At 56.5% G+C, this 139,117-nt stretch overlaps 3 protein-coding genes across 4 annotated transcripts in view; 2 read left to right on the top strand and 1 right to left on the bottom strand.

The window, feature by feature from the left end:
• Positions 1-2,383, top strand: part of HINT2 (histidine triad nucleotide binding protein 2) — a 3,544-nt gene extending 1,161 nt beyond the window's left edge. Inside the window, exons 3-5 of the mRNA XM_038402697.2 lie at positions 1,009-1,113; positions 1,560-1,632; positions 2,207-2,383. Coding sequence (XP_038258625.1) covers positions 1,009-1,113; positions 1,560-1,632; positions 2,207-2,298 — 270 coding nt within the window. The 3' untranslated portion in view covers positions 2,299-2,383. The remainder of the gene's footprint in view (positions 1-1,008; positions 1,114-1,559; positions 1,633-2,206) is intronic.
• Positions 2,384-64,972: 62,589 nt separating this feature from the next.
• SPAG8 (sperm associated antigen 8) lies at positions 64,973-75,667 on the top strand. Its single transcript, XM_038403111.2, has 7 exons — positions 64,973-65,175; positions 68,902-69,232; positions 70,745-70,919; positions 71,924-71,969; positions 74,034-74,148; positions 74,608-74,670; positions 75,067-75,667. The coding sequence occupies exons 1-7, from the start codon at positions 65,135-65,137 to the stop codon at positions 75,187-75,189; spliced, it is 894 nt and encodes a 297-aa protein (XP_038259039.1). The 5' UTR covers positions 64,973-65,134; the 3' UTR covers positions 75,190-75,667.
• Positions 75,668-78,227: 2,560 nt separating this feature from the next.
• NPR2 (natriuretic peptide receptor 2) lies at positions 78,228-130,408 on the bottom strand. 2 transcript variants are annotated; one of them, XM_038403310.2, is made up of 22 exons: positions 129,646-130,408; positions 108,035-108,234; positions 100,162-100,275; positions 95,832-95,967; positions 95,415-95,509; positions 94,903-95,035; positions 94,295-94,379; positions 91,937-92,057; positions 90,896-90,970; positions 90,629-90,805; positions 89,948-90,052; positions 85,909-85,980; positions 85,295-85,454; positions 83,670-83,825; positions 82,741-82,909; positions 81,706-81,852; positions 81,271-81,394; positions 80,842-80,910; positions 80,423-80,597; positions 80,110-80,208; positions 79,702-79,793; positions 78,228-79,134 (listed from the first exon to the last, which is right to left on the bottom strand). In XM_038403310.2, exons 1-22 carry the CDS (start codon positions 130,343-130,345, stop codon positions 79,072-79,074), a joined length of 3,267 nt encoding a protein of 1,088 aa, XP_038259238.1. In that variant the 5' UTR covers positions 130,346-130,408; the 3' UTR covers positions 78,228-79,071. The 2 variants fall into 2 exon arrangements, with proteins under 2 accessions (XP_038259238.1, XP_038259239.1); XM_038403311.2 differs by having other exon boundaries at positions 90,629-90,706; positions 129,646-130,405.
• Positions 130,409-139,117: the final 8,709 nt, after the last annotated feature.

Here is a 139,117-nt window from a genome sequence, read left to right as displayed (position 1 = left end):
GTGGGGGGTTCCCCGCAGCCGCACTCCAGCTTGGGGCAGCTCTGCTGGGAACCTCCCGACCTGCCCTGGAGCCGCCTGCCCTCGCCTCCCCCAGCAAGGCTTGTTGGCCTGTCCCCTGCCGAGCCCTGTGCTCGTGGGGGGCAGGGGGAGATAGGCTCCCCCCGGTTGTTCCCCCCCTTGCTCCATGCGGGAGTCGGAGGGATGGGTCTCTGTCCTGCCAACTCTCCCCAGCCCCCCAGGCTCCTCGATCGAGGGCTGGCCGCTGCCCCCAGCTGCCGTGGGGCTGGGCCTGGGCCTGAGCCTGAGCCGGGGCCACGCTGCTCCCTGCCCTGGGCACGCCCTGCCGAGGCCTTGCCCGCTTGGCTCCCAGCATGGTGGGTGGGGCTGAGGGGAGGATGCTGGGGCTGGGAGCTCGGCTCCCTTGGAGCCTTTGGGCCAGGAAGGAGTGAAGCAGGGGCAAGCCCAGGTCTCTGCCATGTGGGGCACAGGGAGCTCTGAGCCCTGCCTTGCTCCTGGAGCGGCCCCCGCCAGCCCCTTCACACCTTGGCCCCTGGCTAGGGCAGGGGGACTCCAACGGGCCCTCCCCTCTGCTGGGAACGGGCTGCCGGGGGCAGGGAAGTCAGCCTGGCTGGGCTGGGTGACGGCTGAGGGGTGAGTGCCCCTGAGAGATGGGGTGCCCCTCGCTCCCCAGAGCCCCCCGAGCTTGCCCATGTGCACGTCCTCCCAGAGCTCTCTGGCCCAGCCCCCTCACGTCCCTGCGGCCCTGGGTTTAGCTGCACAGTGCACTTGGCATGGGCCCCAACCCAGTGGGGTGTGGAGCACGGCTGGGGGTGACGTGACCCCTGGAGGTCTTGGGGGGAGGGCTATGACCCTGCAGGGAATGTGTCAGTGGTCCCATGGGGGGCAGGGGAGGGGCCAGTGACCCCTCAGTCCCAGCCGTGGCTGAACTGGTGCCTGCCCCACGGTGGGTGCCCCCTGGCAGCAGCGCTCACGGTGCTCTCCCCGCAGTGCCTCGCCTTCCGGGATGTGGCCCCGCAGGCCCCTGTGCATTTCCTGGTGATCCCCAAGCGTCCCATCCCAAGGCTGAGCCGTACGGCAGCGGGGGATACAGAGGTGAGCAGAGCGACTGGACAGGGCCCCCTTCCCTGGGGTGCCTCTGCCCCTGCTCGGGGGCTGGGGTGGGGTGGGGAGTGCAGCCCAGGGATTTGCAAGGATCCTGGGGAGTAGAGGGGCGGGACAGCTCCATGTGCTGGCTGGAGGGGGTGCTGGCACCAGAACCACGGGGCAGGGGGGCGTTGGCTCCAGCCCTGGTATGGACTGGATCTGACCTTGGTGGGGTGTCCTCCATGAAGAGCCCAGCTGCCCCCTGCCTGGCTGTCAGCGAGGCCCTGGGGTCCCCCTTGGGGTGGGTGTGAAGGTGGGTCCTCTGTGTCACCTGGGGGATGTTCAGGGCTGCAGTGCTCTAGGTCCCCGGGGAGGGGTTCTGGGGGTGCAGTATGTGCTGCCCCCGCCCTGGGTGCCCACTTCTCCCCTGAACTTGCCCCTCTGCTCATGCCCAGCTCCTGGGGCACCTGCTGGTGGTGGCCAGTCAGATGGCGAAGGTGGAGGGGCTGGAGGATGGCTACCGAGTGGGTGAGTTGCTGAGACCCCTGTGCTGGGGAGCACCCGGCTGCCTGCCCTGTCCTAGGGGTTTCCCTGGCGCTCACCAGCGTCGCCCGCTGCCAGCCCAGCTGTGACCCTGCCCCAGATGTGTGTGAGCCACTGGTGCCCCCCAGCACTTCCCTGCAGCGCTGCCCTGGAGCGTCGTCTTCCCATCGCGCCCATGGAGTGGGGCCCTGCATGCGCCTCCCCGTGGCCTCAGCATGTGTTGTACCCCCCACCGCTGCCCCAGCATCCCTGCTCTGGGTGGGAGCTGGCCCCACCCCGCCCATAGAGGGCCAACCCCACCCTCTCGCCATGCCCGCAGGGGGCCAGCCCCGCCCTCTTGTGCCACCCCATGTGCCCTGCCTGCAGGAGGCTGGCCCCGCCCCACTCACCCTGCCCCGCCCATAGGGAGCCGGCCCCATCCCCTCACCCTGCCCCACCCATAGGGGACCAGCCATGCCCTCATGCCAACCCACACGCCCCGCCCACAGGGGGCCAGCCCCACCCGACTCGATCCGCCTGCAGGGCCCTAGCTCGCTCACCCCATTTCTCTGCCTTTCAGTGATCAACGACGGGAAGCAGGGGGCTCAGTCCGTCTACCACCTGCACTTGCACGTGCTGGGCGGGCGTCAGATGGGCTGGCCCCCGGGCTGAGCTGAAGCTGGAGTGGCGGGAGCAGTGGATGCAGCGCCAGCCCTGCTGGGCAAACCTGCTCCTCAATTAAAGCACTGTGAGAGGGCCCGTGTGATCGCTCGCCCCGTCTGTCCCGTTGCCTGTTCCCCGGCTGTCTGGGGCTCACACTGGGCAGGGGGGTCGGCCTCCTGCCCCACAGGAAGGGGCTGCGCTGGGGGAGGGGAGCACCCGATGCCCAGTGCAGAGGAGTGAGGGGAAGGGAGGAGGTAGCATGTGATGCCTGGGACAGGAGGGACTGTGCGATGGGGGGGGACTGTGTGATGCCCGGCGGGGGATGGGGGGCGTGTGATGCCCGGCGGGGGATGGGGGGCGTGTGATGCCCGGCGGGGGATGGGGGGCGTGTGATGCCCGGCGGGGAGGGGAAAGGGGGGGAGCGTGTGATGCGCAGGCTGGGTGGGAAGAATGGGGGGGGCGTGTGATGCCTGGCGGGGGAGGGGGAGCGTGTGATGCGCAGGCTGGGCGGGAGGAATGGGGGGGGCGTGTGATGTCCGGAGGGGGAGGGGGAGTATGTGATGCACAGACCGGGGGGGGATGGGGGATGATGCCCGGCAGGGGAGGGGGAGCGTGTGATGCGCGGGCCGTAGGGCTGTGGCTGCCCGTCTGTCCAGGCTCTGCTCCCGCAGCGTCTGGGCGCCTCGCCCGTGCCTGAAGCCACACGGCTGCGGTGTGTTCTCCTGCCCCCAGTGGAGGATGCACCAGGAGGCTCGCGGGTTGGGGGGGTTGGTTCCTTCGCTCTCCGCCTTGCCGCGAGGGGCTCTTTGCCCGCTGGGGGGGGGGGCGAGGTCTGGCAGGGCCAGTGCTGCGGCCCCGTGCCCAGGCTGGGCCAGTTCCCAACCCGGGGTTGTATTGGAGCCGAAAAGCTGCCCGGCCCTGTCAACCTGCCCGTGCCCACCTCCCCGGCAGCCACAGCCACACGCCCACCCCCAGTCCTTGCAGGGACAGGACGGGATGGGAACCCTAAGCCAGAGGGTCCCTCCCGAGTGCGGCCCTCCCCCCGAGAACGTAGCCTCGCCCGCTATCTGGCAGCAGCAGGCCAGGGGCTCAGCCCTGCCGTTCTCAGCCAATCGGGGAGAGAACATGGGACAGCGAGTCGCGGTCTAGAAACGTGCCGAGTGACCCTAACGACACCCTCGCCAGAGCTGGAGCAGCGTCCACGCCCAGTCAGTATCTCTGCATTTGCCAATAGTGCCTCACGCTGCCCTAGAACCAGGACCCGGTGCTGGGACAGATGTGGGGCTAGCCCCACGGTGCATTCACTAGTCCAGGACCTGGGTTTAGATGCTGAGGAGGTGCGTGCCCACCTGGGCATATTTCAGTCTCTGGGGGTCTTTAGTAGGGTGATCTCACACATCAGCTCTTGTGCACGGCTGCTCTCAGGGGCCCTTCTCTCCTCTTGGCATTTGTGCCTGCCAGGGGCTGCTGCGAGTATCTCATCAGCCTGCTCTGCGGTTCCAGGATCAGCGCCACCCTCAGTGCCCAGATCTGGCTGAATTGTTTCTGTCTGTGGACTCGGAGGCTCTGGTGCAGGCAGCGTCCGGTACCATCCCTTGGTGCCGTTCACCTTCATTCCCGCTGCCCGGTGCACTGGACTCCGCATTCCTGTCCTCATTTGTGAAGGGGCGGGGAGGGTCTCTGTGCTGGGGCACTAGGGAGTGGGGGTTCAGTGGGGGGTGCTGGGCAGTTGTGGTGGGGCTGTGGGCAGGGGTGGTGTGCAGGGTGCTGGGCATTTGTGGGTGGGACTGGGGGGGGGCTGCTGGGTGTACTGGGTCTGGGGGGCCTCTGGCCATGGGGAGTCGGGGGTTGTTGGGTGCGGGGGCTGTGTGGTGTGGCATGGGCCTGCCCCCGAGCGCAAGGGGCACGCTGGCAGTACAGGGCCAGGCAGGCCACTGTGCATCTGGCAACTGCCAGTTTGTAAATAGTGCCCTCACGCTGCGTGGAGCAGGGCCGCCCCTGCCATGCCATGCCCCATTGCCCCTGGCTGGCCCCTCACACCTGGGACTGACCTCCCTGCATCATGCTCCATTGCCCCCATGGGGGCCCACAAAAGGTTAATCCGGCCCTGAGCAAGCAGGAGTGATGGGGAGCCATTGGTGGGTCACTGCTCTGTGTCAGCAGCTCGTCGTGCCCAACGTACTCACTGCTCCTAACACACTGGGTTCTGAGATGGGCATGTCAGGTACCAGTATATGTGATGTGTGGCGGGGTGTGTACAGAGGGTTCTAGGTATGTGCTAGAAGTTTGTGTTTAACAAGCCACACACCAGCCCAGTCTGCCCGAGACACAGGAATGTGTGTTTGCTCATCTGCCCAGCCTGGCCGTCAGGCCGAGACACGGGAGGTGCATCCCAGCTGCATGCTGGGAACTTGAGCGTAGCTCCCAGAGATCCTTAGGGGAGTCATTGCTGTCCCATTGCGCTGGGCAGTGGCATGTGGCACACTGCAGTAGCTGCCATGGGGCACCGCACGTTAAATTGACACAAGCACTCCTGGTGAGTACGGGCGGTTCTGGCACCGGCACGCCCGAGCCATATACAAATGTAGGCAGCTGTTCGCTGACGTGTCTTGCATTTCCGCAGTATGAAGTGTAGACATGGCCGATGAAAGGTTCCAGGCAAGTGTTCGGTCACCGGGAAGAGGGCAGCTCTGGGACTTCGGACCATAATGATTCATTCCACAAACAGCAGGTTTGAGAACATTTTGATTCCATTTCATCAGCTTGTTTCTTCTGCTGTTTCCATCTCTCCGTGTAACCTTTGAGGTCCCCATTGCAGATTCAGGATTCATAGGTAGGTCAAGTGCGATACCAGTGGGCAAGCGTGGTGATCTGCCGTGTAATAAGGGAAGGGCGAGAACCTTGTAGCCTCCTGTGTCCAGGTATAGGCATAGACCTAATGGAGTGTCTCTTTCGGCCAGGCTCTCGGCAGAGTTCAGCCCAGCGGGCCTGCTTGCCGGGGCCCTGAGGGTGGTGAGGAGCTGTGCGATGGTGGACCCGCACCCTTCCACATAAATTCTTGCAAACTCTGCCCCTTGTCCTGACGGAGCGCTTTGGGGGAAACAATGCCAGTGATGCTCTTGTCTGCCTTGGACAAACCTCGTGACGCGATACCCAGACCCTCCCTTGTGTCTGTCTGCTCACAAGGCCGATGTGGGTCTGTTCTGTGAGTGGGGCTCTGGGAAGTGCTGAGGTTCTTTTGTTCGACGCGTGTCCAGACTCCAGTGACATAATGTCCGACGGCCTTTTTCATCTGTGGCCAACCAAACCATCCTCGTGTGCGACTGATGCCACACTGGGCCCTGATCCCCTCGCCCCTCCATACCTGCCTTTTCTACTGGTCGGGTAAGACCAGTTGATGTTGTAACTTGGGTTTCCTATGAGGTTTTCTATCTCTATCCAGAGGCAACCGCAACCTTGCATGCGCCGGGGCAGAGAGCTCACCACATCCTCCTGCGTCCTCTTGGTCGTGTGGTTTGTGCCCCAGCTGGAGCTTCCTTCAGAGCTGCCCCAATGTCTTCTCATGGGCCCGGCTTCACAGTGCAGTTAATGCCCTTGTCTGCCTTCCCTGCTGCCGAGGGCTGGCAGCAATAGCTGCTACCAGCATACTGGGCACTTCCAGTCCCGCAACGCAGCACCACCGCTCTAGGACCTCTAACTGCGAGGGGCACAAGGGGGTCCCCGGGGTGCGGATCCTATCCCTGGGGGCTCTCTGCCCCCCTGGCAGGACAGGGCAATAGGCTGGGTGGACTCTGGCTCTGATACCTTCTGGCTGTTCCTGTGATCCGAGGGGACACCATGGGGACAAGTTGCTGTGCCAGGATGGGGGGGGGGGGTGTCTGCTGGCTGGGCAGCTGTGGGTGAGGGGCAGAGGCTGAGAGTTGTAGTCCCAGGTTCTCGGGCGGGGAACGCCTGTCCACCCGCTAGGGTGAATGCCAGCCTGCCATGGGTGGGCTGGGCCATGGACCTGCACAGAGGGCTGGGAGCAGCTTCCCACCCACTGCACTGAACGCAGATCTGCTTTTCAACAGCTGCAGCTGCCCCCGCACCCGGCGCCTGGCCTGGCAGGAGTGTGATGCCAGGCCAGGTTGGGGATGCGTAGGGTGCCCAGGAGTGGTGGGAGAGGGAGGGGTGACACCCAGCCCAGGTGGCGGCTGCTGCCACCATGGGTGATGGCATCACTGGCTCGTTGGTTCCCTGCCCTGGGCCGTGGCCCACGAGTGGCAAGGTGCTGGCAGGAAAACCGAGCTGGTGATGTGTGCCGACCTCCAGTGTCCCATTCTCCCCACCCGGCTGTCCCAGCCCTGTGCTCCCCCATCCTGCCCCATGGCCCCCTGGGTCCCAGCCCTGTTTCTCAATAAGGCCTCAAAGCTGCCCGGCTGGGTTAGAGGGCAGGGGTGGGGCAGGCGGCATAGCGATGTGCCGCTCGTTGGAGCTGGGGGGATCACCCTGGAGGAAGGGCAGGGCCAAGCCAGTTGGGGTTACAATTGCCCAGGGAGTCTCCGCCAGGTGCTGAGCTGCTCCGTGTCGAGCCGAGCCGCGTGGTGCCGTGTGGAATCAGGCCCTGCCATGCGGAGCCGTGTTGTGTCGAACAAAACTACTCAAGATCAGTATGTCCCAGGCAGACTGCAAAGAGCTACAAAGGGATCTTACTAAACTGGGTGACTGGACAACACAAGGACAGGTGAAAGTCAATGCTGATAAATGCAAAGTCATGAACATTGGAAACCATAATCCCAACTATCCATACACAATGACGGGGTCTAAATTAGCTGTTCCCACTCAAGAAAGATCTTGGAGTCCTTGTGGAGAGTTCTCTGAAAACATCCATTTGGTGTCCAGCGACAGTCAAAACAGCGAACAGGATGTTGGGCATCATTAACGTTGGAGAAAATAAATCTTCAATCTCAGGTTGGAATGCAACAAAATCAGAGACGGTTTTATTTCAGGCAATTGCCAGGGAAGAAATACAGTTGACAGAGAAAAGGAGTACTTGTGGCACCTTAGAGACTAACAAATTTATTTGAGCATAAGCTTTCATGAGCTACAGTTCACTTCATCGGATGCAAATGCAAATGCATCCGATGAAGTGAGCTGTAGCTCACGAAAGCTTACGCTCAAATAAATTTCAGAGTAGCAGCCATGTTAGTCTGTATTCGCAAAAAGAAAAGGAGTACTTGTGGCACCTTAGAGACTAACAAATATTTGTTAGTCTCTGAGGTGCCACAAGTACTCCTTTTCTTCAAATAAATTTGTTAGTCTCTAAGGTGCCACAAGTACTCTTTTTCTTTTTTGTGAATACAGACTAACAGGGCTGCTACTCTGAAAGTTGACAGAGAGCATCTCTGCCTCAATTTCTCTAAAGTACAAGCAATAAGCCACAAGCATTTATACAATTTAGTGGCATGCATTAATTGAAAACATCTGCAGTTTATTTATGTCCTGCCCATGCCAGTATTTTCTCACTTCTGTCTCTCTTCTGTTCTCAAAACATTGCTATCTCAAGGCTAGGTCACGCTGACTCTGCGCTGTTGTTTCCCACCCACTTCAGACACAGATCCTGCTTTCCCAAGTCTCACATTATGAGACTTCAAGAGTTAGCTTGCCTCTATATAAATCCATGGGATGCCCACAGCTTGAATACTGGGTGCAGATGTGGTTGCCCCATCTCAAAAAAGATCTATTTGAATTGGAAAAGGTTCAGAAAAGAGCAACAAAAATGATGAGGGGTTTGGAACAGCTGCTGTATGAGGAGAGATTAATCAGACTGGGACTTCTCAGCTTGGAAAAGAGACGACTAAGGAGGGAGATGACAAAGCTCTGTAAAATCATGCCTGGTGTGGAGAAAGTAGATAAGGAAATGTTATTTACTCCTCCTCATAACACAAGAACTATGGGCCACCAAATGAAATTAACAGGCAGCAGGTTTAAAACAAACAGAAGGAAGTATTTCTTCACACAACACACAGTCAACCTGTGCAACTCCTTGCCAGAGGATGTTGTGAAGGCCAAGACTATAACAGGGTTCAAAAAAGAACTAGGTAAGTTCATGGAGATAGGCCCATCAATGGTTATTAGCCAGGATGGGCAGGGCTGGTGTCCTAGCCATAGATGCTGGCTTCCTACAGGCCCGGGGGTGTTATACCCCCACTTCACCACAGGCTCTGCCCCCACCCAACCCCTTTCCCCAAGCCCCCACCCCATCTCACCTCACACCTGCTCTGCCCCTGGCCCTGCTCCCACCCGCACCCCTTTCCCTAAGCCCCCACTTCTTCCCACCCACTCCCACTCCCTCCCCCAGCGTGCCCCATCCCCACTCCTCCCCCCACAGTTTCCTGCATACTGCAAAACAGCTGATCACAGCAGGCGGGAGGTGCTGGGAGGGAGGAGGGGAAGCTGCCTGCCAGTGGGTGCTGGGCACCCACTCCTATTTTTCTATGGGTGCTCCAGCCCTGGGCCTGGCCTTCCTGTGAGTGTCCCTGTTCAATGCCCAGTGCAGGATGTGATGGGGAAGGAAGGGGGAACGGCAGCTGGTAACCAGAGGGAGTTAAGGTTTCCTGGGGCCCTGGGCCCGTGCAAGAGCAGGGGCCCCTCCCCACCCCTTCCACCTACAGCCCTGCCCATGGCTCCAACCCTTTCTGTCCCTTCCCTGGGCCCTGCCTCTGTTCCACCCAAGATCCCCCCCCCCATTTTATCCCCCTACTGAAGCCCTACAACCTGTTTGCTCCTTTCCCCCCACCCACTATGGCCCCAGGACTGTAGAAGCTCTGTCCCCACCAAGACCCTGGGGCTCCAGTCCCAAGGCACAAAATGAGATTAAACTAGTTAGAGACACAAAAACATTCTACAAATACGCTAGAAGCAAGAGGAAGGCCAAGGACAGGGCAGGTCCATTACTCAATGAGGGGAAAAAAACAATAACAGAAGATGTGGAAATGGCAGAGATGCTTAATGACTTCTTTGTTTTGGTTTTCACCAAGAAGGTTGGTGGTGGTTTGACATTTAAGGTAGTGAATGCCAGTGAAAATGAGGTAGGATCAGAGTCTAAAAGAGGGAAAGAACAAGTCAAAAATTATTTAGACAAATTAGATGTCTTGAAATCACCAGGGCCTGATGAAATACATCCTAGAATACCCCAGAAGCTGACTGAGGAGATATCTGAGCCATTAGCAATTATCTTTGAAAAGTCATGGGAGACGGGAGAAATTCCAGAAGACTGGAAAAGGGTAAATCTAGTGCCCATCTTTAAAAAGCGCAATAAGGACAATCCAGGGAATTACAGACCAGTCAGCTTAATTTCTGTACCCCGAAAGATAATGCAGCAAATAATTAAGCAATCAATTTGGAGACAAGTAGAAGATAATGAGATAAGTAACAGTCAGCAAGGATTTGTCAAGAACAAATTGTGTCAAACCAACCTAATTGCATGGATGGTGGGTATCATAGGCTGGGGGAGGTTGAGCCTCCTCAAACAGCCAGGTGTGGCCCCACCCACACTCCACCCCTAGTCCCCTTCCTATTTCCCGCTCTGCGGGCAGCTCTTCCCCTGTGCCATGGCCCCAGCTGGGGCTGGCACTGTGGCCATGCTGCCCATCCTCCTGGTGCTCCAGGGCTGGGGGCGCTAGCCTGGGGCAGGGACCAGCAGCCACAGTGGGGGGACTCTGGCAGGGCTGGGGGGGGTCTAGTCTCACTGAGCCAGTGGTTCACCAGCTTTTCACACCTGATAGCTTTCTTTGACAGGGTAACAAGCCCTGTAGAGAGGGGTGGGAAGCAGTAGACGTGTGTAAACAGGATCTGAAGTTCTCCCCTGACAGCTCGTGGGGGGGGGGGAGAGACTTCAGGAGCAAACTGTATTTACATGAACGCACCTACTCTGCCTCGGTATCCAGCAGACAGAGGTATGTTGCTCAAAGTCAACGTTGGCTGGTGTTGGGATACAAATCACTTTAGCACTGACTGCAGGGGAAGTGAAATGCTGTTATCCATGTTCTTGTCTTTATTGTATGAGTAAAGGGGAGCAGGGCTGTGCTTAACCTGCTCCAAATGAGGGGGTCGCCGTCAGCTGAAAGGACCTTGTTAAGCCAGGGGTTCGAATGCCAGAGCCCTGTGGAAGGGGGGATGCTACTTAAGGGTCTCAGGCCCAACTTAAAGACAGCGCTAAGTCCAGCTCTGTGAGGAGTCTTTTGTTACGTGCTCACTAGCACTGACATCACTTGTGGGGGGCAGCGTTTCTGCCCAGCCTGGTTCAGCAAGGCAGTTCCCCCCCAAGAGCTGACAGTCACTGAGACCTGGGGAGCCTCAAGAGACAGACTCGCGGAGGTCACAGCAGAGAAGCAGCGAATGGTGCAGCAGCTGCGCCTCTGAACCCTGGGTCCTCACTGTCCCAGGACAACCACTGTGAGTGGGGTGCGGGGAGGGAGCAGAGGGGGGCACAGAAAAGGAACTGTTGGTTGTAGATGTCAGGAACCTGAGGCAGAATCCTGGGCGGCAGGTACCACAGGCCAGGGGAGGCTGAGCCTCCCCAAACAGCCATGCATGGCCCTGCCCACGGTCTGCCCTGGCCCTCTCCTTCCTCCTGCTCTTGCCCCATAGCCCCAGCCCAGGCTCCTCCTCCCAGGGCTGGGGGCGCTGGGGGGGCCAGCCAGGACAGCCCGGGGCTGGGACAGAGGGGCTAGTAGCTGGGGCCAGCTGGGGGGGTGGGAAGAGATGGGGTGCATGTGACACAGTAGGGAGGGGAGAGTGTTGACCTGGAAATATGGCAGGGGAGTTTCACTCCCTGCAGATGGGAGACCTGAGAGCCTGTCACCTGAGCCTGGAGGGGGAGGGGGAGGTAACACCTCTGCCCTGGGAATGTGGACAAAGGCTGCAGGAGGGAGCCTGCTGGGGGGGGGGTTAGTTTCAGTTTGGTGCTGGGTGGTGGAACGCAGGGAACCCCAGGGCTGGAGTCTAAGCTCCCTGCTCCCCCAGAAGGACTTGACTGAGGGGTCCTGGTTGTACCCCCAAGCTCTGTTTTAGACTGTGTTCCTATTGTCCAATAAACCTTCCACTTTAGTGGCTGGCTGAGAGTCACAGTGAATCCCAGGAAGAGGGGTGCAGGGCCTGGACTCCCCCACACTCCGTGACAACTGGTGGCAGAAGTGGGATCTACTGCACCCCATGAATGGCGCTTCCTGCAGTAAGTGACTGGGGAACAGTAAAAACAAAAAGAAAAGGAGTACTTGTGGCACCTTAGAGACTAACGAATTTATTAGAGCATAAGCTTTCGTGAGCTCACGAAAGCTTATGCTCTAATAAATTTGTTAGTCTCTAAGGTGCCACAAGTACTCCTTTTCTTTTTGTGGATACAGACTAACACGGCTGCTACTCTGAAACCAGTAAAAACAAAGCGAGATTGACGGGGACCAGGCGTGCTGAAGATTGAGAGAGATGGTTTCAGGGGGCGGTTAACCTCTGGGGGTGAGGAGTCTGCAGGGGCAGAGGAGTCTGCAGCTCGACCCTGGCAAAGAGATGGTGACCTCGAGAAGGGCTGGCACACTAGGGGTTCTTCCTGGAAACCGTGGAAAGCTGCCCAGGCCTGCGAGTGGCAGCAGGGAGATGTTTGCTAAACGCCTAAAGAGTGACCGGTGGAGCTGGGCAGGCAGAGGGGGCTGCGCATTGGGAGGTCCACCAAGGAACAGCTGATTGCCCAGTTGGAGGGGAGGGATCGCTTGGATGACCCGATCCCTGTCCCTGAGGGAAGCTGCCTGGTGGACACAGCATGGGCCCAGGGGCGTGACCGGGCTGGGAGGGGTCAGACTGCTGCCGAGGACATCCCGAGACCCTTCCTACATATGCCAGGGGAGGGGTTGGGGGAAGCCCAGCGAATACCGAGGGCACCCTGACCCCAGCAGCCAGCAGGAGATCCTCCCGGCGGAGTTCCCCATCCCTGGAGTGGAGGCAGCTGGAATGGGAGAGGGAGATGAAAATGAGGGAGCTGGAGGATCATGAAAAACAGCATCAGCATGAGCAGGAAGAGAAGGAGAAACAGAGGCAGCATGAACTGGAGCTGGCCAGGCTGAGGAGCAGTGGGGCCCCGGCTGCGGTGAGTGAGGGGGGACCCAAGACTGCAAGGAGCTTTGATAAGTGCTTCCTGGCCCAGCGTAAGGAGGGGGAGGACATAGATAACTTCCTGATGGCCTTTGAGAATGCCTGCAAGATGCACAGGGTTGACCCTGCAGACAGGCACCAGTTTCTCACCCCCTTACTGGACCCCAAAGCCGTGGAGGTGTACAGCCGAATGAAAGGGGCGGACGCAGGGGACTACGAACTGTTCAAAAAGGCCCTGCTCCGTGAGTTTGGGCTGACCCCCGAGATGTACCAGAAAAGGTTCCAGAGTCAGTGTAAAATGCCTGAGGTCACATACCTACAACTGGTCAACCGAATGCAGGGATATGCCCGCAAGTGGACAGCTGGGGCCCACACTAAAGAGAACCTGCTTGACCTAATTGTACTGGAGCAACTGTATGAACAGTTTTCAGAGTAGCAGCCGTGTTAGTCTGTATTCACAAAAAGAAAGGGTCTGGGTGGTGGAACGCAGGGAACCCCAGGGCTGGGGTCTAAGCTCCCTGTTCCCCCAGAAGGACTTGACTGAGGGGTCCTGGTTGTACCCCCAAGCTCTGTTTTAGACTGTGTTCCTATTGTCTAATAAACCTTCCGTTTTACTGGCTGGCTGAAAGTCACAGTGAATCCCAGGAAGAGGGGTGCAGGCCCCGGACTCCCCCACACTCTGTGACAGTGGGGTGGGGCCTTAGGGGAAGGGGTGAAATGGGGGTGGGACCTGGGGTGGAGTGGGGGGTCACGCACTCCTGGGGAAACCAGAAAGTCAGCACCTCTGCCTATCAGGGATGGTCTCTAGACAATACTTCGTCCTGCCATGAGGTAAGGGACTGGACTAGAGATCCCTCGAGGTCCCTTCCAGTTCTATGGTTCTATGTAACACAACCCCAGACCCAGAACAGATCTCTGTGGAACCCCACTCGAGACCTCCCTCCAATCTGACATCATCCTATCAATAGCGACTCTGTTTGCAGTTGTTTAACCCATTATGTATCCACTTAATAGTAATTCTGTCGAGCCCACATTTCTCCAGCTTAACTATCACAATCTCACCTGGGACTGGGTCAAAAGCCTTGCTGAAGAATCCAGGTATACTATGTCCACTGCATTCCCCCCCAACCACCAAATCAGTTACCCTGTCAAAGAAGGAAATCAAGCTGGTTTGACATGATTTGTTCTTGGTAAATCCATGCTGGCTGCTAGTAATCACCTCTCCGTCCTCCCGGTATTTGCAAAGTGAATGTTTTATACATGGTTCTAGTAGCATCCCAGGTATCAAGGTCAGGCTGTCTAGTCTATAGGTCTCTGGCTCCTCCTTTTCCCCTTTTTTAAACATGGGCCCGATGTTAGCCCATCTCCAGGCTTCCAGGACCTCTCCTGTCATCCATGAGCTTGTAAATATTGTTGCCAGGGGCTCCAAGAGTTCTTCAGCTAATTCATTCAGTACCCTGAGGTGAATAGCATCCAGCCCCGCTGATTTGAATTCATTCAGATTAGTTAGAAGATCTGACATGTTCTTTACTTGTCCTGATCTGCATCCTTTCCACTGGGATCTTTTCAGGGCAGCTTTTACGTGAGCACTATTTCTCATGTCAGGACACTCACGTATTCTTAACCAACCTACAATTTATAAATTCCCCCAGCCCCACGTTACTATGCAATCAGCAGTTCCCCACTCAAATGGAGACACGGCCAGTTGTGTGCACTACGTGCACAATCCAGTTCTGCAAGCAATTATCAGAGCCTAGGGCTGAGGATCAGCAGTTGTACCAGGAACAGTGCAAACCACCAAGATTTCTTCTTACGTTTACTTATGCTCATCAGTTCTGAGTTCTTTAGTACCTCACACATTGGTCCCACCTCCCAGGGTGCACTTGACTTTAAGGACTTGGAAGAGGGTGGTTACGTCTCTTTCACCAGATTGGTCGGAAAAGGACACGGTTAGAATATTAAAAGCAAATGCTTCAAACAATTCTTTCCAAGCAATCTTAGCTCAATTTTCTTGGACTTATAAAGCAGTTAAAATCTGAAATATGGTTACGTGAGGTCTCTCTCAAAAGCTAAGACTCACCAAGAGAACCCACAACCATTGATGTTAAAGACCAGCAGGGGAAATACAAACTTTGGAATGAAGTCTCACCCCTTCTTCTTCTCCCATTAACCCTGGGCTGGGGGAGTGTCCTGACCAGATGGCTAGGCCATGTACGATTCAGCAGCTCCTGCTCCTGGGTGCAGTCAGCTCTCTGTAGCCCCTGGTGACCTGTTTATACACCCTAGTTTCAGGGTTCCTTGGAGGGGGGGGCCACCCACTGAGCCTCACTGGATGCGTGCCAAGTGATTGCTCTGGTTTTAGCTCCTTCAGTTTCTTTGCTGCTTCTGTTAGTCTCCAGTAGATGGTGATGGCGTGTAACCAATTCCTTCAGTCCTCCTCTTGGAGGCTTTCTAAATTTAGTCATTTCAAGGATTGTACTTAGAATCATAGAATCATAGAATATCAGGGTTGGAAGGGACCTCAGGAGATCATCTAGTCCAACCCCCTGCTCAAAGCAGGCACAATCCCCAATTTTTGCCCCAAATGGCCCCCTCAGGGATTGAACTCACAACCCTGGGTTTAGCAAGCTAATGCTCAAACCACTGAGCTGATTGTGTTTCAATATTAGCCCCTGCTGTCATCTGGGATCCCCCAAGAGGAAGACCAAGGACAGGGCAGGCCTGTTATTCAGTGAGAGGGAAAAACAATGACAGAAAATGTGGAAATGACTTGTTTCGATTTTCACCACAAAGGTTAGTATCAGTTGGATGTCTACCATGGTGAATGCCAGTGAAAATGAGAAAAGGAGTACTTGTGGCACCTTAGAGGCTAACAAATTTATTAGAGCATAAGCTTTCGTGAAGTGAGCTGTAGCTCACGAAAGCTTATGCTCTAATAAATTTGTTAGTCTCTAAGGTGCCACAAGTACTCCTTTTCTTTTTGCGAATACAGACTAACACGGCTGCTACTCTGAAACCAGTGAAAATGAGGTAGCATCAGAGGCTAAAATAGGGAAAGAACAACTTAAAAATTACTTAAAGTTCGATGTCTTCAAAAGTCACCAAGGCCTGATGAAATACATCCTAGAATACTCAAGGAGCTGACTGAGGAGATATCTGAGCCATTGGCAATTCCCTTTGAGAAGTCATGGAAGATGGGAGAGATTCCAGAGGACTGGAAAGGGGCAAATCTAGTGCCCATCTTAAAAAAGGGAAATAAGGATAACCCAGGGAATTACAGACCATGCAGCTTTACTTCTACACCTGGAAAGATAATGGAGCAAATAATTAAGCAATAATTTGCACACACCTAATAGATAATAAGGTGATAAGTAACAGTCAGCATGGATTTGTCAAGAACAAATAATGTCAAACCAACCCGAGAGCTTTCTTTGACAGGGTAACAAGCTTTGTGGATGGGGGGAAGCGGTAGACGTGGTACATCTTGACTTTAGTAAGGCTTTTGAGACAGTCTTGCATGACCTTCTCATAAACAAACTAGGGAAATACAGCCTAGATGGAGCTACTATTAGGTGGGCACAGAACTGGTTTGGAAAACCGTTCCCAGAGAATAGTTATCAGTGGTTCACAGTCATGATGGAAGGGCATAATGAGTGGGGTCCCACGGGGATCAGTTCTGGGTCTGGTTCTGTTCAATATCTTCATCAATGATTTAGATAATGGCATAGAGAATGCACTTATAAAGTTTGCGGATGATACCAAGTTGGGAGGGATTGCAAGTGTTTTGGAGCATAGGATTAAAATTCAAAATGATCTGGACAAACTGGAGAAATGGTCTAAAGTAAATAGGATGAAATTCAATAAGGACAAGTGCAAAGTACTTAATTTAGGAAGGAACAATCAGTTGCACAAATACAGAATGGGAAATAACTGCCTAGGAAGGAGTACTGCGGAAAGGGATCTGGAGGTCATAATGGATCACAAGCTAAATATGAGTCAACAGTGTGACACTATTGCAAAAAAAGCAAACCTCATTCTGGGCTGTATTAGCAGGAGTGTTGTAAGCAGGACATGAGAAGTAATTCTTCCGCTCTACTCCGGGCTGATTATACCTCAACTGGAGTCTTGTTGTCCACTTCCAGGCACCACATTTCAGGAAAGATGTGGACAAATTGGAGAAAGTCCAGAGAAGAGCAACAAAAATGATGAAAGGTCTAGAAAACATGACCTATGAGGGAAGATTGAAAAACTTGGGTTTGTTTAGTTTGGAGAAGAGAAGACTGAGAGGGGACATAACAGTTTTCAAGTACATAAAAGATTTTTAGAAGGAGGAGGGAAAAAAATTGTTCTTCTTAACCTCTGAGGATAAGACAAGAAACAATGGGCTTAAATTACAGCAAGGGCGGTTTAGGTTGGACATTAGGAAAAACTTTCTAACTGTCAGGGTGGTTAAGCACTGGAATAAATTGCCCAGGGAGGACAAACACCTGTCAGGGATGGTCTAGATAATACTTAGTCCTGCCCTGAGTGCAGAGGACTGGACTAGAGGCCTTTTGTGGTCCCTTCCAGTTCTATGATTCTACGATTTTAAGCAATTTCTCTTGATATTTCAGTTACACCCTGGGTTTTATCTTTTAATATTTCTGCTTTCTTGTGCCAGACAATTCCTATTACTTCTAGAGTGCAGCAATTATTTACAATGACAGCGAACCAAATCCTTCTAATCTCCTCCATTTGGAGGACATGCTCCAGACATTCTTTGATTGTACGCAAGCGTTTCACCCTACTTAGCACTTACAATACAGCGAGACACTTCCCAGTTACAGAAGGACGTAGATCTGACTCACAAGGCAAACAAACGTGCAGATTCTAACATGGGTGAAAGACCGATTATCCCAGGATATTTGAAGTACAAGGAACGCAAGGGATAGGTTATAATTTGCTCTTGGATTTCTTGGGGTGACAGGCATTTCGCCCTCTTTGATGCCACATTTCTGGTTTGCTTCATGTGTAGCTTCGCCACCCATCTCTTGATCCCCGCGAAGTGGGGCACTGTGTGGAGGAAAGCCGGGTGTGGCCCATCCTTGGTACCTGGGGAGCCTTTTAGCCAGGGTGGAGTGAGAAAGATGTTTTATCCATATGCAAATTAAGGTAGATTCTTGCCCAGGCCATTAACGATAATCTCATTTAGCCGTTTTCGTTTCTGATATGGGGGAGCGGAACGGCCAACCTCAGCTGATCTGTGGGGCCTTAGACAAAATGTCTCCTGGGAACATTTTCTTACTGGCTTTGCTTCCTAAGGGGATCCTGGGTGGGGGAGATCTGGGGGAAGGGGGGCAAGAGCTTTTTGAATTTTTGGGGGCCACAAGGCACCAGCAGTTATTAGTCATTCATGGCCCCTCTGTTTCATGCTTCTGCAGCTTGTGAAGCCCAGAATTGTGGCCTGCGCAGTGACCAGGCAGGCTGGGGACACCTGCCCCTTACTGACATACAGCCCTCCCTGCCTGCCCGCCCTGCCCCTCTGGCCTCCCGCCTGCCCCCTGCCCTCCCGCCTGCCCGCCCTGCCCCTCTGCCCTCCCGCCTTCCCCCTGACCTCCTGCCTGCCCGTCCTGCCCTTCAGCCCTCCCGCCTGCCCCCTGCCCTCCCTGCCTGCCCGTCCTGCCCTTCTGCCCTCCCGCCTGCCCCCTGCCCTCCCTGCCTGCCCGCCCTGCCCCTCTGCCCTCCCGCCTGCCCCTCTGCCCTCCCGCCTTCCCCCTGACCTCCTGCCTGCCCGTCCTGCCCCTCTGCCCTCCCGCCTTTCCCCTGCCCTCCCTGCCTGCCCGCCCTGCCCCTCTGGCCTCCTGCCTGCCCGCCCTGCCCCTCTGCCCTCCCGCCTTCCCCCTGACCTCCTGCCTGCCCGTCCTGCCCCTCTGCCCTCCCGCCTGCCTGCCCTGCCCCTCTGCCCTCCCGCCTGCCTGCCCTTCCCTGCCCTTCTGCCCTCCCACCTGCCTGCTCTGCCCTCCCGCCTTCCCCCTGCCCCTCTGCCCTCCCGCCTGCCTGCCCTTCCCTGCCCTTCTGCCCTCCCACCTGCCTGCTCTGCCCCTTTGCCCTCCCGCCTGCCCCTCTGCCCTCCCACCTGCCCGCCCTGCCCCTCTGCCCTCCCGCCTTCCCCCTGACCTCCTGCCTGCCCGTCCTGCCCCTCTGCCCTCCCGCCTGCCTGCCCTTCCCTGCCCTTCTGCCCTCCCACCTGCCTGCTCTGCCCCTTTGCCCTCCCGCCTGCCCCTCTGCCCTCCCACCTGCCTGCCCTGCCCCTCTGCCCTCCCGCCTTCCCCCTGACCTCCTGCCTGCCCGCCCTGCCCCTCTGCCCTCCCGCCTGCCCACCCTGTCCCTAACCCTTCCTTTCTCTTCACTTCCTCACCCGCGCGACAGGCAGAGATCCAGGCAGACACTAACCTGCCTGCAGCTCATTTCCCCTCCCGTAGGGCGAGTGGGGCTCAGGGTGGCAGGTCCCCCCGGCTCACCCAGCTAGTGCCCCTCACCTCGAGCTGAGCCTGCCATTCACACCTTGCCAGGATGCTGCTCCCCAGCGGACCCCAGACCCACCAGGTGAGCATGTGGCCTCTCCCCTGGCAAACCCGTGTGGCTGGGAGCCAGGTACGTGGCTAGGGCGAAGGTGCCTCGAGCACTGGTGCCCCGTGGGCCCTCCCAGTCTCTGCCCGGGGTCTCCGGGGGCTGCAGTGCCCTGGGGCTAGTGAGTGGGTGCTACACAGGAGTCAGACAGGGAGATCTGGGGGGGCCCTTCTGGCCTCCAACTCCAACACTTGAAGTGAATGCCATCTGTTGCTCCCTCTTTGCCACCGGCCGTGGGGCGCGCAGCCAGTACAGAGGCAAATGGGCAGCAGAGATGGGCTGGGGGCTGCGCCTGCCACATGACCCATGCAGCTGTAGAGATACTGATGCTGCTCCCCAAGTGGCCAGGTCTCCATCGGGGTCTGTCTCAGTAGGACTCGCTGAGCAGAGCTCACGGGGTGGAGCAGGGGGCTGCAGGCCCAGAGGTCCAGCCAAAGGAGGCAGAGAGGCCACGTGGCTCACCCTGGGGAAGAGTGAGACCCCCGGGGGTCTGGCCCACTGACGGGCTCCTCCTAGAGACCGTTCCAAAGCTGGGGGTATAGCACCGATCCTGTTGCTCCGTGACACTCCTAGATCATCTTTTTCTGAGTCGCTTCGCTCCCCGCTCTGCACGCCGGCTGCGGTCCTGCTCCCCACGGGGAGGGCTCTGCCTCTGTGCGCCTGGGCCCAGCTTACCAAGCGATCCCGCTCGCTCTGTGTGCCAGGCCCGTCCCCATCAGTTTGTGCCAGGCTGCGTGTCAGCCGCAAACTCCCTCCGCCGGCTCCGGGATGACAATGCTGAGCAGCAGCCGGCCTAGAAGAATTGCCCACAGGGGGGTGAGCATGGGAGGGGCCCGGCTCCAGGCAGGGCCACGGGGGTTAGCAGGCCAAGGTGGGGGGCAGGAGAAGCTTGGGGGCGCAGGGCTGGGAGCCCCGCACAGCGGGGAGGAGCTGCACCCGCCTGGCCCCGCCGGCTCCAGCTCGACGTGCAGCAGCAGGGCAGCCGCAGCCAGTTAGCGTCCAATTAACGGGCTCTGCTGCACGAGGCCCAGCAATTAGGCTGGCAGCTGTGGCGAGGCGGCGGGGAGGGGGCCGGTTCCAGGCCCTGCTGCGGCCGGCGCAGCACCTGGCTCCCAGGCCCCACGGCCACGCTGCTAAGAATAGCCCAGGGCCTGGAGCGGTGACGCCGATTGAATTGCATCAGACCCCGTGTGTCGCCCCCCCGCACTTTCCAGGCCCCCTGGGGTCGTGCAGCTTCCCCAGCTCCCCAAGCTCCCCCAGCTCCTGCGGGGGGCTTGGGGTGAACCCCCGGGACACAGGGAGCCTCCGGGGGTCCCCGCTCTCACCCAGCCTTGCACAGCTCGTCCGCGGGTGTGAGGGGCTGGCAGGGCACCCTGGCAGCCCAGCCCCCTCTGTGTGCCTGGCGGGGGGGCATTATTAATGCAGCAAGTGCCGGGGCCTCAGCTAGGGTTGCCAGTTTGGGCTGGACGTATCCCTGGAGGGTTCATCCTATGACATCATCTTCAATTAAAGATTAATTAATTCCTGGAGACTCCTGGACAATCCTGGAGGGTTGGCAACCCCCTCCCCCCAGCTCAGGGCTTCTCCCCGCTGATGTTCTGCTCCTCCCCGGGAGGCTGGTGTGGGCCCGGAGATGGTGCCCCTGTCCGTCAGGCTCACCCCACCCCACCCCCGTGGTCTGAGTGCCCCAGGGGGTGGGCAGGGGGGTCAGCCTGTCCTGGTGGAGGGGGCCCACTGGGCGAGGGAGACATGGTCCCAGCCGCCCAAGGGGCTGGGCTTGGGGGGGGCAGGATGGTGCTTGGAGCCTCATACCACCCATGGCTGTATCCCTCCATCATCACCCTCCCCCACACCGCCCTCCAATTCCCTCCCTCAGCCTGCTCTCCCCAAACTGCCCCCTCCCCCGCCTGTGCTCCCCACACCACCCCCCCGCCCTCATCCCCCGGCCTGTGCTCCCCACACTGCCCCCCTGATTCCCTCCCCAGCCTGCTCTCCCCACACTGCCCCCTCCCCCGCCTGCGCTCCCCACACCGTCCCCCCCCATCCCGTGCTCCCCACACCATCCCCCCACCCTCGTCCCATTCTTCCCACACCGCTCCCCAATCCCCACCCCTGGCCTGCGCGCCCCACACCGCCCCCCGATTCCCTCCCCCAGCCTGCTGTCCCCACACTGCCCCCTCCCTACCTGTGCTCCCCACACTGTCCCCCCGCCCTCATCCTGCGCTCCTCACATCGCCCCCGATCCCCTCCCCCGGCCTGCGCTCCCCACGCCGCCCCCCCACCCTCGTCCCCTGGCCTGCGCTCCCCACACCGCCCTCCCGCGATTCCCTCCCCAGGCCTGCGCTCTGCACACTGCCCCACCTGCGCTCCCCACACCGTCCCCCAGACCCCTGCCCCTGGCCTGCACTCCCCACCGCCTCCCCCGATTCCCTCCCCCAGCCTGCTCTCCCCACACTGCCCCCTCCCCCGCCTGAGCTCCCCACACTGTCCCCCCGCCCTCATCCCATGCTCCCCACACCGTCCCCCTCTCCCCTGCCTGTGCTCCCCACACTGTCCCCCTGACCCTCTCCCTGACCTGCGCTCCCCACACTGTCCCCCTGCCCTCATCCCCCCGCCTGCACTCCCCACACCGCCCCCCCAATTTCCTCCCCTGGCCCTGCGCTCCCCACCCCCAGCCTGCCAACCTCTGGCAAGGAGTTTCACAGGTTGACTGTGCTTTGCGTGAAGAAAGCTCCCTTCTGTTTGTTTTAAACCTGCTACCTGTTAAATTCATTTGGTGACCCCAGTTCTTGTGTTACATGAAGGGGTAAATCACACGTGCTTATTCACTCTCTGCACACCAATCATGATTTTATAGACCTCCGTCACATCCCCCCTTAGTCGCCTCTTTCCCAAGAAAAAGAGTCCTGGTTTTATTAATCTCTCCTCATACGGCAGCCCTTCCGTGCCCCTAATCGTTTTTGTTGCTTTTCTCTGAACCTTTTCCAATGCCAATAGATCTTTTCTGAGATGGGGTGATGAGAACTGCACATAGTACTCAAGATGTGGGTGTACCATGGATTTATACAGAGGCAATATGATATTTTCTGTCTTATTATCTATCCCTTTCCTAATGGTACCTAACATTCATAGAATATCGGGGTTGGAAGGGACCTCAGGAGATCATCTAGTCCAACCCCCTGCTCAAAGCAGGACCAATCCCCAATTCTTGCCCTAGATCCCTAAATGGCCCCCTCAAGGATTGAACTCACAACCCTGGGTTTAGCAGGCCAATGCGCAAACCACTGAGCTATCTCTCCCCCCATTCTGTCCCTTTTTTTGACTGCTGCTGCACATTGAATGGATGTTTTCAGAGAACTATTCACAATGACTCCAAGATCTTTCTTGAGTGGTAACAGCTAATCTATACCCCATCATTTTGTATGGATAGTTGGGATGATGTTTTCCAATGTGCCTTGCTTTGCATTTATCAACATTGAATTTCATCTGCTGCTTTGTTTCCCAGTTACCCAGTTTAGTGAGATCCGTTTGTAGCTCTTCACAGTTTGCTTTGGACTTAACTATCTTGAGTAATTTTTATTGTCTGCAAATTTTGCCACCTCACTGTTCACCCCTTTTTCCAGACCATTTATGAATATGTTGAATAGGACTGGTCCCAGTACGGACCCCTGGGGGACACCACTATATGCCTCTCTCCACTCTGACAACTGTGTATTCCTGCTCTTTGTTTCCTGTCTTTTAACCAGTTACTGATCCCTGAGAGGACTTCCCTCTTATCCCATGACAGCTTCCTTTGCTTAAGAGTCTTTGATGAGGGACCTTGTGAAAGGCTTTCTGAAAGTCCAAGTACACTATATCTCCTGAATCCTCCTTGTTCACATGTTTGTTGACCCCCTCAAAGAATTCTAGTAGATTGGTGAGGCATGATTTCCTTTTACAAAGCCATGTTGACTCTTGCACAACAAATCGTGTCATCTACGTGTCTGAAAATTCTGTTTTTACTATAGTTTCAACCAATTTGCCTGGTACTGCTGTCGGGCTCACTGGCCTGGAATTGCCAGGATTGCCTCTGGAGCCTTTATTAAAAGTTGGTATTACATTAGCTATCCTCGTCATAAGATGATTTGAATGATAGGTTACAGACTACAGTTAGTAGTTCTGCAATCTCACATTTGAGTTCCTTCAGGACTCTTGGGTGATCCCATCTGGTCCTAGTGACTTATTACTCTTTAGTTTACCATTTGTTCCAATACCTCCTCTAATGACACCTCAATCTGGGACAGTTCCTCAGATTTGACATCTAAAAAGAATGGCTCAGGTTTGGGAATCTCCTTCACATCTTCTGCAGTGAAGAACAATGGAAAGAATTTATTTAGCATTTCCACAATTGCCTTGTCTTCTTTGAGTGCTCCTTTAGCACCTCAATCCTCCAGTGGCCCCACTGGTTGCTTGGTAGCCTTCCTGCTTCTGATGTATTTAAAGAAGTTTTTGCTGTTAGTTTTTGAGTCTTTGTAACATTATTGACATAAACTGTAACTGTATAGATCATTGTTGCAACCACTGTTATATATTTGCAGCAAATATTGTACAAAGGTTGTTGTGTGAGGTGTCTATTAAGAGGTTCTGATTTGCTGGTTATAATGATGCTAGCTGTCTGTGTGTGTCATTTTTGTATTTGAAATTATGAATATGGACTATGTATTTGATTCCAAGTAGCCTGAGTGAAGCATTTGGTCAGCTTCTTGAGAAAGGACTATTCTCAGTAAGTGCCCAATCAAGAAATACTTAATGGAGTTTGGGAGACTCCAATCCACATCTGAGCTTTCCTGGGAACGTTCAAACTAACTTGTAAACAATGGTGTCGGCCTGCAAACTGAGTCATGCATGGACATGTGACTTGCCCATGTGACTCCAGACTCCATCTTGCTGCTGTGATCTTCCACAGGGCAGAGAATATAAAAAGCCCTGGAAACCCCAACATCTTTTCTTCAATCCTGCTTCTTACTTCTGGAGGAACCTTGCTACAAACTGAAGCTCTGAACCAAGGACTGAATGACCCATCCCAGCTGGGGATGTTCTCCAGAGACTTGATTTGTGCCTAAAGCTTATTCCATCCCTGCTACAAGCCTGAACCAAGAACTTTGCCATTACTGTATGTAATTGATTCCATTTAACCAGCTCTAGCTCTCATCTATATCTTTTTCCTTTTATGAATAAACCTTTAGATTTTAGATTCTAAAGAATTGGCAACAGTGTGATTTGTGGGTAAGATCTGATTTGTATATTGACCTGGGTCTGGGGCTTGGTCCTTTGGGATCGTGTGACAGTGCTGCCTGTGGGAGCCAGCTGAGATCACTCGTTCAGGGTGAACTGCAAACAGAACGGGGCAGACAAACCCCAAACGCTGGTGGATATTCCAATACTTAGATTTACCCAGCCAGCCCAAAACAGCTTCTATAGCACCTCCATGGGTACTCAGAAGTCCAAATAATGCAGTTGCCTTAAAGTACCAGCCTCAGGCCTCCATCCAGACACACATGTCAAACATATGATGATAAATTCTGAAAATCTTATTTCATCATATAAAAGAAAAGGTTCTCCTGATCCCAAAGGACCAAGCCCCAGACCCATGTTAAATGATAACTTAGATTTTACCCCAAATACACGCTTATAGTCAATTCTTATTAACTAAACTAAAATTTATTTAAAAAGAAAAGAGAGAGAGTGTTGGTTAAAAGATCAATATACAGACAGACTTGAATTCAATTCTTGATGTTCAGATACACAGCAGAGATGAGCTTGTAGTTGCCAAAAGTCCTTTTAGAAATAGTCCATAGGTTATAGTCCAATGTCCATGTTCAGGGTGACTCCAGTCAGTGACTGGGGATCTCAATCCTTACGGCTAAAGGTTTCACCCTCTTGAAACCCAAAGCAGATCTGAGATCAAGAAGGATCATGTCCCAAGGTTTTTATACATTTCCTGTGGCCTTTTGGCCTGAAAAAACAATTGGTTTAACTTTCCTTCTTCCAAACATCATGGCAATTAGCACAGGGTAATTTATCCATTAACAGTTCAGACACAGGTTATCACAACCTTCAAAGAGACATAGACAATAATACTATTTCACTCAAGTATATGTTAATATTCCTTTTTTGATCTTTGAATCAAAGCTATAGCCATAGACAAGACTTGTTTGCTGACATCACAAGACCTGAGCGCACAACTCCCCTTCTCTCTCTACCAATGCCGGCTGCATTTCACAGCTCTCTTCATTTCCATCTCTTCCTAACCAGTCTCTAAAGTCCGGCCATGGGTCAGGTCGCTCTGTGAGGTAATTAACTCTTCCTGGCCCTGTCACCTTTCAATGAGATATTAGATGACACTCATAATGTCACAGATTGGGAGAACCTTTTTTCTTTTACTGGGTATTGGTTTTCATAACCATTTGTCCCCATAACGAGTGGCACTGGTGGTAATACTGGGAAACTGGAGTGTCTAAGGGAATTGCTGTGTGACTTGTGGTTAGCCAGTGGGGTAAAACCAAAGTCCTCTTTGGCTGGTTTGCTTTGCCTTGGTGTGCACAGAAACCCCAGCCTGGGGCTGTAACTGCCCTGCTCGAAGCAGTTTGTCCTGAATTGACGCTCTCACAAGTGTCGCAACAGAGGCAGCATCATTACAGTCTTTTGCTAGGGCTCTTCAATTTCTTTTTTGGCCTTCCTAATTATACTTTTACACTTGACTTGACAGAGTTTATCCTCGTTTCTCTTTTCCTCAGTAGGATTTGACGTCCAGGTACTGGAGGACGCCTTTTTACCTCTAGCTGCTTTTACTTCGTTGTTTAGCCACCGTGGCACTTTTTTGGTCCTCTCACTATGTTTTAATTTGAGGTATACATTTAATTTGAGCCTCTATGAAGGTGTTTTTAGAAAGTTTCCATGCAGCTTGCAGGGATTTCACTTTTGAGACTGTACCTTTTCATTTCTGCTTGACTATCTTCCTCATTTTTGTGTAGTTCCCCTTTCTGAAGATAAATGCTACTGTGGTGGGCTTCTATTCCCACCCACCTCCCAAAGATGTTCAATTTAATTACATTATGGTCACTATTACTGAGCGGTTCAGCTCTGTTCACCTCTTGGACCAGATCCTGTGCTCCACTGAGGACTAAATCAAGAATTGCCTCTCCATGCCGCCCCTTCCCTTCAGGACCAGCTCTGGAGGGTGGTGAGCAAGGCAATTGCCTAGGGTGCATGGGGGCTCCTCCTGTCAGCTTTCTGGATGACAAAATTGCACTGGAAGCCTAATACTGCGGGATCCGCAATATCGCAAATGAAGTAGGGCCTTACTAATAATCAGTCTGTGCTGGCATCGCTCTAGTGTGATAGCGCTGGTGACATTTCTAGTCCACATCATTATCTTCGTCTTGTTCATCGTTCTGCTTTCTGCTGAGTGTGTGGCTTACCACAGTCTCCGTTGCCTTGGCACAGACCCAGTTCAGTGCAGGGCAGATTGTTCTGACTACAGACATTGGTGATATTCTCGAGTACTTTTCCATGGCAAATTGGTTCTGGACGTGTTCTAGGTTTTGCGAATGCTGCGCATTGCATAAGAGACCATAACAGGGTTCAAAAAAGAATGAGCTAAGTTCATGGAGGACAGGTCCGTCAATGGCTATGAGCCAGGATGGGCAGGGATGGTGTCCCTAGCCTCTGTTTGCCAGACGCTGGGAATGGGCGATGGGATGGATCACTTGATGATTCCCTGTTCTGTTCATTCCCTCTGGGGCACCTGGCACTGGCCGCTGTTGGAAGACAGGACACTGGGCTAGATGGACCTTTGGTCTGACCCAGTCTGACTGATCTTTTGTTTTATAAGACTCTGATTGCCCAGGGAGAGTAAGTGCCTTTTCTTTCCCACCTGTCAGTGTTATTTCTTGGGGTGCTGGCTCTCTGCAGGCTGTTCTTGAAATCCCGCTCTAGCTATTGATGGAAGGTGTGCTTTCCATCAGTCAGCTTTGTGCTGCTGTCTATATGATTCTCTCCTTCCTGGAGGAAATTCCACGAGCATGACATGGCACAATTCTACCTGGAATGAACACGCTTCCCTGGAGTCTTTCCACGTCAGTGTTTGCCACACTAGTGATGGACTGCCTCGACCCCGCATACTGGCTGCCAAATCCAGGACAATACATTCTGTCAATGAAAGTGTGAGCCCCAAACTCATGGGGTAGCCGTGCAGGCAGCCTTGTGTGCAGTGGGGTGAACATACTGAAACTGTTGAATACTAGGTGCTCAGTAGTTGAGTGGCACCATCTTTGAGTGTCTTCTAAAGGCTGGTACTCAATGCTGGCTGACTTATCAGCTCTTTATCTATCAATCAAAGGCCAACCTCTGTCTCCATTGGGGCTCACACATAGCTGAGCTCTGCAGGCTACAGTCACCTGGCTTTGGCTAATGTTCGGAGACTTTCACTCTGGCTAGGATTGCAGCGGGGTTATACAAACCCACTTGCTCATCTGAAAGCTGTTCATCAGGCTCACGCGCCAGAAGAATATCCACAAAACACATGGATGACTGAAGTTCCTGCTTCTGATTACAGCGGCTTGGATTGCATCAGCCCACTGCACTGCACAGAACAACGGCAGACTTGCCTTGTCCATGCCGTGCATGGAATGAATTTGCAGAACCACTGCAATGTTTTTCTGATCTTGCCTGTAATCTGCTGCTAGAATACTTGCAGTTTCTGCATCTGAGGGGAGTAGGGCTTTATACCTTTGTAGCAGCTTGGGCAGGAGAAGAACTTACTTTTTGTACACAAGATCATTGTCTCTTCAATCAGCGATAACATGCAGTGCAATAACTGTATTGTTTCAGTGTAACTAGCTGGTTTCGCTGTAAGATTTGCTTTATTCAGCTGAAAAGAAAGGCACGTTGAGTGATAACTGTGTGACACTTTGTACCTCAGGGGAACACCCTGTAATCCCCATATTCCTCATTTGTATATGATTGTGATATTGCATATAAAGCATACTATGTAAGGTATCATGGGAAAGGCTATGATCTGTTCAAAGTCACTGTTCAATCTCAATATGTACATCATAGAGCATATGAAGTTATAAGAATTGTGTTGTATGGTTGTCACTAAAATCTGCTGTAAGTTGGGGAATCGGCCAGATATTAGCTCCCTAGAGACAACAGCAAGGAAAGTAACCAACACCCGGGTGGGTGTCAAAACAACCATCAACAGCCATTATCCAGCAAGAGAGCTACAATGCAATGACTCGCCTGCATAAGACTACACCAGGGAAATTGCTCAACCTTACCTGGGGACTCAGCAATGCCCCCCAGACATGCCTGGATTTGTGTTTTCCAAGCACATGGACTGAGGGTATAAAACAGGACACAGGGGCCCCATGCTTCACCTTTCTTCTTCCCCATCTATGCTGCAAGCAACAAGGACACTCAGAAGATTGAAGACTTCAATGGAGGAGACTGGCCCATGTTTCAAGGGTGAAATCTGTGTACTATGAACTGCACTATCCAGTGGGGTGAGAAAAACTGTTTACTCTAAATGTTGCCCAGTCTAATGGGTTGAGAGTTTAGACTGCATGCTTATATTTTATTTTATTTTGGTAACCACTTTGACTTTTTGCCTATCACTTACAGTCACTTAAAATCTATCCTTTGTAGTCAATAAATGTGTTCAACTGTTTATCTTTACCAGTGAGTTTGCCTGAGGTGTCTGGTGAACCTGCTCGGGTTGGCAAAGGCCGGTGTATATCCACGTTCCATTGATGACGTGGGGAACCAATTAATAAACGTGCACAGCTCATCTTGAGCAGTGCAAGACGGTTTATTCCTGGGGTACAGTGCTGGGAGCTGGGGGATTTGACTGGTGCCTCCCTGTGTGATTCATGAGTGGCTCTGAGAGCCTTCATGCAATCTCGCTGGGTGTGGGGCTCCACATGCGGTTGTGCTGAGCGATCACAGCACCGGGAGGGGTTGCTGCTGGTCACTAGCCAGGCATTGCGAGAGACAGCCCAGGTTGGAGAGAGTTCAGGGGGCCCAGAGGTCCCACAGTCTCAGGCTGCACCCTGGGGATCCCGTTACAAACTGCATCCTTAGCAATCAAGTCTTCCACAGGTCTTCTGCACAGCAGCAGCTGCTGCTTCTCTATGGAGTGCCACCTCACTTAGATTGGTTGTGCTCCAGATGTTTCTATTTTATGAAGTTTCTTGTCTGTCCTGTGTGTTTTTTTCAAGCAAACAACGCAAAAGGACCAGTTGCTGGAGGACGTGCTTGCTGTGGTGGCTACAGAACTGGTGAACGTGATGCTTTCTGATCAGACTCAGAGTCTGTTTTCTTTCCTGAGTTCAGTACAACTCTGACATGTGCCAAATTGACTTGCTTGTGTATTTCTGAAAACAACCCCTGTGCTAGAGGATTGATGGCACATCATCTGATTGAGAAACCTTGTCCAGTAGCCTACAATTCATCTCTCCTGCCTCTGCAGCCAGCAGCACAGAGTTCAGTTCTGCACTGGTGCCTGGACAAAGATTGGTTTTCTTGACAAATAACACGGTTTTCAAAGTTTGTGGAGTCTTTTTCTCTTTGATGTAAGCTTTAAAGGGCATGTCTCATCCATGTCTTCGTACACTGGAACTTCCCTGTAGAGATAAAACTCCCCAAGTACATTGTTAGCATTACAACCACCGCTGCCACCACTTTTCAGTTTGTGCAAGTACACAGACGGGTGCTAAATTACCTCTGTATGTTAGCATCCAAATGGCCAGTTTTGTTTAGTGAGCACTTTGATTGGAGCCCACTAGAAGCTGTGTAGTGTCATCTCTGACACTAATGCTGACCTGTGCCTAAGGGTCACTGAAGTAAGAAGCTAGTTTCTGGTGGAAGCAGGGTGTGAATGCACTTTCACCTGACATGGGGTGGGGAGCTGGGGGGAAAGACTCCAGGAGCAGACCGTGTTTGCATAGACACACCCACTCTGCCTAGGTGCACGGCAGACAGAGCTGCTTTGCCCCAGTGGTCACTGTGGGTGGGGGTTGGGTTTCAGATCCCTCTAGGGCTGAGTGCAGGGGGCAGGGCAAGGAAATGTTGTTACGCTCATTGTCTGAGTAAAGGGCAGCTGAACTGTGCTCTGGGGGGTCACCCTCAGCTGAACCTCACTTGCTAAGCAGGGGGAGGGAGGCCAAAGGCCAGTCAGGGCTACACCTTAGGCCTGCTGGGGGGACAGTGTGGCATAAACGACAGTAGAGCTGCTACTTGCACAGATCACTGGGGTAAGCAGAAGAGCCTCAGAACGCTGCACTGCAGAAGCGGCCGGTGGCCGTGAGAACAGAGTGGCAGGCAGTAGCAGAGACGTAGCAGCAGCGAGCCAGCTGCGGAGGGGTTGGCAGCAGCAGGCATTGCTGGATGCCCCACTTCTTTTTGGGGTGCAAGGTAGACCCATGGGATGCACCTTTGAGCTCTGGCTCTTCACTGACTAAAGACAACCATCCATGAGTGGGTTACAGCAGAAGGAGAGGGGCTTGTTAAAAGGACGTTCCTTTGTCAGACTTTCATGCCATAAGGTAGGAAATTGAGGCAAAGGACACTGTCCAACATACTGTGGGGTGGGTGTTTGCTTATGGTCATGTGCTTTTGAATGATTGTCATGGCATTTTCCCAAATTAATGCTGGGTTCCCTTCCCTTCTAATAGAAGGTTTCAGAGTAGCAGCCGTGTTAGTCTGTATTCACAAAAAGAAAAGGAGTACTTGTGGCACCTTAGAGACTAACAAATTGTTATGCTCTAATAAATTTGTTAGTCTCTAAGGTGCCACAAGTACTCCTTTTCTTTCTTCTAATAGAAGTTTTCTTTTATTGTACTCAGACTCAGTACTTGGGAGAGGGGAAGCATCGCCTCTGAGGGGCGCCTAGGAGTGGGGTGTAATTTCCCAGATTACTGGATGAGGGCTCAAGCTGGTTCTGTGCTGTATTGTTAGGAGGAACCCCTAGACATCGAACCCGGCCCTTGCTGCTGCTGATAAAATCATGACTGGTCTATAAAATCATGACTGGTGTAGAGAAAGTAGATAAGGAAGTGTTGTTTATTACTTCTCATATTACAAGAACTAGTGGTCACCAAATGAAATTAGCAGGCAGCAGGTTTAAAACAAATAAAAGGAAGTATTTCTACACACAATGCACAGTCAACCTGTGGAACTCCTTGCCAGAGGATGCTGTGAAGGCCAAGACGATAACTGGATTTAAAAAAGAACTAGATAATTTCATGGAGGATAGGTCCATCAATGGCTGAGCTAAGATGGGCAGGAATGGTGTCTCTAGCCTCTGTCTGCCAGAAGCTGAGAGTGAATGACAGGGGATGGATCACTTGATGATAACCTGTTCTGTTCATTCCCTCTGGGGCACCTGGAACTGGCCACTGTTGGCAGACAGGATACTGGGATAGATGGACCTTTGGTCTGACCCAGTAGGGCCATTCTTATGTTCTTATGATATCACTTTGCAGAGGGGTTACCCGAGAATATTTTAAAGGCTAGTACTGCACGCATAGGTTATTACAGAGTAAAACCTTCCACCAAGCACACTTGCTACAGTCTGTGCAGAAGCTTACAAATGTAGAAGCATTACATTAGGAATTCACATGCATGTATATCTACCCACGGCGCATTGCAAGTTACGGGCACACGATCTGGTGCTACTGGTGCACAACCTGCAGCGTGCGACTGAGCTGGTCAGCAAATTTCAATTGAAAATAGAGAAAGAAAAATCACTTCTGAGATACTCTGAAGTGAAGCATATGAGCCATGAAACCATTTCATGTCAGTATATTGCAAAAATGTTGCTATTCCCCACTTCTGTCACATGCTGAACAGCTTCCGCATTTCTGGAAAAAACCCATAGCAAAACCAATAAAAATCATTTCACACATGGCTGTTTGGTAGCTTTGTCCAATAAACCCCGCAATCAGATGTTGAAATTAACATGGCCAGTACAGACTGCAGTCATGAACACGTTGCCGTGGTTGTGGAACTGTGCAAAAAATGGCACTTTCTCATTCTGCAGATGTTGTCCCCTCTCGCCTCCAGGCGCCTGGCACCACTTGACAGCTCCAGCACACACCCTCACCACACCTAAAGAAAGTTCTCAAATGACCCGTGATGTGGGCGTGTGTAGGGTGGGTACATTAAACTGCAACTACATGGCCCTTTTCGGAGAACTGTCACCTGTCTACCTCCGCATTGTTATTGCTCATTCTGCTATTCCCACCGGGCTATGGGTGAATACCATTGCTAGGATTTCACATGCTTAAAAACCTCCTCCTAAGGGCTCCTGGCCGTAGCAGCCTCCGGGTACCCTTTTGCTTCTCTTACCAATGTTTTATAATCCATAGCTTCTGATTTATATGAATAACTGTCACCTTCCTCTTTCCTCCATTTGTGGAAGATTACTTTGCTATTTTTTAATAGTTACCTTCACTTTCCCTCTAACCCAGATGAGTGTTTTAACCAGCCTGGCCTTCTCCCTCCATTGCGGCTTTCTGGGCCCCTCGGAAGATGTTCTTAAACAATTCCCAATTGTCATTTACACTTTTTGGACTCAATTCTTCCTCCCAGCTGGGCCGGCTCAGAATAGTTTTCAGCTTTGTGACACTGTCCCTGTTAAAGCACCAAACATACGGGTTATGGGTCTGGATGTCATTCTGCTTGCACATGATAAATGTGATCAAGTCATGATGACTTGCTCCTAAGCTACCGTTCATTTTCAGTTCTGTGATCAGTGTCCCTTTATCTGGTAGGACAAGGTCTAAGGCTTTGTCTACACAAGCACTTGCATTGATAAAACTTTGGTCAGTCAGGGGCATGAAAAACACACCCGCGTGACCGACAAAACATTCACCGACAGACGCGGCATTGTGGACAGTGCTATGTGGCGGAAGATGCTCTCCTGCAGACACAGCTATCGCTGCTCATTGCCAGCAGGAGAGCTCTCTCCCGTCAGCAGGGAGAGGCTACCCAGGAAACCTGAGCACGGCACAGTGGCCACGATACAGGGCCATAGTGTAGACAGAGCCTAACACAGAATTACCCGCTTTTGGCTGCAGCACTCGTAGAGTCCGGAGATTGCCGTCTGCAATGGTGAGAAATTCCAAGGATGTTTTAGTTCTGGCAGCAGCGTGGCCCTCGGGTTGACGTCCCCCATGATAGATTCATGCATAAGGAGCCGGTCATCCTGGTCCATCATGTGAGCTGGGGTCTGGAGCAGACAGTAACTAAGGCTGTTCTCAGCCATTGATCCATCAGCATTCACAGTCCTTTGCTCCAAGTTATCAGCTACTCGGAAGTAGGGAATGCCAATTTTGATGTAGAGTGGCACTCTCTCCCCTCCCCGCTTCTGCCCACTTGATCCTTCCTAACAAGGTTACAGCCCTTGACTGGAACATTCACCAAGTGAACCCTCCCCCAAGTCTCCGTAATAGCAGCTAGATCGAATCTGGGCTTGTCTCTGAGCAATCTCAGCTGCTCTGTGTTCCCAGGCACCTGGCACTGGGGGAGAGGAAATACGAGTATTTCTTCTCCTCTGCAGCCACCCATTGAAGAATTACCCTCACTGCACACCTCTGGGCCGGGCCTAAGTCCTGAGCCAGTGTACGGGGGGCTGTGCCTGTGGTATTGGGGGGTCCTGGTGGGGTGGCCATGCCCATGGAACTGGGGGCCCTGTCTTGGGTTTGCTTATTGGGGCTGGCCTCGTGTCATGGCTCCAAGGCCCCGTGCTCTTGCATGGCTCAGGAAAAGTCGCAGGGGGACCCCTTCAGTGTGTCAGCCCCCTGATGGTCACACTCTCACTGGGGGGATGGGTTGTGGGGGATTGGGATGGGGAGGGATGCAGTGAGGGGGATGGGGGTGCGGCGGGGTGGGGGTGCGGGATGCTTAGGGATGCAGTGACGGGGGATTTTTGTGCCGAAAGCCCCAGAGGAGAGGGTGAAGTCACAAGTGCTGCTGGGGAAATAGGAGAATGTCTCTTTATAGTCGTAACCAGTCCCTGTAGCCCCAGGGCTCAAAGCAGGTCAAGGCAGGTCCCTGCGGGAGGAGCTGAATAGAGCCAGCTTCTGTCCTGTAATCATCTCCCTGGGGGAGGGGGATGCTCCACCTTGTAACAGGGATGCCGTCCCAGCTGCTAGGGTGCAGAGAGATGTGTATCCCGGAGGTGGAAGTTGGGGTTCTGGTGACCGCTGCGGTGGGAACAGATCCCCAGGACTCTGTACCTGGAAGCAAATCCAACCTGAGTGAAAGGGGGGGGGATTTTGCTGGCCAGTGAAGGGTCTGTCACAGCTAGTAGTTGGGAGCCCACAGCCGGACCAGGGTCACCTTCCCTTTTGGAGGACACAGGAGTGTCTGCCTCAGAGGGGAGCCCAGACGGAAGGTGAGGGGGGACAGGAGGGTCTGCCCACCTTTTGTAGGAAGGCATTTCCCCAGGAGGAGGGTGAAGGATCTGCTTCTGAAATGCCAGACCCCTCACCTGTGGATCAAGTTTTAAGGGAAAACTGGGGGGTCAGAGCTCCTGGAGGGGAGAGTCCACTCAGCTGACCTGTTGGGAGCAGAGAGTGGAGTGACGGAAGAGATCTTACCAATCCAAAGCACTCCATTGAAAGATGTTGTTCCCGCTGGGCTTGTAAGAGATAAAACTGTCTCTTCCAGGCGGGAGGAAGAAAAACTTCACAAGCGGGTGTGACCCAACACAAAGAGATTCCAGAGGGAGGGGCTGAGGGCAGGCATGGTTGCAGTGCACCCTTTCCTTGCTGAAACCTCAAACACATGCTTGAATTGAGAGCCTTCTCCAAACAGACAGGAGAATCCGTGTCTGAGCACCTACATGGTAAACAAAGGGATTAGGAAATGCAGTGGACACTGGGCAAGCCAGGCGGTGTGAACGGAGTCTGTCCATCATAAACTGGCTGTTAATCTTGTGTCTTTTGCTACTTCATCTAGAGGTCAAGACAAAGGAGTTAATGCTAATGGTGAACCCTTTGTGGGACATACCTGATGTGTGGACAAAACTTGTGTACACGTTACGGGTGGTAACAAGACAGTACCACAAATCTGATGCTTCTCAACTAAAGCCTGTAACAGGCTAGCGCTTGGCACAGCAGCAAAAGCATAACAGACCCTATGCTGCTGTCACGTTATTGACTTGAACTGGGACCGTATAGAACATGGTTGCAACCAAGGTCCTGTTGTGGCACCAAATCTTGTATAGAGGGAGTCAAATGAAGTGTCTCAGACAAGGTGATGGTTGGCTGGTTAGGACGATGCTGTCTATGTGTGTGTATCATTTTGTAGTTGAAGTTATGAATATTGGCTCTATACTGTCTGTAGTTCTAACCTGCTTGATGGCCCATTAAGGACCATCAGCTACACAACTGACCCACTGAGAGAAGGCAGACACACCTTGCGACTCAGCAAAGTATGCAGGGACCTGCCTATGGACACAACTCGGAGGTTTTTCCAGGCCATGTGAGGGGCAGCTTGTCTTTGGGACAAAGAAAGAAAGACCACATGGCAAGAGACTATAAAAAGCTGCTGCAGCTCCTCCATCTTGTCTTCAATCCTGCTTCCTACCTCTGGAGGGACTTTGCTACACTAAAGCTTTGAACAAAGGACTGAAAAACGCATCCCAGCTGTGGATGTTCTCCAGAGACTTGATTTGAACCTGCAGTTTATTCTATCACTGCTGCAAGCCTGAACCAAGAACTTTGCCATTACTAAAAAGAAAAGCAGTACTTGTGGCACCTTAGAGATTAACAAATTTATTTGAGCGTAAGCTTTTGTGAGCTACAGCTCACTTCATCGGATGCATTCGGTGGAAAATACAGTGGGGAGATTGATATACACACACAGAGAACATGAAACAATGGGTTTTATCATACACACTGTAAGGAGAGTGATCACTTAAGATGAGCACTTACGAGCAAAAAGGCGGGGGAAGGAGGAAAACCTTTTGTGGTGATAATCAAGGTGGGCCGTTTCCAGCCGTTAACAAGAACGTCTGAGGAACAGTGGGGCGTGGGGTGGGGGGGAGAAATAACATGGGGAAATAGTTTTACTTTATGTAATGACCCATCCACTCCCAGTCTCTATTCAAGCCTAAATTAATTGTATCCAGTTTGCAAATTAATTCCAATTCATCAGTCTCTCATTGGAGTCTGTTTTTGAAGTTTTTTTTGTTGAAGGATAGCCACTCTCAGGTCTGTAATCGAGTGACCGGAGAGATTGAAGCGTTCTCCGACTGGTTTTTGAATGTTACAATTTTTGACGTCTGATTTGTGTCCATTTATTCCTTTACGTAGAGACTGTCCAGTTTGGCCAATGTACATGGCAGAGGGGCATTGCTGGCACATGATGGCATATATCACATTGATAGATGCGCAGGTGAACGAGCCTCTGATAGTGTGGCTGATGTGATTAGGTCCTATGATGGTGTCCCCTGAATAGATATATGGACAGAGTTGGCAACGGGCTTTGTTGCAAGGATAGGTTCCTGGGTTAGTGGTTCTGTTGTGTGGTGTGTGGTTGCTGGTGAGTATTTGCTTCAGATTGGGGGGCTGTCTGTAAGCAAGGACTGGTCTGTCTCCCAAGATCTGAGAGAGCGATGGCTCGTCCTTCAGGATAGGTTGTAGATCCTTGATGATGCGTTGGAGAGGTTTTAGTTGGGGGCTGAAGGTGATGGCTAGTGGCGTTCTGTTATTTTCCTTGTTGGGCCTGTCCTGTAGTAGGTGACTTCTGGGTACTCTTGTGGCTCTGTCAATCTGTTTCTTCACTTCAGCAGGTGGGTATTGTAGTTGTAGGAATGCATGATAGAGATCTTGCCATTATTGTATGTCATTGATTCCATTGAACCAGTTCTAGCTCTCATCTATATCTTTTTCCTTTTATGAATAAACCTTTAGATTTTAGATTCTAAAGGATTGGCAACAACGTGATTTGTGGGTAAGATCTGATTTGTATATTGATCTGGGTCTGGGGCTTGGTTCTTTGGGATCAAGAGAACCTTTTTTCTTTTACTGGGGTGTTGGTTTTCATAACCATTCATCCCCATAACAAGTGGCACTGGTGGAGATACTGGGAAACTGGAGTGTCTAAGGGAATTGCTTCTGTGACTTGTCGTTAGCCAGTGGGGTGAGACCAAAGTCTGCTCTGTTTGACTGGTTTGGTTTGCCTTAGAGGTGGAAAAACCCCAGCCTTGGGCTGTAACTGCCCTGCTTGAAGCAATTTGTCCTTAATTGGCACTCTCAGTTGGGTCCTGCCCGAACCAGCATTGTTCCAGCTGCTATGTGGAAGGAGAAAGTGAGGCACACTGCCTCCTGGCATTGGTGGCTAACTGCCAAGACACCTACACTTTAACAGATATTGCTACCTGCATTCTGTTAGCAATTCTGCACCCCAACATGTTTTCTGGCACCCAGGGACCAGGAACCCAGAACTTTGCTAGAACACCTGTGAATGACATCATAGGGTTTCAAGGTACTGGAAGGGTGTGTAACCAGAGACAAACAGGGATTTTACATGTTCTGCCTCTGCCCTGGACAGTGTCCAAGTCTCTGGCAGTAAGCTCAGGAGGAGGATGTGACGTTGCACTCCATATGTTTTAAAAAGCACAAGAACAAATCCGCACAGACACACCCCTGGAGCCCCGACCTGGGGTATTCTATCTGCTACCCAAGATCCATAAACCTGGAAATCCTGGACGCCCCATCATCTCAGGCATTGGCACCCTGACAGCAGGATTGTCTGGCTATGTAGACTCCCTCCTCAGGCCCTTCGTTACCAGCACTCCCAGCTATCTTCGAGACACCACTGACTTCCTGAGGAAACTACAGTCCATTGGTGATCTTCCTAAAAACACCATCCTAGCCACTATGGATGTAGAAGCCTCTACACCAACACTCCACACAAAGATGGACTACAAGCCGTCAGGAACAGTATCCCCGATACTGTCACGGCTAACCTGGTGACAGAACTTTGTGACTTTGTCCTGACCCATAACTATTTCACATTTGGTGACAATGTATACCTTCAAATCAGCGGCACTGCGATGGGTACCCGCATGGCCCCACAGTATGCTAACATTTTTATGGCTGACTTAGAACAACGCTTCCTCAGCTCTCGTCCCCTAATGCCCCTACTCTACTTGCGCTACATTGATGACATCTTCATCATCTGGACCCATGGAAAAGAAGCTCTTGAGGAATTCCACCATGATTTCAACAGTTTCCATCCCACCATCAACCTCAGCCTGGACCAGTCCACACAAGAGATCCACTTCCTGGACACTACGGTGCTAATAAGCGATGGTCACATAAACACCACCCTATATCGGAAACCTACTGACCGCTATTCCTACCTACATGCCTCTAGCTTTCATCCAGATCATACCACTCGATCCATTGTGTACAGCCAAGCGCTACGATATAACCGCATTTGCTCCAACCCCTCAGACAGAGACAAACACCTACAAGATCTCTATCATGCATTCCTACAACTACAATACCCACCTGCTGAAGTGAAGAAACAGATTGACAGAGCCAGAAGAGTACCCAGAAGTCACCTACTACAGGACAGGCCCAACAAAGAAAACAACAGAACGCCACTAGCCATCACCTTCAGCCCCCAACTAAAACCTCTCCAACGCATCATCAAGGATCTACAACCTATCCTGAAGGACGAGCCATCGCTCTCTCAGATCTTGGGAGACAGACCAGTCCTTGCTTACAGACAGCCCCCCAATCTGAAGCAAATACTCACCAGCAACCACACACCACACAACAGAACCACTAACCCAGGAACCTATCCTTGCAACAAAGCCCGTTGCCAACTCTGTCCACATATCTATTCAGGGGACACCATCATAGGGCCTAATCACATCAGCCACACTATCAGAGGCTCGTTCACCTGCGCATCTAGCAATGTGATATATGCCATCATGTGCCAGCAATGCCCCTCTGCCATGTACATTGGCCAAACTGGACAGTCTCTACGTAAAAGAATGAATGGACACAAATCAGACGTCAAGAATTATAACATTCAAAAACCAGTTGGAGAACACTTCAATCTCTCTGGTCACTCGATCACAGACCTAAGAGTGGCTATACTTCAACAAAAAAGCTTCAAAAACAGACTCCAACGAGAGAGTGCCGAATTGGAATTAATTTGCAAACTGGATACAATTAACTTAGGCTTGAATAGAGACTGGGAATGGATGAGTCATTACACAAAGTAAAACTATTTCCCCATGGTATTTCTCCCTCCCACCCCACCCCCCACTGTTCCTCTGATATTCTTGCTAACTGCTGGAATTAGCCTACCTTGCTTGTCACCATGAAAGGTTTTCCTCCTTTCCCCCCCCCCTGCTGCTGGTGATGGCTTATCTTAAGTGATCACTCTCCTTACAGTGTGTATGATAAACCCATTGTTTCATGTTCTCTGTGTGTGTGTATATAAATCTCTCCTCTGTTTTTTCCACCAAATGCATCCGATGAAGTGAGCTGTAGCTCACGAAAGCTTATGCTCTAATAAATTTGTTAGTCTCTAAGGTGCCACAAGTACTCCTTTTCTTTTTCCTGTGTTTGTGTGATTCAGGCCCGGAAGAATGGAGGCTTGGGGTCTCAAAGGACATATGACCATGTCACCTAGTACTGGAATCCATCTTAAACCTGGGGCTTTCATTTAGAAGGAAGGGTGAGGACCCAGAGAGACAAAAGATTCCTGCCTTGTGCCAAAGCTATAAAAGGGGGTGGAACAGAACAAAGGGAGCAGCCAGTCATGAGAAATCCCCTAGTTACCACCTGAGCTGGAACGAACAAGGACTGTACTGGGGAAAAGATTGGGTCCAGACTAGGAAGGAGTTTAGTCTGTGAAAGAAGCTTATTGGAACATCTCTTAGGGTAAGATTTTACCTGTAATCAGTTTCTTAATGTATTGGGCTTAGACTTGTGTGTTTTTGCTTTATTTCTTGGTGACTTACTTTGTTCTGTCTGTTATTACTTGAAACCACTTAAATCCTACTTTTTATACTTAATAAAATCACTTTTGTTTATTAATTAACCCAGAGTAAGTGATTAATACCTGGAGGAGCAAACAGCTGTGCATATCTCTTTATTAGGGATATAGAGGGTGAACAATTTATGAGTTTACCCTGTATAAACTTTATACAGAGTAAAATGGATTTATTTGGGGTTTGGATCCCATTGGGAGATGGGTGTCTAGGTGCTGGAGACAGGAGTACTTGCTGAGCTGTTTTTAGTTAAGTCTGCAGCTTTGGGGGCTGTGTTGCAGCAGGCTGGCATGTCTGGCTCAACAAGGCAGGGTTCTGGAGTCCCAAGCTGGCAGGGAAAACGGGCTCAGAGGTAATTTCAGCACGTCAGGTGACAGTCCCAAGGGAGTCTCTGTGTCCGAACCCATCACAGTGGTGTAGTCTAACATGATCTGTGCACAGCTGATTGCTTTGAGTTACTTGTAGTGATTTTAAGTGAGTTTTGAGTGCGGTGGCCAGAGAATAGACAAAGTGGTTACTGGTTTGTTATTTTCTGTTTGTTTATTTTGGATGAGGGAAATAAGCACAAGAAAGCAGGAAAATGACTACCAGCGAGGCAGCTACAAAACTAGAGCTGGCCAGATGGAAGCGAAAGAGAAAGCAAAGGACCGTGAGTTTCAAATGAGGCTCAAAGAAGCAGAGGCAGCCAGAGAGGAAGCTGATCACAAAAAAGCCATGGAAGCCCAGGTTAGTCCAACAAGCTGCTCAGGAGGAGAAGGAAAGAGAGAGGTGGCTAGCCCTGGGGTTAAGACAAAGAAATGGAGGCTCAGATTGCGACCCAGAAGCATGAACTGATTGTAGTGGAGTTGAATAGAGCAACTGGCTCTACTTCCCCAAAAATCCACAAATGGGAACGATTATGCCTGTAGTATGATGAATCCAGTGATGTTGCCAAATATTTCATCACCTTTGAGAGACTGTGCACTCTCCATGCAATTCCTGAAGATCAAAAAATGACGACTTTGGTTGCAAACTTGACTGGGGGAGCTCTGGACATATGCACTAGGATGCCTATTGATGATGCTTCAAACAATGGTAAATTTAGGGAACTGGTTTTGAAACTGTTCCAGATTACACCTGAAACCTACAGGGTAAAATTCAGGAGTCTTAAGAGGGGATCTAGATTAATTAATGTGGCCTATGTGTGGGGAGATTGGGTTTAGGAGGGATGCAGTGACAGAGGATGGGGTGCAGGGGTGTTGGGACAGGGAGGGATGAAGTGACAGGGTATGGGGTGTGGGGGGAGGTTGGGACAGGGAGGGATGCAGTGACAGGGGATGGGGTGCGGGGAGGGGTTGGGACGGGGAGGGATGCAGTGAGGGGGGATGGGCATGGGGTGGGGGCAGGGAGGGATTCAGGGATGGAGGTGGTGGGGTTGGGACAAGGAGCGATCCAGTGACAGGGAATGGGGTGTGGAGTGGGGTTGGGACAGGGAAGGATGCAGTGACGGGGAATGGGAGTGGGGGGGTTGGGACAGGGAGGGATGCAGTGACAGGTAATGGGGTGTGGGGTGGGGTTGGGACAGGGAGGGATGCAATGAGGGGGGATGGGGCATGAGTTGGGGGTGGGGAGGGATGCAGGGAGGGGGGATGGGGTGGGTGAGTTGGGACAGGGAGGGATGCAGTGACAGGGAATGGGGTGCGGGGTGGGGTTGGGACAGGGAGGGATGCAGGAAGTGGGGATGGGTGTGGGTCGGCTGGGACAGGGAGGGATGCATTGAGAGGGTATGGGTTGTGGGGTGGGGTTGGGACAGGGAGGGATGCAGTGATGGGGGATGGGGGTGGGGGGGTTGGGACAGGGAGGGATGCAGTGATGGTGGATGAGGGTGTGGGGGGTAGGGACAGGGAGAGATGCAGTGACAAGGGATGGGGTGCGCGGAGGGGTTGGGATGGGGAGGTATGCAGTGACGGGATGGGGTGTGTGTGGGGGGGTTGGAACAGGGAGGATTATAAGGGAAAATAGGAATGGAAAGAACTTGCAGCCAGAGGGAACAGGGGAGAGACTGGAGAATAGCACTGTCACCAGGAAAAGGCAGGTCTATGTGATCGGGGACTCTTTATTGAGAAGAATAGACAGGCCTGTAACTAGAGCTGATCCAGAGAATAGAAGGGTGTGCTGTCTTCCGGGTGCTAAGATACGGGATGTAGACCTGAGGTTGAAAAGGATCCTAAAGGGAGCGGGAAAGAATCCCCTAGTTATCCTTCATGTGGGAACAAATGATACGGCTAGATTCTCGCTGGAAAGTATTAAGGGAGACTATGCTAGGCTGGGGAAGACGCTTAAGGAAATTGAGGCTCAGGTGATCTTTAGTGGGATCCTGCCTGTTCCTAGAGAAGGGCAACAAAGGTGTGACAAGATTATGACTGTCAACAGATGGCTTAGGCAGTGGTGCTATAAGGAGGGCTTTGGGATGTATGGCCACGGGGAGGCATTCACGGACAGAGGACAGTTCTCTCGGGATGGACTTCATCTGAGTAGGGAAGGAAATAGACTTCTAGGATCAAGGCTGGCACAACTGATAAAGAGAGCTTTAAACTAGGAATTTCGGGGAGATGGTTGGGAGATGTCCAGGAAATCTCCACGCCAGATTTTAGCATTGAGAGGGAAGACGATGAAGTAAGAAAGGATACAGCCGTGGGTAGGAGAATGTATATCAGGAGCGAGGACAGTGTGGATGCCAGTCTAATAGGTTATACTGGCTGTAGAATGACTGTGCCTAATAGGGTACAAAATGTGAGCGAGGCCAAACGGCAAAAATTAAGATGTTTGTACACCAATGCGAGGAGCCTAGGTAACAAAATGGAGGAACTAGAGCTACTGGTGCAGGAAGTGAAACCAGATATTATAGGGATAACAGAAACACAGTGGAATAGTAGTCATGACTGGACTACAGGTATTGAAGGGTATGTGCTGTTTAGGAAAGACAGAACAAAGGTAAAGGTGGTGGAGTAGCATTGTATATCAATGATGAGGTAGAATGTAAAGAAATAAGAAGTGATGCAATGGATAAGACAGAGTCCGTCTGGGCAAAAATTACATTGGGGAAGATAAGTAGTAAAGCCTCTCCTATGATAGTGCTTGGGGTATGCTATAGACCTCCAGGATCTAATTTGGATATGGATAGAGCCCTTTTTAATGTTTTTAATGAAGTAAATGCTAATGGAAACTACATGATCATGGGAGACTTTAACTTCCCAGATATAGACTGGAGGACCAGTGCTAGTAATAATAATAGGGCTCAGATTTTCCTAGATGCGATAGCTGATGGATTCCTTCATCAAGTAGTTGCTGAACCGACTAGAGGGGATGCCATTTTAGATTTAATTTTGGTGAGTAGTGAGGACCTCATAGAAGAAGTGGTTGTTGGGGACAATCTTGGCTCAAATGATCATGAGCTAATTCAGTTCAAACTAAATGGAAGGATTAACAAAAATAAATCTGCAACTAGAGTTTTTGATTTCAAAAGGGCTGACTTTCAAAAATTAAGGAAATTAGTTAGGGAAGTGGATTGGACTGAAGAACTTATGGATCTAAAGGTAGAGGAGGCCTGGGATTACTTTAAATCAAAGCTGCAGAAGCTATCAGAAGCCTGTATTCCAAGAATGGGGAAAAAATTCATAGGAAGGAGTTGTAGACCAAGCTGGATGAGCAAGCATCTTAGAGAGGTGATTAAGAAGAAGCAGAAAGCATACAGGGAGTGGAAGATGGGAGGGATCAGCAAGGAAAGCTACCTAATTGAGGTCAGAACATGTAGGGATAAAGTGAGACAGGCTAAAAGTCGAGTAGAGTTGGACCTTGCAAAGGGAATTAAAACCAATAGTAAAAGGTTCTATAGCCATATAAATAAGAAGAAAACTAAGAAAGAAGAAGTGGGGCCGCTAAACACTGAGGATGGAGTGGAGGTTAAAGATAATCTAGGCATGGCCCAATATCTAAACAAATACTTTGCCTCAGTCTTTAATAAGGCTAAAGAGGATTTTAGGGATAATGGTAGCATGACAAATGGGAATGAGGATATGGAGGTAGATATTACCATATCTGAGGTAGAAGCGAAACTCAAACAGATTAATGGGACTAAATCGGGGGGCCCAGATAACCTTCATCCAAGAATATTAAAGGAATTGGTACCTGAAATTGCAAGCCCATTAGCAAAAAGTTTTAATGAATCTGTAAACTCAGGAGTTGTACCGAATGATTGGAGAATTGCTAATATAGTTCCTATTTTTAAGAAAGGAAAAAAAAGTGATCCGGGTAACTACAGGCCAATTAGTTTGACATCTGTAGTATGCAAGGTCCTGGAAAAAATTTTGAAGGAGAAATTAGTTAAGGACATTGAAGTCAATGGTAAATGGGACAAAATACAACATGGTTTTACAAAAGGTAGATCGTGCCAAACCAACCTGATCTCCTTCTTCGAGAAAGTAACAGATTTTTTAGATAAAGGAAACGCAGTGGATCTAATTTACCTAGATTTCAGTAAGGCGTTTGATGCCGTGCCACATGGGGAATTATTAGTTAAATTGGAGAAGATGGGGATCAATATGAACATCAAAAGGTGGATAAGGAATTGGTTAAAGGGGAGACTACAACAGATCCTACTGAAAGGCGAACTGTCAGGTTGGAGGGAGGTTACCAGTGGAGTTCCTCAGGGATCAGTTTTAGGACCAATCTTATTTCATCTTTTTATTACTGATCTTGGCACAAAAAGTGGAAGTGTGCTAATAAAGTTTGCAGATGATACAAAGCTGGGAGGTATTGCCAATTCAGAGAAGGATCGGGATATTATACAGGAGGATCTGGATGACCTTGTAAACTGGAGTAATAGTAATAGGATGAAATTTAATCGTGAGAAGTGTAAGGTTATGCATTTAGGGATTAATAAAAATAATTTTAGTTATAAGTTGGGGACGCATCAATTAGAAGTAACGGAAGAGGAGAAGGACCTTGGAGTATTGGTTGATCATAGGATGACTATGAGCTGCCAATGTGATATGGCTGTGAAGAAAGCTAATGCGGTTTTGGGATGCATCAGGAGAGGCATTTCCAGTAGGGATAAGGAGGTTTTAGTACCGTTATACAAGGCACTGGTGAGACCTCACCTAGAATACTGTGTGCAGTTCTGGTCTCCCGTGTTTAAAAAGGATGAATTCAAACTGGAGCAGGTACAGAGAAGGGCTACTAGGATGATCCGAGGAATGGAAAACTTGTCTTATGAAAGGAGACTTAAGGAGCTTGGCTTGTTTAGCCTAACTAAAAGAAGGTTGAGGGGAGATATGATTGCTCTCTATAAATATATCAGAGGGATAAATACAGGAGAGGGAGAGGAATTATTTCAGCTCAGCACCAATGTGGACACAAGAACAAATGGGTATAAACTGGCCACCAGGAAGTTTAGACTTGAAATTACACTAAGGTTTCTAACCATCAGAGGAGTGAAGTTTTGGAATAGCCTTCCAAGGGAAGCAGTGGGGGCAAAAGATCTATCTGGTTTTAAGATTCTACTTGATAAGTTTATGGAGGAGATGGTATGATGGGATAATGGGATTTTGGTAAGTAATTGATCTTTAAATATTCAGGGTAAATAGGCCAAATCCCCTGAGATGGGATATTAGATGGATGGGATCTGAGTTACCCAGGAAAGAATTTTCTGTAGTATCTGGCTGGTGAATCTTGCCCATATGCTCAGGGTTTAGCTGATTGCCATATTTGGGGTCGGGAAGGAATTTTCCTCCAGGGCAGATTGGAGAGGCCCTGGAGGTTTTTCGCCTTCCTCTGTAGCATGGGGCACGGGTCACTTGAGGGAGGCTTCTCTGCTCCTTGAAGTCTTTAAACCATGATTTAAGGACTTCAATAGCTCAGACATAGGTGAGGTTTTTCGCAGGAATGGGTGGGTGAGATTCTGTGGCCTGCGCTGTGCAGGAGGTCGGACTAGATGATCAGAATGGTCCCTTCTGACCTTAGTATCTATGAATCTAGGGAGGGATGCAGTGACTGGGGAGGGGTTGGGACAGGAAAGGATGCAGTGACAGGGGATGTGGGTGGGAGTGTTGGGACAGGGATTGATGCAGTGACAGGGTACAGGGTGCAGGGGGAGATTGGGACAGGGAGGGATGCAGTGACAGGAGATGGGGTGCAGGGAGGGGTTGGGATGGGGAGGGATACAGTGAGGGTGGATGGGGCATGGGGTGGGGGTGGGGAGGGATGCAGGGATGGAGGTGGTGGGGTTGGGACAGGGAGGGATGCAGTGACGGGAGATGGGGGTAGGGGAGTTGGGAGAGGGAGAGATGCAGTGACAGGGAATGGGGTGCGGGATGGGGTTGGGACAGGGAGGGATGCAGTGATGGGGGATGGAGGTAGGGGGGTTGGGACAGGGAGGGATGCAGTGACGGGAGATGGCGGTGGTGGGGTTGGGACAGGGATGCAGTGATGGGGATGGGGGTGAGGTTGGGACAGGGAAGGATGCAGTGACAGGGAATGGGGTGTGGGGTGGGGTTAAGACAGGGAGGGATGCAGTGAGAGGGAATGGGGTGTGGGGTGGGGTTGGGACAGGGAGGGATGCACTGATGGGGGATGAAGGTGTGGGGGGTTGGGACAGGGAGAGATGCAGTGACAGGGGATGGGGTGCGCGGAGGGGTTGGGACGGGGAGGTATGCAGTGACCGGGGAGGGGTTGGGACAGGGAAGGATGCAGTGACAGGGGATGTGGGTGGGGGTGTTGGGACAGGGAGGGATGGAGTGACAGAGTACGGGGTGTGGGGGGAGGTTGAGATGGGGAGGGATGCAGTGAGTGGGGATAGGGCATGGGGTGAGGGCGAGGAGAGATGCAGGGATGGGGGTGGTGGGGTTGGGACAGGGAGGGATGCAGTGACGGGAGATGGGGTGCGGGGTGGGGTTGGGACAGGGAGGGATGCAGTGATGGGGTATGGGGGGGTTGGGACAGGGAGGGATGCATTGAGAGGGAATGGGGTGAGGTTGGGACAGGGAGGGATGCAGTGAGATGGAATGGGGTGTGGGGTGGGGTTGGGACAGGGAGGGATGCAGTGACAGGGAATGGGGTGTGGGGTGGGGTTGGGACAGGGAGGGATGCAGTGACAGGGAATGGGGTGTGTGGTGGGGTTGGGACAGGGAGGGATGCAATGAGAGGTTATGGGGTATGGGGTGGGGGTGGGACAGGGAGGGATGCAGTGACAGGGAATGGGGTGCGGGGTGAGGTTGGGACAGGGAGGGATGCAGTGACAGGGGATGGGGCGTGGGGTGGGGGCGGGGAGGGAGGCAGGGAGGGGGGATGGTGGTGCAGCCCCATTCCCAGCACTCGGAGATGGGGTTCTCACACCTTCAAATGCTGGGTGCCGACCATGGGGGCTGCAGCTCGAGCCCGGCGGTGCAAGGCGAGGCTGTGGCGGGAAAGACGGGCACCACCGGACCCCTGCACAGCCACCTGCTGAGCGCTCGTGAGTGGCGCTGGTTCCTCTCCTGCCCTGACCTGCCCTGGGCAGCCAGCCAATGGGAGCCATGCCTGCAGGCGAGGGGCGGGCACTGCCCAGACTCCCCCCCGGTAGCCCCGAAGGCCAGGAGCCGGGCATGCCGGCTGCTTCCGGTCCCGGGAGCCTCACGAGTCGTGGTGCAGCACTCACAGGGCGCCTGCCAGCCCCGCTGCAGCACTGCGAACCGGACACTCAACGGCCTGACGGGAGCCATCAGGATTCCTTTTCGACCGGCTGTTCTGGTCCAAAGCCGGACACCTGGTCGCCCTGTCCGTGTCAAGGGGAGTGCAAATGTTATAGCAGATGCGTTGTCCTGGAGAGGGGGGGCCTGAACTTCCCCAGGCCACTGGCTGGAGTGACCCCGCTCAGTTCAAACTTGAAGGGGGGAGAGATGTGACGAATTTGGGGTCCCAGGAGCAGCAGGATGGCACAATGTGACTCTCTCTTCTGCCCCCCCGGCCCGGCTGGCAGCCACAAGAGCCAGCCGAAAGAACTTTTAAAAAAGTTTCCGCGGGCCGCAGTGGGGAGGTTCTCGGGCCGCAGGTGGCCCGTCGGCCGGGACGTTGAGACCCCTGCCGTAACACTTCTGCATCGCCAGCAGACGCGCAGGCTGGGTGCCCGCTGGGGCCCCTTGTGAAGCTAGTGCCCAGCGGGGCTGGCGTGGTGGCCCCCAGATCGGCCCTTGGCAGTATAAAGACCAGAAACAGCTCCGGGAGCTGGCTGAGCGATGACACAGCCGCCTCCAGCCCTGCCCTGCCGAGAACCCCAGACGCCGGCTCCTGACCCCGACCCGGAGCCGACCAGGGACCTGGCCACCCCCAGCCCTGAGTGAGGCCCAGGTGAGCTGGGGGCGCAGCAGCCCGGGCAGGGGCCAGAGGCTTCGGGCACAAGGCTGAGCCGGGCCCCAGGCAGGGCCCCCTACACCTGGGGTGGGGCCCTGGGGACTTCAGCCTCTGGAGGCCCAGCCCTGCCCAAGGGGAATCCCTTCTGATTGGCTGCTTCCCCACTGCCCCACCTCCTGGGGAAAAGCAGCCAATCAGAGCTCTGCAGGAGGCAGGAGGAGCTCCTCCCCCTCAGAGGAGTTACTGGGGGGGGGCAGCCAACACCCTTCTCCCAGGATGGGGGGAGCGCTGAAGAACCCAGCCCCTCCCCCCCGTGAGCCATGGGTCAGTCTGTGCCCTGCTCCCACCCTCCTGCATGCCCAGCCTGGGAAGGGGGGTGAGGAGCCCCTGGAGCAGAGGTGGCGTGGGGGGGAGGTGAGAATTATTTGCTGGGTGCGGGGAGGGACAGGATTAATGAGAATTGGGATTTGGAGAGTAGTGGGGTCCTTGCACCATCTGGCAGCTGCATGAGCCCCTTGCTCTGGGAATGGGGGGAGCTGGGACTCCCTTGCCCCTCCCCCACACATGGCGCAGGGGGGTGGGGGGGGCTGAAAAGAGCAACCAAAGAACCCAATATCCTCAATGTGAGGGTCTGACCCGTGCCAGCTGAACGGGGGGGTCAGCTGTGCTGGGGCCGGCCGGGGCAGGGGCTGAGGATGGGGCTGGACGTCCTGGGGTGGGGCTGGGTGATGGGCAGCAGCAGGGGCCCTGGGACGCCGGGGGGGGGCCCCTCTCTGCTGCAGCTCCTGATCCCTCCAGGAGCTGCCCGGATGCTCTCTGGGCTGAGCTCAGTGCTGCTGCTTGTGCGGGGCCCTGCACCGGCCCTCGCTGGGGTCCCTGCGAGCTGACCCCGTCCGCTTCCCGCTGGCAGCACAGCCAGGGCTCTGGGTGCCCAGCCGTGCTCAGGGCAGGTCTGCGCGGCTCTCGCTCCCCCCGAGGGGCTGCCCTGCTCAGCCGCGGCAGGACAAGGCTCGGGCTCCCGCCAGCCCGAAGCAGCAGGCTCCTGGCACGCGGCGCCAGCCGCAGCAAATCCTCCCGTGGTGCCCGGTGCCCACAGCACAAGGGAGCCGAGCCCCGGGGAGGCAGGAGGGACCCTGTACGGCCCTGCCCAGGCCCCTCGTCCTTCACAGGCGCGGGCAGACGGCGCCGGGCCTCACAGCAGCAGTTTGGCTTAAAGCCCAGGAGTTATTTCTGATCATGCCCCAGCTCGTCCTCCTCAAGGGCACAGCGTGGCCCTGCATCAGAGTGGTTACTGCTCAGCACACCGGGGGCTTCCCCTCTTCTCCCCCCCCAGCCCGGCACAGCCAGGGGGCTTCCCCGCCCCTCCCCTCCCAGCCCAGCACACCAGGGGCTTCTCTCCTCCCCACCAACCCAGCAAACCGGGGGCTTCCCCTCTCCTCCCTCCCCAGCCCAGCACACCAGGGGCTTCCCTCCCCTCCCCCCCCAGCCCAGCACACCAGGGGCTTCCCCTCCCCTCCCCTCCCAGCCCAGCACACCAGGAGCTTCCCTCTCCTCCAGCCCAGCACACCAGGGGCTTCCCTCCCCTCCCCCACAACCCAGCACACCGGGGTCTTCCCCTCTCCTCCCTCCCCAGCCCAGCACACTGGGGGGCTTCCCTCCCCTCCCCCATCAGCCCAGCACACCAGGGGCTTCCCCTCCCCTCCCAGCCCAGCACACCGGGGGCTTCTCCTCTCCTCCCCCCAACCCAGCACACCGGGGTCTTCCCCTCTCCTCCCTCCCCAGCCCAGCACACCGGGGGGCTTCTCCTCTCCTCCCCCCCAACCCAGCACACCGGGGGCTTCCCCTCCCCTCCCCTCCCAGCCCAGCACACCAGGAGCTTCCCTCTCCTCCAGCCCAGCACACCGGGGGGCTTCCCCTCTCCTCCCCCCCCAGACCAGCACACCGGGGGCTTCCCCTCCCCTCCCCCCCAACCCAGCACACCGGGGGCTTCCCCTTCCCTCCCCTCCCAGCCCAGCACACCGGGGGCTTCTCCTCTCCTCCCTCCCCAGCCCAGCACACTGGGGGGCTTCCCTCTCCTCCCCCATCAGCCCAGCACACCAGGGGCTTCCCTCTCCCCCAGCCCAGCACACCAGGGGCTTCCCCTCCCCTCCCCTCCCAGCCCAGCACACCGGGGGCTTCTCCTCTCCTCCCCCCCAACCCAGCACACCGGGGGCTTCCCCTCTCCTCCCCCCCCAGACCAGCACACTGGGGGCTTCCCCTCCCCTCCCCCCGAGCCCAGCACACCGGGGGCTTCTCCTCTCCTCCCCCCCAGCCCAGCACACCGGGGGGGGGCTTCCCCCCCCAAGCCCAGCACACTGGGGGCTTCCTCACTGCCACACGCACCTCAGCCCCTGGGCTCAGCACACTGGGACCTTCCCCTGCCCCCCCCCCCCCCCCGCCCTCCCCTCTGGCCCAGCCCCTGGGCTCAGCACACTCAGGCTTTCCCCTTCCCTCCCCTCCCATTTAGGCCCAGTCCCAGGGCTCAGCCCACCAGAGCCTCCAGCCCGACTTGGGCTCAGTCCCTGGGCTCGGTGAATGGGGCCTGCCGCGCTCCAGGCCCGGCCCCTGGGCCCAGTGTGCTCACTGCACCGGGCACACACTCCCCTGGTCACTGCAGTGCCCACATCGCCCCTGCACACAGTGCCACTCACACGCAGTAGCACCCCTGGCACCAGCCGCGTAATGGGGGGGCTGTGTGCGGCGCCGGAGCTGGCAGCGTCCTGACTCACGGGGGGCTGTGTGTGGAGCCGGAGCCGTCACGGGGGGGTTGTGTGCGGCACCAGAGCCGGAGCCATCACGGGGGGCTGTGTGCGGAGCTGACACCAGCGTGTAATATGGGGGCTGTGTGTGGAGTCAGAACCGGAGCCGTCACAGGGGGCTGTGTATGGAGCTGGCACCAACCGTGTAATGGTGGGGCTGCGTGCGGCGCTGGAGCCGGCAACGTCCTGACTCACGGGGGACTGTGTGCGGAGCCGGAGCTGTCACGGGAGGCTGTGTGAGGAGCCGGCACCAGCATGTAATAGGGGGGCTGTGTGTGGAGCCAGAGCCGTCACAGGGGGCTGTGTATGGAGCTGGCACCAGCCGCGTAATGGGGGGGGCTGTGTGCAGTGCCGGAGCCAGCAGCGTCCTGACTCACGGGGGGGCTGTGTCCGGAGCCAGAGCTCCGGGGTTGTTTGTTTCTCTTTCCCGGCAGCTGTTCAGCAGATGGACACAGATGAGACATGTCCACTTGGAGCCCCCTTGGCTGGCGGGGCTGGCAACATCAACAGCCCTTAACGCTTTCCACTCAGCTCCCAGCGTCTACCCCCATCGCCATCACCTCCTCCTCCTCCCTCCCCAGGCCCAGCGTCGCTGGGTCCCCCCAGCCCTTTCCAGTCCTCCCGTCCAGTGGTCAGCAGGAAGCTCTGTGACTGTGGCTTGCAGAGGGCAGAGGGCCTTCCCAGCGTGCTGGGGGCAGGAGAGACAAGGGAGGCAGAGCCAGGCTGAACAGAGGCCCCCAGCCCCTTGCTGGTGCCCCCTCACACAAGGTCGCCCTTTCGGCACACACCGCAGAGCTGCCTGAAATAACAGCCTGTGTCAGGCGCCCGGCACATTCCAGCAGGAACCTGCCGCTCAGCAATCAAAGGGCCCTTCTTCTCCCCGGCGTGTGGGGCGCAGGGCTGGGAATTCCTACGGCACCATGCTGGGCGGGATCCGGGCGGCTCCAGCCAGCCTGGGCAGCATGGGCATCAAGCACCAGCACACCTATTGCAGACTGTTTGCACCCACTCTGCACTGAGAGACAGTGCAAGGGGCCTGTGTGTGTGGACTGGTCGGAGATGTCCAGGCTGAAAGGGCCCGTTCTGACCATCCGGTCACAGTCCAGACTCCCCCAGAGCTTCCTGGGCAGAGCCCTCGGGCGAGGCAGACTGTAGTGCGTGCGTGTGAGAGAGAGAGAGACTCCGTGTCCTTGGCCCTATTCTTATGCCAGCAGAGAATTTGGCCCTGGGTGTGTGGGTGTCTCTCGGGGGGCAGCCAGACTAGGTAGAGGGGTGTGCTCTCCAGCACCTAGCCAGGTGGGAACTGATGGGGAATTGCTTGTGTGACTTGTGGTTAGCCAGTGGGATAAAACCAAAGTCTTCTTTGTTTGGCTGGTTTGGTTTGCCTTGGTGTGCATAGAAACCCCAGCCCTGGGCTGGAACTGCCCTGCTCCAAGCAATTTGTCCTGAATTGGCACTCTCAGTTGGGTCCCGCCAGAACCAGCATCGTTACAGTGGTGTAGTTGTGCTAGGATCCACAGAACCAGGTCAATTAAGCTTTGGGTCAGAACCCCACGCTATCCAAATTTGAATTTTGATATTGAGAATTTTGTTGGTTAAAGAGCAGTGACCATGAGCCAGAAAGCAACAGCAGAAGCAATGAAACTGCAAGCCCTGAGAGACAGCCTGCTGTTTGAACATGAACAAAAACTGGCAGAAATTTGAATGAGAGAGAAGCAAGCCTTGGCCTAGTTAGAAAGAGAAACTGCTGAGAGAGAGAAAGAAGCCAAAGAAAGGAATGCTGAATTAGAAAGAGAAGCTACTGAGAGAGAAAAAGAAGCTGATGAAAGGAAGAAGAAAGCTCATCAGATGCAACAGGAAAGGGCCAGCTCCAAGTCAAAACAGCAATGGAAGAACAGCAGAAACTGTATCCTCTTGGAAGTGCAGTTTATAACTCTGTTGATATGTTGTATTCCTCCATGCAGTTTTCTGTGTTTAACCAGTTTTGCTATGGCCAGGGAGAGGGTGACTCTAATCTGGGAAAGGTGGGAAATAGCTGTTTGTCTGTGAATGAAGCTTCTGAATGTCTGTCTAATGTCTCAGAAGTGAATCTGGAATTAGATCAAGCACAGAAAGAACTCCTTGCTCAGGACAATGTTTCTCAGGAGCAGATTAAAGTGGATGGCCAGGATGAAGCCCTAACAAAGGAAGGAAAGGGTAGATTTTTGATGAGTGATGGATTGTTGGCTAGTACAGCTTATAAAAGTGAACCTGAAAAGGGTAACTGTGATTTGCTGGAAGTAGCTCAGGGTAGCGAGAAGAGCAGCAGTTGGGAGTGGCAAGGTGCCTGGTAAGGAAAGCTTGGATGAGCCTAGGCAGCCCTGTGAGCTGATGGCTTTGTCTAGTCAGCAGGGTGGGAAGGCCAGGAGAGTGGAAGACGAGTGTCCCTGCACCTTACCTGTTAGCTGGGTGGAGAAGTGTGACAGGGAAGGAAACGAGCCTGTGTCCGTCAGGGGTATTGACTTGCCTATGGAGGGAGCTACCCCCATCTCCAAGCCTGTGATGGCTGAGAATAGTGCAGTTGTCTCCCAGTTGGTTCTGGATTCAGCTAAAGCCCAGGAAGGGAATGGTCCTAAGTTTGTGTCTGCTCAAGAGACTGGCCCTGTAACTAGGTCGCATCCAGTTAGTGTCCTAGCAAAATCCCAGAGACCACACAATTCTGGTGCTTATATTTTGCCTGTTGCTAGTGTGTGGTTGAGAAAGGGTGTAGCAACTCTGTCTAATCAGGGTGAGATCCTAGCCAGGGCACAAGGAGAGCAGAAAGGTGATTTGATTGTGTTACCTCCTGACGGTGTGGAAACCTGTAGCAAGAAGGAAAAGATTCCTGAACTAGTGTGTGGCAAAGGGAAGGAGAAGGCTTCTAACCTTTTATCTAGTGAGTCTATGGGTTTGCCTGAAAGGGGATTGTGTAGGAATCCGCCTGATGGGCCAGAGGTGATTCTGGATGTAAGTGAGACCCAGAAAGAGTCTGTTGTTGCTCAGGAAAGTGTTCCTCTAGAGCAAGCCCTAGGTGAAGAGGGTAAGGGCAGAATTTCTGTGAAGGGTGAATTGTTGCATAGAAAAGCCCCTAGGGAAAGGAATCCTCATGGAGTCTTTGCAAGCAGTTTACTGCCACTGAAGGGTGTGAAAGTGATTTAATCAAGACAGTTTCAGTTCCTAACAGCCAGAAATTTTCTATTGTGAATGGATCCACTGACTTTTCTTTTGAAAGATCTTGTGTGGAGAGCTTTGAGATGGTCTCAGATGGAGTGAAAGCTGGTAAGAAAGTTGAACAGTCCTCTAACCAAGTGGCTGTGTTTGGCCAGCTTGTTGGGGAGACAAGGTTGTAGAGGGAGGAATGTCTCTATGCACTAACACGGCTGCTACTCTGAAACCTATGCTGATTCTGTGAGTCTCTGTGTCTCAGGTTCAGAGGGAAGACTGGGTAGCTGAGTCTGCAGAGCAGAACAGCTGTGTAGTTAATCTCTCGAGAATGCAGGGGATGGCAGGTACACTCTCATCTCCAGACACTTTGGATATGACTTGTATTCTGTGAAAATGGATGGTATCTCTTTAAGACAGAGTCCAGCCTTGGAATCGGTAGCAGTTAAGGATCTGAAAACTGGTGAAATGGCTCCTGTCTGTGGTAATGCAAATTACCTGACTGACTTGGGGAGGAAAGACTTGCTAATAGTTTTCAGAGTAGCAGCTGTGTTAGTCTGTATTCGCAAAAAGAAAAGGAGTACTTGTGGCACCTTAGAGACCAACAAATTTATTAGAGCATAAGCTTTTGTGAGCTACAGCTCACTTCATCGGATGCATTCGGTGGAAAATACAGTGGGGAGATTTATATACACAGAGAATATGAAACAATGGGTGTTACCATACACACTGTAATGAGAGTGATCACTTAAGGTGAGCTATTACCAGCAATAGAGCGGGGGCGGGGGGGCGGGAGGAGGGAGGGAGAAACCTTTTGTAGTGATAATCAAGGTGGGCCATTTTCAGCAGTTGACAAGATCCTCTGAGAAACGGGGGGGGGGGGGAGATAAACATGGGGAAATAGTTTTACTTTGTGTAATGACCCATCCACTCCCAGTCTCTATTCAAGCCTAAGTTAATTGTATCCAGTTTGCAAATTAATTCCAATTCAGCAGTCTCTCGTTGGAGTCTGTTTTTGAAGTTTTTTTTGTTGAAGGATAGCCACTCTCAGGTCTGTAATCGAGTGACCAGAGAGATTGAAGTGTTCTCCGACTGGTTTTTGAATGTTACAATTTTTGACGTCTGATTTGTGTCCATTCATTCTTTTACGTAGAGACTGTCCAGTTTGACCAATGTACATGGCAGAGGGGCATTGCTGGCACATGATGGCATATATCACATTGGTAGATGCGCAGGTGAACGAGCCTCTGATAGTGTGGCTGATGTGATTAGGCCCTATGATGGTATCCCCTGAATAGATATGTGGACAGAGTTGGCAACAGGCTTTGTTGCAAGGCTAGGTTCCTGGGTTAGTGGTTCTGTTGTGTGATGTGTGGTTGCTGGTGAGTATTTGCTTCAGGTTGGGGGACTGTCTGTAAGCAAGGACTGGTCTGTCTCCCAAGATCTGTGAGAGTGATGGGTCGTCCTTCAGGATAGGTTGTAGATCCTTGATGATGCGTTGGAGAGGTTTTAGTTGGGGGCTGAAGGTGATGGCTAGTGGCGTTCTGTTATTTTCTTTGTTAGGCCTGTCCTGTAGTAGGTGACTTCTGAGTACTCTTCTGGCTCTGTCAATCTGTTTCTTCACTTCAGCAGGTGGGTATTGTAGTTGTAAGTACGCTTGATAGAGATCTTGTAGGTGTTTGTCTCTGTCTGAGGGGTTGGAGCAAATGCGGTTATATCGTAGAGCTTGGCTGTAGACAATGGATCGTGTGGTGTGATCTGGATGAAAGCTGGAGGCATGTAGGTAGGAATAGCGGTCAGTAGGTTTCCGATATAGGGTGGTGTTTATGTGACTATCGCATATTAGCACCGTAGTGTCCAGGAAGTGGATCTCTTGTGTGAACTGGTCCAGGCTGAGGTTGATGGTGGGATGGAAATTGTTGAAATCATGGTGGAATTCCTCAAGGGCTTCTTTTCCATGGGTCCAGATGATGAAGATGTCATCAATGTAGCGCAAGTAGAGTAGGGGCGTTAGAACAATGCTTCCTCAGCTCTCGTCCCCTAAGTCAGCCATAAAAATGTTGGCATACTGTGGGGCCATGCGGATACCCATCGCAGTGCCGCTGATTTGAAGGTATACATTGTCCCCAAATGTGAAATAGTTATGGGTGAGGACAAAGTCACAAAGTTCAGCCACCAGGTTTGCCGTGACATTATCGGGGATACTGTTCCTGACGGCTTGTAGAGATCTTTGTGTGGAAAGTTGGTGTAGAGGGCTTCTACATCCATAGTGGCTAGGATGGTGTTTTTAGGAAGATCACCGATGGATTGTAATTTCCTCAGGAAGTCAGTGGTATCTCGAAGATAGCTGGGAGTGCTGGTAACGTAGGGCCTGAGGAGGGAGTCTACATAGCTAGACAATCCTGCTGTCAGGGTGCCAATGCCTGAGATGATGGGGCATCCAGGATTTCCAAGTTTATAGATCTTGGGTAGCAGATAGAATACCCCAGGTCGGGGCTCCAGGGGTGTGTCTGTGCGGATTTGTTCTTGTGCTTTTTCAGGGAGTTTCTTGAGCAAATGCTGTAGTTTCTTTTGGTAACTCTCAGTGGGATCAGAGGGTAATGGCTTGTAGAAAGTGACGTTGGAGAGCTGCCGAGTAGCCTCTTGTTCATACTCCGACCTATTCATGATGACGACAGCACCTCCTTTGTCAGCCTTTTTGATTATGATGTCAGAGTTGTTTCTGAGGCTGTGGATGGCATTGTGTTCTGCACGGCTGAGGTTATGGGGCAAGTGATGCTGCTTTTCCACAATTTCAGCCCGTGCACGTCGGCGGAAGTACTCTATGTAGAAGTCCAGTCTGTTGTTTCAACCTTCAGGAGGAGTCCACCCTGAAAAGGGAAACTGAGGCACACTACCATATTGCTTTCACGGCTAACTGCCAAGATTTCTATACTATGGACAACATTGATGTACATTGACTTGATGTTAATTGGGTTTCAAACATTTGCCAGAGCTTGTATGGATAAAGTAGCTATGTTTTTAGCTCTTGGCAAGATCACATGAGACATAAAGGAACTATGCTGCAAGAGCAGATCTTATCCACTGTTGTTCTAACCAAGTTTTACCTTGAGTTTTAAAGAGATTCAATCATGTTATTGGATTCAGAGTAGCAGCCGTGTTAGTCTGTATTCGCAAAAAGAAAAGAAGTACTTGTGGCACCTTAGAGACTAACAAATTTATTAGAGCATAAGAAGTGAGCTGTAGCTCACGAAAGCTTATGCTCTAATAAATTTGTTAGTCTCTAAGGTGCCACAAGTACTTCTTTTCTTTTTGCGAATCATGTTATTGAACATGACTTTGATAAACCATTTTTTAATACACTGATATGGCTTCTAAATCAATACTAGTTGTACTAAGATAGAACCAAGGATAGGGAGCTCTTGTGATGCAGTCAGTGATGTTTGTGTCATCCCTTCCTGCATCAATTTTGCATTGGGGGTGTGAGGTTATTGACTTGAACTGGGAACGTATAGAATATTGTTGCAACCAAGGTCCTGTTGTGGCACCAAACCTTGTATAAAGGGGGTCAAATAAGGTGTCTAAGACAAGGTTATGCTTTGCTGGTTATGATTATGCTGTCTGTTTGCATGTATCATTTTTGTATTTCAAGATATAAGTATTGGCTCTACACTGTCTGTATTTCAAACTTATGCTGTGCTTCTGGGTGACACCCCAGACAAGTTGGTGTCAGCTCTGCCTAGCCTGCTGGATGGCCCCTTAAGGACCATCAGCGATACAACTGACCCATTAAGAGAAGGCAGACACGCCTTGCGACTCAGCACGGTCTGCAGGGACCAGCCTATGGACAGAACTCTGAGGTTTTTCCAGGCCAGGTAATGGACAGCTTGTCTTTGGGACAAAAAAAGAGAGGCCCCATGGCAAGAGACTATAAAAAGCTGCTGCAGCTCCTCCATCTGGTCTTCAATCGTGCTTCCTACCTCTGGAGGGACTTTGCTACAAACGGAAGCTCTGAACCAAGGACCGAATGACCCATCCCAGCTGTGGATGTTCTCCAGAGACTTGATTTGAACCTGCAGTTTATTCCATCACTGCTGCAAGCCTGAACCAAGGAACTTTGCCATTACTGTATGTCATTGATTCCATTGAACCAATTCTAGCTCTCATCTATGTCTTTTCCTTTTATGAATAAACTTTTAGATTTTAGATTCTAAAGGATTGGCAACAGCATGATTTGTGGGTAAGGTCTGATTTGTATATTGACCTGGGTCTGGGGCTTGGTCCTTTGGGATCGAGGGAACCTCTTTTCTTTTACTGGGGTATTGGTTTTCATAACCATTTGTCCCCACAATGAGTGGCACTGGTGGTGATATTGGGAAACTGGAGTGTCTAAGGGAATTGCTTGTGTGACTTGTGGTTAGCTAGTGGGAAAAAACCAGAGTCTTCTCGGTCTGTCTGGTTCGGTTTGCCTTGGTGTACAAAGAAACCCCAGCCTGGGGCTGTAGCTGCCCTGCTTGAAGCCATTTGTCCTGAATGGCGCTCTCCATTGGGTCCTGCTACAACCAGCATCATTACACACCCATTTTTATATCATCTCCAAACATTAGTAGTAATGTCTCTATGTTTCCTTCTAGATCATTGATAAAGATAGTGCTGCCCCTTTTCGACCCAAGCAGCCAGTCAGATTTTGGGATCCAGGGCATGTTCCAGGTGGAAGAAATTGACGTGGTTGTAATGATGCTGGCTTTGGTGGGAGACTACTGAGAGTACCAATTCAGGACAAATTGCTTAGAGCAGGGCAGTCACAGCCCAAGACTGGGGTTTCTGTGCACACCAAGGCAAACCAAACCAGCCAAACAGAGAGGACTTTAGTTTTACCCTACTTGCTAAACACAAGTCACACAAGCAATTCCCTTAGACACTCCAGTTTCCCAGTATCCCCACCAGTGCCACTCGTTATGGGGACGAATGGTTATGAAAACCAAAATCCCAGTAAAAGAAAAAAGGTTCTCTTGATCCCAAAGGACCAAGCCCCAGACCCAGGTCAAATGATAACTTAGATCTTACCCAAAATACACGCTGTTGCCAATCCTTTAGAAACCTAAAATCTAAAGGTTTATTCATAAAAGGAAAAGACATAGATGAGAGCTAGAATTGGTTCAATGGAATCAATGACATACAGTCATGGCAAAGTTCTTGGTTCAGGCTTGCAGCACTGATGGAATAAACTGCAGGTTCAAATCAAGTCTCTGGAGAACATCCCCAGCTGGGATGGGTCATTCGGTCCTTGGTTCAGAGCTTCAGTTCGTAGCAGAGTCTCTCCAGAGGTCAGAAGCCGGACTCAAGACCAAATGGAGATGAGGCAGCTGCCTTTTATAGCCTCTTCCAGGTGGAAGGACCCCGCTTTGTTCTGACTGGAAAATTACAGCAAGATGGAGTCTGGAGTCACATGGGCAAGTCACATGTCCCTGCATGACTCAGTTCTTTACAGGCCGACACCATTGTTTACATGTTAGTTTGAATGTTCCCAGGAAAGCTCAGATGTGGATTGGCGTCTCCCAAACTCCATTGTCCATTAAGTGTTTCTTGATTGGGCCCTTACTGAGAATAGTCCCTTCTCAAGAAGCTGACCAAATGCTTCACTGAGGCTACTTAGACTCAAAACACATTAAGATACAAGTACAGAGCCAATATTCATAACTTCAACTACAAAAATGACACACCCAGACAGACAGCATCATCATAACCAGCAAATCATAACCTTTCCATAGACACCTCACACAACAATCCTTGTACAATATTTCTGCAAATATATAACAGTGGTTGCAACAGTGATCTATACAGTCAGAGGTTAGGTCAGTAACGTCACAGTGGTCTGGTGTTCTGTTTATTTACAAGCAATGTACAAAGTCCTGCTTCCCTGAACACAGGAGGAACCAAGATCAAAAGGAGCAGCTTCTTCGTTTACAGCCCCAAGCCTCTTTAGCCAGCACCAGACCCAAAAGCTCCTTAGCTTTTTCCAGGCTCGCACTGTGCTCACAGGCTCCTGCTTGGCTTTCTTGCTTCTCCCACTCTCTGTTCTTGTCTGTTCTCAATTTCTGTATGATCTCCCTGCAGACCCCCACCCTTAAAAGAGTACTCAGCGAAAAGCTTCTGGGCTGGTACACACACCCTGTTTTGTCTTGATTAGGGGCTTATGCTTACAAGGGTGAGTTCACACCTATCAATCACAATGGGATTTAATTAACGTCATAACAGCGTGTCCTTCAGCTCACAACCACATTGAATGGCACTGGCCAGAGAATGGATCCCTGCAGGACCCATTAGAAACAACCCTATGGGATGATGACTCCCCGTTAACAGTTACTAGTGACAGTGATAGTGTGTTGCAAATGGGTATGACAAGGACTTGGGGGTTGGGGGATGTAGTGTATTCAGTGAACAGCTGTGACAGTGATTATGCGCAGGTGTCATGTCTGGGTGTGACAGTGGTTGTGTGTGGGAGTTGCAGCCAGGTGTGACAGTGATTGTGCACAGTTGGGTCTGGGTGTGACAGTGATTGTGCGTAGGTGTCGTGTCTGGGTGTGACTATGGTTATGTGCAGGTGTTGCATCGGGTGGGGGGGTGACAGTGATTATGTTCGGGAGTTGTGTCCGGGGTGAATGTGGGTGATCATGATTGTGCTTGGGTGTGACAGTGATTGTGCATGGGAGTTGAATCCAGGTGTGACAGTGGCTGTGCATGGGAGTTGTGTCTGGTTGTGAATGGGTGTGACAGTGAGTGTGGGTGAATGGGTGTGCGCGTGCTCCTCTCCTGCAGTCCCCTGTGGGAGAGGCGCCTTCGGCCATCTGTGGTACCCTCACTCCTTGGGCCATGGTGAAGCCCTGCCCCTTGTGCTGGGTGCAGTGCCATGACAGACGCCCCTACACAGAGCTTCCCAGGGGCACGACCAGGGGTGGGGTGTATGCCCAGGGTGGTGGATCCTGGCATCAGAGCCGTGCGACCCCAGCTGGGTGGGAGGGGCAGGGCAGGAACCACGGAGCAGTCACTGGAGCCAAGATTCACAGCCCATCTCCTGAGCACAGCCCTCGCACCACCGGGCCTCACCCCACAGCCCTGGGGCACTAGGGCCAGGATCCTCCCCCAGCCCGGTGGGGTCTGTGCCCCTGGGGGCAAGTGCTGGGATCCCCCCCAGCCCAGTGGGGTCAGTGTCCCGGGGGGGCTAGTGCACAGGCTGGCAGCTCAGTTCACTGGTCTGAAATCCCTTCCTGGCCATGCGTGTTGGCCTGGCCGGCTGGGCAGAGACCCTGCTGTGCCCCGGTGCCCCAGGACTGGGAGCAAAGTGTCCTCAGGAGCTGGGCATGGTAGTGGCGGGGCCGGGCCGGCTTGCTCTGTACACACGGCTCAAGGCGCTGCTTGTTGTTATAAATATCCCGTGTGGCGGGGGGGAGCTGAGGCTTGCTCTGTGGGATTTGGCTGGGGGTCAGGGCTCCTCCTGGGCCCAGACAGCCCTGCTATTGGCTCTGGGCTGCCAGGGGCTCCCGGCCAGGGGCCCACTTGTGGGTTTGGGGAGGGGAGGCAGCTGGTTTCTCTCTGCTCGGCTCTGGGGACGGTCCTGCTCCCAAAGAAAACACCCGGCTGGGTATTTATATCAGCCAGCACGTGACCAGCCTATAGCACAGCGCTGGGCCCGGGCCGTGTGGAGCAGGCGGGTCTGCATGTCTGGGGGGCGCAGCCTGGGGTCGGGGCTGTGTGGATTGTAGGGCGTGTTGGTGTGTATGGGGGTGGTGGGGAGGGAGCACATGCCAGCTGTGGATTTAATGGGGTGTGTGTGTGTGTTGCACGGCATGGTGGGTGTGGCAGGCAGCCTCCTGGAGGCAAGGATGTGTCCCAAGGGCAGGGCGTGGGGTGTGTGTGGAGTGGTGTGTGTCGCAGGGTGTAGGGGGCTGAGTGTAGGGGTGGCAGGCAGCCAGCTCGGGGCGAGGGCATGTCCCAGGGCAGGGTGAGGTGTGTGTGTCACAGGGGGCAGTGTGTGTGGAGTGGGGGGGTGTGTGGGGTGTGGCAGCCAGCCGGCTGGGGGTGGGGGCACGTCCCAGGGCAGGGGGATGTGGGGGGCAGGGGGAGGTGTGTGTGTCACAGTGTGCAGGGTGTGTGGAGTGGGGAGTGTGGGGGTGGCAGGCAGCCAGCTGGGGGCGAGGGCACGTCCCAGGGCAGGGATGCCGACTCCGTAGGCGTGGAGGTGAACACAGGGCAGTGTGGGGAGCAGGTGGGGTGTGTGCTACATGGCTGAGGCCGGCTCCCCCGGCACAGAGACTGGCAGGAAGGAAGCTGCCTGCCTGGGCCCCAAACTGCAGGGCAGAAAGGGCGGGGAGGGGCTGCTCCTGCAGGGCTGTCTACACGAACACCTGCCCCCAGCTGGGCCGAGACCCCTGTCTGGGTCACACGCAGACCATGCAGGCAGTGGGAAGTGGTGCAGGAGCCCTGGTTTTACATTCAAGGTCAGCAGCACAGCATGGGGCAATGCCACTCCCCCCACAGGCCCATGGCACCTGCCCAGCCCAGAGAAGCCAAACGCAGCTCTCCTGCAGTCTGGTACCACCTGCACCCCGCCTGCCCCGTCCTGCAGAGCTGATTACGCTGCCCTGAGCAGGTGAGGAGACCTGGGGTCCAGCACAAGCTTGAAATGATGTGGAGAGAGGCTGCTCCAGCCAGCAGGAACTGCAGTGGAGAAGGCTCTCACACTCGCAGCAGGAGACTATGTGGGAAGCCTGGGGGAGGGAGGAGGGCAGCAGAGAGCAAGGGCAAGGCCAATGTACGTCCACGGATGGCTGTCCTCCTTGTGCAGTCAGGCGCAATACTCTGCTTGGCTCCTATCATCCACCCCAGAGGTGGCTGCATTTCAGTGCTGCTGTGTGCAGTTTGTGAAGCACCTGCTATGCGTACAGGTGTGCTGCACAGCACCGCGTGGGTTTGGCGCCTTTCTGTCAGCTGAAGAGGCCTGGCGGGATTTTTTGCTTTGCAGGCAGGCCCCGTGTTCCATGTGGGTGACATGGGGGGTGGGGTGAGGCAGGGACTCTCACAGAGCCTGCTCTGACACTTTGCTTTTCTTCACACTTCTCTGGCCGGGCTTCACTGCAGACCTAGATTAGGGGTGCGCAGGGCTGTGAGAAATCCACCCCCCTGAGCCACACTCGTACACCGACCTAACCCTTGTGTAGACAGTGCGATGGCGATGGCAGAGTTTCTGCCGGCACAGCTACCACCTCTCGTGGAAGTGGGTTAACTTCGTGGCCGGGAGAAGCTGTCTCGTCGGCTTCCAGCGTCTTCACTATAGTGCTGCAATTGTGTGGGCGGGCTGCAGCCCCTTCCCCAGAGAGTAGGGAGCGCTCCCCACTGCTTGGCAGTCCTCCAGCCAAAGAAGATGGAGGAGGCTGGGCAGGCCCGAGCTGTGTAGGGGAAACCGAAGAGCTAAAGGCTTTTACCTTCCGGGCCTCCCAGGCCCAGCAGAAGGGCACTAAAAAACAAGCCCACAAGTCCCAAAGCATGAGCCCTGCCCCCGAATACCCTGGAGGGGCACCTTCGCACCCGGCTTCCAGCTTGTTCCCTGCTCGGCTCTCACCTGCCGGACAGAGGCCCCGGCTCAGCCCCAAGCGAGACTTTCTGGAAAGTTTGAGCAAGATCCCTTCAACCTGAAGATCCTGCTGCTGGGTCCAGTCAGCTGCTGCAGCGGCTGGCGCTGGCTGGCTCTGCAGAGCGCCCCGCACGCAGCCGCAGGCCGGGCTGCAGCAGATCATTCCAGCCTCTGTACGCTGCTGACTGTTGAAAGGGTCCCATTTGCCGCAGAGCAGACGGCTTGCCTGGTTTTCCTTACTGGAGTGAGGGAGGCCTGGGACTCAGAGCAGGGCTGCTCACAGCTGGGCTACAGGCACGGCTGGAGGCCGCAGGCAGCATAAGGGTGCCACCGGATGCTGCACAGGCATGTGGCCCGAAGCAGCACCTGCCCTGCAGCACGCCCAGCCGAGGCTAAAACAAGAGGCGGGGGTGGGTGGATGTGCCCAGGACAGTCCCACCACACCCCAGGGCTGCAGGCGCCTATCCCAGCACCCTGCCCTTCCCTGGGCTCTGCAAGCTGGGCAGGGACATGGTCACTGCGCCATCAGTAGGGTTCAGGGTTAACAAGGGGAAGGGACTGGTTCCCCCCCCGCCCAAAGATAGCCAGGGCCACGTCCTGCTGCAACAGCGCCTGCTTGGCCACGCCCCTTCCTGCCGAACCGGCTCATTGACCCCACCCCTCCCCGCCCGGCCCCGCCCATCAGCCCCGCCCCTCCCCGCCCGGCCCCGCCCTTCGGCCCCGCCCTCCCCGGCGGCTCCCAGGCGGCTCTGTGCAGCAGGGGGCGGGGCCCAGCGCAAGCCGGGGCCGAGGGAGGAGCGGTCGCTGGAGCCCCGCCCCGCGAGCCCACGCGCGGGGAAGGGGCCGTGCTGGAGGTAGACGCTCGCCCGGCAGCCGCCCAATGGGAGGTGCTTCTTAGAGGCCACGGGTTCCGTTCAGCCAATGGGCGGGTGGCGTTCCGTCGCTTAGGAGACAGGGCCGGTGGGGTCGTTAGCGCATGCGCCCTCGCCAGGCTCGCCCCGCGCTGTTTACTGTCTCCATGGAAACAGCGACGCTAACTGCGCAGGCGCAGAAGTGATTGGAGGCCCCGAGATGGCGCGAGAGCGGCCGCGCGAGGACGGGAGCCTGCAGGGGTGAGGGGGCGATGCCAGGGTCACGGGGTCATGGGTGGGGTCAGAGTTCAAATAGATCAAAGGTAACGCTGTGGGGGCTGGCGTAGGGCTCAGGGCACGTGGGGGCGGGGCAGAGAGGAGGGGCGTGGCTTGGTGCGGGGAACAGCGCCTGAGAAGGGCAGGGCCTAGGGTATGTGTGGGATTTAGGGTCCGGGTGTCAGGAGTATCTGGAGACGGGGCTTGAGCTGGGCTGGATCAAGCCTCAGGGCCCCGCCACCACAGCACAACTTCAGGAAGTTTCTGGCTCCTGCAGCCCTAAAGTAAAGCTTGAAACTGACCCAGGGCGAGTGTTGCAGCGATGCTGCCTGTGTCTGCAGAGAGCCTGAGCTGATCGCTCTGAGAGGGGAGAGCTGGGACTGGTGGAATCGATACAGCCCTGTCTGCCTGAGTCTGAGACGATGGCTGTGATAGGGGGAAGTTCCCTGTACATCTCAGTGGGGTGTTAGATGCTCTGCCAGCCCCACCCCAGCAGAGGGATCTGTATGTAAAAGGAGGGGAATAGCATAGGGGCATGGCTCCTATCAAAGCAGATATCTCAGAAGCTGGAGTTGTGAATGCTGGGGGACCTCCTTGCTGCTACCCCATGTCACAGACCCACAGGACTGGAACTGTGTCACCAGTTTTGGAACAGTCTCTAGGAGGAGCCCGTCAGTGGACCAGACCCCTGGGAGGTCTCACTCTTCCTCCGGCTTCACCACCTCCTGAGACGGGACCTCTGGGCCTGCAGCCCACCCCATGAGCTCCATTCAGTGAGTCTCACTGAGACAGACCCCAGGGGAGACCTGTTCACTCCGCAGGGATTAATGCACCTCTCTCAGCATCTGCAGTGACACTTCCACAGCGCTGCCAGAACAGTCGGGTCGATCAGTCACCTGGACACAGCACAGGGAGCTCTTAGGGTAGCCCAGAGAGCTGACAGTTGGAGCATCGTCCAGTCTGGTCAGCCCAGAGCCCAGCCAACCTGTAGGGAACCCGCTGGGCAGTAGTGCAAGTAGAAATCATTTCTTGCTGGTACTGCACTCATGGGAGGGACACAAGGGGTGGGGAGCATGTGACCTCCCCATGTGACCCCCCATGTGATTCCTCCCTGCCCCAGCCTGGGGCCCCCACACTCTCCCCATTGTTCCGACACCCTCCTTTGTATATACAAACATCAACAGGCTTAACTACTCACTTTCCCCCCACATATATAGTATTCAGTCTGTTTATGTGGAATATGGGAGTTGGGTGAGGAACCATTCCAACATATGTATGACTTATTAAAAGACAAATTTTAAGTAGAATTGTATCCTAAACTGCTTTATTGTATTGTACCCAAACATTGCATTTCAATGGGGGATTCAACTTCCTTTATAGGAACACACTCCTGAAACTCTTACCAGTCCACAAAAGTGGTCCATAGTCATGCAAATAGTCCCATTGTCTTCAATGGAATTGATCAAATGATTAAGGGTTTACAGGATTAGGTTCCAAATTTGTAAGAACATAAGAACGGCCATACTGGGTCAGACCAAAGGTCCTTCCAGCCCAGTATCCTGTCTACCAACAGTGGCCAATGCCAGGTGCCCCAGAGGGAGTGAACCTAACAGGTAATGATCAAGGGATCTCTCTCCTGCCATCCATCTCCACCCTCTGACAAACAGAGGCTAGGGACACCATTCCTTACCCATCCCGGCTAATAGCCATTCATGGACTTAACCTCCATGAATTTATCCAGTTCTCTTTTAAACCCTGTTATAGTCCTAGCCTTCACAACCTCCTCAGGCAAGGAGTTCCCCAGGTTGACTGTGCTGTGTGAAGAAGAACTTCCTTTTATTTGTTTTAAACGGGCTGCCCATTAATTTCATTTGTGGCCCCTAGTTCTTATATTATGGGAACAAGTAAATAACTTTTCCTTATTCACTTTCTCCACCCCACTCATGATTTTGTAGACCTCTATCATATCCCCCCTTAGTCTCCTCTTTTCCAAGCTGAAAAGTCCTAGTCTCTTTAATCTCTCCTCATATAGGACCCGTTCCAAACCCCTCATCATTTTAGTTGCCCTTTTCTGAACCTTTTCTAATGCCAGTATATCTTTTTTGAGATGAGGAGACCACATCTGTACGCAATATTCAAGATGTACAAGGCATACCATGGATTTATATAAGGGCAATAAGATATTCTCCATCTTATTCTCTATCCCTTTTTGTAAATTGTTCTGGATGAAACTGACAATGCATGAACTATCAGATCAGAAGGAACTTCATTTGAATAAAGGTGGGCAGATGTATGATGTCTTAGCTCCATTGCTAAGATGAGGAACATATTGTCAGCAAAGTTCTTGGCAAATTCCTGAGGCAGCTGGTTTAAGGCTGTCAGTGTCCGGCATTATACTCTTCACTTATAGTTCTCTCATCCACAAAGCTGGAAAATGAGGCATTTGTTTTCTTTGTTTTGCTGCTCCAGTTCCAGTTAAAATGCATGTTAGACTAGTTTGGCTGCAAAGAAGAATTTTTTGTACATTTTGTACATTTTTGTACATCAGACACCTGATTCCCATCAGGCTGCAGAACTGGGCTAACATCAGAATCCAAACATCCTCTGGTCAGTGCAAGCAGAGGCATTCCTTGAATGATTTGGACTTGATGTGATGCAGTATGGACGTCATGGATAATTCAGACCAGTGGGGAGAAACAGAATAAAAAACACTGTTTAAACACTGTCCATCCTCCCCCTACTCCTCTTGAGGACTCCTGACTTTGCTGAAGTTTGTTAGCATATGTATTGTGCTGTTAAAGCCATTTAAAGAATGAATGCCCTCCCTAACAGCATTCTGCTCCTTTAAGGAGCAGAGTGCAGCCCCACTCCCTCTCCGGGTGGGGGGAGCTAGCTCCAAGTCTTTCCAGTACTCTGTACTGGATAAAATCTCTTGCCAGTACTGGAGGGTACCGCCCTACTTGCACTCCTGCCCTGTCTCCCATCTGATCTCATAGGTCAGACTCCAGGGAGAGCCCGACTCCTGCCAGCTCTGATTCCCCATCTCACACCTTCCCAATCCTTTGTTCTCCAGCCGGGGAAAGTTGCTCAGCCTCCCTGCTGAGAGATGGGGAAATCCCGATCCCTCTGGGGCCTTGGTCACTGGGAGTCAATGTCTGAGGGATTGGAGTTGCCATTGTTTTCTCAAATGCTCTACTGATGAGGGGACCAAGGCCCAGACAGGTTGGTGACACACACACCTGTGTCTCTTAGCCTGCCCTAGACCAAACAGCCCTTTGCTACCCACTTGGCAATGATGCAGCACATAGGGGAAACTGAGGCACACAGGACTCTCAAAAATATTACAGAAAATTCCAATTTCCTCATACCCTGCCTCTCCAGGAGCGAACAGGAAACCCTGGTGCTCCTGAAGGGAGAGGGGCCCTGCTGCAGCTCCTGCCTCATTGTGGGGGAGAATGGGATCCCTGCCACCACCATTGGTCTGAGAATGGCGGGACCAGAGTGGGGAGGGCCATGGCGTGGGGCAAGGCTGCATAGGTAGAGCCCCAGGGACTTCTGTATCAAGGTGCACCTAGGCCCTGGTCTTGCTGGGTCTCTGGGTTGGGCCGAGGGTGAGATGGCATTTGCTGTGGAGAGCAGATGTTGATTGTGAGCCCATTGCGCTGTGACCACAGTGTAAATGACAGCACTTTCTCCTTCCTCGTACGACAGCTCAGCTCTCACAGAGCAAGCCTTGCTGCACAGCCAGGGAGAGCTGCCAGTGAGCAACGGAGAGATGCCATCCAGTGTGGCTGAGATGCCGCCCTGCCACAGAGAGTTGTCGCCCTGCGTGGCAGAGATGCCTGGAGAAATGCCATCCAGCAAGGCTGAGATGGAGCCCTGTCCGGTTGAGATGCCACACTGCCATGCAGAGCCGGGGGGCAGCCTTGGAATGCTGTTGCCCTGCATGGCCGAGATACTGCCCAGCAAGGCTGAGATGCCTGAGGAGCAACCACGGCTTGTGTCCCGAGGGAAATGCCTAGTCCATAACTGGCAGGAGGAGGTAATCCCCCATCTGTTTGCAGCAAAGCAGCTGCCTGCTGGTATTTACACAACAGCACAGACACTGCCACATTGATGCAAAGCACTGTGATGTCCCTACATAACTGCCCCGTGGCCACTAGCCTGGCATCACCCCACCCTGCCATGCTGCATCAGCCCAATGGCCCAGCTAGGCCACTATCTCCCCATCTCCTGCTCTCTGCATGAGGGCCCATCTAGCCTGGTACCCGCCCCTCCCTGTACAGGTCAAACCAATGCCTAGTGTCTGCCTGAGTCTGTAGGCCCCTACAGCAGCTGCTGCTGCTCTGGGCTTCCCAAGACTCTGATCAGTGTCATGGCTGCTTCGCCCTCCCTGTGAGCAGTGGGGGTGGTATGGAGTCCTATGGCAGTGTCTTGTGCTGAATGGTGCCAGTGGCTTGGAGCCATTCCTAGAGGGAGGTGACATTTATCAGACACCCCCCAGGCAGAGTTTGGTAAGACCCAGCGTCCTGCCTGCTGCCCAGAGCCGTAATCTCCACTCAGGCACCTCTCTCGGTCCTCACACCCAGGCTAGGTCTACATGTTGCTGATTCTTTCTGCATCACATCTGGAAGACCCAGTCTTTCCTGTCCATCCACACAGCGAAAACTCTCCTCCGGGATCCCAGTGCCTCGCATCCCTCTCTGCCCAGTCCTGCCCCACTCGGATCCATTCGGAATGCGGCTACCCAGGTCCTTCTCCTAGCCCGTCACTTTCCCTGCGTCACCCCTCCATTGACTCCCCCAGCCAACCTAAGCTGCTTGTCTGTACTTTCAAGGCCTCACATGGCCGATCTCCACCCAACCTAACATCTCATTCATTATTGAAATGTCAACATCAGCACCCCCCGGACAGGGCTGTCGGCGTGCGTATGGTCCCAACGCTGTACACTCAGCACCGGCCAGGATGAGCTTCCCTGTGGGGGTCCTATCCTCCCAATAGCCCCAGTGCCTGCCATGATAAGAACCACTGGGTGAGTGGGGATTGGCCCTTTGTATTCAGAGGCTCAAAGGATCTGTCTCTTTTATGCTATGGGCTTAAAAAAGCTGCCGGAGAAAGTGCCCCTGTCTCAGTCCCTGCTCCACCCTGCGGTCACCGAGCTGCTGCTCTCAGGGCTCCTGCTGGGCTCTGGTGTTGGTGGGAGGCTGTATCTGTGCAGCACGTCTCGCTGTGAGGAGGGGTCTACATGGCCCTGGCACCATGGCGGCCCCCGCTGAGGGCACAGTCCTGGCATTAGCAGGCGTTAGCACAGCAGCACTGTGTCTCAGAGCTCCTCAGGGACTGGGGGAGCAGAGGAAGCTAGAGAAGGAGCTGGGCTTGGGGTGAGCTGCCCTCAGACCCGTCCCCTTGCAGCACCCAGGGAGGCAGCCTGCCACAGGCTGCGCTGCCCTACAGGCGTTTGAGGGAAGCCGTCCCCTTTGGCGTGGGAGGCTGGGGCCAGGGCTGATTGTGCCCTCCCCACCCTGGAATTCGTGCTGCTGCTTCTTGTTTCCAGAGAGCCACCAACGAGCTGGACCAAGTGCCGAGTCCTGAGCTGGGCAGTGAGGGCTTCTTCTACCGGCATGGCCACCGCGGGCTGCTCACCCTCCAGCTCCTTGCGCAGCTGGCTGACAGCACCACCATGAAGGATTCCTACCGCAGCCCCCGAAGGACTGGGCTGCCTGGAAGAGGTGAGGCCTGGGGGCCTGAAGCAACCTGTGGGCTAGGGGGCGCAGAGATGTGGTTCCATGTGCTCCAGTGTGCAGGTGGGGTGGTGCAGCACCCTGGGCCACTCACCTGTCCCTGTGCTCTGGGGCTGGTCTCTGTCCCATTGGCCCCCCCAGAGGCCTGCAGGCTCAGTCTCTGCCTGTGGGACAGGCCCCATCGCCAAGTCCCAGCGGGGCTGGACGGGACTGGCACTGCTTGTCTGTGGAAGGGTGAGTGCCCCACCCCTGCCATGGCAGCCCCCATCCCTGTCCCACGGGCAGGGAGCCCACCTGGCTTGGGGGCAGTAAGAGTATCAGGCACTCTTAGCACTTTTCCTGCAGGCAGCACCCAAGCTTTTTGTAGCTGTGTATGCAGGAATCACTTACCCTCCACTGGAATGCAGCTGCCTCTGGGGTGAGGCATGCCAGCTGTTTAACAGCCCCACAGCAACACAGCCATTTGGGACAGGAAAGGAAGACTTCCAAGCTGTACCATGGTGATCAGGCCCTGACTGTCCAGCTGTGTGAGGCGGCACGGTGCCCCAGCATCCCGTGGAGGCAGGGGGGTGAGTAGGGATGCAGCGGGCCTGGCCCGTGCCCCGTGCTGCTGTCATGCTGTGTACTGGCCCCTGCCTCCCTGGCTAGCTAGTCCCCCACGTCTCAGGCTGGCCCACGGTGCTCCTCGCGGGCTGGTGCTCATGGGCTCCCCCGAGAGGCAGCTGCAGGCCCTGCTCGTGGCTGGGCAGGATGACTCAGTCTGGGTCTCAGGCGCCTGGCGCTGTATCTGTGGGTCTAGGTTGCTGCCCTTCCCTATCTGGCCATGGTGCTCCCTGCGCCTCGCGGGCTGCCCGTGTGTTTTCTCTTGGCCTCTCAGCCCTCTCCCCAGCCCGCCCCATGCCGCTGCCTTGGCAGGGGCTCTGAATCCAGGGGCTGCAGTACAGTGCCCGGGGCAGTCCCCTGGCACTGACGTGTCCCGTCTCTCCCTGCAGGGCAGCGGGAGGCCATGCTGGAGTTAATGCTGTACCAGAAATACAGGTGAGTCTGCTGCCCTTTCCCTGCCACGCTCAGGCTCCCAGCAGGGAGGGCGGGTAGGGCAGTGCTGGGGCTGGCAATGAGCAGGCTGCTCCCCAGCCAAGCTCTTCTCCCTGGAGCTGCCTCGCTCTCCCCTGGCCCCTAGCTCAGCTGAGCTGTGCAGGGAGAAGGGCCCCGTCTCGGGAGGGGGATAGAGGCGTCTGTGCCTGGCAGCCATGGGGGAAGTGCAGGCTGCACTGGGTGCTCTGGCTGTGTCTACGCTGCAGGGGGAGATGGATCTCCAGCCCGGGGAGCAGCCCTTGCCAGCCCGCTCTGAATCGCAGTGTGGACAAGTGGCAGAGGCTTGGGCTAGCCACCCGAGCTCTAGCCCACCCGCCCACCCCCGGGGCCGTGTGGCCTCTGACTGAGTCTCCGCTGGTGCTGCAGCGTGTCCATTGCTGGTCTCAGCGTGCTGGCCAGAGTCCCGCTAGCAGAGTCCGTGCCCCGGCGGGGAGGCTGGGTGCCAGCTGTGGCAGAGACGCGAGTGCTGAGCAGCCAGTGCTGGAGAGGAGCCTGTGGAAACGCCCCCGATGTGCTGCTTGGCTGAGGGCTGCTAGCTCGCTGCCCTGGCACTGCCAACGTTCCTGTGCGTCCTGGCCCTGCTGGGCGCTGCTTGCCCTGGATTCCCCCCCCAGATTTCCACAGCTCCATCGTCTCATTTGGCTCTGCTAGCCCCTGGTTGTGGTTTCCCAGGGCGCCCCATGGGGCCAGGGCAAGGGTCCTGATATCCAGGTCCTGATCTCTGAGGTGCTGGGGGAGCCAGATTGGGGGCGGGGACTGGGGAGGGGTTGTGCCTATCTCACACGCAGTTTTATCCCACATACCTCGAGCCCCAGCCCGGCAAGATCCCTCCTGCGGCTGCCCGGCCCAGACAGGTGCTCAGCCTGGAGGGGGGTTATGAGACACTTGGCTGGCCCAGGCCCCACCAGGTGAGCGCTCAGTGTGGCCCAGACTCCAGCAGTGCCGGGTGCCTGTCTGGACTGCAGCACCCCTGCGGGGCGGCTGTCAGGCTCACTGAGGTGGGTCACTGCTGCAAAGGGCCTGGGGCCAGTGCCGGCTGGTTCCTGGTTCAGCCCAACACATGCTGACCCCAGCCGGAGGCGAGTCTGGCTCAGATTCAGGTCGAGGCCTGAGGCCTCCTTGTTCCTCGCCTGCGCCCTGTGCTGAGCCGCTGGGCTGCATCATGCTCCAGGCCTGGGGGGTTTCCTCTTGCTTTTCCTTTGTGATAGTGTCTGGGGCCCATGCGCTGGCCCGCTGGCCCGCTCCCCCGGGCCCTGTGATAAGGGAAACCATTGTTGTGAGCCTGGGAAAGCAGAGGCAGCAGGAGAGATTAGGAGTCTGGGGGGCAGCGTTCCCCCAGGCGCAGTGTGAGCAGGTGGGGCTGGGAGCAGCCGCTCCAGTGGCTGGGCCAGAGGAGCACTGGGGGGTACCTGTTCTAGCCAATGCCCAGGGGGAGGGAAACGCCCAGGTGGCCATGGGCCTGGCTGGGGGGGTGGCAGCTGGAGGCCAAGGAGGGGCAGAGGCAGCTAAATGCTGGTGGGATGTCCCAGCTGGCTCGTGGAGCCCCGAAAAGGGACTGTTCTTGGGGGGCACAGGGGATGGCCAGCGTCTTTGGGCGTCTGACTAACGAGAGCCCTGGGGGCACGGCACAGCCAGGGCCTGCGTGATGCTGCAGGGGCACTGGCTTGCCGGAACAGAGAGGACGTCAGCCTTGCTCCCAGGCTCCGGCCAGCCCCTGGGAGCCTGCAGCCCAGCCTGATATGCACCACTCTGCTGCTTTGCTACCCAGCGCACTGCAGCTGGCGCCCGCGTGGGCACCAGGGCACAGCCGTGCCCTGCTCCTGAGCACATTAACACTCCCCCAGCTCCATCACACCGTCGGCCTAGGCTGCTCCCCGTGGGGTGGGGCTCTTTGCAGCTTGGGTCCCCTGTGGTTGCAGAACTTTCCCACGAGGCCCACTGGCTGGGCCAGGGGAGCCGGTGGGCGCTGCAGCCCCATCCCTCAGTAACCCCAGCGTCTCTCTGCAGGAAGGAGACCCTGACAGAGCTCTACCCTCCCGCCGGGCCCATGGAGTCACTCTCCACCACCCACCGGGACTACTGCCAGGAGGGCTTCCGGGCTGTGCTGCTGCCCCCCACCAGGGTGAGACCTGGGCCCATGGCTCTGCACCGTCAGCTGCCCCCAGCGTCGCTGCTCAGCTTGCAGGGAAAGGAGGGGGGTATAGGGTGGGTGGGATAGTGACTGGTCCATGGACTGGGTGGGGGAGGAGGAGCTGGGCAGAGTGGGTAGCTGGATAGGCATATGGCAGGGTACATGGACCTGCACTCTCCCAGCTGGGGTAATTCAGCCCCTGCTGTTCCTGGCGCTCGGCATCACAGCCAGCACTGACAGGCTGAGCTGCAGGCTCAAGTGCTGCCCACTCTGCAATGCCCCCCAGCGTGGGTGGTGTCCTTGGGGAAGCTGGGACATGCCATGGCCCAGGAGACTCCCCTGTGGGGTCCTCAGGCAGGGCAAGCCGAGCGCCCATCACAGGAGCACGGGAAGCCTTGGTGGATGCAGCGCCTCACTGATGGGCACACTCTGCCTTTGTGCTTCTCCCAGCCCCATGACTATCGCCTGGAGCAGCCCCACACCTTCTGGCTGGAGAGCGCCCGCCAGCTGCCTGTAAGTACCCCGCTCTGCGCCAGCCAGGCTGTCTGCGGGCAGCGAGCGAGTGCCCCAGCAGCTCAGCTGTTCCCACCTGCATGCCATGTGGCTGCTGGCAGGGCTGGGCCTGACCCAACAGACTGGCAGCCACCCCTGCGGGCAGGGGTGTGGAGTGACTCCTGCTCCTGTCCTCAGCACGCCTCTGCCCCTCCCCCCCAGCTGGGGGCCCTGCCATGTCTCCCCCAGCCCCCCGGCCAGGGGCCCTGCTGCCTCTGCCCCATCCCCCAGACAAGGGCCTTACTGCCTCTGCCCTGTCCCCCAGTTGGGGGCCCAGCCATGTCTGCCCCAGCCAAGGCCCTCCCTGGAAGCCCTGCTCTGTTCAACTGGGACGTTGTCCAATTCCTCCTCTTTCAGGGCGTCTCCAACATCCGTACCAGTGACACCCCCTTTAGGAGGAATGCGACCTTCACCACCCCCATCAGCGAGTACCTGGACCAGCCCATGCCCTATGCCCCAGAGAACTACCCCAAACTCTAGGCCCCGCAGGGTAATAAAGAGTGGATGGGACCAGCTGGCTGGTGTGATGCTGGGGGCTCCGCACTGGGCTGGAGGGGTGCTGCGTGTGCATTGGGGTAGGGCGCACGGCAGGTACGGCCGGAGTGAGCTGCAGGAGGTGTCTGGTAGTGCCCTATGCAGGCTTGGGGTACTTGGGCATGGACTTGGGTCTCAGCCACCACTGCCCCCTCACCTGTGCATTTGCAGGGAGGAATGAGCCAGGGCCCTGACAGCATTCCGGGCTGCCCCCCTTTAACAGGGCCTGTTAGCCCTGCCTGCCCAGTGATCCCAGCTGCAGCAGGCCAGGGAGCCTGGGTGAGCTGGAGCTTGCCTAGGGGGGCATTGTCCCGGGAATGGGCTCCTGTCCCAGCCATTTCTAGCCTGGGGCCAGGGCCTCCCCAGAGCCCCCTCCCTGCAGGAGTCTCATGCAGCTCTTCGGGGCAGTAGCAGGCAGATTTACAGGACGAGGATGGCTGCCCACTGGGGCAGGCAGGGCCCAGCCCTCGCCCTGGTGCCATTGGGGCTGGTGGAGGCAGCAGCTGCTGCCATCAGGCCAGGGGGTGGCTGGAGCGGGCAGGTTTGCTGAGTTCCTTGCAGCTCTGGGGTTGGTGCAGGCAACGCAGTACAGGGTGGGGTACCAGAGCTGCCGGCTAAGCCCTGCCTCCTGTGGGCACAGACAGCACCGTGAACCTGCACAGGGCTCGCCCATCCTCGCTCTCCTGGCATCATGGGTGGGGGATGGGGCAGGCCAGCGGAGCCCACCCTTGCTAGCCCCGCATAGGACAGACCAGACCTGCCAGCCTCTCCTCGTAGGTCATGTGCCCCAGCCTCCTAATAATTTTTGTTGCTCTCCACTGGACTCTCTCCAATTTGTCCACCTCCCTTCTGTAGTGGGGGGCCCAAAACTGAACGCAATACTCCAGATGTGGCCTCACCAGTCCCAAATAGAGGGGAATGATCACATCCCTCAATCTGCTGGCAATGCCCCTACTTATACAGCCCAAAATGTCATTAGCCTTTGTGGCAACAAGGGCACACTGTTGACTCATATCCAGCTTCTCGTCCACTGTAACCCCTAGGTCCTTCTCTGCAGAACTGCTGCCGAGCCATTCGGTCCCTAGTCTGTAGCAGTGCATGGGATTCTTCCCTCCTAAATGCAGGACTCTGCACTTGTCCTTGTTGAACCTCATCAGATTTCTTTTGGCCCAATCCTCTAATTTGTCTAGGGCCCTCTGTATCCTATCCCTACCCTCCAGCATATCTACCTCTCCTCCCAGTTTAGTGTCATTTGCAAACTTGCTGAGGGTACAATTCATGCCATCCTCCAGATCATTAATGAAGATATTGAACAAAACCGGCCCCAGGACCGACCCCTGGGGCACTCCACTTGATACCGGCTGCCAACTAGACCTTGAGCTGTTGATCACTACCCATTGAGCCCAACAGTCTAGCCAACTTTCTATCCACCGTATAGTCCATTCATCCAATCCATACTTTTTAAACTTGCTGGCAAGAATACTGTGGGAGACTGTATCAAAAGCTTTGCTAAAGTAAAGATATATCACGTCCACTGCTTTCCCCATATCCACAGAGCCAGTTATCTCATCATAGAAGGCAATCAGGTTGGTCAGGCATGACTTGCCCTTGGTGAATCCATGCTGACTGTTCCTGATCACCTTCCTCTCCTCTAAGTGCTTCAAAATGGATTTCTTGAGCACCTGCTCCATGATTTTTCCAGAGACTGTGGTGAGGCTGACTGGCCTGTAGTTCCCCGGGTTCTCTTTCTTCCCTTTTTTAAATTTCGGGCACTATATTTTTCTTTTTCCAGTGGTCCAGGACCTCCCCTGATCATCACGAATTTTCAAAGATAATGGCCAATGGCCCTGCAATCACATCAGCCAACCCCCTCAGCACCCTCGGATGCATTAGAGCCCATGGACTTGTGCATGTCCAGCTTTTCTAAATAGTCCTTAACCTCTTCTTTCACCACTGAGGGCTGCTCACCTCTGCCCCATACAGTGTTGCCCAGTACAGCAGTTTGGGAGCTGACCTTGTCTGTGAAGACCGAGGCAAAAAAAGCATTGAGTACTTCCGCTTTTTCCACATCCTCTGTCACTAGGTTGCCTCCCCCATTCAGTAAGGGGCCCACCCTTTCCTTGACCTTCTTCTTGTTGCTAACATATCTGTAGAAACCCTTCTTGTTCCCCTTCAGATCCCTTGCTAGCTGCAACTCCAATTGTGCCTTGGCTTTCCTGATTACACCCCTTGAGCAATATTTTGATACTACTCCCAAGTCATCTGACCAAGTTTCCACTTCTTGTAAGCTTCCTTTCTGAGTTTAAGTTCACTGAAGATTTCACTGTTAAGCCAAGCTGGTCGCCTGCCATATTTGCTATTTTTTCTGCACTTGGGATGGCCATGTCATGGCCCACTGCTCCCCCTCGCTCTCTGGGAAGCGTGCGTGGTCTCATTACCGCCAGCCCCTGGGCCAGGCAGAGCCCCCGCCTGCTGCTGTGCTCCGGACAACGGTGCCTTCCAGGAAGGGGCTGGCTGAGCAGCCGGCGCTGAGCTCACAGGAAAGTGCTCCGGCCACCAGCCAAAGCAAACCCAGGGTGGGCAGCGAGCTGTTCTCTGAACGTGGTCCAGGAGACGCAGCGAGGCAGCCTCCAGCCCCGCTCTGCACCCAGGAGCCAGGCGGGGCCCACGGCTGCTGCATGACCTTCCTGCCAGGGCTGGCCAGGTGGAGGGCGGGTGCATGGCAGTGCCCAGGGCATCAGTGCACACAGGGCAACCTCCCGTGGCAGAAGCACACGCTGCAGGAGCCAGTGTTCACAGCAGCCCCTGCAGCTGGTCACCAACTACCTGGCCACGCAAAGAAGCCTGACTGGCCAGGTCTCCCCAGCCCTCTGCTCAGGGTGGCACCAGCTCCCCTCCACCCCCCAGACAGCCGCCCGGGGTCGCACTGCGGCAGTGTCTCTGAAGCCTGCTCCCCCGCTTAGCCCCCCCAGAGACGTGCAGGGTCTGGTTCGGGAAGGCTGTATTTCAACACAATCGTGTGCACAGTTTGATCCCTATATGTACACTCGAGGGAGGCTGTGGGCACTGCCAGGCTGTGGGCGTTTGCCCAGCCCAGGGGGTAGTTACAGGGCAAGAGGGAGGGATGCGGGACAGTTACAAGGGAAGGTGTGAGCAGCTGCATCGTGCTCGTGTGAACCAGGCCACAGGACAGTGGGCGAGGAACACCCCCCCCTCCAGCTGAGGGCCAGCCCTGGCAGCAGCCCCCAGCTCGCTCACTTCGGGGGAGGGTGCAGAGTACTGGAAGGAAGGCCAAGTGCCATGGGGGAGCAGCCAGGCCCCTGGGGGGACGGGCTCAGAGCCAGCTGGGCCCAGGGGATGGCAAGGCTGAGGGGCTCAGAGCCAGCTGAGCCTGGGGAGGGGATACCGGGTTACAGAGACTCAGGGCCCCGGGGGCTTGTTCTCAGGCGGTGCCCGGGGCCCTGCCAGCCCCGGTACAGCCAGGCTCCAAGGAGCCGAATGGGGTCGTGGGCCCGGCTGGCTCCCGCCATCCCCGCCAGGCCCTGCACTCGGAGGCTGAGTGGAAGGAGACTGCAGCTGGGCGGGCAGGGCCAGGTGGGCAGCACGGCTCTGTGTGTCTGCCAGCAGGGCCCGTGGAGCTCGGCTGGGTTGGTGGGGCCTGCAGTCCGGAGGCAGAGCCCGGTGCCAGCCCAGGAGCCGCCTGCGTGCTGGGCGCTCCCTGCCGCGGCCGGGGAGTGGTGCTCAGAGACGGCGCGCAGCCTCCTGCATGCGGAGCTCAGTGACGAAGCCCCGCTCAGTGCAGAGCTCGAGTCAGCCCAGGGGCCTGCCTCAGATGATGCTGTCGTCCATCCGCTCGCCCAGCAGCCAGTACGTCCGCATCTTCCCTTTCCCCTGGAAGCCAGAGGGGGGCAGGTCAGGCCAGAGCCATCGCTTGGGGCTGGGCCCCATGGCCAGGCTGGCTCACCCGCCCCGCATCCTCCATGTCCCGCAGCTGGGGCCAGGCCTCTCCAGGCTTCCCCTCTGCAGAGCTGGCCCGTGCCCTGCCGCACTCCCTGCCCCGAGAAGGGATGCCGCATCGGAGAGCTCGGCGGTGCCCGTCGTTCCAAGCCGTGCAGTGCGCTCCCGAGGGGCTCTCCCCGCTGCCAAGATGTGCCCTTAATGGGCAGAGCTGCTGTGACTGAAGTTGGCACAGGGGCTGCTGGGCTCTCAGCTGTGCAGGGGCCTGTCTGTGCATTCCCATGACCCTGGCATCCTGGCTGCTGGCCCCATACCTGGTCCCTCCGCCTGCTCCCAGCTCTGTGCTCACCTGCTGGCACCCAATGCGCTGTCAGTTCTGTATCTCCATCCCCGCTGAGGGCCCAGTCGGCCTGTCCCTGCCCAGGAGCACTGAGATGCCAACAGCCCTGCCCCAGTCCATCTGGTGGGACTGACCCAGGCAGAGCGGGACCCCAGACTCACCTTCATTTCCACGTCGCCTCGGAGCTCCAGCTCGAAGCAGCCAAACTCATCCAGGACCTCCTTGGTGGTGGACGAAATGTGGATCTTCAGTGCTGGGTCAGAGGAGGGGAGGAATCACCAGGGGCCAGAGCAAGGGGTCTGGAGCTATACCTGTGGACCCACTGCTTGGATCTGGGCTGGGGTTACTGGGCTAGATGGGCTCAACTGGGCAGTTCCCATGGTACTGCCTCCAACTCACCTTGCCACAGGGCAGTGAGGGCCAGCCCTGAACGCCCTGCAGCTGGGCCGGGGGGGCCCATTGCCGTACCCACCAGGGAGGGGCCCATGAGTAGGGAAAGCGGGAGGGGGATGGGTGAGCTGCGATGCCAGGGCACAGGGCCGGGCTGCCTGCTGTGGGGGGAGACTTACCCTGCCCGTTGGACTCCATGCGCGAGGCTGTGTTCACCGTGTCCCCAAACAGGCAGTACCGGGGCATCTTCAGCCCTACCACCCCGGCACAGACGGGACCTGCCGAGGGAGAGAGCCGTCACCTCTACGCAGGACCCGGGAACCCCTGCCCTCACCCAGGCCCCCTCTGGCCCCAGGACAGCACGTTCCCCCCCCAGGCCTGCTGGTGACTCAGAGCGTGGTGTCCCCACCAGGGAGCTGGGTCCAGGCCCTCTCCGGGCCCACCCGCTGGCTGCATGAGCCTCGTCTCCGCAGAGAGGGGCCAGCGGCTCACCGGTGTGGATGCCGATGCGCAGCCGGAGCTGGTCATTGGGCCGATGCCGGATTTTGAAGGTTTTCACAGCCTCCAGCAGGGCCAGCGCCATGCGGACGATCTCGTTGGCGTGCAGTTTCCCGTTCCGCACCGGCAGCCCCGACACCACCATGTAGGCGTCTCCAATCGTCTCCACCTGGGGGCCAAGCAGAGTCAGGGATGAGCATCAGCAAACGCATGCCCGGGTCTGCCACCCCAGGGAGTTCAAAGCGGGAGACCCCACCCACACTCCCATCCCACTGAGAGCCAGGCCCCGGGGCCCCTTGCCAAGGAGCATCTTCTCAGCTCCCCACCCCCTCCTTGGGGCACGAGCGTTGGGTTCCCCGCACCTGCCAGGCCCTGCCCTGAGAGCACCACGCACAGCGGCCGGCCCGTCTCACCTTGTACACGTCGAAGTTATCGATGATGGCGTCGAAGCAGGTGTAGAGATCGTTCAGGAGGGTCACCACCTGGGGGCGGGGAGCACAGGTGAGGGCCGAGCGCCTAGCCTCCTTGGCCACTCGCTGCGCAGCCAGCACTGCTCCGGGCGCCCAGCCACACCCCGCGGGCCACGGCTCCCCACGCACGGGCCAGCCCACGCTGAGAGCCCCGGGAACTGGGCTGCCGGGGGGAGGGGAGGCTGCTCACTGGCTGCTTCCCTACAGACTCTCCTCCACAGGGCACCCCCTGGCTACCTGCATGGGGGGCTCTCCCCCCTGGTTACCTGCATGGTATGTTCTGTCCCCTCCCCCGGTTACCTGCAGGGGCGCTGCTCCCCCCCACCTAGGTTACCTGCATAGGGGGGCTCTCTCCGCCTCCCCCCCAGTTACCTGCATAGGGGTGCTCTCAGCCGACAGGGCTGTGAACCCCACAATATCGCTGAAGTAGATGGTGACGCTGTCGAAGGCCTCAGCCCGCACCGTCTCCCCGCGCTTCAGCTGCTCGGCCACGGAGCTGGGGGTGGGGGGGCAGGTCAGTGTGAGTGCTGCTGCCCCAGACTGCCCCCCCCACTGTGAAATGGGAGCAAGGCAGAAGCACCAGGCCCCTGCCCCCACCCCAGGCACTGTGCAGGGTGCACCAGTGCTAAGGCCTCTAACCCCCATCCACCCCCAGGGGCACTCTGCCCCTCACTCCACCGCACGCTCATGGAGGTGCTTCGCACACCCACCCCATGCCAGCACACACCCATGGGGGAGCTTGGCATATGCCCCTCCGGCTTTCCCCCCTTGCTAGCGCATGCTCAGAAGCTTGAGTGGGTCCCTTACTGGGGCAGGATCTGGTAGAGCAGGTTCTCGGCCTTGCGCTTCTCCTCCAGGTAGGCCTGCGTCCGCTCCTCCACCAGCTTCTCCAGGTTGTTGGCGTACTGCTCCATGCGCGACAGCAGGTTGTCCAGGATGCTGGTGCTGCCTTCCCTGTAGAGACAGGCCGGCAGAGAGGCCACGGGAGGAGACTTGTGGGGGGGCCTTGTGTCCACGACACAGGGGGCACCGTAACACACATCCACCCAGAGCCTGCTCCCCAAGGGCTGCCGCTCAAGGAGTGGCTGTGACACCACCCAGCACCCCTGTTGGTACTGTGGCAGAGTGGGAAGTTTCTGGAATCATAGAATATCAGGGTTGGAAGGGACCTCGGGAGGTTATCTAGTCCAAGCCCCTGCTCAAAGCAGGACCAATCCCCAATTTTTGCCCCAGATCCCTAAACGGCCCCCTCAAGGATTGAACTCACAACCCTGAGTTTAGCAGGCCAATACTCAAACCACTAAGCTATCCCTCCTGTTACATGAGTTTGCGGTGTGCCTCAGTTTCCCCTATATTTTGCATGGGGGAGGGGGGAGAAAGGACTGTTTGTTCTCAGGGAGGCTGACACACAGGTCTGAATGTCACCCCGCTGTCTGGTCCGAGGCCGGCCCCATATCAATGGAGGATCCAAAAACCCAGTCACCAGGACAGTGACAGCCGGCACCCAACACCCCTGGGGGAGCAGAACCCCCACCCCAGCTGAGCACACAGGACTGGGGAAGTGGGTGATAAGAAACCCCCTGAATTCCCCTGCCTGAGGGGCGTGTGTGACACCGTAATGCTCCTGTGTTCGCACACTCCGGGTGCTGGGGTGTGACACCGTCCTGCTTCCCCGTTCCTGCCCGGAGTGTGCCCCCATCACACATCTCGGCCCTGCTCCCAGCTGTTCCCACGCCCTGGGGGTGTGCATGCAGCCCCATAGACCTCCCCCAGCGTCCTCTGGGTGCCAGCTGGCACGAGGCTGCGCCCCAAGCCCTGTCCCACCCCGGCCGGGGCACCCACTTGTTGAATCTGCGGATGAAGATCTTGATCTGGCTGAAGTCAGGGCGCTCGGCGGGGTCCTGCGCCCAGCAGCGCTCCATCAGCACGGCCAGCTCCTCGCTGTGCAGCCCCATGTCGATGGAGGGCCGGAAGAACGGCTTCTGGCTGTTCCGCACCTTCTGCACAACCTCTGCGGGGGGGAGCGCGGCACGGCGTGGGCCACGTGCCCGGGGCAAGGGGGGAGCCCAGCCAGGCCCGGGGTACCAACGCCCGCGCGGCCGTCTGAGCGGCCTGGCTGTCTTCACCCTGGGCTGGACCAGCCCTTGCACCTGGGGCTCCGGGCCCACACCACCCTGTCACCTAGGGACCCAGCCCTGTCCCCGCCCCACACACTGTCACCTAGGGGTCCACCCCCCCCGCCACCCCGTCCCTAGGGACCCAGCCCTGCCTCCCCACACTCGCACCTTGGGCTCCAGGCCCCCCAGCACCCGCACTCGCACCTCGGGGTCCAGGCCCTCCGCCACCCTGTCACCTAGGGACCCAGCCCTATCCCCGCCCCACACACTGTCACCTTGGGGTCCATCCCTCCGACCCATCCCTAGGGACCCAGCCCTGCTCCCCCCCCGCACTCACACCTTGGGCTCTGGGCCCATGCCATCCCATTCCTAGGGACCCAGCCCTGCCCCCCCACACTCGCACCTTGGGGTCTGGGCCCCCTGCCACCCCATCCCTAGAGACCCAGCCATGCCCCCCGCACTTGCACCTCAGGGTCTGGGTCCCCCACCGCTCCGTCCCTAGGGATCCAGCCCTGTCCCCCCGCACTCACACCTCAGGGTCTGGGCTATGCAGCCCTGTCACCTAGGGACCCAGCCCTGGCCCCACCCCACACACTGTCACTTTGGGTCCACCCCCCCACCACCCTATCCCTAGGGACCCAGCCCCCCCCTCACCCTTGGGGCTCAGGTCCATGCCCTCGATGTAGAAGGGCCCATTGCGCAGGGCAATCTCCTGCAGGATGATGCTGAAGCTGTACACATCGGCCTTCTGCATCCCCTGGGGGGGCAGGCGCCCCTTCTGCAGCAGCTCTGGGGCCGTCCACAGCTTCTCTGGGAGGAGCAAGGGGCAGAGCCACGTCTGACCGGAGCCCCACGGTCCAACCTTCACCCGCCCTGAGAGAACCCAGCAGCCCAGAGCGCCCAGGGCCAAGCCCCACCCAGCTCAGTGGAGCCTGGCCGGGAGCAGTGCGGTGGCAGGCTGGGTGCAGCCAGGAGAGCAGGCTGTGGGGCAGCCCAGGCCTGACAGACCACACGGAGTTGCCCTCTCAGCCCTGGGCAGGTTGGGGAGCATAGGGGCCCCCTTCTCCTCTGTGCTGTTATTGACATGACCTGTGACCGTATAGATTACTGTTGCAACCACAGTCATATATTCACGGCAGATATTGTACAAAGGTTGTTGTGTGAGGTGTCTATGGGAAGGTTCTGGTTTGCTGGTTAGGATGATGCTGTCTGTCTGGGTGTATCATTTGGTAGTTGAAGTTACGAATATTGGCTCTGTACTTGTATCGCAATGTGTTTGATTCTAAGCAGCCTCAGTGAAGCATGTGGTCAGCTTCTTGAGAAAGGAATTTGCAAATTAAGTGCCCAATCAAGAAACACTTAACTGACAATGGACCTTGGGAGACTCCAATCCACACATGAGAAGTCTTCCTGGGATGCTCAAAGTAGCATGTGAGCAATGGCTGCAGCCTGCAAACTGAGTCATGCATGGACATGTGACTTGCCCATGTGACTCCAAACTCCATCTTGTTGCTGTGATTTTGCACAGGAGAACAAAGGGGTTTCTGCTCACAAGAGAGAGAATATAAAAGGCGCTGGAAACCCCTCCATCTTGTCTTCAATCCTGCTTCTGACCTCTGGAGGAACATTGCTACAAACTGAAGCTCTGAACCAAGGACTGAATGACCCATCCCAGCTGGGGATGTTCTCCAGAGACTTGATTTGAACCTGTAATTTATTCTATCACTGCTGCAAGCCCGAACCAAGAACTTTGCCATTACTGTATGGAATTGATTCCATTGAACCAGTTCTAGCTCTCATCTCTATCTTTTTCCTTTTATGAATAAACCTCTAGATTTTAAATTCTAAAGGATTGGCAACAGCGTGATTTGTGGGTAAGATCTGATTTGTATATTGACCTAGGTCTGGGGCTTTGGGATCGAGAGAGCCTTTTTTTCCTTTTACTAGGGTATTGATTTTCATAACCATTCGTCCGCATAACGAGTGGCACTGGTAATGATACTGGGAAACTGGAGTGTCTGAGGGAATTGCTTGTCTGACTTCTGGTTAGCCAGTGGGGTGAGACCAAAGTCCTCTCTGTCTGGCTGCTTTGGTGCCTTAATAGTAAAGGACCCCCCAGCCTTGGGCTGTGACTGCCCTGCTCTAAGCAATTTGTCCTGAATTGATACTCTCAGTTGTGTCCCGCCAGAGGCAGCATCGTTACATGCTCCAGGAGCGGGGCTCCTGGGGAGGAGGAGGAAGGCGGAGAGCAGGTGCACTCCGCGGGCGGGGGTACTCACTGGCATACAGCGCGTGGCTGTCCTCAGCATCGCAGCTGGAGCGGAAGCTGGCCAGCCCGTAGTCCGTGATCTTCAGCACGAAGCGGCTGTCCACCACGCAGTTGGAGGACTTGAGGCTGCCGTGGTGCCCAATGATGCTGTTGTGCAGAAAGGCCATTCCCTGTGCCAGACAAGACACAGCTGAGACGTCTCCTGTCGGGACCCCTGGGGCTTCCAGACCAGGAGACAGCCACGACCTACCCCCCCCCCCCCCGCAGAATCTGGGGGCACCCCATCAGGGCAGAAACTATAGCCCAGGGGCCACGAGAGCTGGCCACGGCTACCAAAGAGTCACCAGCAGGGAGATCGCCAGTGCCCCACCCTGGCTAGCGGGCTGGTGCCATGAGGCTCCACACTCCCTGAGGCATTGAAAGCAGGGACAGGTGGTTCCCTGGCATCTTCCCTACTGGGGTGTGGGGTCTAACAGCAGGGAGTGTTGCCTGCAGGGCCGGTGATGCTGTCTGGCATGGGGCTTGCTCACCCCAGCGCTGCTCCCCCAGTGCCAGCAGGGCCCCAGCTCGAGGAGCCAGACCCACGTGTCCAGGGCAGAGAGGAACCCCGCCACACTCTCATACCTTCACAATGTCATTGATGAGCGAGTAGCGGAACATCCAGTCCAGGTTGATGCTCTCATTCTCCAGGATGTCCTGGGAGGCACCAGAGAGGGAATTGTGTCAGGTGTGGGCTCCGGGCACCCCAGCCAGGCACTCTCCATTGGGCAGGTGTGCCACACCCCATAGGACACACCAGACAACAGCACCATGACTCCCCCACCCCAAGACATGCCCCAGCCTTCGTGACCCTGTGCCAAGGCCCTTAGCCCTGGACACAGCAATCCCCACACAGAGACATGGCGCTGCAATCAGGGTCATGCCTGGCATAACGATGGGGTTTCTCTTTCATAGATTCACAGAGCACCAGGCCAGAAGGGGCCATTAGATCATCTAGTCTGAAGTGCCGTAGAGCACAGACCATTCCAGTTCCCCCACATACCCCTGTACAGAGCTCACTGACTTTGTTTGGCAAAGCATCTCCCAGAAAGGCTCCAGTCTGGGTCTGAAGGGCCCAAGATGGAGAAACCACCATGGCCCTTGGCAGTCTGTTCCAATGGTCAGTTACCCTCACTGATCAACACTGATGCTCTATTTCCAAGTTGAATTTGTCTGGCTTCAGGTTCCAGCCATCAGTGCCCAGGGTTTGCTGTCTGGGAAAGTCCTTACACATTGTCAGCAAGTCGCTGCTCAGTCTTCCCTTTGATATGAGGCAGGGAGGGGATTTTACCTCTCTACAGCATTGGGGAGCCCAATACTAGATACTGCATCCAGTTCTGGTGTCCACATCTTGAACCAGAACTTGGAGAGGGGGCAGAAAAGAGCCACAACAATGATTCAAGGGCTGCAGAAAATGCCTGACAGTGAGAGTCTTAAAGAGCTCAGTCCAAAAGATGGTGAGTGTCATGATCAGCGTGTGAACACCTTCACAGATGGAAAATCCCTGGCACTGAAGGGGAAAAGCAGAACCACCACCGATGGCTGGACGTTAAAGCCAGAGAAATTTCAATTGGAAATACGGCTGCTGAAGCATGGGAACTGACTGCCATGGGCAATGGTGGATTCTCCATCTCCTTGTGTCCGCAGATCAGCCCCAGAGGCCTTCCTGGAAGATGCTTTAGTCAAACCCAAGTTCTGGGGCTCACTCCCAGGGTAACTGGAGGGATTTCTCTGGCCTGTGCTCTGCAGGGGGTCACTGTCAGACTAGCCATTTAAACTCTATGAGTACAGGAATGTCCTTCACTTTGTACATTCTAATTCACATCGTTTGCCATTGATACCTAGTTCCCCTTTTTCCATTTTGAATTGCTGCCATCACTTCCCCACTTGCACAATTGTGGGATCATTTTTGGCCAGCCAATAAACTCTGCTTTCAAAATTCCCACTTTTCAGTCACATTTTTCTGTCTAATTTTTTCCTCACAATAAATTTCACTCATAATTTTCCTCTGCATTGGGAGAAGCCCTTCTGAAGCAGCAAGTACTGATCTCACTAGTTGAAACTGTCCTCCGCTTGCTCGTACTGAATGTGGTCAGGTCTCAGTCACTGGTCTCTGGGCAACCACCAGCCTCTACACCAGTGATTGATTCATCTGTACCCACCATAATGAGCTCCACATGCTGGGTGTAACATCTTTTGTATTAGAAAAGCATCATCTATAATGTCTAGAAACTCCTGACCTTGTACCATGGGAGGCAGGAGACCTCCCGACTGACGTCACCCACGACGATGCAATTTTTCTTTTCACACATTGCAGAGAGGTGCTGTGACGCAGCAGGGAGGGGGGAGATAACACCTCTGCCCAGGAAACTGGACAAAGGCGGCAGGAGAGAGCCTGCTGGGGGCGTTTGGTTTCAGTCTGGTGCTGGGTGGTGGAACGCCAGGATCCCCAAGGCTGGGGTCTAAGCTCCCTGCCCCCCCCGAAGGACTTGATGGAGGGGTCCTGGTTGTACCCCCAAACTCTGTTTTAGACTGTGTTCCTATTGTCCAATAAACCTTCCGTTTTACTGGCTGGCTGAGAGTCACAGTGAATCCCAGGAAGAGGGGTGCAGGCCCCAGACTCCCCCACACTCCGTGACAGGTGCCTAAGGAGGAGTTTGTCCTGCTCTCTTGTTGGGCCAGTGGTCTGTAACAGTCCCTGCCAGCCCCTTTCCTGGGCTCTGTCAGCTACCACAGCCTCTCCAGGGATCACCACCCAGCAGCAAGCGAGCCGGTGGCATGCCCAATGTGATGTTATTGACATAATCTGGGACCATATAGAACCTTGTTGCAACCAAGGTCCTGTAGTGGCACCAAATCTTGAATATGGGGGTCAAATAAGGTGTCTAAGACAAGGTTATCGTTGGCTGGTTATGATTATGCTGTCTGTACGCATGTATCATTTTTGCAGTTAAAGTTATGAATATTGGCTCTACACTGTCTGTAGTTCAAACTTGTGCTGTGCTTCTGGGTGACACCCCAGACAAGTTGGTGTCAGCTCTGCCCAGCCTGCTGGATGGCCCCTTAAGGACCATCAGCTACACACCTGACCCACTGAGAGAAGGCAGATATGCCTGGGGACTCAGCAAGGTCTGCAGGGACCTGCCTATGGACAGAACTCTCAGGTTTGTTCTTGCCATGTGCCCAGAATGCTTGTCTTTGAAACAAAGAAAGAGAGGCCACATGGCAAGAGACTATAAAAAGCTGCTGCAGCTCCTCCATCTGGTCTTCAATCCTGCTTCCTACCTCTGGAGGGACTTTGCTACAAATGGAAGCTCTGAACCAAGGACTGAATGACCCGTCCCAGCTGTGGATGTTCTCCAGAGACTTGATTTGAACCTGCAGTTTATTCCATCACTGCTACAAGCCCGAACCAAGAACTTTGCCATTACTGTATGTCATTGATTCTATTTAACCAATTCAAGCTCTCATCTATATTTCTTTATTTTTATGAATAAACCTTTAGATTTTAGATTCTAAAGGATTGGCAGCACCATGATTTGTGGGTAAGATCTGATTTGTATATTGATCTGGGTCTGGGGCTTGGTCCTTTGGGATCGAGAGAACCTCTTTTCTTTTACTGGGGTATTGGTTTTCATAATCATTTGTCCCCACAATGAGTGGCACTGGTGGTGATATTGGGAAACTGGAGTGTCTAAGGGAATTGCTTGTGTGACTTGTGGTTAGCCAGTGGGGTAAAACCAAAGTCTTCTCTGTTTGGCTGGTTTGGTTTGCCTTGGTGTGCAAAGAAACCCCAGTCTTGGGCTGTAGCTGCCCTGCTTGAAGCCATTTGTCCTGAACTGGCACTCTCAGGTGGGTCCCACTGTGATGAAGAGGGACTGTTCTTAATGTTTCTTCCGTATAGTGTGGGGGTTCCTCACTTTCCTCTAGGCAGTTCTTAAGTATCTAGGGGGTGGGATAAGGGTGTATGATCCTTGCAGAGCCCTAGAGGGCAGGTGTGGGCAGGGGCTGGACACAGAGAATGGCCGACACCCTGTTTCCTGGCAACTGATGGCCTGGATCCTCCCCCCTGCAAGGTGAGAGCGAAAGGGTTGGAGAACAAAGGAATCCGGTGCCCTCCTGGCCCGGGAAAGGGACAAAGCCCAGAGGAGGAGGGGGCTGGAGAGTGTTTCAGTTTGGGTGGCTGGGGACATGAAGTGCAGACAGGGTTGTCTGGCTCACTGCCCCCCAAAATGGACCCGGCTGAGGGGTCCTGGTCTCTGCACCTACAAGCTCTGTGTTAGACCATGTTCCTGTCGTCTAATAAACCTTCTGTTTTACTGGCTGGTTGAGAGTCACGTCTGACTGCGGAGTTGGGGGGCAAGATCCTCTGGCTTCCCCAGGACCTCGCCTGGGTGGACTGGCTGTGGGAAGCGCACGGAGGGGCAGAGGATGCTGAATGCTCCGAGGTCAGACCCAGGAAGGGGGAAGCCGGGGGAGCTGTGTGTCCTGCAGACAGGCTGCGCCCAGAGAGGAGACTCCCCCAGAGTCCTGCCTGGCTTCATAGGGAGCAGTTCCAGAGCATCGCCCGGGGACTCCGTGACACCCACCAGAACCAGCATCGTTACACCCCAGCCCCCGTCACCTGCAGGCTGCCCCGCGGGCAGTACTCTGTCACAATGCAAACATTGGGCGGGTCGATGCAGGCACCGATGAACCTGGTCAGGTGGTTGAACTGGATGTCCCTCATCTAGAGCCGGAAACAGAAGCAGGGACCCATCAGAACCTTGGCTGGGTAACCGCACCCCACCTAGGCCGGAGAGGGGATGGGACCAGTCTGGGCATCTGGCGACTGGCGCAGTTGCTGCAAAGCTCTAGGCCGTTAGCACGCTGGAATCAGAGCTACACAACATGCCGACGGGAGCACAGCGATGGCTGTTCCTGGGCCCCGGCTCAGGCCCTGAGAGCCAGATTCGGACTGGATGATAAAATAGGGTTTGTGGAGTCCTGGGCGGAGCAGGGAGGTGGGTGCGTCTACCCGTGTGCGTTGCTGCTTGTGTGCCCCCCACATGGACACATGTGGCTCTGACATGTCTCTGGCACCAGGTGCCATGTGGGACCCACCAGGCTCCACAAGGCACCTCATTGTGAGCTGAGCACGGCCAGGCAGAAGTGGTGCCAACCAGGGCTCTGAGCCATGCCATGCTCCACCAGTGCTGGGAAGCCCCCCCCCAGCATCGCCTCATTCGTGCTCCAGCACAGAGCCTTGGGCCCCCCATCTCCTCCCCAGCCGGGAGCCCAACCTGCCCAGCTGCCCAGTACATACGTGTTTGAGTTCGAAGAGCACCTGCCTCGTCAGCTCGATCCGCTTCTTATTCACATGCTTGATAGCCACCACGTTCCCCTGGGGGCCAGGGACAGGGACAGGGTCAGCGCCGCACGGGCGGGAAGTCAATGCAAGGGGACGGGGCAGGCGCGGATGCCTATTGAACACCACGTTCCCCTGGGGGGCAGGGACAGGGATAGGGTCAGCGCCACACGGGGCGGGAGGCTCAGTGCAAGGGGACGGGGCAGGCGAACACCAGGGACTCACCTTGAAGTGGCCAGTGTTGGCAAAGATCTGGTATTTGCCATGGGCCGTCATCAGGGAGCCGTAGCTGGAGCCGCGCTGGAGGGAACAAGGCAGTTAGGAGAGCACGGCAGAGAGAGAGTGGGGGGCAGGGGTGGGGCCTGGGGGCGCTCTGGGCTAGGGGGTGGCATGAGGGCCAGGGGACAGGAAGGGAGGGGTGAGGCATGGACTGGCTTGGTGGGTGCCTCGCGCTGAAGGGTGAGTTACAAGAGCTACATGGGGAAGGCTGGGGGGGCTACAGGGGACAGTGCATAGAAAGGTACCATGGGGGATGGCTGACGGAGCGTATAGGGCATGGTACAAAGGGCAGGACTCCACAGGGGAGGGGCCGAGGTGTAGGGGCTCTATAGGGCAGGGGCCGGGGCCTAGGAGCTCTATGGGGGAGGGGCCGGGGCCTAGGGGCTCTATGGGGCAGGAGCCGGGGCCTAGGGGCTCTATGGGGCAGGGGCCGGGGCCTAGGGGCTCTATGGGGGAGGGGCCGAGGCGTAGGGGCTCTATGGGGGAGGGGAGGAGGCGTAGGGGCTCTATAGGGCGGGGCTGGGGCCTAGGGGCTCTATAGGGCAGGGGCCGAGGCGTAGGGGCTCTATGGGGCAGGAGCCGGGGCCTAGGGGCTCTATGGGGCAGGGGCCGGGGCCTAGGGGCTCTATGGGGCAGGAGCCGGGGCCTAGGGGCTCTATGGGGCAGGGGCCGGGGCCTAGGGGCTCTATGGGGGAGGGGCCGAGGCGTAGGGGCTCTATGGGGGAGGGGAGGAGGCGTAGGAGCTCTATAGGGCGGGGCTGGGGCCTAGGGGCTCTATAGGGCAGGGGCCGAGGCGTAGGGGCTCTATAGGGCAGGAGCCGGGGCCTAGGGGCTCTATAGGGCAGGGGCCGAGGCGTAGGGGCTCTATGGGGCAGGAGCCGGGGCCTAGGGGCTCTATGGGGCAGGGGCCGGGGCCTAGGGGCACAGGGCTGGCCAGGGGCGCGGGCGCTCTGGAGGCGCGGGGCGTACGGGGCTGCGGGTTCTCACCAGCGACAGGGTGAGCCGACTGCCCGCCCCCTTGTAGTAGCGCTCGGCGTTCCCAAACTGCAGCTCGTCCCAGCGGATCCTCCACAGCATGCTGGCCAGCTCCTTCTCCAGCAACAGCTTCCTGGGGAGCACAGGGTGTCAGGGAAGCCCCCGGATCCCCAGGGCACCGCACCCACAGGTGACACCTCGGGGGAGGGGGTTGGCCTGGAGTGTCCCAGAGAGTCCAGCCCCAGGGACTGCCCGGGATGGAGTGAGACCCTTGTGCCATGCAGCCCCCCTCCACTCCCTCTCAGGGGGCTCTGTCCAGTCACACTGGGCGTGTGCACATGAGATTCACTATGCGCGTGCAGCGCACTATGCTGTGTGTGTGTGCACCATGCCCGTGCAGTGGAGCACAAAGCGTGCGCACATATAACATGGGGCGGGGGCCTGTGACCGTTAGCACAGCACCGGGGTGTCTGAGGGAATAGGACACTGTTCCCTGGGAGCAGCCTCCTCCGGAGCCTCCTGTGGGATCCCTGCGGGGGACCCAGCCACCCTGCACTGGGGCCGCCTCAGTGTCTCGTGGACACCGGGGCTCAGTGCCGATCAGACGGGAGCCGGGGACCAGCGCGCACGCCTGAGGGAAGGAGGCGCTTGGGTGGTGCAAGTGGCAGGCTCGCTGCTGGAGGGGCCCCGGAAGGCCCTGGCCACAGCCTCCTGGCCCCTGCACCAGTGCTGTGATGCCAGCCCAGGCCTTCCCAAGCAGCTTTCGCGGTGCTTCTCCCACAGGCTGGAGGGTTCCTCCCCTCGGGGGGAGCAGCTCTGCCCCCCAGCAGGCACTACCGGGTGCTCCTGGCAGGTGTGGGGGGTGGGGACGGGACTTGGACCAAGTTGGGCACTACCAAAAATTATACAAACCTGCCGCCCCTGACTGTGCCGGGGGGGGAGCGCCAGGCCAGCAGCTCGGATACTGCAGGGCGGGAGGCAGGCCGGCGGCTCGGACATTGTGCCGGGGGGGGAGCGCCAGGCCAGAGCTCGGATACTGCACCGGAGGGTGCCAGGCTAATGGTTTCCCAGTTGACACGTAGTGGGATGGTGCCATGGGGCTGAGCTCCCCGGGAGGCTCCAGAGTTAATACAGAAGCTCTGAGCACAGCGATTCCCGGAGGAACCCAGCTGCCAGAAGTGAAGCGCTCTGGAATGTGGGGGTGCCCCAGGCTGGGCAGCGTGGGCCTGGAGCCGGCCGGGCAGACGACCCAGAGCTGCCCTCCGAAGGGCAGCTGGTATCAAGGGATCTGGCCGTGCTGTGTATGGCTGCTCCCCCTCACAGCTCCCTCCCCGCTGGGGCTGCCTGGGCAGAACTGCTGGCTCAGCAATCACAGGGTAGGACCTTCACCCAGGAGCCCCCAGGACAGGACGACTCTGCCAGGGTGGCCACCAGCCTGGCCCTGCGTCTTGGCACTCTGCGGATGGGACGGGCTGGGCCAGGCACCGAGCACCCAGGGCACTGGCAGAGCCATCCCCACTCCCGGCCCCCCTTCCTGGGGGCTCCGTTCTACAGGCCCCTTTGCCTTTGGCCTCTGCTGAGTGCCAGTGGGGAGGAGGCTGCTGAGGACCCACCCCACCCCACCGTGCACACGCACCCTCCAGTGCACACGCACTGGCTGTGATCCAACCAGGGTGGGACACCAGGCTCCCTTGGTGTTCCTGGCAGCAGAGTGCCAAGCTGGGCTCCGGAAGTAGGGTGCCAGGGCGGGGCCCCGGGAGCAGGGTGCCAGGACTGGACCTGGGAGCAGGGCGCCAGGGCTGGGCACAGGGAGCCAGGCTGGGCACAGGGAGCAGGGCACCAGGGCTAGGCACAGGGAGCAGGGCACCAGGACTGGACCCGGGAGCAGGGTGCCAGGGCTGGGCACAGGGAGCAGGGTGACAGGCTGGGCCCCGGGAGCAGGGTTCCAGGGCGGGGTCCCAGGAGCAGGGTGCCAGGGCTGGGCACAGGGATCAGGGCGTCAGGGCTGGGCACAGGGAGCAGGGTGCCAGGACTGGACCCGGGAGCAGGGTGCCAGGGCTGGGCACATGGAGCAGGGCGCCAGGGCTGGGCATAGGGAGCAGGGTGCCAGGCTGGGCACAGGGAGCAGGGCACCAGGACTGGACCCGGGAGCAGGGTGCCAGGGCTGGGCACAGGGAGCAGGGTGCCAGGCTGGGCCCCAGGAGCAGGGTTCCAGGGCAGGGCCCCAGGAGCAGGGTGCCAGGGCTGGGCACAGGGATCAGGGCGCCAGGGCTGGGCACAGGGAGCAGGGTGCCAGGACTGGACCCGGGAGCAGGGTGCCAGGGCTGGGCACAGGGAGCAGGGCGCCAGGGCTGGGCACAGCCATCTCACCTGAAAATCAGGAAGCTGGAGATTCCAAACATGACGAGGGTGAGGCCGGTGCCCAGCGCCACGATGGCCAGCGTGGAGAGTGGGGCTGGAGAGATGAGCGGAGAGCTCGTTAGAGGGGGCAAGACTCCCCACACAGCCCCCAGTCCCTGTCCTGCTCCCTGTCAAATGCTCAGGCCTTCCCTCGGGGCACCCAGCATGTGCTCCCCGGTGCCTGATGCCCAAACCCCAGCCCTGAGGGCAGCAGCCAGAGACCTGACAGAGCTCCCCATGCTCAGAGATCCGGGGATGGATCCGGGGAAGGGGAGGGGTGTCAACCCGTAAGGAGAGGTGGGGGGCTCAGGAGGGCAGGCAGCCCCAGACCTGGCAGGGGAGCAGGAGGCCTGCAGCCCCAAGGCTCCCGGCTTAGCTGGGTATTTTCCAGCATGTGGGGCAGGCGCCTTCCAGTCCAGACGCTGCTGGGACAGCGGGATGCAGGGCCCCGACCCGCCCATCCCCAGGGACAGGCTGAATGGGAGGCAGGGAGGCCGGGGGCTCAGGAGAGAGGCCCAGCAGCAAGCAGACTGCCCAGGGCAGGCGTGCAGGCCCAGCCAGCTCCCCATCACACCCACTTTTATCACAGGAGGGATCATCCACATCAAAGATGCAGGGGGGGTTGTCGAGGGGGGGGACCCCCTTCACCCAGTGAATGGGCCTCCCCAGCCAGTTCAGCTTCTTCTCCGCGCCAGCGTAGTGCCCTGCCACCTGCATGGAGAGAGGGCACAGCTGGGCCTCTGCGGGGCTGCTCCACAGCGACCCCTCCCACACCAGACCACCAGCCCCCCCCCGCTTCCCCCAGGCCCATACCAGCACATCCCCCACCCCCTACACACCCCGTTCCTTGACGAACAACCCCCCAACAGCCCAGAGCATGGGCGTCACTAAGCCTCCCCCTCCCCCATGCACCTGCTTTGTCCCCCCAAATCCCTCCGACCCCTGCCGGGGGCACTGACCCTGCTGCATCTCCCTCCCCCAAACCCCATGGCAGGGTCAGCTCCTGCTCCCAGCCTGCCCTGGAAGATGGCTCCGCAGCTGGGACAGTCCTGTGGACTCTGGAGCCTCCCTGGCTCGGGGCTGCACCCACCTCGTATTCCCCGCTCTCGGGGTTGCCCATCACCCACAGACTGAAGTCTGTGTCCCGGTCGTTGTTGCTGTCCATGCTCACAAGTCCGGTGACCCCTGGAAGGGAGGGGCAGGGGTGAGCGACCTGGGGCTGGGGAGGCAGAGGGAGGGGGTGGGGATAGGGGTGCGGGGGTCCCCTCCTGACCAGTGAGCGCTCGGCACCAGCTCCTCTCCCGAACTCCGATGAGCAGCAGCTGGGCCTGGGGCTGCTTGTCCCCCTCCTCTGGCAACTTGTGTGCCAGGCCGGGCATTGAGCCCGAGCACACCCATCGGGGCCACACCGGCCCCGGCTGCCCTGGCAAAATGTTGCTGGGACATTGAGGGGGCCAGAGCACCTGGGCTGGTATCTCCCTCCCTCCACAGCTCCCCAGGCTGGTACCCTGGAACTTCCGGTCCCGCATCTTCTGCACAATGCGGGTGCCGTCCTTCTTGGAGCCGCCCTCGGCCAGCGTCTCGTTCAGTGCCATGGCGTAGAGCAGCACTCCGTCGTAGAAGCAGCCGGCCACCAGGTTCATCTGCCCGCGGGAGAGAGTCATCAGAGCCCTGCACCCGCCCCGCTGCCTGCACCAGAGACAGCCCCGTACCTGGCACAGCGCCAATCCCCAGCAGGACCCCCCAGCCCTGATCCCCACCACGGCCCGTACAGCCCCCCACGGTGCCCTGCGCCAGAGACAGCCCCGCACCCGGCACAGCGCCAATCCCTGGCACAGGCTCACAGCTCCATGGCCCTGATACAGGCCCTTATGCCTGACACAGTCACAGCTCCACGCTCTGATCCATGAGCACAACACAGCCCATACAGCCGCCCATGCCTGCCACGGTCCCTTTTACCAGAGACAGCCCCGCACCCGACGTGGTCCCAGGCTCCATGGCCCCCATCCCTGACATGACCCCAGAGTCCCCCATGCCCCACCTGGCAAGGATGCAGCAGGAATGCAGGGCTGCTGAGAAGGGCACGGGGAATGAGCAGGGGCTGGGGAGATGCCCAGTATGGGGGAAGAGTGCAAAGACTGGGGCTGTACAGGAGGGACCCACGGTGACGGGTGATGGAAAGGGGCTGGGGCGCTGGTGCTCCCCTCCAAGGTCCAGGCTGTGGGGTGCAGGGGGCAGTCTCAGGAGGCTGTTGGGTGCATGTGCTGCTGTCCCAGGGGCTGTGTGAGCACCACCCGTCTCTCCCACTTGTAGCAAGACCTCCCAGCTCCGTGGGCCAGGCGACCTCCCAGCTCCACGGGCCAGGCGACCTCCCAGCTCCACGGGCCAGGCGACCTCCCAGCTCCACGGGCCAGGCGACCTCCCAGCTCCGCGGGGCAGGTGACCTCCCAGCTCCACGGGCCAGGCGACCTCCCAGCTCCATGGGCCAGGCGACCTCCCAGCTCCGTGGGCCTGACGACCTCCCAGCTCCGTGGGCCAGGCGACCTCCCAGCTCTGCGGGCCAGGCGACCTCCCAGCTCCACGGGCCAGGCGACCTCCCAGCTAAGCAGCTTCTGTCTCTCTGTCCAAGCTCCCAGAGGGAGGTGCCTGGGGCCTGCACACAGCAGGTGGGCTCCCCGCACGTTCCCCAGGGCTCCACCAGATCCCCTGGCTTGTCCTGGGCCACACCAGCAGGCAGCAGGGGAACCCACTCCAGCTCCATGGGGTCACACCTGGGGGGCAGCACGGGGCCCTTGGGGACAGCAGGTGTTGGGGGAAAGGACAGCTTCCCAAATCTGACTCCAGAGATTGATTGGCAGAGAGGATCTGCCCCCAGGCACTGAGCCCTGGAGTTTCCTGGCCTCTGGCCCAGCTAGCCTGGCTCCCTCACTGGAGCTGTCCCCAGCCCCTGCCCCTGCCCCTGCCCCGGTCATTGCTGTACAGGCCGTGAGCTGGCTCCTTGTGAGGGGAGTGTCTGCGCCCTCCACTCGGGCAAGCCCAGGGGAGCAGGCGCTGCCCGACACAGGGAGCCAGGCAGTGCTGCAGCCTGAGCGTCGCCCATGACAGTGCTGCACCCATAACCTGGGGGACCGGGGTCTGCTGGGCAGGCACCCCAGGGCCCTGCCCAGCCCAACAGCAGCTGGCTGGGCTCCCAGCTCAGCCCAGCCAAACTGGGAGTGCCGCCAATCCAGCCACGCTCCAGAGACTCACCAACAGCAAGAGCAAGCCCCAGTTCCCTCGGCTCCAGGCCCCTGCTCCTGTCATTCCACAGCAGCCTGCAGCCCCGTCCTGGGGACCTCGGCCACCCAGCAGCCCAGCCCCATGGGGAAGCTTCTAAAGGTCTGTCTACACAGCAAAGAAAAACCCCACGACTGCCCATGCCAGCTGATTTGGCTGCGGGGCTGTTTCATTGCTATGGCTGGAGCCCTGGGCTCTCGGACCCTGCGGGGTGGGAGGATCCCAGAGCTCAGGCTGCAGAATCCACACAGCAGGGAAACAACCCCACAGCCCAAGCCCCATGGCCCAAGTCGGCTGGCACGGGCCAGCCAGGGGGTTTGCTTTGCTGTGTAGACGGACCCTGAGACGACTACAGACTCCAGCGTCCTGTCTGAGGAGTGACTCCCAGCTACCTGGCCACAGGGCAGTGGAGTCGGGGGTCCAGCTCTAACCAGGACCTTCACAGAATGGGGCTAAACCCCGAGAGTATCCCCTCTACAGCCACTCTGCAGCACGGGCTGCCCTCATAGGAGGGATCCCAGCAAACGGCATCACCAGGCAATTCCCGTTGTTCATAAAGACAGAGAAGTTAAGCAACTCATCGTGCTACCTGAGCCACCGAAGCCAACACCCGGTACCCGCAGCATCAGAAGAGCTGAGCGTGCCACAGCCCTGGGCCAGCCCCACGCCCCAAGGATGGGACGGCAGCCCCCTCACTCAGGGCTCTCTCACTGCGAGGCACGGGTCCCTTCCAAACTGTTTTTAATCTTGTGCCCGTGTGAGTCTGGCTGGTTTCATTCACCACAGAAATAGCTGAGCCTTCCCTGGGCTTGCAGCCTCAGTGACACCTTGTGGCGGAGAGTTCCGCAGGTCGATCACACATTGTGCATTTCCTTTGATCAGCTGTAACGTTGCTGCCCCTTGGTTTCCCTGGAACTTCCTTGTCCTTGTGGCACGGGAGAAGGCAAAGAGGCTCTCACGAGCAGCCACCCCCACCCGACGTGCACAACATGCACTGCATAGAGCGACAGCCCAGGTGACTCCCGCTGCCACGTGCCAGATTCGACCGCACGCGTCGCCCCTTCCGAATCCAGGAGGTTGCTAAGCGACACTCTCGGAGCATTCATAAACCCAGGCCCTTAGCAGTAAGAAAACGATAGGTCAAGGATGCCCTCAGCCTCCACCTGCCTGCACCACAATCAGAGGCACTGGAGCGGCTGTAACTCTGTGAGCCCTGCCGGCAGGGCACAGCCCACGCTGCCACCGTGAGACACAGACCTGCTGTCCTTGTAGGGGCATCTCCAGGGCCAGTCCTCAGTGAGTGACAGAGTCTGGGGGAGCTCCCACTGCTGCTGCTGCTTGGGGTTGATGTGCCAGAGACAGAGCTCGCAGCCATGGCTCTGCCCGGCCCACTGGCTTTAGGACACCGCGCGTGTGGAGCAGCTCACTGGTGTGTGCATGCATGTGGATAACAGCACTGTGTGTGCATATGGTCACTGTGCATGTATGCTCCGTGTATGTATGAGTAGGCAAGGGCAGTGTGCGTGTGTACGTGTGCATATAAGGGCAGGGCTGAGTGTGCATAAGAGCAGTACTCGTGTAGTCAGTGTATGTTTGTGTGCGCACAAGGGCAGTGTGTATGTACAGTCAGTATGTGTGAGTGTGCATATAAGGACAGTGCTGGTGTACAGTGAGTGTACGTGCGCATAAGGGCACTTTGCGTGTGTACATGTATATAAGGGCAGAGTGCATGTGTACCGTCAGCATACATACGTGTAAGGGCAGGGTGTGCATGCATAGGGACAGTGTGCATACATACAAGGACAGTGTGTGTATAAGGTCAATGTGCATGTATGGTCAGTGTATGTGTGTGTGTGTGCATAAGGGTCCATGTGCATGTACAATCAGTGTACATATAAGGGCGGTGTGTGTGTACGTGTAAGGGCAGTGCATGCATGTACGTGTGTATGCATATAAGGGCAGGGCTGTGTGTGTCAGGGCAGTGTGCACACGTGTAAGGGCAGTGTGTGTGCATAAGGGCAGCATATACATGTGTAAGGGCAGCGTGTTTGTGTGTAAGGGCTTCTTACAAGTTCAACCAGTGCCATGCACGTGTGAGCAAGACCCTGCAGCCCCACAGCACAGACCTCAACGGCTGGGGCTCACGGAGAAGAACTGTAAAGAATGGGGGCTGGGTAGGGCCCCTAGATACCCCGCTGTGAACGAGGGCTGGGTGGGCCCCTAGATCCCCAGTGTGAATGGGCCAGGTGGTGCCCCTAGATCCCCCGGCATGGACGGACCAGGTGGGTCTCTAGATCCCCGGCGCGAACGGGCCAGGCGGGGCCCCTGCCAACCCGTGGCACAGCCGGAAGGGCCCTTTGCTTCTACCAGCCTGTTCCCTTCCCGCTCAGAGCCCTGGGAGAGGTTTCCCAGAGCGGGGCAGGTGGGTGGGATGGGGACTGGCCGGGACCCAGCTGTTTCCCAGCCACCAGCACTCCCGAGTGGGGGGGAGGGGTGTGTGTGTGAAGGTGCCAGGCAGACAGCAGCCCTGGCACACACACAGCCAGGCTGAGCCCACTTACCAGTGAGTAGCCGAGCTCCACCTTGAACTCCTCCTTGGCTCGCAGGATCAGTTGGGTCTGGAAGTGCTGGTACTCGGGGTTCTGGGGTTCATGGTAGGTGATCACCAGCACCGTCTGCAAGGCAAAGCACAGATCACAGCTTCATACCCAGCAGCGAGCCCACCCTGCTGGGGCCAGGGAGGAGAGGGCGACAGCCCTGCTCAGGGAGGGGTGTTCTCAGGGCCCCAGGGGTGACCATGTGGGAATTTTTTGTAACATTTTTACGCAATCTATGTGTGCCTCAGTTTCCCCTGTGTGTTGCAGTGTTACCTAGTGGGTAGAAAGGCTTGGTGCTCTCTGCAGCAGCTCAGAGACTCAGGTGTGGATGGCTCCCAGCAGTCTGGGGCTTGGGCCCCATATCCAGGTAGTTTGTGAGAAGACAATGGCAACCCCAGTCACCGGGACTTTGATACCTAGCAACCAGCGGCCATGGACGGCTACCTCTCTCCAGCTGGAGAACAAAGGGCTGGGGAGGTGCCGGGGCTGGTTCAGGGCTGGCTGCTGAGGGCTGGGGGCACGCACCGACTGGGACGCGGCAGTCAGGAGCTTAGGCTTGGGGCTCTGGGCGGACCTGACCAGCTGGAACTTTCTGACCAAGAACTTCCTCTGCTGGGTGCAAGTCGACTAATAACCCCGACTGCCTGTCTGCCCACACTGGCTGCGTCCCTGCAGACGCTGGCCGAAGGGTGCGCTGCTCCCCAAGACTGGACAGGTCTCCCTCTCAGGGTCTGCCTCAGTGGGACTTGCTGAGCGGAGCTCACGGGGTGGAGCAGGGGGCTGCAGGCCCAGTGGTCCCGCCAAAGGAGGTGGAGAGGCCACGTGGCTCACCCTGGGGAAGAGTGACACCCTAGGGTGTCTGGCACTGGATGGGATCCTTGCACAAGCTGTTCCAAAGCTGGGGTCATAGCACCGGTCCTGTGGGTCTGACACCATGTGTCCCCCTGGGGTCTCCCAGAATCCCCCCCAAGGGTGGGCTCCCACTGCCCTGTGTCCTGCTCACTGAAGCAGGAATGGCTTTTGTGGGGGCCCCCAAACCCGACCCCAGGCATGGACCTGGAAGCCCTGGTGCAGCCCCGGCCCTTGGCATAGGCCCAACCCCTGACCCCCAACCCTAACCTGGCATAGGCCCAACCAGTGATGAGCTGCCAAAAGCTTAACAACCGGTTCCCTCCTCACCCCACGAGGGGGTCGTTGCCCCCCCCCGCCCCCCGGGACTCCTGCCCCATCCAACCCCCCCGCGGTCCTTGACGTACCCCCCTGGGACCCCTGCCCCATCCACCCCCCTCCCCCATCCCGACTGCCCCCAGAACCAGGCAGGAGGGTCTCGTGGGCCACCGTAGTAGGTGCCCACCCTGCCCCTAAGAGCCAGAGGGACCTGCCAGGGGCGAGGTGGGGAGTCCCGGGGGTGCTTACCTGGGGCAGCTCCCAGGAAGCATCTGGCAGGTCCCTCTGGCCCTAGGGGCGGGGGAGCGTAGCTGGGGGGGGAGCAGGGGGAGCGGCTGCTACCCCCACTGATCACACCAAAAGTGGCGCCTTAGGCACTGACTCTGTGGGGGCTCTGGGACTGGAGCCCCCACGAGGAAAATTTGGTGGGTGCAGAGCCCCCACTGGCAGCTCCCTGCCCCGCGCCCAGCCCCAGATCACCTCACCTCCACTCCGCCTCCTCCCATGAACCCCCCGCCCCCCCCACGCCCCCCTCGCCCCAGCTCCCCTCACCTCTGCTTCCTCCCCTGAACCCCCCGCCCCGCTCTGCTTCTCTGCCCCCCCACGCCCCCCTCGCCCCAGCTCCCCTCACCTCTGCTCTGCCTCCTCCCCTGAACCCCCCCCAGCTCTGCTTCTCCGCCCCCCCGCCCCTCCCCTCACCTCCGCTCCGCCTCCTCCCCTGAACCCCCCTCCCCGCTCTGCTTCTCTGTCCCCCCACCCCCCCGCCCCAGCTCCCTTCACCTCCGCTCCGCCTCCTGCCATGAACCCCCCGCCCCGCTTCTCCGCCCCCTGTGCCCCCCGCCCCAGCTCCCCTCACCTCTGCTCCGCCTCCTCCCCTGAACCCCCCACCCTGCTCTGCTTCTCCGCCCCCCCCGCCCCAGCTCCCCTCACCTCCGCTCCGCCTCCTCCCCTGAACCCCCCGCCCTGCTCTGATTCTCTGCCCCCCCACACCCCCCCACGCCCCCCCACCCCAGCCCCAGGCGGAGCGGAGGTGAGGGTAGCTGGGGCAGGGGGGCGCGGGGGGGCAGAGAAGCAGAGCGATGTGGGGAGGGTGCGGGGGGGCAGAGAAGCAGGGCGGGACAGGGGGTGGAGAAGCGGGGGGGGGAGGGCGCAGGGGGGCGGAGAAGCAGAGCGGGGCGGTGGGTTCAGGGGAGGAGGCCAAGTGGAGGTGAGCTGGGGCCGGGCGGGGAGCTGCTGGTGGGTACTCTGCATCCACCAAATTTTCCTCGTGGGTGCTCCAGTCCCAGAGCCCCCACGGAGTCGGTGCCTAAGGCGCCACTTTTGGCGGGTGGTTAAATGTAGAAGCCTTTTCAGAGCCGGTTCTCCCTCGTGGAACAACCGGTTCTAAAAGGGCTTCTAAATGTAACCAGTTTCAGAGTAGCGGCCGTGTTAGTCTGTATTCGCAAAAAGAAAAGGAGGACTTGTGGCACCTTAGAGACTAACAAATTTAAAAAGTACTCCTTTTCTTTTTGTAAACTTAACAACCGGTTCCAGCGAACCGGCTCCAGCTCACCACTGGGCCCAACCCCTGACCCCAGCCCAGTGCCTGGCCTGTGAAATGTGGAATTTTGGTAATATTTTTATGATCCGCATGCGTGCCTCCATTTCCCTCTGGCCAGGCACTGAGTGGACGGGAAGAGAGGAGGTGCTGACCCAGCAGCCTGGCTGGAAACCAGAGTCATTAACGTGAATAAAGGTGTGTGAGTGGCAGCTCTGGAAAGCCAAGGGAGCCCCAATGGCGGGAGAGTCGCACTGAGTGATAACAGCCGAGGAAGGAGATTCTCCCTCTCTGCAGGGAAGCAGAGCAAAGCCCCGAGTGGACCGGTGCCAGGTGGCAGTGCTAAGAGCTGAGTGTGCAGAGACCCTGAGCACACACCTGGGACAAACAACAAAGGACGAGACAGCGAGCCAGGGCCCAAATGGATTCTACAGCAGCTTGGCTGGGTGTTGGCTAGACTGACCCGTCTGAACCTCTGCATCTGTCTGCTGACCTCGGGACCTTCACACGCTCTGCCAGGTGACTAATAAACTGGTGCCTGCTGTCACCGAGCACAGCGTGCCCTGGGGGAGCTCACTCGGGGGTCTGGCTCTGCAGGATTTTCTGCAGGGAACCTATAACGCGGTGGCTCATCCCTTAACAGCCGGAGAACTGGGGCTGGCCCACCCTGATTGCAGACTGAGTGCCCCCAAGAGGAATCAGGTGATGCCAGGAGAGAAGCAGCAGGAAGCTGCGGAGAAGGGGGCAGTCCAGGAAGTTGTGGTGATGTCTGCAGAGAACAAGGCCTGTCTACACTCCAGAGTCAGGCTGATGTGAGCTGCCTTGTGTCGAACTAGCCGGGCATGTCTCTACACTTCCCTTTGTATCCCGCCCATGCAAGAGCCCTGTTAGGGCGACGCAGTAACACCACCTCCCCGACAGGCGATGTAGGGAGGTCAATGCAGCATGACCTATGTCGACCCTAACAACCCTCCAGCTGCTGGCCCACAACGCCCAGCACAAGCACTCTGGTCACAACTGTGAACTCGGCTGCACAGGGGTCACAAAGACTGGAACCCACCACCCTATTTAAAAACCACCGGACATTTCTGAAATGGCTTTTCCTGGTTGCCCAGCTCGTCTAGAAACGTGGAGAGTTGTGAACAGATTGCCGGGGGGATGCAGGAGAAGGGGTATGACAGGGACCAGCAGCAGTGCCGTGTGAAAGCAGAGGAGCTGTGGTGGGTGTACCAGGAAGCCAGGGAGGCCAACAACCAATCCGATGCCAAGCCACAGACCTGCTGCTTATACAAAGAGCCACATGCCCTCCTCAGCAGAGACACACACACACACCCCCCCCGCCCACCACCACGGATGCCTCCAAGAGCCTGAGGCAGACCACTGCTGTCAACAGTGAGGACGAGGAGGAGGGACACGCAACTGGTGGGTCCTGCTACGCCATGAGCCAGGACCAGCTGAGACTCCCCACAGGCCAGTCAGTCCTGCCTGGATGCGCCTGATGCATGGGAAGGAATGTGAATGCATTTCTCATGGAGTTTAAATGCAGTGGTGGTGACGGACCGCACTGTGAAAGGACACAGCCACCAGCTTCTTATTCATTTACTCGTACTAGAAGAGGTAACAGCACATCGACCAGAGCGAGAGTTGGTATCTGTTTTTCACTGCCCTGTAGAGTTAGGCAAGGGTGGCAGGTGGAGCAGCTTATTTATGTGCTTAGGGATGTTCCTTGACTCCTCCTTAGAGCTCTGGGTGAAACATTCACAGAGGTACTCTGCAATCCTCTCCCAAAAGCCTCTAGGGATGGCAGCCCGATTTCTTCCTCCACAGTAGGACCCCTTCCCACACCAGTCTGCGATGAGCTCAGCTGGTACCACTGCAGGAAACCGGCTTCGGGACACTAGCAGCCGCTGTGCTCTCTGTGCCTCTCGTGAGCGAAAGCTCAGCTGAAATGTCCAAGGTCCGTTGGGTGCCTGTATTCACTGTCATTGCCCCATGTGCGTATCTGTCGCACAGCTGAACAACTCTCTCCTCATTCCCTTGGCCCCCTGCCCCAGCCACCAGGGTCCCCAGGGCTCCGAATGCAGAACAGAGCTGGGCACAATCACTCAAAGCAGCAATGAGAAAGTCTTGTTTAAAATGTTAGGGGAGCAAGGGGATTTCTGCACCTTTGCTTTCACTTTCCGTTGTGACTACACTGACAAGGGTACCGCCCTGTGTTTTAGCTCTAGTTCCGCCACTGCGGCTTTGGGGGGAATGCCTGAGCCAGAAGAGGAGGAGAAAGAAGAGGACTCAGGATACTATATCCAGTGAGATCCTGCAAGTCAGTGCTGCATCCGACTGTGAGCAGAGAGCCCAGAGAGAGATACTGAAGACTGTATGGAGAAGGAAAAAGCAGACAAGAGAAAGGCCTCAGGGTCCCAGCAGGCCAAGGAGAGGAAAATGCACCAGGCCATAATGGGACTTCTCCGGCAGGAAGCACAGATGCTGCAGACTCTTGTGGACACACAGGGTCAACAAGCCTGGGCTCTCCTCCCTTTGCAGTCCATGGAGAACTCCACTGCAGCACCTCCCTATAGCCCTCTTAACAGTCCACGTTGCATGAGGGGCGCCCCCCTGCCTGCACCCCTACACCCCGAGAACGAGCAAGGACAAGCCCAGCTTCCTGTACACTGATGCGAGAGGGCCACGACTGCGGTATGGATGGCCAACATGGGATGAAAGAAACAAGAATGTTCTTTCCCCTTGTTTAGTTCTGTTCCTTTCTTTCTGAACTTTGTATCATATTGGTTTTTAATTGCACATCATTTCTATGCACTGGTTTTGGTACCCAATAAAATCTGATTTGGGGAATATCATTTATCTTTATTTAGCCACAAGTGATGCAGAAGGCCTAGTGCTACTGAAAGCACCCCCAACTTGTTATTGTCCAGGGCACCAGAATTCTTGGGCTCGGCGACACACAGTGTCATAATGATAAAGGTACAGCATGCAGTGCCAAATGAACAGGTCCACTGACAAACTGCTATAATCAGAAATGGTCACCAGCCCCCCCACAATTCCTAACAGCCCCAACATGTAAGGGCCAGGTGGAGCACTGTCCCCCACACCACATTGCTCTGGCTCACTGGTAAAGGGCTCTTTCAAGGCCTCCCCCAACCGCACAGCTCTGCACTGAGCTCTTCTCACAGTCCTTCTGTCTAGCTGGTCAAACTCAGCAGACAGCCACTCCCCCTCCATGCTAGCGGCAGCTTTCTCCCCAGTGCCTCACTGATATTCTGCAGGACACAACAGACAGCTCTAACCATTGGGATGTTTTTCTCATTGAGATCCAATTTTGTGAGCAAACACCACCAGTGTCTCTTCACTTAACCAAAAGCACATTCCACTGGCACATCTTTCCTTGGTGCTGTCCAGGTGGCCGGTGTACAGCTTCATGAGCCAGAGGAGTAAGGGGTAGGCTGGGTCCCCCAGGATCACTACTGGCATTTCAGCATCGCCAATGATCATCCACTGGTCGGGAAAGAAAGTCCCTGCCTGCAGCTTTCTGAGCAGTTCTGTGTTCTAAACATGTGCGCGTCAGGCACCTTCCCTGACCAGCCAACACTGATGTCGGTGAAGTGTCCCCGGTGGTGCACCAGCGTTGCACAACCACAGAAAAGCCCTTTCTGCTGATGTGCTGTGTGGCAAGGTGGTCTGGGGCCAAAATAGAGCTATACGTGCTGTCTGTTACTCCACCACTGTTCGGGAACCCCATAGCTGTAAATCCAGCCACTATGTCCTACACGCTGCCAAGAGCCATGGTCCTGCATAACAGGAGACGATTAATGGCCCTGGGAGCTTGCATGATAATGGCCTGCGCTGTGCATTTTCCAACTGCAAACTGATTTCCCACTGACCGGCAGCAGTGGGGTGTTGCAAGCTTCCACAGTGCAATCGCCACTCGCTTCTCCACGGTCAGTGCAGCTCTCGCTCTGGTGCCACTGCGCTGGTGGCCTGGGGTGAGCTCGGCACACAAATCCAGGAATGTGCCAATGCTCATCGTCCCAAACCTGCACTGCAATGAGATCCCACCGGTCACTGCTTGTTTCTCAGCCCAGAAGCAGCGCTCCACCATCTGCAGCTGTCCTGTGAAGACCACCAACAATCTTGAACTGGTTTTCGTACGTCCCACAGCAATCGTCACATTCCCTGTTGCTGCGGTTCTTCCTGCAGCTCTGCAAACGCCGGAGGCTTGTGTGTCCCACGTTTGCAGTGTGTCTGATAAGAGGGCAGAGCTGTGCAGGCTCCAAGCTCCTGTCAGAGCCAGCAGACTGTGAAGTGCTGGGTGAGTCTGTGGGACTTTTTAAAAAGGTGCAAAACATACAGCCTAGGGATGGCATTTCGGAGGACGTCGCATGCTGGGGACTTGCTGTCACCCCTGCACAAGTCATCTCTGCCCCATGTCGCATCACCATTTCCCAAAAGCCAGCATGATGCCGGATGATGCGAGTTCACGCTGGGACACCTACCCACGGAGCACTCCCTGAGCATGGCCACAGCGCCAGGACCCCAGCAGGCGTGTGCACGAGCGATGCACCAACTACAGCGGCATCATGCCAGCGTACCGTCCGCCAGCCGCAGTCTGTAGCGTAGACATGGCCTGAGGAGGCTCCTGCAGGGCCCCGAGTCAGCAGCTGAGGGGAAGGCCCTGTGGAGAAGAACCCACTCTAGGTGGGAGGTGCTGGGGGGCAGGACTGTGCCCGGCTGCAGCTGGGAGGAGGGCCGCCTGAGTGGGCATTCTGTTTGAAAGTCTGCTAGTTGAGTTTATGATGAGAGAGATGCTGAGCTGGGGCTGGAGGGGCAGGGGCAATCAGATCCTAGGCAGGGAATGCTTCATTTTCTTTGGACCGGGTGGTGCTCATTTAAGAAGCCCCGAGAAGGGGAAAGCAGAGACTGAGCACTTCAGGGGGTGCTCTGGAGGCAGCTGACTCTATTACAGAGCCTCAGAGAGAGACAGGGATCGTGTGCACCCAAAGGCCCAGCTTTGGAGTCTTGGAGGCTGTGGGACTGCCTGGGGGCTGACACCCTAGAGGGTCACTCCCCAGGGACTGGCGTGGGACAGGCCCAAGCCAAGCCCCAGCCCCGGGGGGGTACCTGGAAGGCCTGACGCAGGCCCACGTCCTGACTCTGTTTGTTCTGCCAGGGTTTCAAGGCGTCGCGAGTGGCACTGGCACGCAGACTCTCCCCAAACACGTCCACATAGAAGAAGATGTAGTCGCCATTAGTCAGGCTCTCCCGCTGGGCCAGCCTCATAATCCGGTGCAACATCTCCAGGGGGCCACAGATGTAGATGACTGTGGGGGTGGGAAACACAAGGGCAGTGTCAGTCACTGTGGGGAAGAGATGGGAGGGAAGGGGCAGTGACAGTTTGCTGCAGAGGAGGGGGACAGGCAGTGTCAGTCGCTGCGGGGCAGAGAATGGGGGTGATGAGGTGTCAGTCACTGCAGGGCAGAGACAAGCGGAGGAGGAAGGACAGGCAGTGTCAGTCGCTGCAGGGCAGAAACAAGCGGAGGAGGGGAAACAGGCTGTATCAGTCGCTGCGGGGCAGAGACAGGTGGAGATTAGAATGGGGATGATAGGGTGTCAGTCGCTGCAGGGCAGAGATAGGCGGAGGAGGGGGGACAGGCTGTGTCAGTCGCTATGGGGCAGAGGCAGGTGGAGATTAGAATGGGGATGATAGGGTGCCAGTCGCTGTGGGGCAGAGACAGGTGGAGATTAGAATGGGGATGATAGGGTGTCAGTCGCTGCAGGGCAGAGACAGGCGGAGGAGGGGGGACAGGCTGTGTCAGTCGCTACGGGGCAGAGACAGGTGGAGATTAGAATGGGGATAATAGGGTGTCAGTCGCTGTGGGGCAGAGACAGGTGGAGATTAGAATGGGGATGATAGGGTGTCAGTCGCTGCAGGGCAGAGACAGGCGGAGGAGGGGGGACAGGCTGTGTCAGTCGCTGCGGGGCAGAGACAGGTGGAGATTAGAATGGGGATGATAGGGTGTCAGTCACTGCGGGGCAGAGACAGGCGGAGGAGGGGGGACAGGCTGTGTCAGTCGCTACGGGGCATAGACAGGTGGAGATTAGAATGGGGATGATAGGGTGTCAGTCGCTGCGGGGCAGAGACAGGTGGAGATTAGAATGGGGATGATAGGGTGTCAGTCGCTGCGGGGCAGAGACAGGCGGAGGAGGGGGGACAGGCTGTGTCAGTCGCTACGGGGCAGAGACAGGTGGAGATTAGAATGGGGATGATAGGGTGTCAGTCGCTGCGGGGCAGAGACAGGTGGAGGAGGGGGGACAGGCTGTCAGTCGCTGCAGGGCAGAGACAGGTGGAGGAGGGGGCACAGGCTGTGTCAGTCGCTGCAGGGCAGAGACAGGTGCAGGAGGGGGGACAGGCTGTGTCAGTCGCTGCGGGGCAGAGACAGGTGGAGATTAGAATGGGGATGATAGGGTGTCAGTCGCTGTGGGGCAGAGACAGGTGGAGGAGGGGGGACAGGCTGTGTCAGTCGCTGCGAGGCAGAGACAGGTGGAGGAGGGGGCACAGGCTGTGTCAGTCGCTGCAGGGCAGAGACAGGTGGAGGAGGGGGCACAGGCTGTCAGTCGCTGCAGGGCAGAGACAGGTGGAGGAGGGGGCACAGGCTGTGTCAGTCGCTGCAGGGCAGAGACAGGTGGAGGAGGGGGCACAGGCTGTCAGTCGCTGCAGGGCAGAGACAGGTGCAGGAGGGGGGACAGGCTGTGTCAGTCGCTGCGGGGCAGAGACAGGTGCAGGAGGGGGGACAGGCTGTCAGTCGCTGCAGGGCAGAGACAGGTGCAGGAGGGGGGACAGGCTGTGTCAGTCGCTGCAGGGCAGAGACAGGTGGAGGAGGGGGCACAGGCTGTGTCAGTCGCTGCAGGGCAGAGACAGGTGCAGGAGGGGGGACAGGCTGTGTCAGTCGCTGCGGGGCAGAGACAGGTGGAGGAGGGGGGACAGGCTGTGTCAGTCGCTGCAGGGCAGAGACAGGTGGAGGAGGGGGCACAGGCTGTCAGTCGCTGCAGGGCAGAGACAGGTGGAGGAGGGGGCACAGGCTGTCAGTCGCTGCAGGGCAGAGACAGGTGGAGGAGGGGGGGACAGGCTGTGTCAGTCGCTGCAGGGCAGAGACAGGTGGAGGAGGGGGCACAGGCTGTCAGTCGCTGCAGGGCAGAGACAGGTGGAGGAGGGGGCACAGGCTGTGTCAGTCGCTGCAGGGCAGAGACAGGTGGAGAAGGGGGCACAGGCTGTCAGTCGCTGCAGGGCAGAGACAGGTGCAGGAGGGGGGACAGGCTGTGTCAGTCGCTGCGGGGCAGAGACAGGTGCAGGAGGGGGGACAGGCTGTGTCAGTCGCTGCAGGGCAGAGACAGGTGGAGGAGGGGGCACAGGCTGTGTCAGTCGCTGCAGGGCAGAGACAGGTGCAGGAGGGGGGACAGGCTGTGTCAGTCATTGCAGGGCAGAGACAGGTGGAGGAGGGGGGACAGGCTGTGTCAGTCGCTGTGGGGCAGAGACAGGTGGACAGCGTAAGCATCAGTCACAGCTCACAGCACGACCACATGCCCCTCCTCACAGCCCCAGGCCTGGGCTCTCCTGAGGCTGGCCAGCTGGGATCGGCCGTGCAGCTCAGGGCTGCGGGCCCCCTGGGAACACTCAGAGCTGTCCCAGGCAGGAAAAGCTGGGAGCCTGCACAGAGCTGGGGGACTGGTCCCCATGTGAAGCAGGGCCCTGACCCCTGACGGCCCAGCCTGATGGAAGAGTAGTGCAGGAGGCTCAGGGCCGAAGCAGCACTCACACCAGATCAGCAGAGGAATGTACCCAGAGCCCACCCCCACCACGTGGACGGGTTCACAGGCACATGGGCACTGCCAGACAGGATTGAACCGGCACCTATCAGCCCTGGGCCCCGACCATGGGCAGTGCTAGATACTCCAGAGGAAGGCGCAACAACCCTACAGTGGCAGGTGTGGGATTATGTACCTCACCTCAGGTCCCACCCTGGTCTCTAATAGTTAGAGATGGCTTCAAGCCCTGAGAACAAAGTTTAATCTCCCTGCCAGAACTGTTAGCATTAACTGCACCCTGACTATTGCTGTAATGCTCAGGAATGGCCAATCCCCTTTGAAACGTGTTAAAAGTTTGGCCTCAATTAAATCCTGTGGCAGTGAGTTCCACTGGCCAACTACACACCGTGTGAAAGAGTTTCCTTTGATCCATTTTCAATTTCCCTCCTTTCAGTCTCATTGGGCTCCCTCCTTTCTCCTCGTGGGGGGAGCTGGGGACAGGGAAAGTTCCCAATCTACCTTTCTATTTAAGGCAACTACACTCCCACAAAAAACCCTCAATGCTCCATCACCCCATCTGGATGCCACTTCTGCACCCCAACCCCCCCAACAAGTCACCCCCCAATGAGTCACCCCCCTGGGACAGCACATTTGCACCTCAACCCCACCCCCAACGAGTCACCCTCCTGAGTCGGCCCCTCCACATCCCAACCCCCCCAATGAGCCATCCCCCCATGACAGATCCTCCACACCCCAATCCCCTCCCCAACAAGAACCGCCCCCAGGGATGGCTCCTCCACACGGCCTAGGGTTGCCAGGTGCCCCCTTTTTTGATCGGAAAGTTCAGTCAAAAAGGGCACTGACAGTGTCCAGTCAGAAACACTGACCGGACACCCAAAGTCCGGTTGCTGCCTGCAGGGGTGCCAGAACAGTTGGGGCCAAGCAGGCAGACTGGCGGGCAGGGAGGTGAGGGGATCGGGCACAGAGCTGGCAGCGGGGGCAGCAAGCGGCCGTGCCCCCCACTTTGCTCCTCCCAGCATGTGCCCGAGCTGGAGCCTCCTCCAGCAGCGGGAGCAGGGGCAGCAGCGCCAGGGATGGGCAGCCCAGGTTCCCCACCCTGCTCCTGCCCAGCTTCCCTATGCAAACCCACCCCCACCCCCCACATCAGCGCCCCTGCTGCGCTGCCACCAGTTCCCATCTTGCATGGGTGAGTAGCTGGGGCAGAGTGCCCCCTGCCCAGGGCAGCTCATGGGGAAGGAAGTCCCTGCTGCCCCGGGCAGGGGGGCTGCACCTACCCCTTGGCAGTGTTTCACTTCACTGCCGACACCCTGCACACAGAGTCTGGAGCTGCCGCGTCCCCAGCCAGCCCCTGCGGCTGCAATACCCCTGTGTGCCCCGCTCCCACAATGGGGCCGGCTTGGTTCTGAGCCTCATCCCCCTTCCTGGGCACGCACCCTGGCGACGCAGCCCTCCCCTATCCCTGCACAGGACCTAGAGCCAGCTCCCCTGCCACTCATTCCCCAAGAGGAACACAGATACCACAATGCCCCCCCCCGCCCGATCCCAACACCCTGGAATTACTATGTGCTGCATCCTCGCCTCTGGTGTGTATATAAGTGTGTGTGTGAGTGGGGGGGGGGGGTTGTGTCAGTATTGGAGTTTATTTAAAGGTTTGTGACTTTTTTGGGAACCTTTTTTGGGAAGGGTGCTGAGGTTTAGCTCAGTAGAGTCAGTATCTTCCCTTCTCCCCACATTCTTCCCTCAATGATGTGTCTTAAAGAGGGTCCTAAATACCTGCTACCCTGTGGGGGGTTATTCCAGGAGTTGCCTGGTTGAGCCGTGGACCTTTTCTCTGCACAGCACAGAGATCTCTGTAGAGAGGAACGCGTCACCTGCTCTCAATGTGAGCTCGGGGAAGGTGGGGCTCGGGTGCTGGCTCTTTGGATAGAGGACGGGGCAAGAATGAATTTCTCAGCCAAAATGAACATACAGCCAGCAAAAGTCCCTGTTTTGCTTTCGTTGTACAGAGGAGAGAGGGGGAATCAGAGCAGGTGTCTGTTGCTGAAATGCATTTTCTGTGTTTATATTTCATGCCGCACAGTACTTGTGTAGTAACTCTCAGTATCCCAACTGTTCTCTGCTGAAGGATTGTTATGGCAGCAGGCTCATCCCTCTTAGTTCGCACAGCGTCTCTGGCGCAGTGTGGTGGTAGGGATACAAGTAATGGTACTTAATGCAGTAGGAGTGAGCAACTCCTTGACACTTCCCAGAGTACCCTGAGAAATACCAAGATAAGTATTGCAGCAAAGCTTCACCACCCCCTTTCCTCAGAACATGTGATAAGGGTTTAGATTGGAAGAGGGGGTAGGAAACACGCAATTTCCTGCAATAATTCCTGCTTTGGGGTTTAGGTGTTTTTGTTTTGATTGGAGGGGAGAGGAGTGAGTGGGGGTGAGGCCTCAGGGAGATGGGTCAGAGCAGGGTGTCCGGTTTTCAGGAACTGGAAAGTTGGAAACCCTATCACACGGAACACCCCAATGAGTCTGTGACGCAGTGGTAATGTTCTTAATGTTTTGTCTGAATACTGTGTGTGCCTCAGTTTCCCCTATGTGTTACTCAAGTATCTAGGTTTCAGAGTAACAGCCATGTTAGTCTGTATTCGCAAAAAGAAAAGGAGCATTGGTGGCACCTTATTTGTTAGTCTCTAAGATGCCACAAGTACTCCTTTTCTTTTTTCAAGTATGTAGGTGGTAGGTGTCACGGAGTCCCTGGGCGATGCTCTGGAACTGCTCCCTACGAAGCCAGGCAGGACTCTGGGGAGTCTCCTGTCAGGGAGCAGCCTGTCTGCAGGACACACAGCTCACCCGGCTTCCCCCTTCCTGGGTCTGACTTCGGAGCATTCAGCATCCTCTGCCCCTCCGTGCACTTCCCACAGCAAGTCTGCTCAGGCGGGGTCCTGGGGAAGCCAGAGGGTCCTGCCCCCCAACTCTGCTGTCAGACGTGACTCTCAGCCAGCCAGTAAAACAGAAGATTTATTAGATGACAGGAACATGGTCTAACACAGAGCTTGTAGGTGCAGAGAACAGGACCCCTCAGCTGGGTCCATTTTGGGGGGCAGTGAGCCAGACAATCCCTTCTGCACTTCACTCCATGTCCCCAGCCAGCCCCATACTGAAACTCCCTCCAGCCCCTACTCCTCTGGGCTTTGTCCCTTTCCCGGGCCAGGAGGGCACCGGATTCCTTTGTTCTCCAACCCTTTAGCTCTCACCTTGCAGGGGGGAAGGCCCAGGCCATCAGTGGCCAGGAAACAGGGTGTCGGCCATTCTCTGTGTCCAGACCCCTGCCCACACCTGCCCTCTAGGGCTCTGCAATGATCCTACACCCTTATCCCACCACCTAGAGACTTAAGAACTGCCTAGGGGAAACTGAGGCACCCACACACTATTCAGAGGAAACATTAAGAACAGTCCCGCTTCGTCACATCGGGACAAGGGTGTGTGATCATTGCAGAGGCCCCTAGAGGGCAAGTGTGACACCGACTGGCTGCCTGAGACAGAGAATGGCTGACAACCTGTATCCGGGCAACTGATGGCCAGAGCAGGCCCCTGCAAGAATCAGCTGGAGATGTTAGAGAACAAAGAGAGAGGTGGAGGCCAAGTGAGGTGACCTGCTGTTTGCCCGGGAAAGAGACAATGCCCGGAGGGGGGCAGCTGGGCCTGACAGAGGTTGTGCTGCCGTAAGCTGGTCAGTCTCCTGTGTTGGGACTCAGCGGGGATGGGGGGAGCCCTGGGCTCTGGAGCCTCCCAAGATGGGCTTTGCTGAATGCTCCTAGTTTCTGAACTAACAAGCTTTGCTCTACGCTGGGTTCCCCTGTGACGAAGTGGGACTGTTTTTAATGTTTCCTCTGAATATTGTGAGGATGCCTCAGTTCTTAAGTCTCTAGGTGGTGGGATAAGGGTGTAAGATCATTGCAGAGCCCTAGAGGGCAGGTGTGGGCAGGGGTCTGGACACCGAGAATGGCCGACACCCTGTTTCCTGGCCACTGATGGCCTGGGCCCTTCCCCCCTGCAAGGTGAGAGCTAAAGGGTTGGAGAACAAAGGAATCAGGTGCCCTCCTGGCCTGGGAAAGGGACAAAGCCCAGAGGAGGAGGGGGTTGGAGGGGGAGTAAGTTTGGGGCTGGCTGGGGACATGGAGTGAAGTGCAGACGTGATTGTCTGGCTCACTGCCCCCCAAAATGGACCCAGCTGAGGGGTCCTGTTCTCTGCACCTACAAGCTCTGTTTCAGAGTAGCAGCCGTGTTAGTCTGTATTCGCAAAAAGAAAAGGAGTACTTGTGGCACCTTAGAGACTAACAAATTTATTAGAGCATAAGTTTTCGTGAGCTACAGCTCACTTCATGTGTTAGACCATGTTCCTGTCGTCTAATAAACCTTCTGTTTTACTGGCTGGCTGAGAGTCCCGTCTGACTGTGAAGTTGGGGGGCAGGACCCTCTGGCTTCCCCAGGACCCGCGCCTGGGCGGACTGGCTGTGGGAAGCGCACGGGGGGCAGAGGATGCTGAATGCTCCGAGGTCAGACCCAGGAAGGGGGGAGCCGGGTGAGCTGTGTGTCCTGCAGACAGGCTGCTCCCAGAGAGGAGACTCCCCCAGAGTCCTGCCTGGCTTCATAGGGAGCAGTTCCAGAGCATCGCCCGGGGACTCTGTGACATCCGCACGCCATGTGTCACATGCTGGCTGGGTCACTGCTGGCTGTGGATTGGGGGGCAGAGCCCTTTGGAGGGGGGGGTGAGGCTCCCCAGCGTCCTGTATAGGGGGACTCGCTGCAGGGAGCTCCTGGGGGAAGCAGGGGGCTGAACGCTCCAAGGTCAGACCCAGGAGGTGCTGAAGCCAAGCAGGCTCCTTGCCCTGGTGAGGGTGCCCTGAGACGCTGCCCCAGAGTCATCTAACTTCATCCAGAGCCATTCCCACTGAGACTCCGTGACAGTCACCCCCCCCGGAACGGCCCCAACGTGCCCCTGAATCACCCCCCGGTCAGCCCCCCAATGAGCGTCACCCACGCCCCCCGGGACAGCCCCTCCGCCCCCTACCAAGGAGAGTCACCCCTCCAGTTGGGGGTCGTTGCCAACACCTTCCCAGCAGCCTCTCGCTGGCTGAGCCAGACCTTCCCTGGCTAATCCACTCCCCGCACAGGGACCAGCCAGCTGCACCCCAGCCCCAGCCTCCAATAGCTGGTTCCCCAGAAAGTCGGTGGCTCCCAGGTGCCTGTGTCAGGCACACATAGAGAGGCTCTGTGACCATTCAGGGGGAGAGATGCAGCCAGGGCTGAGGGGAGAATGAACTGGACCCTGACAAGAGCCGGCCAGTCCCAAAGCACCAGCATGTCTCCTCCCCAGCCCAGCCCAGCCCTTCTCCTGGCACCCTCAGCCTAGAGCACCCAGGGCCAGATCTCCCCAGATCTCCAGGGCTGTCTGCAGCCCGGAGCTTGGGGCTCCTCCGTCGACCCCCCAATGCTCGGTGCTCCTGGTGTTCGTTCGCTGTATTCGGCGCCCGCTCAGCACGAGCGGCCTCTGAGTGGGGCAGCACTGCAGCCCCACATGCTTGGGAACACAGGCTGTGCCAGGCCCCAGACGACTCAGCCAGCCAGTGCCTGATGCCCTAGCCCAGGGGTTTCCAACCCTGATATTCTAGGATTCTAAAAAGATTGGAAGGGACCTCAGGAGGTATCTAGTCCAATCCCCTGCTCAAAGCAGGACCAATCACCAATTTTTACCCCAGATTCCTAAATGGCCCCCTCAAGGATTGAGCTCACAACCCTGGGTTTAGCAGGCCAATGCTCAAACCACTGAGCTATCCCTCCTCCCCCCTAACATGCGATACAAACTGCCCGGCCCACCTGTGGCACAACAATTGCTAAATGCCAGGGCCAATGTTAGGGGTACCAAGCAGGGCAATTGCCTGGGGCCCTGCAGAGCCAAGTTGCTCGGGCTTCGGCTTTAGCCCTGGGTGGTGGGGCTCGGGCTTCGGCTTTCTATCCTGAGCCCCAGTGTGTCTAACTCCGGCCTTGCTCTCTGGTTTATCTGGGCGGCCCCAGACACCTGGTTGAGAACTGCTGCTCCAGAGGAAGGCGTAATCCCCCGCAGCACCAGGCCCCTGCCCACCTGGCCCAGTGCTGTGTGGCTGATGCTGGGTGTGTTACTTGCAGTGCCAACAAGGCTAGTCAGACTATTGCAAGTAGCAGAGGCAAAGGGGCTGGTGCCTGGTCAGGGCCACTGCCCTTGCTGGGTGGGGCAAGACCCTTCACCCAGCCAATATGGCTCTACCCCTGCCCTGAGTGGCCCCCACCGCCTGCCGGGGAATCTCCCAGCAGAGATAGACCAACGTCTGGGGAGCCAGTGTTTTCGCCAGTAATTGAAATTGGGGGAGTGTTCGAATTTACCGGGGAGGGGGTGTCAAGGCCGCAGAGGGGTGAGACCGTGAGGGTGAAGGTAGGCTATATGGCACGATAGTAAAAACTGAAAAATGTTTCATGACCATTTCATTAGATTTAACTCGCGTTTTAAAATCATCACACAAATTAAAGTTGGCTACTCAAGCCTTTTATGAAGCACGACGTCTACATCCTTCTTGGTTTCTTGTTATAATTTTGCACAACTCTGTTAATGAACTTCTTGAATGCAATGCGTTCATCTTTGGTGGCTTCTCGTGTGTCCAGTACTTCCAGTCCTTCAATTGATATGCTCATTAGTTCATTCACATGATCAGGCAGAAGGCGACTTCTTTCAAAACACAAAATTCTATTCAATGAGGCAAAAGAGCGCTCAACTGCAGCTGTTGTGACTGGGAGTAGCAAGAGATGAATTCCTACTTCTTTCAGCCCAGGAAACAGAGCACAAAGGTTGGGTCGAGCCACTAGTGATGATAAAAAAGAAGTTGAAGTCAAATCTTCATTCATTCGTTGTACGATATTCCACTCTGTGTTCAAATTCTCTATTCTCTCCTGAGCACACGGCAGCCCCATTGCTGCTAGTGCCTCACTCCACTCAACTGTCGGTGTTTTATAGGACAGGGATCTGTAAAAGCTACGTAGATGTTGAGTAGAATCTAGAAGTCGCTGTTGTAGATTTTTAAGAATCAAGTCTGTGTACTTTTTCAGTTGGCTTAACAAACACTTCTTGTCCTTTTCACTTAAGGATTCAATATAAATGCCTTCATTAGTCAACTTCTGGACTGAAGTCTTTGCTTCTTCCAGTACTTTTTCAATGGATGGCTCTCTGATTGATCCAAATGTAGCTTCTGTTGCTGGACAAAGATCTACTACTGTTGTAGCAGATGCTCGGATGGCATTGTTTAATGACCCAAGTGATTTCAACAGTAGACTTACAAGAGAGAGAATAGAAATAGTCTTCTCTGAACGTAGTAGCAAAAGTAATCCACCAGCCTCACTACTTGGCTCCATCCCATCTTGGTAGAACTTTCCAAAGCCAGTATTAACAGCTGGAGTAATTTTAAGACAACAGCCAAGGATCGCTCATGAGAAAGCCAGCAGGTTTTCCCAGGTTGGACTAATTTGAACTTCAGTCCCAGTGTATCTTCTATTTGTTTCCAAAATATTCAGTTTTTTTGGACTCTTGCTGAAAAAAGAATATAATGAAGACATTAAATGTATAGCTTTTTTAATGTCTTTTGAAGAGTCTGAAGCTCATACTAGTGCTAGTTGGAGTAGATGGCCTCTGCAGTGTGTATAGGAGAGACTAGGGTTACATTTTTCTCTGAGCAAAGCTTGTGCTCCACCATGTCTTCCAGAGAAGTTTGCAGCTCCATCAAATGCACAAGCAGCTATCTCTTTGGGGTCCAATTGACAAGCATTTAATTCTTCTAAGGATGTGGGTTGTCACAGATGCAGCCGATGTGCCTTCTATAACTTGAACATCTAGAAATGCATCTACTGGCCTATCGCTGACCTCAAGATAACGTACACAATGACTTAATACTTGATGCCTGTCACGGAGTCCCCGGGCGATGCTCTGGAACTGCTCCCTACGAAGCCAGGCAGGACTCTGGGAAAGTCTCCTGTCTGGGAGCAGCCTGTCTGCAGGATACACAGCTCACCCGGCTTCCCCCTTCCTGGGTCTGACCTCGGAGCATTCAGCATCCTCTGCCCCTCCGTGTGCTTCCCACAGCCAGTCCGCCCAGACGTGGTCCTGGGGAAGCCAGAGGGTCCTGCCCCCCAACTCCGCAGTCAGACGGGACTCTCAGCCAGCCAGGAAAACAGAAGGTTTATTAGACGACAGGAACATGGTCTGACACAGAGCTTGTAGGTGCAGAGAACAGGACCCCTCAGCTGGGTCCATTTTGGGGGACAGTGAGCCAGACAACCCCGTCTGTACTTCACTCCATGTCCCCAGCCAGCCCCAAACTGAAACTCTCTCCTGCCCCCTCTTCCTCTCGGCTTTGTCCCTTTCACCGGATTCCTTTGTTCTCCAACCCTTTAGCTCTCACCTTGCAGGAGGGAAGGGCCCAGGCCATCAGTTGCAGGAAACAGGGTGTCGGCCATTCTCTGTGTCCAGACCCCTGCACACACCTGCCCTCTAGGGCTCTGCAAGGATCATACACCCTTATCCCACCACCTAGATACTTAAGAACTGCCTAGGGGAAACTGAGGCCCCCCCCACAATATTCAGAGGAAACATTAAGAACAGTCCCGCTTTGTCACAATGCCCATTTGCATCGGTGCATTCATCAGCCACATAGCAAATTTTTTGAACGTGGTGAGAGAGTTCTTCACTTTTTCAACTGTTGAGTCTTTCACTGTTGCACCACATGCTTCTAGCCAGTCAGTTGAGTTTCCTACAGAAAGATAGTGAGCATTTGCTAGTCTTGTTCGGAACCAGTGTTCAACTTCAGGATGAACAAGAGACAATGCACTTAACATTGGCCTCCAGTTTGTAGTGTGTGGTATCTCTTGATTAAATAGAAAGTATGATACCACAGCCATGTTTGTTCGCATGAACTGTGTTGTGTCTCCAGCATTCTTAACAGCCTCATTAAGTACTTCTAAAATTGACTTTGAAACTGGGCTTATAAGGCTTTCTGCATGTTGATGCACTCTACAGGCCTGGTGTTTTGCAGCCTTTTCACGTAGTTTGTCAGCATTCGCTTTGCTGATCAGTCTGACAAACCAAGCTCCTCCACTTTTACCAATTATAGCATTGGGAAGCTTTCCTTCTTCGTAAGCTTTTTTGCAAGAGGTGCACCAGTAGCCATCGTTTGTAACTTCAATAAATGGGAACACTTTGACCGACAAACATCGGGAACTGCCTTTAGGTTTTGGAGACATTGTTTCTTCAGTAGGTAGCTGTATTTGTGCTTCAGGCTGGTCGGATGTAGATACACCACTTGAACCTTCAGATGACATGTTGATATATTCTTGGCTCTTGACCTGTTCTTCATCTTGGTTGGCTTTTGAGGCCTTTGAGTGGAAAAACTGTTGCATTGTTTTTTGTCTTTTTATTTTCACTTTGACCTGCAACATATAAGAGAGATGAATAAATTAAATGTTTTGTTAGGATAATGCAAATTTAACATAAGGATAATGCAAAATACACCAAAACACATAACAGTTCTAGATTTCTAAAACAAATACAATTTTTTTAAAAAATTATTTAATTTAAATTGACTTTTGAAAAGTAAGCCATCATGGGATAAGAGGGAAGTCCTCTCATGGATTAAAAGATAGGAAACAAAGGGTAGGAATAAATTATCAGTTTTCAGAATGCAGAGAGGTAAATAGTGGTGTCCCTCAGGGGTCTATTCTGGGACCAGTCCTATTCAACATATTCATAAATGATCTGGGAAAAGGGGTAAACAGTGAGGTGACAAAAACTGCAGATGATACAAAACTATTCAAGATAGTTAAGTCCAAAGCAGACTGTGAACAGTTACAAAGGGATCTCACAAAACTGGGTGACTGGGCAACAAAATGGCAGATGAAATTCAATGTTGATAAATGCAAAGTAATGCACACTGGAAAACATCATCCCAACTAGACATATAAAATGATGGGGTCTAAATTAGCTGTTACCACTCAAGAAAGATCTTGGAGTCATTGTTCTCTGAAAACATCCACTCAATGTGCAGTGGCCGTCAACAAAGCTAACAGAATGTTGGGAATCATTAAGAAAGGGAGAGATAATAAGACAGAAAATATCATGTTGCCTCTATATAAACCCATGGAACGCCCACATCTTGAATACTGCGTGCAGATCTGGTCACCCCATCCCAAAAAAGGTATATTGGAATTGGAAAAGGTACAGAGATAGGTAACTAAAATGATTAGGGGCATGAAACAGGAGAGATTAAAATGATTAGGAATTTTCAGTTTAGAAAAGAGATGACTAAAGGGGGATATGATAGAGGTCTATAAAATCTTGACCAGTGTGAAGAAAGTGAATAAGGACGTGTTATTTACTCCTTCACATAACACAAGAACTAGCAGTCATGCAATGAAATTAATAGGCAGGAAGGTTTAAAAAAACCCAGAAGGAAATATTTCTTCACACAACATAAAGTCAACTTGTGGACCTCCTTGCCAGGGGATGTTGTGAAGACCAAAATTATAACAGGTTTAAAAAAAGAACTAGATAAATTCCTGGAGAATAGGTCCATCAGTGGCTATTAGCCAGGATGGGGACGGATGCAACACCATGCTCCGAGTGTCCCTAGCCTGTTTGCCAGAAGCTGAGAATGGGCAACAGAGGATGGATTGCTTGATGATTGCCCTGTTTTGGTCATTCCCTGTGGGGCACCTGGCCTTGACCACTATCGGCAGACAGGATATTGGGCTATATGGACCATTGGTCTGATCCATTATGGTCATTCTTATGTAAAAAATAATTATAACAATAAAAATGTTTAGTACAGAAACGCTGCAACATGATGACCTCTCAAGATAGCAACAAGGTGAGATAACAGCCTTGGCATACAATTTATTTTAAAAATCTTGGCCTACTAGGAAACATATGTACATAAGTTTCCATTTCCAGTCACAAATCCAGCATTCTGAACCCAATTCACTAAAATATAGTCCAACAAACAAATGTTTATTTAATGTGTCCCTCACTTTTCCCTCCACCGCACCCCACTCACCAGTGTTGTCCTTGGTCAGTGGAGACTCAGAGTTCAGAGGTGCTTTCACATGAATTCACCTCCCAGGTGGGGGCAAGAAGGCACCTTGTTTATTCCTCCAGCTGTTTACTGTTCTCTCTGGCCACTGCTGTTCATTGTGCCGTTCACTCCATCGCTCTGTTGCCAATGGCCCTGCGCCGTCACCTTCTGCTGCCACCTGCCACTGTGACCTCTGCGAGTTGGTCTCTTGAGGTTCCACCGGCTCTTAGTGATTTCAGCTGAGCTCTCAGTGGGGGAACCTCGCGGCTAGTGCAGACTGGGCCGTCTCTTCCACACAAACACTGTCCCACAGCCGGTCTAAGCACTTAGACCCGATTATCAGTGATTTCAGCTGTAGTGGTCACTTAATGAAAGAAAAGACTATCTATGGAGCCTAATCAGCTCTGTCTTTAAACAGTGGAGCGGGGCAGGTCCAATAGTACTTGTGACTCAGGCAGACCATCAAGCAAAACACCTGTCCCCACCCTCTCTCTCTCTGCCCTCAATCAACACAGGCTAAGTACAGTTCTACTGCCCTTTACTCATACAATACTCATAACATTTCATTACCTCCGCCCCCCCTCCCTCGCATTCAAGTGATTTGTAACCCAACCCCAGCCAAAATCTATCACTTGGGCAACACAGCTCTGTTTGCTGGATACCTCGGTAGATGAGGTGTGAATGTAAATACATCTGGTCCTGAAGCCTTTTCCCCTCCAGCCCCCAGCTTATCACTAGTTGTCAAGGAGAGTGTGACACTGCACTCTATAGGATTTTATGAAAATATGCTAATGAGTGTGAATATGATGTAACTTGAATATGCTTCATACAAAAGATCTCTTGTAAGGTATCATTACAAAGCTTATAATCTATTGCGTGTGGTCATCCTAGTTGTATGTATGTATCATTCTTGTTTCTGAAACTAGAAATGTGAAGTATAACTCTGAGGGCCTATTGTAACTATGCAAAGAGTGGGCCATTAATGGTGGTCTGGAATTTTGATGGCTCTGTTTACATGTAAGTCTTTACTTGTGCAGGCAAGTGGGTAATGAAAACTTACAGTGACATGTGATCATGTCAGCTGAACTGGAACCCATCTTTAACCTGGTGCTTTTCCATTTAGAAGGAGGATGGGAACCCAGAGAGGGACAAAGGATTCCCACCTTGTGCCAAAGCTATATAAGGGGGTGGAACAAAACAAAGGAGGCGGCAGTCGTGAGAAATCCCCTAGCTACCACCTGAGCTGGAACAAAGACTGTACCCAGGGAAAGGATTAGGCCCAGACTAGGAGGAAGTCCAGTTTGTGATAGAAGCTTATTGAAACATCTCTGAGGGTGAGATTTTATCTGTATTCAGCTTTCTTACTGTATTAGGCTTAGACTTGCATGTTTTATTTTATTTTGCTTGGTAATTCACTTTGTTCTGTCTGCTATAACTTGGATCCACTTAAATCCTACTTTGTGTATTTAATAAAATCACTTTTTACTTATTAATTAACACAGAGTATGTATTAATACCCGGGGGGGGGGGGACAGCTGTGCATATCTCTCTATCAGTGTTACAGAGGGTGAACAATTTATGAGTTTACCCTGTATAAGCTTTATACAGGGTAAAACAGATTTATTTGGGGTTTGGACCCCATTGGGAGTTGGGTATCTGAGTGCTGGAGACAGGAACACTTCATAAGCTGTTTTCAGTTAAGCCTGCAGTTTTTGAGGGACATGGTTTAGACCTGGGTCTGTGTTTATAGCAGGCTGGTGTGTCTGGCTCAAACCAGGCAGGGCACTGAAGTCCCAGGCTGCCAGGGAAAATGGGCTCAGAGGTAGTCCCAGCACATCAGGTGGCTGTTCCCAAGGGGGTTTCTGTGACCCAACCCGTCACAGAGAGCTCATATAGACTTTGCTTACAAATCATCATTTGAAATTATTAGGTTGGCCAACATCACGGACATTGTCATAAAAAACAACAGCTGTATAAGGAAGCTAGTCTATGTTCATACTTTTCAAATCTATGATACTTTTTCAGATACGTGTATTTTATCATACACTGTATGCTTTTAAAGTGTGTATTAATGTTTTAATTTCAATTCAAATTTCCAAACAATCACTAAATTGGCAACACTGAATGTAACTAGTTCACAAAACTGGGGGGTGGGCGGGGTTGGGGAAATTCAGGGGTGTGTATGGAAATCCCTATGGGGAGCAGTGGACAAACTGTGTCTCAGCTCTGCAGGGGCAGCCCCACACCCAGCACACAGCGCCAGGAGCCCATCATGGGATGGGTCCAGCCTGGGAATCCCGCTCCCTGGAGGATGGGGACAGTGGAGAACTCGGCCTGTCGGTGAGAGTGCTGAAGGGATGGCTCAGCTGCGACATAACCTCGACCTGTCAGCCCCTCGGCCAGGGAGCGCACTCAGGGCACAGGCAGACAAGGGCAGTGCCCAAGCCGGCAGCTGGCACTGGGCAAACCCAGCCAGAAGCATGCTAGTGAGGGGCACAACGCCTGGGAAGAGCTAACATGGAGATGGGGGGATTCTCCGTCACTCTTGCACCCAGATGGGGCATCTCTTCTTGCAGCTGTGCTCTGGCTCCTTGCGGCTTGCGGGGGTGTCTCTGGCCAGGAAATGCTGGAGCTCGGGCAGCCCCAGATGGTCAGACTGGTCCCTAGGATGCTGACTCCAGCGACCCCATCCCATGTTACATTCAGGGCTGCCCCGGACGGAGTCCAATGTCCCGAACCTGCTCGCCTCCATGCCCTGAGCTCCCCAGTGCACGGCACTCATGGCACTAGGGATCCCTGGACCAGACCTGCCCCCACCCACAAGCTACCTGGGGACCAGCAGAGGGAGTGAAGGTGAGGGGACAGGGGTGGGGGACAGGCAGCTCACTGGGGAAGAATGGAAAGTTCACCTGGCTCCTTCTCCCCTGGCACCCGGTCCCCACAGCCCATCACCCGCCCCCTGCTCTCACCCACAGCCCTCCCCCCACTCTTGCCCACAGCCCCCCACCCTGGCTGTCACTCAACATGCCTCTTCACTGCAAAAAAGAATCCTAATTCGGTCACAAGAGCAGCGCAGACCTGGTCTGTGGCTCACCGAGTTCTAGCCCAGGCTGCCCCACAGGGTGTAACTCAGGCTGCTGAGCCTGGTTAAATGCCACAGAGCCGAGTCAGCACCGCGAATGGAACTCGAGGTAGGAACACACCTTTCCAGCAGGGTGGAAACACACCCGCATGCACCCACCCGCACACCCCACCGGCACATCCCCGCATGCATGCACCCGCACACCCTCACATGCACACTCTCTCTCCCTCCCCCACCTCAGGCTGCGGCCCGAGAGCCGATGGTGCCGGAGCATGACAGGCCTGTTGCTGCATGTCGTACTAGCCAAGAGCCAGAACATGGAAATCCTCCCACGGCCCCTTCCCAGGGTCAGCCATGCCAAGGGCAGCGGGACCCCTGTGCCCCCCTGGTCTGACCCCCGTAGAACTTGGGACAGAGGCGCCAGGAGCAGATCTCTTTGCAACCCATCCCATCCTGAGTGAAAAAACAGTTACTGCGGGAGAACCCACCTCAGCCCTTGGACACTCGTCCCCAGGGTTCATAACCGTCCCCCCGCCCTACCCCTCGCCCAGCTCCTCTCTCTCGGCACACCCAGACCAGAGCTTATGGCCCTGCCTGTCCCCCCTTTGCTAAGTGCCCATGGAGAATGAAAGTGCCATTTTTAGGGTGGCCGGCAGGGAGGTTCAATCCCTAGGGTGGGGGACGAGGGGGACCCCCTGCAGAGACTTGTATGATCTTACAGGAGAAAAAGTGATATACATCAATGTGACCCCCAACCAGCCAGCCCCTCCCCATCCCCGCATGTCCCCAGCCATCCAACCAGCCCCCCACACCTCTAGCTAGCTCCCATAGAATCCAACCAGCCCCACAGACATCCTCAGTGAGACCCATGTGCCAGCCACCCCCACACAGACCTCCAGTCAAACCCCTTCACCAGCCCCCCACATGCTGGGCACTGCTCCCCTTGCAGGCCTCCAGCCAGCCCCACGTACAAGGCTGACCCCAGCAAGTGCTCCAGTAGCAAAGTGGGAACCTGCCCTTTCCCACTGCTCCAGCCTCACGCATGACCCCCATCCCCTGCTCTGGCATCTCCAGAACTCAGCCCCCACCTGCCCCTCTTCCTCTTATCCCCCGGCCCAGCCCCTCTGCCCCAGACAGTGCCTCGCCCGGCCCTGGGCCTGCCTTTGATGGGGGACAGTCTTCGAAACTGGCCCCGGCTACTCTGTGGGCTCCTCTGGGCGGGGCAGAAAACTGCTGGGGGAAGCCTGCTTTGAGCTGTGCCCCTTGGCTCAGCCCCCGCCCTGGGGCCAGGAGTCCTGACACTCACATGGGGCAGAGCCTGGCGCAGCCGGGGATCCCTGGCCAAAGCCACCAGGCTCCAAGCGGGGTGAAAACATGTTTGGGTTTGCGGCAGCGGCAGGAATGTACAGGTCCCTGGATTCCGGCGCTAATTGGAAACAGAGCGGCTGCCCTGCCGGCGCCTCCCTGGACAGGAACGGGACAGCCAGGCTGCTCTCCCCAGCCAGGCCGGAGCATTGCCCACAGTCCCCAGCCTGCCAGCTGAAATCCCCTCCCCAAGGGGGCCCCTTGCCCCAGCAGGGGGGCCAGAGGCGAGGAGCAGCCAGGGCCTCCCCCAGCCCACGAGCAGGCCCTGGGATTGAGCAAGCCGGTGGAGGAGGCTGCGGCAGGAATGTCACAGGGTGCTGCAGGCCAAGCCCCTGCACACAGGCATGCCCACGCCCATGTGGGGGGGAGGGGGCCGCACCCAGGGGCTGGAGCAGGGCAGCAGAGGCGAGGCGGCTGCGGGAAGGGGGAGATGCCAGGCTCTGGCACAGGGCTGGGCGCTGGAAGGAGCCAGGAGGGTGCAGGGTCCCGATGCCAGTATCGCTCCCAGGCAGGGATCCACTAGCTCCGGCCTAAGGCCCACCTTCCATCTCAGCCCAGCACTTCTCAGGTTGATCTCAGGCCCTTTAGCCCAAGCTGAGGCCTGCTGGCCCCACAATGAGTGGGGTGGAGCGGGAGCTCCCTTCTAGCCCCAAGTGCAGTGCTTAGGACATTCACCAGGGACATGGGAGACGCTGGGCACTCAGAGCACGATGAACAGAGGCAACCTGGCTGTGCTATCTCCCCACCCCAAGCAATGGGGCCAGTCAGTCGCTGCCACCCACATAAATAACTAACCCATCCCTGGAGCAGGGACTTAGCAGGGGTCTCCAGCACCTGGCGAGTGCCCTGGCCACTGGACCACCCCTAAGCCCCCTCCTCTGGCCTGGCCCAACTGCCCATCATCAGTCACAGAGCCCTGGCACTGGTGTGAGGGCTGAGTCACTGACCCCTCCCTGATCTGAGCGTCGGGCCCTGCGGGCCCAGCATTCAGACCCTCCGCTAAATTCAGGGGCCTCATGCTCTCAGGGATGCAAAGCCCCCCCCCCCCCCCAAGGGCCAGGTCACTGCAGCTCCCAGTTCCTAACACTCAGCAGCAATAACTGAGACCAGAACTGCGTCTCCAGCCTGGGCCCGCACCCACCTGCCCCGGCATGAGTGTGGGGCAGCACAGGGGGCACCCAGGCTCAACACACGGGGCAGGCGCCAGTGCGAAGCACCAACTGCCCCATGCCCCACTCCTGCTGTGGCCAGGCTTCCCTGGGAGCAGAGCGAAGCGCCCACCAGCCACGCCGGCTCCAGCATCCCTGACTCCCTGCCCTTCTTAATGACACAGCATCTTAGGATCCATTAGCCAGCAGCCGAGCAGCTGCCTCCGGAATCAATAACCCCTTCTCATCAATAATGAACCAGCCTCAGGCTGCCCTTGGGCTCCAGCTGCTCTGTAATCCTCTCCATTTCCTCCTGCTCCCAATATAGCCGCTCTCCCAGGGCCACCTCCCCAGGCGGGCGGCAGCTTTATCAATCCATCAGCAGGCTGGCGCAGCCCCCAGCCCCCTCCCCCATCACCCGGGCCTGGAATCCCAGCTCCGTCCATCTGCCGGGAAAAGTCACGCACTTGTTTCCAGCTCCGCTCTGCTGCCTCGCAGCTGCCCCTCCTGGGGACCGTGCTGGGGCCGGAGAAGGTGACACTGCCCAGCCTGGCCCAAAGGGCGCATGACAGCTCAGAGATTGGCACTGCTCGGCCACTCCCTGCCAGGGGGTTTTAGCCCATGTTGCCTTCCCCAAGCTCTGCCCAGGCCAAACCCCACCCTCAGCATGGCACTAGCATGTCCTTTGCCACTACCGTGCTGTCCCCTCCCGTCTGCTTGTCTCTCGCTCTGTATCAGTGCGGCGCCCGGCCCGATGGGGCCCCGATCTCGGCCGGGGTCTGGGCGGCGCCCGGCCCGACGGGGCCCCGATCTCGGCCGGGGTCTGGGCGACGCCCGGCCCGACGGGGCCCCGATCTCGGCCGGGGTCTGGGCGGCGCCCGGCCCGACGGGGCCCCGATCTCGGCCGGGGTCTAAGTGCTGCTATCACAAATAACAGGTTTCAGAGTAGCAGCCGTGTTAGTCTGTATTCGCAAAAAGAAAAGGAGTACTTGTGGCACCTTAGAGACTAGCAAATTTATTAGAGCATAAGCTTTCCTGAGCTACAGCTCACTTCATCGGATGCATTTGGTGGAAATGTTTTTTTTCCACCAAATGCATCCGATGAAGTGAGCTGTAGCTTACGAAAGCTTATGCTCTAATAAATTTGTTAGTCTCTAAGGTGCCACAAGTCCTCCTTTTCTTATCACAAATAATAATCAAGTCCCACCCAGTGCCCCGGAGCCAGCCCGGGAACCCACACCGGAGCCAGGCCTACAAAGCCTATGGGGGGGTGGGCTGCGCCAGAGGGGGTGCAGTTCCTGTAGGACGCAGCCCGGGGCTGGGGGCTCCTGGCTAGCTCGTTCCCCTCTGGCTGGTCTCACCCCCCTGCCTGAGCACAGGGCTCAGTCCAGGAGGCACTAGGGTCTCTCCTGGCTTCTGCTGGCCCCGCCCCACCCCGCAGCTCCATTTACTCTTCGGCCGGAGCCGCTGCGCCCCCCCCCCGCAGGCCCCCCCCAGAGCTGAGCCGCCCTCGCTCCAGGCTGGGAGCAACAGGCGCCTGCCCCGGCTCCCCGCTCCTTGCCCCCGTGCGACTCGGCCGCTTGCCCCCACTCCGCCCCCGAGACCGCCGGATGGCCACAGCGCCGGGCAGGCTGGGTCCAACCCGGAGCCCGAAGAGAGCTGGGCGGCTGGTGCTTCTGGACTGGGGGCGGCGGGGGCTGCGCCGGCCCGGGACTGCCCCTCGCAGCGGGCCGGGCAAGGGCTGCCTCCTGCGGTTGTGCCCTGTGCCGGGGCGGGGATGGCGCCGGGGCAGGTGCCATGGAGCGTGGAGGAGACCAAGGCGTGGCCGGTGGCTGGGCACCGGGCGGAACCCCGGGCTGGTCCCGAGACTCCTCCGGGCGCGGCGATGCCTCCTGCTCCGCTGATGCCCCAGTGCGCCCGGCGGTACTTCCTGCGCGGACACTCCGCCCAATTTCCAAAGGGCTGCGCGCGCCCCCAGTGCCCACCCAGAGAGCAAAACGGGGAACGAGCCATGAGTGCGCAGAGTCCCGCGCACCCCGGCCGCTGCGCCCTGCCCCGCGCACTCACCGCGCACCCCGGCCGCTGCGCCCTGCCCCGCGCACTCACCGCGCACCCCGGCCGCTGCGCCCTGCCCCGCGCACCCCGGCCGCTGCGCCCGGCCCCGCGCACTCACCGCGCCCGCTCGCCCGGATGAAGTGGATGGCCGCGTCCGCGCCGCCCTCGTCGGGCGCGTAGATGTGGTAGCGCACGGTGAGGTTGAGCGCCTCCTGCAGCTCCTGGTACACGCCCTCGATGGTGAAGTAGTAGGGCCGGTCGTCGGTCTTGTGGTCCGCGTAGAGCAGCGCGGCGCGGGCGCTCCAGTTGAAGTGCGCGTGGAGCTGCGAGACGAAGGCGCCGAGCTGGGGCGCCGAGGGCCCGGTGCGCACCGTGGTGCCGTAGTGCTCCCGCTTGTGGCTGAAGCCCGTGGCCACGGCCCCGGCCGTGATGAGCGGCAGGCGCCAGTGCGAGGCGAAGCGCCCCACCGAGGCGGCCGGGTAGACGCAGCCCGGCCCGAAGAGCACGTCGGGGTCGTGGTAGAGCTTCAGGTCCACGGCGTTGAGGGGCGCCACGTACTCGGAGCAGGCGCCCTCCAGCTCCGAGCTCCTGAAGTGGAGGCGGACGGCGAGCGGGCCGGGCAGCAGCGGGGGGTCGCCGCGCTCCAGCGCCTCGAGGGCCAGGCGGATGGCGGGGCCCACGCGCGGCCAGGCCCACGCGTAGCTCACGTTGCGCTCCGGCAGCACCACGGCCAGGCTCAGGCTGCGGTTCGCGCCCTCGGGCTCGGCGCGCCCGGCGGCCCACAGCGCGGCCAGGAGCAGCAGCGGCGGCGGCGCCATGGGGGGCCCGGCCCGGCCCCGCGCGTCGCGCTCCGCGGCTCCCTGCCCAGCTCCGGCCGGCGGCTCCCTGCTCCCGCCGCCGCTCGCTCCTAATGCGCCCGGCTCCCCGGGAGAGGCCGCCCCGGCCCCCGCCCGGCCCCGGCCCCGGCCCCCGCTGCCCTGCGCCTCCCTCCGGACGTGACTGCACAGAGCCCGCCCAGCGCCCCCTGCCGCCGCCAGCCACGCGCGACCCCGCCGGGCTGCGCGCGGGCCGGGCCGGGGGGGGCCGGGGCCGGGCAGCCCGCGGGGCTCGGCCCTGGGGCCTGGAAGCGGGTCCGCGGCCCCTGCCGCCGCCGCTCGCCGGGGGAGCCAGGGGCCGGCGCCAGAGCTGGGCGCCCCCCCGGCCAGCCCCGACCCCCGCAGGCCGGCGCCGAGCTGGCGGATGCAGCCCGTGTGCGCCTCGCGCGCTGGCCCCACGATCCCGGGGCGCTGCTCAGGCACCAAATCCTGGAGCGCGGCCGGGGCGCCCCATGGCTGCAGCCTCGGGGGAGGAAGCGCATTCACTAAAGGCTCCGGGGTGAAAGCTCCCCGTGCTCCGCCAACCTTAGGGACAAGAGTCAACGTCCCAGGGAGCTGAAAGGGGCTCTCCTCCTCTCCGGGCTGGGCTGCCTCTCCTAGAAGCTGGGGGCACCCCGTCCCCCGCAGGACCCCCCACTGCGGGACAGGGTGTGACATGAGCTGTGGTCCTCAGGGATGAGCCTCTGCATCAAGCCACCATCACACCTATCCCCCTTGCAGGCAGCAGGACCATGCCCCCCTCCACATTACAGCCCCCGTGGCTTCCACTGATGCCCCCCCATCCCTGCCTTCCCCTGCCGTGTGCTCCAGCCGAGCAGCTCCCCAGACTGTGATCAGGCCCTTGGATGGTCCTTCTACAGCAGAACTGCAGCCACCAGAGCTGCCAAACCAGCTGCAGGCCCCTGGCCCCTCCACATAACCCCCTGCCTCTAGCAATGCCCCCAGGTGGGGGAGTCGCTGTGCCATGGAGCGATACACTGCACTGGCACAGGACTGGAGCCAGAGCATGGGGTGGTAGTGGGGAGATTACACAAAGATTATGGCAGTGGCATGGGAGGGTGTCCCCTGGCGATGCTCTGGAAATGCTCCCTACAAAGCCAGGCAGGACTCTGGGGGAGTCTCCTTTCTGGGAGCAGCCTGTCTGCAGGACACACAGCTCCCCCGGCTCCCCCCTTCCTGGGTCTGACCTCGGAGCATCCAGCATCCTCTGCCCCTCCATGCCCTTCCCACAGCGAGCCCACCCAGGCAGGGTCCTGGGGAAGCCAGGGGGTCCTGCCCCCCAACTCCGCAGTCAGACGTGACTCTCAGCCAGCCAGTAACACAGAAAGTTTATTGGACGACAGGAACATGGTCTAAACCAGAGCTTGTAGGTGCAGAGAACAGGACCCCTCAGTCGGGTCCATCATGGGGGGGTGAGAGCCTCCCTCTCTTTCCCCAGCCAGCTCCAAACTGAAACTCTCCAGCCCCTCCTCCTCTGGCCTTTGTCTCTTTCCTGGGACAGGAGGCCACCTGGTCTCCTTGTTCTCCAACACCTCCAGTTGGCACCTTTGCAGGGGAGGGGCCGAGGCCATCAGTTGCCAGGAAACCGGGTGTCGGCCATTCTCTGTGCAGACACCATCACACCTGCCCTCTAGGGCTCTGCAACAATCTCACACCCTTATCCCACCACCTAGATACTTAAGAACTGCCTAGGGGAAACTGAGGCACCCCTGCAGTATTCAGAGAAAACATTAAGAACAGTCCCGCTTCATCAGAGGGGCTCTCAGCTGGCAAACTAGACCAGGCTTTGCTGTTGGAGCGGAGCTGAGCGGACCCAAGCTCTGCTCTTCACACACCTGGAGCAGGAGGCCTCATGGTACCATCTGTACGAGCGCTCGAGTGTGTTGGGGGTGTGGATGGGACAGGCTCCTGAACCCTGAGTTGCGGACAGAGGAGCTGCAGAGCAGCTCTCCCCAGGACAACCCTGGGCCTATGCCACTCAGGGCCCTGCTAAGGCTGTTTTCTCAGCAGACAGCAGCCTCGGGCCTGGCAATGTGGCACACTCCGCGCGTGGGCTCCACGGGCGCTGCTGGCGGGAATTTGGTCCAGCTCCATGGTGCAGAGCGAGTGGGGAGCCCGTGCTCAGCACAGCTCCCTGGGGGCGACTCTAGACAGTGCCCTGGGTGTCCTCCGTAGCACCAGTGCGGGCAACATCTGGGAACTGCAGCTGTAGAGTGGGAGAGTGGCTGAGGGACGAGCCCCTGGCTCTGCTGCATGGGCCCTTCTGTTGAGAGCATCGTGACATGCCCAGGCAGGGCTCTTACGCCCGTCTTAGCAGCTTCGGGTACTCCACTGGTCTCTGCCGAAAGCTGAGCACCAGCTGATCCGCCTGGCTATTGCCAGACGTTTGCATGGGAAGTATTTGATGAGCTCTGTAAAGTGTAGCATGTGACTGGAGCTGCTTCAAAGTCTGCCCCCCAAAACCCCTCCCAGCCTGTGCCACTGGCTCCCCCTCAGACACACTGCCTTCAGCTGCCTCCAAGCCTGCCCTCCTGCCCCGCAAATCCCCTCCCAGCCTGAGCCACCAGCTTCCCCCTCGGACACGCTGCCTTCAGCCGCCTCCGAGCCTGCCCTCCTGTCCCCCCCAAATCCTCTCCCAACCTGTGCCACCAGCTCCCCCCTCAGACACGCTGCCTTCAGCCATCTCCGAGCCTGCCCTCCTGCCCCCCAAATCCCCTCCCAGCCTCACCCCGGCTTCCCCCTCGCACACGCTGCCTTCAGCCACCTCCGAGCCTGCCCTCCTGTCCCCCCCAAATCCCCTCCCAGCCTGTGCCACCAGCTCCCCCCTCAGACACGCTATCTTCAGCCACCTCTGAGCCTGCCCTCCTGCCCCCCAAATCCCCTCCCAGCCTCACCCCTGGCTCCCCCCTCGGACACGCTGCCTTCAGCCACCTCTGAGCCTGCCCTCCTGCCCCCCGAATCCCCTCCCAGCCTCGTTCCTGGCGAGTCACCTGTTCGGAGCTGAGTGGTGCCCTTGACCGAGTGCCCTATGGGGCTGAGGTCGCTGCTTGCCACGGTCACTCTGGGGCTGCCTGACCAGCTCTGCCCCAAGGCCAGCGCGAGGAGCCAGTGATCGCCAAACAGCCACCACGCTGGACAAGTGTGTGCACCTAGACACTGCGCCCTTCGAGCCCCCCGCTGCCTCCCTCGCAGAGCCAGGAAACTCCAGGTCAGCAAGACATCCTGCGTAACCCGCCCCCCTGCTCCTGCCCCATCCCACTGGCATCACCTCTTCCCAGGCAAATATGGGGGGAGGCAGGGAGAGGCTCTCGGGGGGACGTGGACCAACAGGCTCTGAGTGAAGGGTGCTCGGTCCCCTCCCGAAGCAGGAGTCAGAGCCCGAGCTCAGGTGGGCTCTGCGGGAGTCACCCAGCGGCAAAGGGCCGGAATGGCCCTGCCCATTGGGGGTTGCACCCAAATGCACCATGGGCAGCACTGCCACTGGCCCCACCAACCAGGGCGCAGAGTGCCCATGGCCACCCTCCTATCTGTCTGCCTGGGTGCAGCCTCCTGGTTTCTGAGAGGAAGCGCTGGGCCGGGGGAGCAGGAGCGTCTGGCTGGGCCCTGGTGCTGGGGCTGGTGCCCAGCGCCTGGCCTGGGCTGCGCAGCACAGGGCAGGTTTGCATGTGTCTGTCTTGTGCTGCATGCAGCATTCCTCTCATTCCTGGGCAGGCCCCATGGTCCCACGGGGCCGGCCCTGGAGCAAGGCCTGCTGCACGAAACGCCAACGCCAACGCCAGCCCTTGTAAACTCGGCAGCAGATGTGAGAGCCACTCCCCACCCCAGCACAGAGGCAGCTCCCCCTGGGCCCTGGGCTGCAGCCTGGAGCAGGGCTGTGGGAAAGGCCCTAGCCACCTGGCCTGATGTGCGGGGGGCACCAATCCCCTGCCACCCCTCGGGGCCCACTGATCCACGCACAAGGAGCTGGCAGTGGTGCTGGGGAGGGGGTCCTATGTGCTTCTGATTTGGAGCTCCCAGGAGCAGTTAGGACTTGGGGAGGGGGAGGCAGACACAGAAGTACAAAGGGCCGAGGATGGGCTGGACAGACAGGGAGAGAAAAGGGCTCAGAGGCAGAAGGGAGGCCTGGCAGGGGCAGTGCCCCTCAGGGGGAGCAGTGAGCTGTGGTGTGAGGGGCAGGGCCCAGTGGGGGAGGGGCCAGGGCCCTGTGATGCAGGGGACAGGGTAGGGCCCAGGAGAGGAAAGGGGCAGTTCATATGGTGTGGGGGGCAGGACAGGACCCAGTGGGGGAGGGGCCAGTGGCCTGTGATGTGGGGGGAGGGGACAAGGCACAATGGTGTCGGAGGGGGGAGGAAGGTTCCATTGGTATTCGGGGGGGGGGGAACCGAGCCCAGTAGGGGCGGTGGGCAGTGGCTTGTGGGGTGGGGGAAACAGTGCACAGTGGGGTGGGGTAATTTCCCCCCCATCCCTGCCCCAGGCACAGCCACTAGGCCTGAGGGAGGTGGCAGGTTTGGCAGGTCCCTCCGTGGGGTGAGGCCCCTGCCACAGTGGACACATTCCAACCATGGGTGTCGTTTGAGGAGGGTGAGGGGGCATTGTCCCCCCCCAAACAACAAGCTTGGGTCAGGTGCAGAATTCCTCCCACACAGGTGCAAAGCCCCATTGGCCTGACTGGAGCTGCCCGTCCCACTACAGAGCAGAAACTCGGAGTTATGGGCAGCAGAGTTACAAACTGGCCGGCCACACTCCTCCTTGGGAACCGAAAGCACAATCAGGCAGCAGCAGAGACCAGTACAATAAACTAAGTGAATCTCGCTCAGTTCTCTGCTAGACTGTAAACTACTAAAAACCAAAGGGCAAGTTTAAAAAAGCTTTGCCGGGGAAGGAACCTGTTTCTGTGCCTCTTTCATTTAAATTCACGTGGGTAAAAGCAGCATTTCCCTCGGCACAGTCACGTTTCGAAGCTGTAGTAAGTCTCTGTTCAGCTGTAATTCCGAAGGAACCCGAAGGTTTTGTCCGAGTTACGCACGTTTCAGAGTTACGACGCCCTCCGCCCCGGGGGGTGGTAACGCGGAGTTCTTCTGCAGACCTCAAACTACACCTCTGCTTCCAGCGCGCCGTTGGCCGCCACTAGTGGGCCCCCATTCAGAGCCCCCAACTCTGCCCCAGAGCCGCACCCCGGGGCCGGGGCCTGCGCCGCCCCACAAGGCCTCTCCCTCTCTGGGGGCTGCCTCAGTGTCCCCGGCCAGCTCTGGGGTGGCTTTACTGGCGTGAGGTGACACCTGGTGGCCAGCGGGGGAAGTCCAGGCTCCCACCAGCTCCCGGGGCAGCTGGCTGCAGGACATGGCCCCCAAGGTCAAACCGCACGAGCCAGCCCCACAGATCTTCACATGAGGAGTGTGTGGCATTTGGCCTGGCCTCTGGCTGTCAAGCTCCCCCAGCACCTCACGGCCTGCACGGTCCTGCCGGGAACCCTCACCCTGGCTCATCAGTTAATTCTGCCCCCTAGCCCTGCTCTGCACCCCTCCCAGCAATTAATATTACCCTGCTCTGCCCTTGCATCAGTTCTACCCCCACCCAGGCCTGCTCCTCCAGGGGCCCCTCACCCTACTTGGCCCCTTCCCAGGTGGGTGCTGCAGGGAGCAGCCAGGGCTCTTTCTGTTCCCTCTCCCCTCCTGTGAGCTGCTCCCTCCCCCACAGCTCCAGAGTGCCTGTTTCCCCCCAAGGAGAGGGGGCAGCAGGGAAGCAGCCAACCAGAGGGGGCTTTCTCCCAGCAGGGCTGAGGCACCCCATGCCCGGCTGGGCTCCAGCCCCCACTGATGCCCTACAGTGAGTGGGGGGGCTGGGAGAGTTGGCAGTGCTGCCACCTACAGCCTGGGGAGCTGGGACCAGAGACCTGGCCCCAATCCTGAGCTAGTCCCAGATTCCTGTCCTTCTCCTGTCAGCTGGCAGCACCGCCCCGTGCCTGCTGCCCATCCGTCACACAGCACGGGTGCTCAGTGCTGGGCCCTTCCTGAAGCCAGTGCTGGGGATCGTTCTGGGCCTGGCCCCAGGGCAGTTGTGGTACAGCCCTGCTGGGGCTGGGCTGTTCTGCACCCCAGCCCCAAACTTCCCTTCGCTCTGGGAGCCTGCGTGAGCTGTGCAGATGGGCTGCTGCAGCTCCCAGCACAGAGGATAAAGACCCCGGCCCGTCTCTGTAGAGAGACCACACTCAGGGAGAAAGACACTCCCTGCAGAATGCCAGGCTCCTTGTGCATGGAGCTGGCCTTCCACCCAGGGCCTGCAGTGTGCACAGTTCCATGCACATGCTCACATGGGTGCACGCTCACCCCTGGTGTGCCCACTCTCTGATCACAGGTGTGTTGCAAGTCCGGGCACTGCACCTGCTGATTAGCCAGGTGACTGCACAGCACTTTGGGCATGGAGCTGCACAGATTTAAATGTGAAGGTCAGGCCCATCCGTGCTCGTTATGTGCAGATGCTGAGGTCCCCATGCAGGCAGCGCCCCTTGGGCTATGGTGGGAAGCGGCCTGAGGGAAAGAGAAGGGATTGACGCTCGTGCTGCCCCTCAGCACCTGGACCTGCTGCTCACTGGCCTGGAGCCTGGCCCCTCATCAGTTTCCTGTTCAAGTTCCTGTTGGCAGACTGTGCTTGTGACTTTGTGGGGACTTGGGCTCCCTCCCAAGCCTAGACCCCAGGGTGAGGGCCCTCTGGGAGCCCAGCTGGAGCGAACCCCCGGGGGGGGGACAGGGCTTGCGCATGGTCCTGCTGAGCGGAGGAGATGAGGATGTGTGTGACTGGTGGGCGCAGGGCTGCAGTGGCCAGGTCAGGCTCTGTGCAGACACGGACGGGCCACAGAGCGTCCGTCCCGGCCAGAGACCAGATTTACTGTTCTGTTACCCCAGCGAGTGTGGGGTGAGGGGGCGTCCACTAACAGACATTTCGTAGTGTTTCCTCGCTCGGCCTGTCTCCGCCTGCCGGCCCAGCCGACGGTTACCTGGTGCCAACGCTGCAGCATCCAAGCTCTCCCCAGGCAGACCAGGGCTGCCCAGAGTTCTCTGTCCTGCGCCTCAGCGGCCCAAGGGAAGAGGAGAGCACACAGACCACTCCCGCTTCTCGCCCCAGGCTAAGCTCCCCCTTCACACACCCCTCCGAGGAGCGCTCTGCCCTTCCTTCCCAGGCTCCTGGTGTCTGGTAAGGACCATCCCTTCCCCCTTGAGCAGGGGGCTCCCCTGTGCAGGCTCTGGCCCCCCCCACTCTGGACTGAATTCAGCCCCCCAGCTGCAGCAGAAGGGCCCTTTGTCATGTGATCTAGCAGATCTCTGCACCTAGCACAGCAGAGATTAGCCTGCCTCTAGGTGGGTTTCTCCGCAATCCTGCCCCTGGTTGAAAAGATAGGGACTGTTACATGCACGAGGAGACAAATAAGAGAATACCGATGGGGATTGAGATGGGAGAGCAGGAGGTTCTGTTCCCACTGTCTCAAGGTACAGGGCCAAACTGATGTTCGACAAGACTGAAAGGTGGGAAATTTGAACTGGATGGGAGCAAATGCTTTTTTACACAACCCAGAATCAGCCTGTGGAACTCATTGCTACAGGACTTTGAGGCTGAGAGCTTACCGGGATTCAGAGAAGAGATGGACATTTCTATGAACAACAAGACCCAGAGTTAGAATAGTAAACACCAACCCCCTGAAAGGACTAAACCCCTCCTGCTTCGGGGCATGAGCATGTGCATGTGTGTGTAACTTCCTGGGGGGTGGATTAGCTCATCACTGCAGGGTTCGTGTCCCTTTCTCTGAAGGAGGCAGTGCTGGCCACTTCCAGAGACAGGGCTTGAGGACCCCTGATCTGATCCTATATAGAGATACCTATGTCCTCATGCCCCAGTTGGTAAGTGCCACCTAAACTTGGGGTAGCGAAGCCGGTGCAGAGTGCAGACTGGGTGATAGGGTGTTCCCCATGGGAGGGCTGTCTGGGGTGGGCAGGGGGTGTCTTGGCTGTTAGCCTTCTAGCAACAGAGAGAGTTGTTGGGGTGGTGTCTATGAATGCTCACAATTTGCCCAGTCTCTTGGGAAAGAACCTTTCCAGAGACACATAGAAGTAGAAATGTGGGGTGGGAAGAAATCTTGAGACATCATCAGGTCCATCCCCCTGGGATGCGGCAGGGCCAAGTAACCCTAGACCAGCCTGTAATGAAGTGGGACTGTACTTAATGTTTTCTCTGAATATTGTGGGGGTGCCTCAGTTTCCCCTTTGCAGTTCTTAAGTATCTAGGTGGTGGGATAAGGGGGTATGATCGTTGCAGAGCCCTAGAGGGCAGGTGTGGGCAGGGGCTGGACACAGAGAATGGCCGACACCCTGTTTCCTGGCCACTGATGGCCTGGGCCCTTCCCCCCTGCAAGGTGAGAGCTAAAGGGTTGGAGAACAAAAGAATCAGGTGCCCTCCTGGCCCCGGAAAGGGACAAAGCCCAGAGGAGGAGGGGGATGGAGAGAGTTTCAGTTTGGGGCTGGCTGGGGACATGGAGTGAAGTGCAGATGGGGTTGTCTGGCTTACTGTCCCCCAAAACGGACCCAGCTGAGGGGTCCTGTTCTCTGCACCTACAAGCTCTGTGTTAGACCATGTTCCTGTCATTCTGTTTTCCTGGGTGGCTGAGTCACGTCTGACTGTGAAGTTGGGGGGCAGGACCCTCTGGCTTCCCCAGGACCTCGCCTG

Source organism: Dermochelys coriacea, chromosome 5, assembly GCF_009764565.3.
Source record: "Dermochelys coriacea isolate rDerCor1 chromosome 5, rDerCor1.pri.v4, whole genome shotgun sequence".
NCBI classification, from domain to species: Eukaryota; Metazoa; Chordata; order Testudines; family Dermochelyidae; genus Dermochelys; species Dermochelys coriacea.
The sequence above is the reverse complement of the archived record's forward strand: the minus strand, read 5'-3'. Positions and strand labels throughout refer to the sequence as shown.

Bases quoted from the DNA above. Each gene is read 5' to 3' on its own strand.
- SPAG8 (XM_038403111.2), top strand. From the start codon at position 65,135: ATGGCGCGAGAGCGGCCGCGCGAGGACGGGAGCCTGCAGGG. The intron at 65,176-68,901 runs GTGAGGGGGCGA...CTCGTACGACAG, and splicing joins GAGGACGGGAGCCTGCAGGG to CTCAGCTCTCACAGAGCAAG. The intron at 70,920-71,923 runs GTGAGGCCTGGG...CTCTCCCTGCAG, and splicing joins GACTGGGCTGCCTGGAAGAG to GGCAGCGGGAGGCCATGCTG.
- NPR2 (XM_038403310.2), bottom strand. From the start codon at position 130,345: ATGGCGCCGCCGCCGCTGCTGCTCCTGGCCGCGCTGTGGGCCGCCGGG. The intron at 94,380-94,902 runs GTGGGTGTGATG...TCATCTCTCCAG, and splicing joins TGATCCCTCCTGTGATAAAA to CCCCACTCTCCACGCTGGCC. The intron at 83,826-85,294 runs GTGAGTACCCCC...TGCTCCTCCCAG, and splicing joins CAGCCACGCGCTGTATGCCA to AGAAGCTGTGGACGGCCCCA.